Raw genomic sequence first — 144,179 nt, 5'->3', positions numbered from 1 at the left:
CCAAAAAGCTGGAGGTAGAACTATGGCTCAAGTGATAGAGCACAAGCCTTGAGCACAAAGGCTCAAGGATAGCCCCTAGGCCCTGAGTTCAAACCCCAGGACACACACACACACACACACACACACACACACACACACACACACCCCTAGCCATTCTCCCCACAATGAAATTCAACTATGAATGTTTCTTTTGTAACCTGTAAACAACTCAAACAATAAAGTGCAAGGATCATGATGGCTGAAACAGTGGTAGTGGAGGGTGGTGAGGCATGGAATGGGTGTCATTTCTTTTATTTTTTATTTTTTTGGCCTGAACTCTGGAGCTGGGCACTGTCCCTCAGCTCTTCAGCTCAAGGCTAGCACTCCACCACTTGAGCCACAGTGCCACTTCCAGCTATTTCTGCTTATGTGGTGCTGAGGAATCAAACCCAGGGCCTCATGCATGCAAGGAAAGCACTCTACCACTAAGCCACCTTCCCAGCCCCGAGGGTTTCATTCTTAAAGTGTTTATTCAACATACATCTATTGAGCACTTATGCATGAGATTCTAGATCGTAAAAGTTCAATGGTTAAGGAAAAGATAGACATTACCCTTTCCCTCAAAGATCTTACAGTCAAACGGAAGAAGAGCATCATCCAAAGAATCCCTGCACAGATAATATGTCTCCCCATTTATATAATAAACAATAATTTTTACAAGCATACTAAAGCTATAAGGGATAGCTTGATAGTGGGGGCTATCAGAGATGTGGAAGAGAGGGGAGGCAGCAAGAAAAGAAAGATGGAACAAAAGTAAATGGCATTTAGGCCATTGTGTAAATGGAATGAGTGATGATTTGAGTTAGTTCATTCAGTTGAAAACTATCAAGTTCAGCAGTGTTCTGGGTTGAGGAGGCAGTAGATAGGAAGTCCTGAGGTAGAAAATACTGTGACAACTTGAAAGAAGACCAGATGGGGTGAGAATGGACTGAATGAAGAGGAACAAAAGCATGCTCGGTGGATGCCAGCTGCAGAAGGATGAGTGTCAACCCTTATGGAAGGCAAGCTAGGAGGTAGGGTGGCCATCCCAGTGAGAAATGAGGTTGCTGGGATTGGGGTGGTGAAAAAGGAGAGAACGCTTCTGAAGTAGATTTTGTTGGTAAGGCTGATAAGACTCCTTGAAGGACTGAGTGGGTCACAGAAAACAAGATGGTAGGGGACCAATATTACTGCCAAGTTGTCTGGATTGAGAACTGGGTAGGTACAACACCTGATGATCTGTAGTGTGGGAGAAAGACCAGAGGAGATATTGTGCATTAATGTGTGTGTGTGTGTGTGTGTGTGTGTGTGTGTGGGAGAGAGAGAGAGAGGGATAGAGAGACAGAGACAGAGAAAGGGGGAGGATGAAAGAGAGATTAAGGTAGGAAAGTTCATAGGTCATTAGGAAAGATACTGGGGTTTAGAGAATAAATTTTCTTTGAGCTAGACTTCAAACTACATGGCTGGCTATCCTTGCTGGGTAAACTGGGTCCCTCCTCTAGCAGATGATATTGTATTCTAAAAGCATGGGTATTGTAGCTGGATTGCTGGAGTTTGGATCCTACCTGTCCTTCCTGTGTTCAGTAGGATAATTCCCACATATGAATTCCTGCGAAGGGTTACATGCTAAGGGCAGTTAAGGTTGTAGATGGAGTTGAGGATTCCAGTCTGCTTTTAGATGAGGAGTTTTGACAATCCAGACGAGCCCAAAATAATCACCAGCGTTGTTAAAAAAATCAAAGAAGGCTGAGCTCAGAATCAGAGAAAACGTGATGAAAACAGTGTTGGTGAGATGTGATGTCACAGACTTGAAGTTGGAGGAAGGTTGCCAGGAATCTAGGAATGTGTGTAAAACACCCAAGCCTGACATGTCATGAGCATGCAATAATGTTAGGTCTTTCTCTTTCTCGTGGGCAGAAAAGACAGATGGCTGCAGAGAAGATACAAGGGGAAGCACAGATATTTAACAGTGCCTTGCCCGTGTCAGTGGGACATGGTTTGTCCCAGTCACCTGGAGAGCAAGATCAGTTTCATCCTAGCGGCTCCACAATTCCTGGTGCTAAATTAGATAGATTTGTCAATGTGTAATTATTGACCTACACTAGAAGACAAGTGGCCATGCGTCTTCCTGCCCCTTGTCTAAGTGGAGCGTGGTTTTTACATCCTTTAGAGGGATTGCTCCTTTCTTGAGAAGTAAAAGAAAATAAAACTCCGAGATGAAAGCCCATCTACTGTTCTTCTAGACCATCAGTATGCTCTGCAGCGTGCTGTAGTTCATAATATTTAAATCATCCGCAAATAAGGATTAGTATAAATTATTAACTGTTTGTGAGTGGAATGATTTGCATATTTTAAGACATTCTTTTCATATTAAACCTTCAAAACACCCTCTCTCCTTGCAAATCACGAAGGATTACTAAGGATGACGGGTCTTTTGCCTGGCTTTACAATGTGTAGCTGGAAGAAGGGAACAATTGTTGTCTGAGCTGGTGTGGGGAGCCTGGCTCCCTGCCCTGCAGTCTTCTGCTCTTCCTTGCGCATAGATGTACGTGCTCTGACCTGTGGCCTCAGACCTGCCCAGGCATACAGCCCTGCTTTGGCCCTAAGCTGGGCTTCTGGAAGGAGTTGGCTGATTCATAGCCAGAGAGCATGGTTCTCCCTGGGAGAACCAAGGCTCACCTCCTACTGACACCAGCTGTGTTCTCCCCATTACAGTCTTACTTTGTGACTTCCAAGTTTAGTCCCGAGATGCTGTCCTCTCTGCCTCCTCCACACCTCTCTTCTCATTCTCTATACTTTCCAAGGTATATGACTGGAAGGTCATTGCTGAGACCTCTTGCCAGTGCCTGGGAAACTGGGTTTTATTTCCTTGATCTCTGCCACTTTATCTAGACTGTTAGCCCTGAAAATTCATCTCTCAAAGTCTGTCTCTGACTGCCTGAACTTTCCAATAAGGTCAAAGGAAAGAAGATGAGGGTTGGTTCCCCGAGATAGTCTCCAAAAAGTGACCTTGCCTAAGTAGTTATTATTTGGGTGGTGGTGAATAAATTAAAATAAAAGCCAGTCATTGGCTTGATGATATGACAACCTCTCTTTAAAAGGATAAAAGCTTGCTTTGATACTTGACCTATGATATAAAGAAGAAGGTCACCACTCAGATTTTTTGCCCCTAAAAAGAAATTGTGCCTTCAGAAACCCCACAGGAAAAGTTGAGTCTGGTTTGCTGATTATATGTTTCATTGCAATGCAATGATGTCATGTTATACATGATAAAACCGGAGAGCTTGGTTTGAATTGAAGTCAGACAGAGCTTACAGGATTAATCCAGGTTTGGGTATTTCAAATTTGTCCATCCATGATTTCTGGGGCAAGTATTTGAGGTTAGAATAGCTTATGAGTGACATGGCCCATTGGTTGATTTCGATTGCAATTCAATGGGCTGCTGCAAAGGGAACTTTACTCATATGTTTTTTTAAAATGTCCTTTGAAGGGAAAACTGAGCTAATCTCTGCATCCTGAGAGTCTTGGAAAGTGGGGGATTTTCCCTGCAGTTTTTATCGGGGCCTAATGAGTGTCAACAAGAGAGATGTGTCAAGGATTATAAAGGACCTGGCAGTTTTGGTTTTGTGTGAGTTTGTGGTAATCCCTGGTTTGTTTAACCGGGTGATTCTGGGTCAGGGAGCAGTTGACACAAGAGAATAAAGACACATTTACACAGACAGGCTCTGTGCCTTGGCCTCAAATCTGGGCAGATAGTTATTTGTTTTCATGTTCATCCATGGCAGCCTAGATCATTCCTGAAGACATTGCCCTTGAAAGTCACAGGGACCTCTTTACCCATGTCAGAGTATGGGCCAGCTCAAGTGGGGAATCCATTGCTCCTGCTGTAGAACCCCTCTCCCAATACCAAACATGGCAGAGAATTAATTCAATGCCAACGTAGTATTTGATACAAATCTTGATACAAATCAAAACCTTCATTGGATCTCATAAATCTATATGGGAATGAAAATTTTTTTTAAATTAGCAAGGATTTATTTTAGTATTACAGAATAAAATAAAGAAATGAAGACATATATTCTACTCCCTATGCAGGAAATATGAGTATGAGGCTCCTGGAGATGAATGGCTTTTAATTAATATATAATAATTGTACATGTTTATGAAGTATTGTGTAATAATTTGATGCATATTTACAATGTGTAGTAAAGAGTGCAGAGTAATCAGTGTTCTATTGCCTTAAGCATTCATCATTTCTTCGCATTAGAAAAACTTAAATATCCTCTCTTTTAAGCCAGGTACTGGTGGTGGTCTATGCCTGTAATCCTAGCTACTCGGGAGTCTGAGATCTGAGGATCAAAGTTCAAAGCCAGTCCAGGCAAGAAAGTCTTTGAAACTCTCTTCTCCAATTAACCATCATAAAACCACAAAAGTGGTGCTGTGACTCAAAGTGGAAGAGTGTTAACCATGAGCAAAAGAGCTCAGAGACAGTTTCTAAGCCCCAAGTTCATGGCACACATGGACAAAAAAAGTCCTCACTTTTATTTCTTTTTAAAATCCATAATCAATGGTTATGAGCCATAGCCATCCTACTACACTGTAAGGTCCTAGAACTCATTTCTCCTATCGAACTATACTTTCATATCTTTTAGCTAACCTCCTTCTTTCTGCCTCCCCTCTGCCCTTCCTAACATCTAGCAAGTACTATTCTACTCTACTTCCATAAGATAAACTGTTTTACCTTTCAGACATCTGAGAACACATGTACCTGTCTTTCTATGCCTGGCTTATTTCACTGAACATAATATCCTTCAGTTCCATCTATATTGCTCCAAATACATCTTTAGAATGATGAGCTGTTGTGTCTTTTTTGTTAGAGAACAGACATTTACTAAAAATGGGATAGAAGTATTCATTTATGTACATCCAGAAAATTAGAGTTCCTGTTCAAAATTAGGTGGAGTCAGTGGAGAGCAAACTGAATTTTTTTAAGATAAATAAAACAGTTCCACAAGAGACTTGATGTTGGAAGAGCAGGTGTGCCTGAGGATTTTGAGGAAAGCTGGCCTTGACAGAGAGGCCTCTGGATAAAGCCCATGGAGAGATGGCACTGGAGAAATGAGCAGAGCTCATCTGATGGACACTTGGCTGAGGATTTCCCAGGACTTCCTTCTTTGTAATCTCACCACCACCACCACCACTTCCCCAACCTTCTCATCTCTGATGAGTTAACATTATTTAAGGTGAACTCTCTTGACATTCCACATTTCTTCACTCCATAATTCTTCTTGCTTGATAATGGGAACTTCTTATCATAGGGCCATTCCTCAATCCCCAAATATTATATCCTTCCTGAATTTCCTCAGATACAACAAATCCTGAGTCTTCTCCAATTTTAGTGCTATTCACTGGGCAATTCTTTGTCATCTAGATTTAAAATATACTGTAACATCTAAGTCTATTTCTGTTTGTCCTTTTAAGATAGGTCTTCCTGGATGCTAATGAGTTCAGCTGGCTTATATTGGGAGTATGTGGGGAAGTGTCCATTTCTGACCCCTGACGCCAGCCCCCCTGTCCTCTGAAGGAAGAGCTGGAATGCCAGCAGCTGCCTGGCCCTGCTCTATACCACTTCCCTCCTGGGTTTTTATTCCCCTAATTATAACCCATGTTGAGTCATCTAGGATAGCTAGTGGTGGTTATGGTTTAATGTCTGCTCTAATAGTTACTTAGTCTTCAGGAAAAGTAAGGAAAGTGGTTGGTTTGAAACTGTCTAATTCTCCTCTGGACTGAGGTCATTTGCAGAGGCTCCTCAAGAAGATGCAGGGTATCTTTAAAAGCCACTAACAGAAGCAGTGCTCAGAGTTTCCATTTAGCCATCTCCCAAATATCTGTCTCATTTAATTCAGATAAATAATCAGAGCAGGACAGAGCCATAACCAGCACCCCTAACTATTTGAGTGGGAGTGTTTTTTAATTCTTCTAGTTGGTGCTTACATATCTTGCTAGGAAAGAATGAAATCAGAGATTCTAAAATTTCCATGTGCCCAAGATTTATTTGGAAAACTTAAAAAATAGAAATACAGATCCCTGGGCCGTGTCCCAGGTGATTCTGTCCCTTGAGATTTGATGGTAGAACTCAGGAGACAATCGGCTCCCAGGGGTTCCTGACTGTTTTCTGAGAATGAGGTCAGTTACATCTTTGCTCTTTCTATGAATGAGGGCTGGAGAAATGCTGCAGTCTAAGTACTGACTACTTGAAATAAAATACATTTGCAATTATAAGGGGATAAAATGGTTTAGAGTTAAATTAACAAATGATAGAGAACCACAAAATAAAAGAAATATATTATGAAATGGACCAACATTAAAATAAGTAAAAACAAAGCTAGAAAAAACAACAAAAATTTAGAAAAATATATACAAATCTAGTTATCTTTCCCCTCCCAAAGCCTTTTAAACCAGGGTTGAAATGTTTAAAATAAACATACCTGAGACAAAAGACATTTCAGTAGAGTGGTTTAGCAATCTGGCCTAATATTTTCCATTTTACACATTTCTTCTGAGAGCGATCATGTATGTTCACAAACATAGGAATATAAGAACATTCATTGTAGCATTACTAAAATTATTAAACATTAAAGTAATATATATGGTATGTATAGGGTTAAAATATAAAACCTGTAATAGGAAATGCTCTAAAATCATTAAAATGATGTAATATAAAATATATTCAGTATTCTAAATTTTTCTTGAGTCAGTAAGAAAGGAGACAGGTTACAAAAGGTCATGTAGAGTTTATCCCAAATAATAACAATATTAATGAATGGGTGTCATGGTATTTCCAATTTTCTTTCTTTCTCTTTTTTGTACTACTGAAGTTTCCCTCAATTACCATGTATAAACTAAAAAATAATTAAATAGCAAATAATGTTTAATTTGAACATGCCAAGGTACATTTTTCCCAATAAAATGACTGCTTTTTAATTATTTTACTTAAAATTAAAGAGTACTAGAGCTTATAAAGTTTTCTCCTTTTTTTAAAGCATGTAAAATGTGATACTTATTGATTGATTGCATATATTTATAAACTGAGGTATAGAACTATGTATCTATTCTGCATAGTGCCATTGAAGAAAATACCTTGTTTTTGTTGGTTAAAGAACATTTCGCAATTGCTTGTCTGTCTCAGTACTTTCCAAAAGCAAAGTTAATAATAATAGAACTTACCAAAACTTATGGACATCCGCCATAGCTATTTTGTAAGTAAAATTCATATAGTTGAACGTGAAAATATCCAGTAAATTTTAAATTCATCTACTCAACATTCAAGAAACATAAGTATATACAGATTAAAAACATTTAAGAACTCACAGTATTTTTTAAAACAAAACCTTGGTTTTCTTTTTTTATTAAGCCAAAACTTGTAACATGTGTTTGGAATGGGCAATATTCTAGATAATATAATCAGCAAAAAATCTTTAGACATTGTATTTATGAACTAAAAACTACTAAAACCCTACTTCCAAAAGTGATGACAGAGCCACATATTTTAGTGGGTGAAATTTCAGATTTTTGAGGTATAGATAATTTCAAAGTTAAAAGAAATGATCCAAAATATAAGATAAGAAGTAATTTTGCCAAATGAGGGTATCGTGGACATCAAGATCTCAGAAAGATTGCACACAATCAAAACTAGAGATTCAATTAAAGTTATAGGTAGAGCCAGGCACCGGTGGCTTAGACCTATACTTCTAGCTTCCCAGGAGACTGAGAGCTGGAGGATTGTGGGTTTGAAGTCAGCTTACACAGTAAACCCTGCAAGACTCCATCTCTAAAAGAGCCAAAAAAGCGTGGCTGGAGGCATGATTCAAATAGTAGAGCACTAGCAAAGGACACACTGCTCCCACCAGGTTAGAAAAGTTTTTTCTAGGACGGCTTGAAAGGTAAAATGCTTGTCACTATTTAATATATGCACATCAGCCAAGGAACAAGAAACACCACATCAATGTTGTTCAGTGTGATTAGCCTAAAAGAGTGAGTTCCATCACTCTTATCAGTTCCATAGATAAAAGCACTAATTTCTGGGTCCCACCTCCAAGGAGTGTAATGACACTCGTAGGGAAGGGAAAGTGCTGGAAATTTACATGTCTGGCAAGTCCTGGTTCACACTGATGCTGCAAGTCAGAAGAACATGCTGGGAGCAACTGTACATGAAGCTGTGATGTTTAACTTGGGCTGCCAGTTGACATCCCTTAAAGAATTCATGGAATATACTGCTGAGTTCTGATACCAGCTATTCTGATTTCATTACCTGGGCTGTGACTTGGGTATTGGGAAGGATAATGTAAAATCTTTGATGATTTTAGACTATGGCCGTGTCAAAATCTTTCGCTTGAAAGGTTTGACCAATCCAGTGGTCATGCATTACCTTCACTGCAAAATGTGTACTAGCATGTTTAAGCAGAGCATCTCTTCTATACAATTGGTCAGACCAATGACCACCTGTTATAGCAGACTATCAGACAGTTTCCATGTAATGATCTCCTATGCCTGAAATAACTCTTCAAGACCAGCTTGGTTTTCCTTACCATTATTTTAAAGACTAGATACTGCAGAAGGTGACCAGCTTCACTGGTTTTCCCCAGAAAGAGTTTTCCCGGGATATGGGAATAAAATCAGGAAAGTCTTGAGGAAGTCAGGTTAATAACATGCCCACAGCTACTTGGCACTAAGTGGCACCTCCTGGCATCCTCTAAAGCAGGTGCCATGACCTCTCTACCATAGTGAAAAGCCACAGGGGAGGGTTTATAAGAAGCTACTCAAACTGGAGTCTTAGTTAACTTCCATTATGGTGCCACAATGGATGAACTGGAAATGACTAGGAGGTAGCACACAGGTGTAACCTGCAAGATAGTCCAGAAATCACATTCACTATGGAAGTTATTCTCAAAATGGGTCTCAGGAGTAGTCACAAGGAATACCAGAGATCTTTGTTAGCAATGCAGACTCTCAGACTGTCCTGAGGCATACTGAATCAGAAACTCAGGGGATGGGGTCAGCAATCCGTGATTTCAGAATCTCCAGATGATTCTATGTAGACTAAACTTTGTGGGAGGAGCTGAATCCTGGCATGCTCTCAGGGTTTCCCATATTCTGATGTGTACTCAGGGATGAGAACCACAGCTACAAACCTCAGAGGAGCAGTTCTTAGGAAAGGCTGACAAATTGCAAATACTTGGGGAACTTTGAAAGATCTGATGCCCAGGCTGGTAGACAATAAACAGGAGCCTGTACTTTTGACATCTTTGAAATGAACACTAAGATATATCCAAGACTGAAAACTTCTATCTTCTGCCCCATAAGGCTCTAGGATTCCACCATGACCTTCTCTACCAGGTGTGTTTCCTCATTGCAGAATGGCCGTAGCTCTTCTGTGAACATACAGTCCTAGTCTTAGAAATGGAAAAGATGCAAACCTAACAGCACTTATCACTGGCATATTTACCTCATCTTCCTGGGGTGTGTTTATCCAGAGTGATCCTGCAAAACATTTTAGGAGGTGGTGAAGGTCTACATACTATGAGATCCTCAGATTGTCATCATCATCATCATTATTCTCCTATGATCATTATTTTATTACCCTTACATAGCTGTGAAAAGAGGTTTCAATTCAACACGTCAGTTTGTGAGCATAATTTCTCTTGATCAGTGTCACCTTTTTCATCATTCTACCCCATCTCTTCAAACACCACCCATCCCCTCAATTTACCTAGCTCCATTCTACACACACACACACACACACAGAATGTTATAACTGCATTTGCCCACCCTTCCTACTGTACCATCAGCACCCCCTGCCTCCCAACAGGTACCACAAGTTCTAGCTTCCTGGTATGTCCCTCCCCCATGGTATAACCCCTGCTTTCACTGAATTTGAGGTTGGTATAATTTGTGGAGGGGAAGGGCAAAAACAAACCGTTTAGGGATACAGGAGGACACATTGCAACAATGAGATGTACAAGTCGTAATGTTGAAAAATGAACTTTACAACTTTGGCTGGGCGGGGCTGGGGTGGTGGAAAAGGATGGGAAGGGGAAACAAAGGAGGAGGCAACAATGCTTGATAAGAAATGTACTCATTATCTTGCCCATGTAATTGTAACCCCTCTGTATGGTATTTTCACAATAAAAAATTAAGAAAAAAAACTTAGTTAATTTTTCAAAGGAGTTAGACTATTGGATTTTCTGGAGCATTTGGAATCTCTTTATGGGGAAAGAAAAAGTTACCAAACACATCATGAAGGGTGAGAATATACATTTAATGAAAAGAAACATTGTTAATGAAGGTGTACCCAGTGTTGCTATTTTGTTGAGGATATTGCAAGGTTGAGTTTCACCTGAAGTCAGTCATGCTGTGCAGTGGACTTTGCTTTTGTGGTCAGAATTGTCCACTGGCATTTCCAAACAATGCTTCCTGTTTCTCCAAGATTCCTAAGCAGGGAATGTCTTCTATTGAAGACATAAGTTTTCCATTGGTTTTTATTTTTCACTTTTAGATCAAGAAAACCCTTGAAAAGTATTGTCTGTCTTGTGTTAGGCAGAGTTGTGGTAAGAGCATGGAAAGTCCTGGCACGGAAACTTCTATTTCTTTTTACTATCCAAGCTGTGAAGTTCAAAAATAACAAGTCATTATAGCAGTGAAACATAAGATTCTTCACACTCACTGTTTTAATCATTTAAAAAACCTCCTGTAACTTGAAGTAACTAAAATAGCTATTTTAGTAGTTAATGCTCACTGAATTTTTAGTGCTTTTCTGGATGTGAAATATGACGAGTATTATGTTCAAGGGACTTTGCAAGGTAGTTTGCCTTCGTTCAGCTGCCACAGACTGTGTTAAGGATTGTAGTGATGGTGGAAGGTGTGGGGATTAACAGTGCATTACTCCTGCTTTCAAAGAGCTCACAATCGAATGCTATAATGAAAGCCTGATACAGTGTATACCAGGGGAGAAATATACAGAAATAGCACCTGTCCAACTTGGTTAGGGTGCATAGAAATAGTGCTTTGTCTAGCTCATCAAGGTTAGCGAGTGGGGTTAAAACCAAGAAAAACTTAAAGAAAGAGGGACGACTTGACCAGAGTCATAAGAGTAGTGGTTACCAGCATACAAATTTAATTAAAATATATTGTATTGTCTGCTCTACATAGTGACTGGAGGAAACAGATATTATTGGCCACATTTCATGGAATATTTTGAGGCACATGCTCAGGTGTCAGAGAAAATGATCTGGAGCAAATTTTGCAGACCTTCCTATGAAGGATTAGTTTAATATCTATTATCTATCAATGTATCATTTGTTTATCTGCTGTGCACTGAATTGAGCTTCCCTTCCCCTTATTTTTGAATTGAATGTGTTGAAGTCCTACCCCAGTATGATTCTACATGAACAGAGAGTCTTAGAGGTGGTAACTAATGTTAACTTAGGCCATAAGTATATGGCCTTCATTGGATGGAGTTGGTGAGTTTGTAAGAAAATAAAGAGTTGCCAGAGGTGTGCCACTGTTCGTGTATACATGAAGGATCAGGAGTGTAGAAAATAATGCAGCTGTACCTTCTCCATCTGCTAAAAGGATTGCTATATCTACCAGCCAGGAAGAGAGGATTCACCAGACATCAACTTTAAAGGCACTTTAGGTTTTGAACTTCTAGACTCCTGAGCCAAAAATAAAACAAAAAATACATATTATTTAAATCACCTAGCCTGTTATTTTGTTATAGCAGCCCCAGAAGACCTAGTGCTCTGTCTGTTCATCTGTCTGTCCTCTTAACCCATCCATCAATCAACTGTCTATCTGCCCATCCATTCATCCATCCATCCATCTACCCATCCATCCACCCATCCATCACCCTCAATCATCTATCTATCTTAGTTAAGGAATTTATATATAGGAGGATTATTTTTAAATGTGTGTAACTACTATTCATTTACTATAATCTAATAAATGCTAATATATTATAGTTTGATATGCATATAATAAGGAATAACATTAATACCTGAAGATGGGAGATGGGAGATTTCTATCTCTGAGCTTTACTCTTTACTAAAAGATTTTTGTATTTATTGGTACCATAATAGATCTCAGCTCTGGGCTGAAATAATTTTCATAGCTGGCCTGAGCATCAACTAAGCTTAACATCATATATGTTCAGTGAGCTTGAACATATGAGTGTAAATGCTCGAGATAGAAGATCTGTGAGTGCTGCAGAAATCATAGATATCACTAGAGATTTGAGAGTGAGAACAACTTAACTATTAGCTAAGGGTCAAGCCTTTAGGAAGGTGACCTCTATCCTCTTGTGTAACATTGTCTTTATACCCATTTGGGGAATGTTTCTGATCTAAGTAGAAGGCAACACTGTAAGAAGTGAAGAAATTTAGAAGTTATATGTTCATTCATGGATTTTATTCTTACATCTCTTTCTAGTAAATTATTCATACTGGAGACTGTGAAAATATGTGTTGAGTCAGATTCAAGTTCACTCAAGTTAACTTTATTTTCCCAGAAGTGTCCTCAGAAAATTATCTTAAGCTTTTTAACTCTCACTTTCTCTATCTATTCAAAGATTGGGAAATGACATAAATAAGGGAAATATACTTTAAAATGTTCATTTCCCCCTAGTCTTTCCATAATAGGTAATCCTCAGAAACTTAATATTTCTGAGACTTTCCTATGTATTTTCAAACAGGGTAGCTTACTTTCTTTGTATTTGAGATTTGGGTCTTGGCCCTTGACTTTGCTGAATGTTCTGGTTAATGTAGTAAGTGGGCCAAATGATAATTAAGCTTTCAGGCTTACTATTGAAATCAGTGAGTTATTGACTTATTTGTAAAACTGGCAATAACTTTTATAAGTGAGATGCCTTTCTCAGATGCTCAGCTCTGATTTTGGCATTGAAACAAAACGTAAAGCTTTTTAAAGCAAAGTAGGTCTTTATAAAATGCTGCCTATCATCTCTCTTCCCAGGACTGTGTGGAAGACTATATTATGTGACAGAAAAATGAAGAAGAAAAAGAAAAACTTAAAGCCTGAAACTATTGTTGGCTTTACTCAGAATTCTAAATATGTAATGTGAATTACTCTAATAACTCAGAATTTCAAAGGTCCATTATATTTCAAAGAAAACCTCTTAGCCTAATTTGGGGTAGAGGTGGATGGTGAGGCTTGCTCTCTCTGGCCAAGAGTCCCAAAGCATGATTTATTCTTGCAGAATTACACTGAGATGTTTTTCCTCTCTTCCCAATTTGGTGGGAATGCCAGCTCTCTCTCTCTCTCTCTCTCTCTCTCTCTCTCTCTCTCTTTCTCTCTCAAAACTCAATACAATTTGGCTGAAAACTTCAAGAAACAAGGAATCAGATACTAGTAAGTTTAATATGCACTGCTTCCCTCACCCCCGACTAACCTCTTACTTAAGAGATTTAAAATCATTTTCCATATAGTAAACATTATACCTTATGATTTTTTTCCTCGTTTCAAAACCTCTAAAGTACTGAAATGTAATTGAGCACACACAGGTGAAAACGACTTACTCTTTGAAAACAGCACTTCTTTTGGTTCAAACAAAAATCCAGGCAGGAGTTCAGTTTTTTTTCCCCCTACTAACGAGAAAAGCTATTTCTAAAAGCAAGCTTCACCTTTGAGGAATAACATAAAAGTTCTCACCCTTTAGCTCTGAGACTTCACCGAGTACACGTTAATGTTTGTGCATGGCCCAGACTGAATCATAAAACCTCACGAAATGCAGGTACCATGTGATACTTGTGGGGAAACAAGTGGCATGGTGTGGTGGAAAGAGCTTAGATTTTCATCTCCTTGGAATCACTGTGACTCTTGGAAATATAGTGTAAGCTGTCTGAACCGCAAGCTCCCTATGTCAAAAATGGGGCCCTTCAGGGGCTGGGAAGGTAGCTCAGTGGTAGAGTGCTTGCCTTGCATGCATGAGGCCCTGGGTTCGATTCTTCATAAGGAATACTCACCACATAAGCAGAAAAAGCCAGAAGTGGTGCTGTGGCTCAAGTGGTAGAGTCCTATCCTTGAGCTGAAGAGCTGAGGGACAGTACCCAGGCCCAGAGTTCAGGCCCCATGACCGACAAAAAAAATGGGGCTATTCTGCCCATTTGCTTTTGGAATCTGGGATGGCAATGTAATGGGACTGTCAAAAGTCAAGTTCTCCACCAGTCTCAAAGGGTCTGTCCTTCAACTGCTTTTGTCATTTCCATAATCGGGGGCAGCTCAGGATTTTTGTCCTGGCATCTTATGGTAGAACAAACTTGGCCCCTAATGATGTCTATGTATTACGTTCCATAACTTATCAACATAGTACCTTATGTGACAGAAGAGATACACCAGAGATTAATTTAAGAACTTCAAAATGAGGAGCGGACATTATAATAGCAGACCCAGTGGAATCAACAGGGTCAACTGGAAGTAGAAGAAGGAGGTTGTGCAGGGCTATCTTGAGATTGTATGCTGTTCTCTTTGAAGATGAAGCAAAGGGCCAAAGGCTGTTGGAAAAGGCATGGGGATGGGTTCTCCTCCAAAGCTTTCAGAAGAAATATAGTCCTAATAAAACATTGTCATTATCCCTATGAGAACCATTTTAGACTTGCAACCTGCCATATAATAACTTTGTGTTGCTATAAGCTACTTTGTGCTCATTTGTTGTTATCAGTAATAGGAAATGAATACAACATCTGTGCAGGGCCAACGGCTTTGGAGAGATGTGGAAAGTGGTTCTGACCCCTGGCTCTCTCTAATTCCCAACATGGTTCAAAGAGGTTGATTGAACAATGAACTCAAGGGACCATTTCATTGCAATAGACAAGAAAACTGAGGCTTCTGAGCAGACAAATGGGTGGATAGACATCAATGATGTAGGTACCTTTTACTTTTGTTCCAGCAATTTCATCAGAAAGCATGTTGGTCTATTTAGACATTATTTCTGGAAATACAATCCTACAGTGAGATATTAGCTCAGCTTATCCTTTCTGCCTCATGTTCTTGAAAAAGTTCAAGCTCACAATTTTGTGTCACCATTCATAATAAAAGGAACTGTATTCCTTTAGATGGAGCTGTTTAGTGCAAAATAAATTCAAGCTAAGCGCTCATATTTGACACGTCAACCTGAAGTGTCAGGTTGGTATGGCAATACCTGGACCTATATTCTCATTAAGAAAATAAAAGAAAGATAGGAAGGAAGAAAGAAAGAAAAAAAGAGAAATAAAAAGAGAACAATGATAGGAGAGAGAGACAGAGAAAGAAAGAGACAGAGACAAAGACAAATGGCCAACCCAGGACAAGAGGGAAGACAAATACTTTGCTATGTAGTTAGAGGTGTTTCCCCAGAACCAACAAGAGTGAACATCCTAAGACAAGTATGTTTGGACACTCTATCACTTGGTCCTGAAATATTTTTATGAAATGCTACAGAAAGTGTTAGAACATCCAATTATGATGATGGTAGAGCTGAGAATGTGTTGTTTTGCTGGGTAGTTCCTAAACTTTCCTAGCCAATGATATTGCTTTTAATAATAGCTCAGACACCAAGAGACTTCTCCTCCCTCTTCACGAACCGATTGCAAAGAACTCACCTATTTCTTCTTCATACCTCTGGAATCCGTGGCAACTGCAAATAAGAATTTCCCACTGGGTGTGGATTTGAAAAACTAGAGATCCATCAGCAACACTCTGAAGCTAAGAGAACAATCAAACTTTTTTTCCCCTCTCTGGCTGTGAGGGCCACAAGCAAAGAAGGAGGGAAAAGCAGTTGATGAGATGGTTTCTCTAATATATGGAGTAAGAATTAAGGATTTGGAGCCCCTGCTTTGGTGCAGTGATAGAAGCATGCCATCTATCTACATGCAGGTTGTTTCTGAAGTTACGTATTTCCTAAGCTTGTTATAAATCCCTCTGAGACAGTTCTAAGTTCCCATAAACTGGTAGTGTCCAATAATGACCACTGGGAGAATTCAGAATGCTGATTGGGTATTTGCCCTTAACAACTTATTTGGGCTGCCAATAATTATTCAGTAGTCTACTACATGCAATGCTCAATGTTGGGTGTTGCATTAGTCTAAAAATGGTTATTGCATTGTTATTTTTATCAATCCTGATACAGATAAAAAAGGAGAATGGCTGGATGAAGTGGGGGCTCTCAGTCTTCACTAAGCTGAAAATATACAAAACCAAGTCTCTTCAAGTAATAGATTTGTTATAACAATAATTACCAATGAACCAGGACTCTCTATGTAAGTTAATCTTGCACAAAACTTTAATCATAAATATTACCCTTGTTCTTTATGTAAAAATTGAAGCTCCCAGATATTGGCTTTTATTTTCTCTGAGATCACAGCACTAGTAATACCCAGAACAAGTATGCTACCCAGTTCCACCTAACAGGTATATAAATAGTTAATGAAATACACTGTTGTTTGGTTTGACTTGTAGAATGATAGAGATGCAAATATAGTAATTACCACATATTAATTTGAAAACAGATAAAGTCTTTTTTCAAAATAAGGTAGAAACATGCTATTCATTTTACGAAATCAGACCTGCAAACACTAGTCTGTTGGCACCAAGAGCTCACAAGCATTACTGCTGAAAATTGACTCAATGCATTGAGTTGATTTTGAGTACTGACTTTTTGTGGATGATTTCAAGTTCTTTGAGATTTGAGGTTCCATTGTATTAGAAATTCTTGGGAAATGCAGCAGCAGGGAGAATTATACTCCGAGTATAAATACCTAGAATAGGGCCAGCACCTTAATGCATGTTAGCAGACTTAATCTCCTTAGTGACTTTCAATGGTCATTGTTACTAACATCATTTGTTTTCTAGAAAATGGCACTATTGCAGGGATAGTGATAGATGTGGTTGATATCATTTCTAGCTTTGGATCCAAGTTCTTTTCTGGTTTTTCATAGTGAGTTTGGCTGGAATCTATTTAGGAAATGTGATAGCCTGGTAACATGGATCACAGTATGGATTTCACATCTCCCTTTCCAGACTCCCTACACTGAGGTCATACTCTAATCTCATAAAAATTAGTGTGTGGCAAATAAATAAAATACCATTGAAGAATATGGAGTAAAAAGCAGTTGTTGCCTTTCCCCCTATTATGTGGGTAACTATTAGTATCACCTATATTCTTATATATTATATGTAGTGCCTATTCACTCTGGCAAATATAGTCCTCATCTTGAGCTAAGTTACTAGATCATTCACACACACACACACACACACACACAAATGTAGAAATTTTTCGGTCTCTTACTCTCTATCTACTACCAAACTATATTAGAGAACTTTAGCAGCCCATTTTTAAATTGGTCTTCCAATATTTAATGCTAAATATATACATTATTTATATTTAACCACTATTCTATTGATAGAAGCTCAGATAGTTTTTTATTATGGGACCAAAAATAGTGTATGTTTCTTTTTTCCTTATACAAATATATTTACAGAATAACTTGTGATTTAAAGAAAAATTATATATACATATGTTAGGGAATCTAGGTGTATTACTAGCATCCTAGATGGAAGGCAGAGAGAGAGAGAGACGGAGACAGAGACAGAGAGACAGAGAGAGACAGAGAGAGAGCACGCAGTGTTAGAAACAGAAAAGACAAAGAGAAAAAGGCTAGGGAAAGGTTTGTTCTAGCTAATTTCTATTCCTAATGCCTTTATGTGTTGTGCCAGAAACCCAGCCATGAACACCTAAGCATGCCTCTGGGTCTTGTTAGAGACTGCCTCCAACTTACCAGGGGTGGATAGAGGAGAGGAGGCTGGGGTGGAGGAGGCCTTGAGCGCCCCCTAGAGGTTGGAGAATGCAGAAAAGACTGGAGAAAAGGCATCATAACAATTAAAAGGATATTTTTCAAGGAAAAACACACCAGTGTAGAACAGCTGGTCACATGCATGCCTCTGCCCCTGGTGTCTTGATTCATGTGCACACATTTTTACATAATTGCAGTGATGGCCTAGATTCAATTTTGTATTCAGCTTTTTCCCTCCACTTAATATTATATAGTAAATGTTTTTCCATGTGGCTACATAATCTTTCTAATTACCATTTTAATGACTTCATAATACTCCTTCCAGTTCACATATTGTAATTTATTTAACCACTCCCTATTGGTAGACATGTTAGATTGTTTCCAGACTTTTACTAATATGGAAAATGGTTCATACAATATCTGTTGTTTCCCCCTGTTTGAATGAGTTTCTTAGATTAAATCGAGTCACAGAGTAGGGTACATTTCATAGCTCTTAATATACTCAGTTCAGCTAGTTCTACAAGAAGAAATGCCAAGTGTGAGGTTCAAAGATACTAACTTGGAGTTTAGCTCTTTTTTTTTTCTGCAAGTGAAATAATGCAATTTGCCACTACCTTTTACTATACTAATTTTTCTCCTCTTTCCACACTGCCAAATGCATGAATTTAGTGCTTGGTTGATCATTTATTCATTCGATGTCTTTGGAGAGCTTAATATTTACCAGGAATTGTCTCTGAAATCATGTTTCCTTGGTAACATTGCAATTCTTAAAGAAAACAGAAACATGCTTCATGCTTTTTTTGAAATTAAAAAAAATCCATTCTTGGTAAAACCTTAGTTATCAAACTTAAGGAAAATGTGGGCTGGGGGGAAATTTTCCAGTACAACTCAGCTCCGTGAAATACGTAAGGACTAAATAGGAGAGCTGAGGTAGGCAAAGCATGTGGAGTTGGTTAAAGCCACACATGGCTGGATGACTAGGAGTCCACAGAAGGAAGAAATGACAGCAGGATCTTAGAAGCAGGTCATCTGTGCTGAGATCCTAGCTCTGCCCTTTAAAAGCTATGAGGACTTAGTCATTTTATTTTTCATCTTTCCCCTTTTTCTGTTTTTCCTTTTCAAACCCAAACCGAGTGTCATATCTGCTTTTACTTTTTCCCAACCCCTTCAAGAATAATAAAATCATTACCCAGTGTTCCAATCCATTGCTTCATTAAGAACATATCCCTGTTATAGAAGCATCATGTGATACCATCTGTAATAGTATGAGGGGTCTTTGGGGACAGAAACCATGTCTTCTCTTTAGATCTCTGTCAACTAACATAATACCTGTGATATATAGGGTTTTGACAAATGTTTGTTGAATTTAATGACTCGAATTGCATGTTTAAGTAATTATGGAACATCAACAAGAAGAAATATTATGCAGCAATTAAAAGGATAATTAAGCCAACTGCACAGTGTGGTAGGAGTATTTTTATGATACGTTTATGTGAACATGCAAATGGTACTTGCATTATAATTCTCACTGTCTAAAATGCTCAGGTGCTAAAGAGACAAAGAAAAATGAGAAAAATGTTGTTAATCTCTAAGGAGCTCATGTTCAACTAGACAAGGTGTATGCCTAAATTAGCATGGTATATGGCCAATGATGGTAATGAAAAAAGATAGAACATTGAAACAAGATTTTTCTTGAGTGAAAACAACAACAACAACAGGAAAATGGGGGGGGGAAGCTTTAGAGAATTCATTAGAAATTTCTATGAGGTATTGTGAGACTGGACCATAATGTTGAATTACACTCTAGATGTCTCGCAATGATGTTTGACCTTCAACATGTGGACAAGGACAGTCCTCAAAGATTTTGGAGCAAGAGTTTGACAAGGTTATATTTGTTCTTTTTTATGACAATTGCTTTGGTAGGGTGGGAAATGATGGACCAGAAGTGGCTAGAACCACTTGTGTCAGTTTAGAGACAATAGGATTTAATGGTGGAGCTGGAGCAGGGGAAGATTAGACATATCTTCCAAGGGAGAGTAGATAAAATCTTGTTGACATGGAATTCTGGGAGGTGACTGAAGGTAGATTCTAGGATGATTCATTGTGACCAACAATGATTTATAATCCATGATAAGAAAGTGAATGGAAGTCAGGCACTGGTGGCTCATGCCTGTAATCTCAACTACTCAGGAGGCTGAGATCTGAGGATGATAGTTCAAAGCCACTAGGCAGGAAAATCCAAGACTCTTGTCTCTAACCGCTAAGAAAGCTGGAAGTGAATCTATGGTTTAAGTGGCAGAACACGAGCCTTGAACTAAAAAGCTTAGGGAAAATGCCCAGGCCCTGAGTTCAAACCCTAGTCCCAGCACCCCTTCCCCCTACCATGGAAGGTGTTGTCTTTGAAGATTAAGGAATGAGAATAATTGGGTTTAGTTTTAACATGATGCTAATGACTCTAAGACTCACAGAATGCTAAATGTCCAATCAGACAAATGATTCTAGATTCCTAAGAACTAACATCTGTCAAAAGAGGTCCCCCAAATGGGGTGTACAAATAAGCCCACACTTTCTATCTCTATTTTTTAAAATCAGGGTGCAGGTTTCAAATGAAAGTACTCTACCAGGCTGGATTGCTATTTCAGACTCTCTCATGGTACTGAACAAATCACTTCACCTTCTTCAGCCTCAAGCTATTCATCTGCAAATGGGAATAATAAATCTTGCATCACAGGGTGATGGGAAAAAAGGAATGAGAAATAGCCAGATACCTGCAGGAGAAACTCCATGGTATACTTTCCATCTTAACTCCTGTCCCCCTAGATTATCTCAGAGTAAGCATGAAGGGCTAAGACCCAACCCAACATCACTGTCTTCCACAAAAGCTTCAAACAGATCTCTGACTACTGATAAATGTTTTTTTTTTTCTTATCCTGATCTATCCTTAATGTCATAGACTAATATAATTCAGGGCCAGATATTCTTTTTAGTGACCACTAGGCTATGTTTCAAATAAAACTTGTTCATGACAGAAACAAGAACTTTCTCAATATGAGACGCACATTCTCATCTGTATCAGCATTCCAATATGGTAGTTCATTCTTTTCTCTTCTTCTCTGTTGAGAGTTAGATCTTGGACTTCTTTTATTGATTTGAATAGAGTCAGCTCTTCATATTGTTATCCAGTATAATAATTGACACACATGAGCACGTTTAGCTCATTTAATCTTTGTAACTAATCTATATAACTTTATATTTTACCCATATTACATATGATGAGCTGGCAAAGAAAAGGTGAAGTGACGTAACCAAATGTTGCACAGAAAATGAGTGAAAGTACTCAGATTTGAAAGTAAACCAGATGAATCTGGAGTCCTCACTCCTGACTACTATCTCTACCAACTTCTACCTCTGCTACCTCTGTGTCCTAAAAGTACACAGATGAAACTTTTGCCACCCAAGGGTAGAAGAAGGAGAGAGAAATTAAGACATGCTAGAAGTGAAGATGTGTTGTCTGTCTGTCTTTTAACTGCTGTTACTTATGAACCATAAGTCACTCTTGTTTCTTTATCAAGGGATACACAAGGACAAGAAAACAGAATGACATTAATCTGTGATTAAAAAATTATGACCATTTATATGCAAATGAAGGCTGGCCCTATGCTTCCAAAAGACAGAAGCAGATAACAGGGAGTCATAAATTTGGAGTACTTCTTCTGTCCCACACACTTTCAGGGCAAGTGGATAAGTTCGGCAGCATCTGCCAGGGTGATTGGGAGCAAGATCAATGATCTTGCTCCTTTTCACAAGATACAGTCACAACCCAGTGCGCTTGCTCCCCCTTTCTCAGGCTTTTCCCTGGGAAATCCTGTCAATCTTCCCCGTCAAATGCTGTCTGCCTGGTCAGGCTTCCATGTGAAAGCCTTCGTGTCAGCAGTTAGTTGTGATGTTCAGCGCTCTCTATTGGCATGGGTAATGTTCCTCCTTCCTTCCTTCATTCCCACACTCCTTCATTCAGCACACACTGACTTATGGCAGCCAACCCTTCTGGCAAACACTTCTCTGCGGCTCCTGGATGACAAGCGTGTGGCAAGGCTTGTGACTCAGGATCCCACTGGCTTCTTCTTGCCCATGTCCCCTGGGGCCAATCAATGAGGAAGGATAACACTGGTTGACCCATTTCTGACATCGGTGTAACCTTTGCAGGTAGGTCTGAGTATTCTGCCTATAATTAGGGAGGGTTTGGTGAGCATCGATTATGGCTCGGTATTTCTGAAGTGGCATTAGGAACCCTGCATCCACCAAGGACCAGAATCCTAGAACCGTGCACTCCTTCATTGCTGGACTTAAAATCGCTCATGTTCAGGCGGGATTTAATGAGATCTTTTCTGGATTGTGTTTGGCAATGAAATAATAAATGTGGGAAGGCAGGATTATGGAGATAGAGAAAAATAGGGAATTTTTTCCTGAAATTCTACAGTGCATTAGAGGGAAGCAAGAGACATTGAGGAAGATCAGGGCCAAGGATCTGGTTGCTGGCCGTGGGCAGTGAAAGTCAGGACAGGCATGAAAGAATGGAGAGACACCCTAGGCCCACCAGCGTGGAGGCGTCACAGAAAGAGAATATCCCTCCCCTGCTGTTCCTGCGACCAAGTTCAATAGGGCACACCTGGCCTAGCTCCTAACTACTTTGTGGTTATGTGGATGTGGTGCTGTGCGCTCTTAATGCCCTTGGATGTAGGAAAAGATGTCACTGTCATTTGAACTCAAGATTTTTCTGAGCTAGAACTCTTTTATCATCTCATGCTCTCCCTTGGTTCCAGGCATTTAAGTCCATGTATTTAATTAGTCTCTTAGAGTAAATGGTTTTTCTTCTTTCCCTTCCCCTCCCTTCCCCTCACGAATCTTTCTCCTTTATTCTCCTTTGTCCCTTTCTTTCTCTGTGAGGTAAATGCTACAAATATCAATCTTATAATAGTGAGAAATCTGCTTTCACTGTATTAGCTGCATCACTGACCATTTATTGATCTTTCTAAAGGGGAAATTAGGAAAAAGAGATTGCAAATTATTGCTATTAGGTTCATCAGAGAGTTGAAGTACTCACTCCTGTTGGGTGAGGGTACATGGAAATATGAGTCTGACATAGGACACAAGGACTTTTGCTATTGAAAGGTCAGGAGATGGCGTCAGAAAATTGAATCCTGGGCTTGAAGCCTTTAAACAACCTTTTCTTGCTTATGTATCTAGACAAAGTAGCATGATAACCAAGAACTGAACCCACTAGTCTGTTACTAACTAAATGTATGACTTCATGGAACTTGCTTACTCTCTATGAGTCTTACTTTATTCAGATGTACTTTCTGGCTAATAATATGAACTTCATCAGGTCTTTTTTTTTTTTTTTTGAAGATTGAATGATCAGCCCCCATGGGGATAGTCTATGACCACTCAGTGCCTATTGAATCTGCTCATTTTCTCCTTTCCTCAGCAGCCGGATACATCTTTCTCATTTGCCTCAAGGAGATTGTAGGGCTCTCTTTTACCTTCTCATCAAGCTCTATACCCTGGACAATGTATCTTCCCAAAGCCTTGCTTTGTTGTTGATGTGAGGAGGAAAAGGAGATGTTTGTCATTACCACTCTGACTCCTCATCTCCCTTTCAGAGGGGGATGGGGCTTTGAGAGATGGAAGACATACTGATTGACAGTTCTAGGTTTAGGGTTAGAAGAGCTCAGGCAAGGCGTCTTACCAGACTGTGATTACAAAGGAGCTGAAATTCCTCGGATGAGACACTAACTGGACGGGGCAGTGGGGGGAAGAAAAAAAGGAGCAACTATTGTCGAATAGGTAGAATTTCAGTTATGAATAAAGAAAAGAGTGCTGGATATTAGTTGAGCAATGATGAAAATATACTACGACTACTAAGAGTAGCTGGGAAGGGCTATATTTTCATGTTTCTTCTATGCAACGGCAATTAAAAAAATTAAAGTGGGTTGATTGAACATTTTAACAGGAAATAATAGCTTGGTTTATTTCCTCTCAGCTCTCCCTTCTTTGAGTAAGTTCCCTCATCACTATAAGCATAGGTATCAGAGAAGACACAGAGGCACTGGTAGAGTGGTCTCCTGCATGGGAGAAACTAGACAGTAATTCCCCCCCCCACACACACACACTTAAGTCTGTGCCTAGGAAGACATATGCCCTTTCAACCTGGTACAGTATGGTAATTGCTCTTGCTCAGATGGAAGTACTCCCCCAGGAGCCTGGCCAAGGTGCCGTTTGGGAATCTGTCATGTCCTATTGCCCTGCGCAGTGGCTGTGCCCGTGTCCTCTCCTGCTTAAGTTATTTATATAGGTGGTTGAAAGCGCTTTGCTTGTACAAACTAGAAACTATTAGATTAGGCCAGCAAAGACAGCCAGAGGCAATCTTTTAACAAAGTGAGTGGGATTCAAAGTAGGCATGGAAAGCAAATATTATTTCACTGGGAGTCGATTAGAAGAGCTCTGCGGATGAGCGGTAACTGCTTTGTTAACTTAGCTGGGGGATGTGAGCAGCATAGGGTAGGTACCAGCTGGGTTGGAAGGTGAGCAGAGTGGAACGAAATGGTAATTCAGGGGTGGGTGGGTGCATCAGGCAGCTTTCCACACACACACTCCCTCCCTCTCCTTATTTAAAGTACATGATGGAGCTTAGCAGCTGAGAAGCCTCAGTTTGCTCTAAAATTTCTCATTTTAATTCAGGCAAACACTCTATAAATCCAATGTATCGGAAAGCAAATATTGAGGCTGAGTAAGAAGGTCCATTAGATGGTAAACTTAGCTCTAGGGTCTGAGCTGTGGGAGAAGTGGAGAGGGAGGCCCAGAAAGTAGCTAAGCGGGAATGAGCATGTGGGGTAAAGGAAAGCTGTGTGCCCTGCAGAGGGCTTGGGGCCCAGGGGGAGGCAGAAATGGAGGGAGGAGGAGAGAGCAGGCCAACTTAGAAAAGGCTTGGTTAGAAGGAAACCCTTGGTGTTTTTGTGGAAAGAGAACTGGGAAGAAAGCGTCAGGTAAATCTTGGCAACTGGAACCTCTGGGACTCTGAAAGAAGGAGAGAGGTCCAGAAAGGGAAGCCAGGGTCATGGAGATGGGAACATAGCACCTACCTTATTACCATTACAGTCTAAGAGAGGGCCAGGGGTAGACTGAGAAATTGGAATGATCGTTCATTTGCAGTAGGGACACTGAGAGGTTTGTGAAAAGGTCAAAGTGACCCAGGAATAACTGTGATCACCTAAAGGCACTGGGAAGCAGAGCCCCAAGGACATTATAGGCAGGAGATTCTGGGCAATGTGTTCTTCAGGATGCTCAGTGGAGAGATGAGAGTTTTTCCACATACCAAGGGGGTGTGTGCCATGGTGCAAGTGTGTATAATCCTACCATAATCATGGACTAGTGGGATGACCTTGGAGGAGTCACCTACCCTCTTTGAGTCCCGGTTTCTTCTTATGTAAAGTGGAGGTAATTACTCTTCCTTGGAGGTAGTTGTGGTGTCCAAAGAATAACTCTCAAAACTAACTAAGAGACCAAAGTTATAAAAAAAAAAAAAAACAGGAAGACTGTCTACATAACAAATACCTGTTTTCCAATTTAGGAATTCTTTGACCTTGAATCCTTTAGGGTCATTTGTGTTGTTCTCCATAAATTTTTACAGAAAAGGAAATAGCCAGAGATAATGACTTCTCTCCCTCCACCCCCGACATACACCCCAAAGACCCTTGGATTTTATTAATGTCAGCAATTTTGCCCTTCAGTAAAGTTAAGGCAATCTTCTCAATACTCAGTTCCAACTATAATATTTTAGGAAGAGCAATTGGAAGTGTCTTGAATCACTAGCACAGGAGAAAAAGAATCATGGTAGGTAGATAACCACCACATAGCTCTTTCCACATGTCAGCCTAAGAAACAGCTCTTCTGTAATATTCTCCTCATTTAGTGATCATCACAACTCTTTGAGGTACTACTTTTATTGACATCCCCTTAGACAAGGAAAGTGAGCTCAATAGAAGGTCATTTTGTTGTTGTTGTTCAGGATTATGTATCTGCTAAGTGGCAAGGCTATGGTTTAAATGAATTAAACCAAGTCTAAAGCCAGAATTATAGGTTTTAACCACCCTCTGAGGACAAGGACTTACCATCTCCAAACCAGGCTCACCAATTAGGAGCCAAGATCGACACAAATCACAAGAAGGTTTATTCCCAGGTGGAAGCTTTGGCTATTAGGAAATGATGATAATTAATCTTCCGGGGTAAGGGAAAGGAAGATTTGATTTTTGCCCAAAATGAATTTATCCTAATTGTTACTGATATATACTGCTTTGGACTCTTAATCAATGATGTTAGCAGTTTTCAATGTTAATTTAATTAGTACAAGAGACCCTGCTGGTAAGAATATTGGATAATTAGTGTTTTATGCCATAGCTTATGAAGTACACTATAAAAACTCCAATAATCACAAATTCTCAGCAGAACTTTTATTAAGGAATAATACTTAAGTGGATAAATACTTGCTTGGAAGGTAGTCTGCTAAGACATTAATTGGGGCAAAAAGTAATAGGCATTGCTATTGTAGTGTTCTATATTACGGAAGTGAAGGGTAAAATACGTATGGCAAGTTCTGTTACAAAACTATATCCAGGGTGATCGTGCACACACAGAGATATTTCTTATTTCTTTTTCAGAAATAATACTTCAATAGTATTTGATGAAACGGAAACTCCATTTTATGACTCTTAGGTAACGATGAGAAATTTGGCATAGAAGAAGGATTTCAGGTCCTGTCTTAAAGCATAGAGCCATTTTAACAAAGAAGAATCTATTTGGGCTACTGTGTATATTGCAGGTGTCAGAGAGAATGGCTTGAGTTGTGTTAGAAACAAAACATGATATCTTGTGCAGAAGGCAGAATCTTGATATTTTCTTACAATGATGTCCTATAGCTATATCCTAGGGTTGGCTTACACTTCCTTGTGTTAGAAAACAAGGAAGACCAGAATTTCAGATTCAAAGATCTCAACTTTGATACCCACTTGGATATCCACTTTGCTATTAAAATGCCAGATGTTCCAAACTACCCTACTCTTTTGCTTTTCTTCCTAAATTCTTTTCATTGGTGAGTTGGAAGCTACAGTATCTACCAATAAATCAAATCAGTGGATTATTCCTCTCTCTCTCTCTCTCTCTCTCTCCCCCCACTGCTCATATGTTTTTGGCATCTATGTCTGCAGTGTTTGATTCTTAGATCACTTCACGTCCATCAATAATGTTCCCAATTCATTTATAGCTTTCATCAACTCTTGCTTGGAGTTTAACTGGTGTCAGAATCCAGTGAATGTCAACCCTTTCTCCCTAGCCCCGCTCTGGCCTTTTCCCACTCGCTAGAGTCAACCATCTGAAACACAAATAGGACCTTGTCATTACCATTTCACCCCCTTAATGAGTTTTCATGACCCACGCAATAAAGTCTAAAGACTGGCACAGCATCTATGACCTTTTATGACCTGGCCCATGTTTCAGCCCCCAACTTTGTCTCTAACAGATGCCAAGCTCTAGCTACTCCCCCAACTTCATGCTATTAACTAACTATCCAGCTCACTCTAGCTTTTGTCAGTACACCTTTTCTCCTTTATTCTTTGGTTTTCCTTCTTTCTTTTCTAGAAATGCATTTCTCACTTTTTCTCAAGTGGCCTTTGGGAAAACAATCCTCACTAATCATCTCCATTTTAAACCCAGGAAGATGGCCGTATGGGTGTTTTCTTAAGACATTATTCCCAGCACTCCACACCCAAAGTCTTCCTTTGACTCTCATTAAAGTATTTGAATCTTCTTATAGACTAAGCTCAGTGTAGCCAGAAACCATGCCTTATGTTTTTAATCATGAACACCTTGGACAGAGCCAAGCAATTAGCAGATATACACCATATGTTTATTTCACACATAAATTAATGAATATGACTGAATAATTTATCCAAAGCCAAAGGAAGAAATTAAACCTTACCCATGTCTTCTTATTTAAAAGTGTGTTATTTTTTATTATACCTTATTCTCTTGTTTAAATATCAAGCTCTGCCTTGATTTTTGCCTTTAAATTTTGTGCGTGCATTTGCATTTCCTCCAGCCAGTAATGAATATGAAATGAAGCCACTTTCAAGAACACACATTTCCACAAACACATGTATTAATACACAACTTAGGAATTATACCAAAAGAAGAATGACAATGTGCTTTATAAAAATAAAAAACATATTTCAGAAAACAGTCTGTGAAATATGACATAATACTAAACAAAATAAAATGGCAAATATGTATGTAATATAAATATCACATAAGAATAATAAAATATATCTAATTTATGTTTAAAAGGGCAAAGTTTAAATAGTGGGTTTGAGTTGCAATTAAGCATGAGAAATGGCTAAACTATAAGAGCGCTAACATTTTTATTAGTTACAAGGTTTAATATACAGATTACCTTTATTGTTTATAGATTTAATTAAATTAAATGTATAACCCTTTAAATAAATACATTTTCAATATAAAAGCCCAAGAGTAACTATTAAAATGCTAGAGATAAAGCTCATAAACTTGAAATCAGTAGAACGTTTAGATAAAAGCAAACACCGAAAGTTTAGTAAAATGTAAAAGCTAAGAAAATCAAAGAACAGTTTTTTTAAAAAAAAATGAAACAATAAGAGTAAAGCTTTTAACAAATATCCAGATGTGGTAGGAATTAAAATTTAAAAAATCTAGATGTATTAACCATTGCTTATTGAAAGACATATTTAGTATTTGGTCACAAAAGGACTGCACTTGAGTTACTCAGGATGCATAATTACTGCAAGTAAGATGGACTGACAAAACAATAAAACACATAAACAAAACTGAATCAGTTCTATTATCAGGAGTTCAAGTTTCCTAAGCAGCTAAGATTACAGGCATAAGCCACTAGTGCTTAGCAAGATTAAACATTCTTTTTAAGCACACAGTAAACATGGACCAAAATGTACTATGCCATAAAACAAAAAAAGCAAAACACTTCAAATATTGGTTTCAACTTAATACTTTCACTAGACAAAATATAATTGCATTAGTAAGCAGTGATGTAAAATTTAAAGCCTCCTATTAATTGGATCAATAAGGATATCATTTTGATAACCGAGAATTAGTTAGAATGTTAAATATCAAAATTGTGGGATGTAGCAAAAAAATTCCCTAGGATAAGATAAAGATTTATTTTCAAAATAAGAAAGATATTTAAAGTTAATGGACCATTATTTCAAGAAGTTAGAAAAACAACAGAATCTAGTGGAACAACGTAGAAAGTGAATACCCAGAAGAAATAAGTAAAACTGGGAGAAAAAAAAAAACCTTTATAGAATTGTGAGTATGAATTAATCCAAAGCTTTAGTCCAAGATAAAGCATAGTTTATTCTAATGCAACTGCTATGAATCTAAGCTCCTAGTTTTTTTTTTAAACAGCAAATGAGAGGCACAAATACATACCACTAATAATTAAAGAGGAGAGAAGGCTACAGATACAGATGAGAGATTTTTTCAAAGTAATATGATAGTACAAGCAGCTTTGTGCTAACACATTGAACAACATAAAAAAGCAATTGCAGCCTCAAATTTGACTCATGAAGAAATAAAAATATTTAACGACACCATATCAATTAACAGAAGACGGTTAACATAATTGAAGTTAAAAAAATGATCTTCCTGAGATGAAAATGCCTGATTCAGATGATTTTTGCAGGTGAGCTTCATCAGTCTTTCAAGGACCAGATCATTCTAACTTTACACAAAGTCCTAGAGAGAAACAGAAGAGTATTCCTATAAAGACAATTTCTGTAAAGACAATATGACCTGCTGCTGAAGCCAGCTACAGCAAACTCTCTGCTGCTGCTGCTCGTGGATGCACCATTTAGCATTTAGCCCATTCAACATATCAGCAATGCTAGACTAGAAAATAACAACAACAAAATGACCAGGGTTGTTTATTGCTGGAATGTAAAATGGTTTAACACATTAGTGAACCAATGCATGTAATTTAATACATTAAGGTAGTAGATATACTAAGGAACGTATACATTTCAATAAATTCCTAAAGATCACTTCAAAACACTGTGTATGCATCCTTAATTAAAAAAGAACAAACAAAAATAAACACCTTTATACAGATAGAGCTGAACATGATATGTGCTTATAATCCCAGCCACTTGGAAGAGAGAGTTAGGTAGATAGGGAATTCCAGGCTAACAAACCCAAAATCAATAGCCAAATGTAACAAAAACAAAAACAAACAAACAAACGAAACCCAAAAAGGCTTGGAGACATTGTGTAACTCAAACTCAACTGGTTGAACATCTACTTAGCAAATACAAGCCCTGGGCTCAATCCCCAGTGCCACCAAAAAATCAGAACAAACAACAATAGACCTTAAATAAATATAAGGGGAAAATTCTCAACTTGATAAATTGACATAATCTATCTATAGTAATTATACTTTTGGACAATTTTGGTTTTTATTATAGAATTATAAGTGTGAGAAACTACTCAACATATATATTCCAGTAATATTTTTGATGAGGCAAACATCCTTGTAATCACAACCCTTATCAGTAAATAAATCATAATGCCAGCCATGAGTTCCATTTATTTTCTCTTTATTGAGACAGAATTTCAATAATTTTCCTAGACTGGTCTCAAAGTGGAGATCCTCCTGACTGATTGGAGGGTGTGTGTGTGTGTGTGTGTGTGTGTGTGTGTGTGTGTGTGTGTGTGTGTGTGTTGGGGATACTGGAGAGGTCAAGCCTGGAAATTACATTCTTCCATCTAGAAATAACTTCATGGCTACTTTATGTTTTCCTTGGGTAAGAAAAGGTTTCTTTTTCTTTTCTAATTTTCTTTTTTTCTTTTAATTATTATCTTTCATAGTTGTACAAAGGAGTTTCCATTTAACAGAGCAGGCTATGAGTACAATATGTCTTGAAAGGTCACCTCTTTTGACGTACTCATGCAACCCTCCCCAGCCCACTCCTTCTTTCACTCTTCTTTATTTTGCATGAAAAATTGTATGTGTGACTATATTTTTTCCCTTCTTCATTCAGTCACCCTTTTCACTTTGACCCCACCCCACCCTTTTGACTTCCTGGTGTTTTATTTTGCTGAACTTTGAGTTTGCCTTTCTAAGAAAGTACACTATTTCAAATATCCCTTGACTCTACCATACTTCAGTCAATACATTTGTGTACACCTGCATAGCACCCAATGCATTTAATAATAAGTTTATAAGCTAAATCTAGCTTCCACATATAAGGGAAAATATTCATTCGTTTTGTCTCTCTGGGCCTGACTTACTTCACTAACATAATTTTTTGCAGGTACTTCTATTTCTTTACAAATGATATAATACCATTCTTCCTAATAGGTTAGTAAAATTCCATTGTGTATGTATACATTTTCTCGATCCATTTGTCCATTGAGGGGCACCTGGGTTGATTCCATACCTTAGCTATGGTGAATAATGCTGCAATAAATATGGTTGTGCTGATGGCTTTACTGAATCCTGGTTCTTAAACAATACTGATATATGAAAGAAAGAATTTAATAGCTAATCAGAGAGAAAATATGCCACAATGTTTGAAGTTTTATATGCAAGAAAAGAGTAATATCTAGAATATTTTAAAAGCTTCATAAATTCTAGTAAGAAAAATGATTTTTAAAAATTAGTATAACTTCAATGATTTTGCCTGTAGATACCATAAAATGAAAATACAAGATAAAACCTTTAAGTTTAGCTGTTTAGCAAAAAGTCAAAATTCAGAATATATTATAAAACAAGGAAATCCAAACTCATGATATTAATAAGACAGTGACAAAAGTTCTGACAGAAAAAGGAAACATGCACACACACACACAAACACACACACACACAGCAGGTATTTCATAGAAGTAGCACTAAAATTTCAGTCAATAATAACATATCCTGTATCATTATTAATGTAAGAAATGTAAATAGAGACCCCAGAGAGGTGCAATTTTACACTCTCTATATTGAAGGGAAAGAATATCTATCTCTATATATAAACAGTAAGTATTTGATGCATAGGGAAATCTCTTGGGATTGCTGATATAAGTGTAAATATGCACACTCTAAATAATTTGGTATTATCTGGTAAACTCTAGCACTCATCATTTCTAGAACATAATTCCATTCTGAAGTTTGCAACTAAAAAAACAAAACCTTGTATTTCTGAACCATTGAAACGTATGAAAATTTTCATAGCAGACCTGAAGACCTGATTAGAAAAGCTTAAGCATATTCACAATACCTGGGGGGGGGAATTAAGTTGCATTACTTTTCTTCAATGAAAATTTGAATTATTATTATATACAATATAATATAAATTATGTCTGAAAATTCAGAAACAGAAAAACGGGAATGTATAAGTATGCATATATATGGTATATCCATATGATATATCAAGGGTTTGTAAACACATAACTCAAAATAGCTGTTAATTGACTGCTGGAGTGGAATTGGAGGAATCATCTGATTAAAAACATAGATCAGTTGTAATGCTGGAATTCTTATCTAAGGTTTACATTAATGAGCATTTTATGACTATATTTCTTACCTTATATTGTTTACAAATTAAACACTATATTTATATATCACAGATTATATAAAATATATATATATATATATATGTAAAACAGTGAAGTTTAAAACTTAAGAACAGCATAAAGGAAACAGCCCGTGGTCATGGGAACAACAATGTTTGAGAACCCTTTAATCAGATATGGCAAAGAGGGTTGAGTTTTCAGTGAAACAAATTGTAGGAAGTTGCAGAAGGTGGAGCACACTGTGCTCAATTAGTGATGTCTGCATGAGCATAGAAATGAGAGTAATACAACCTGTGGGATAAATATATCATCCCTATGCTGAGTGATTTATTCACACAAATGGAACTTTACCTTCAGGGAGGGCAAGAGAAGGTCACAAGCCTGTTAAAGACATGGAGTTGTATTGTGTACATTTCTAACCAGGGATCTAAGCAGCTTGGCTGAAGCTTGCATAGTGACAGTGGCTTATCAGCCCATGGTATGGGAAATTAAGCTTTATATGCAAATAACCTTTTTTTCCCAGACAAATGTCTACTGTGAGAGGTGGGAATTCATGACCACGAACTTATCTTCCTTTGCATCATTTCCTTTGAAAGCCTGAAACTTGTGGACTCTCTCATCTCAAACTTCATGCAAATTCACCCAACTCTATTCAGGAAATATGAGAAAGACGGGAGAAAAAAAGGAACGGCAAGAAAAAAAAAGCAAGGAAAGCAGATATTATAAGAGAAAGAGGGCAGAGTCTTGAAGTGAAAAAACAAACTGACTTGGATGAAAGGTGAAGGGAGAGAAAGAGAGTATGCAGAGAAATTATTGATTAGATCCCTTGAGGTGAGGTATATCAGCCCTTGATTAGGCGTGACAGGTTGACAGTCCTGAATGACTTACAACTAATTAATGGATGAATAGTGCTTTGAAATCCTGGGATGAAAACTATGGAGGAAAATTCTGTGGATTCTCAGTGTTGAGCAGAAGAACCTGCTCTGTGTTTATTTTGTTATTCTAAGCTTTTCCTACTTTCCTGAAAGAGTCAGGACCCTGTTCTACCAAGAAGGCTCTTCCAACCACTGGAGGACAAGTGAGTGTGAATAAAACTCTGACACCCCGGTGGGGTGGGAAATGTGTTGCTAATTTTCTGCCCATCTCATGACCTGTGATCTCCAATTTCAGAAAGTCTTTCTGACCCACGGTCAGCCTCTCCCACTCCCCTCAGTTTTGAGGCTGTATGCATAGTGCTGCATTTCTATATATCAGTACCTGGAGGTGTCACAGACCCAACTAAGATTTTAATTTTCCGTGGGTTGAAGCTAGTCTCAATAGTTTCCTAACAGTGGTGGCAGGATTATCGTTATTTTAGAGCTTCCTCTTTCTGCTTCGGCACACCCAGAGCTGAAAGAAACATCTTCAAGGAAGTTTGGAGATGAATTTGTCTGTAGTACTGAATGGATAAGGCAGTGGAGATGCTTTAACTTTTGAGGGAGGGAAATTAGAACTATAGCTACTTGCAAAACAAGGGTGATATCATGGACCCAAGTCCCATGAAAACTACACCCCCTTGTGACTTTTCACTCAACCATGGAAATCACCTATATCACAGTGTATCTGCGCAAATGTCAACATAGTGGAAGAAACAGATACAGGTCTGAAGAACTGTGAGCAAGGCTGGGGACTTTGGGGGGCCAACCACAGAAACACAAGACAACTCAGCACAGGTCAACCCAGAGCTGTTTGGCAGAGATGAAGGATCATTTCCACAAAAGCATGGACAGAAGCACTGCTTCTATCACTGACTGTGCAGACTATGCATAAACATGACATTTTGTATTGCAGGATTGAAGGCAGAAACTGCTAAACTGCTTTATGTCTGAGTACCACCTGGGCAGTTCCACTTAGGAAGGGTGTTAGAAATTCAGGTGCCGGAACAGCACCAGGGAGGGCTAAATGAGATCCTCAGCAGTGGAGCCCAACGAGACACATCCATAACACAGTTCCTTAACAGAAGTAGATGCACAAGGAAGTTTGAGAAACTAGGATTTACAGAATGGCATCTGTTTTGAGGATACGATTTTTCTTTCTTTCCTCAGAGTGATTTTGAATTTGCTAGAAGGATTGTAATGCTAAACTCAGAGAAATCAGTGGCCAGATGGTATCTTCAACGACCCTAGCTTATATTGTAGGAGATCTGTGTTTTCTGAGGCTTATGATGTCACTGATGGGGTGTCATTTTGGCCTTTTCATTCTGTCTCCCATAATGCTTCAATTGTTTGGGTAACCTGGCTAGAGAGTTGTAAATAACAAAGAAAATAATGCCACAGAAAACTCCTGGGAAGACCCTATACTACTCTTTTTTATCAGAATTATTTCATTTAATTTTTACAACTTCCTAGCAATCTACAATAGTTATTCCCATTTTATGTTAAAAAAAAAAAAGAGATGGACTCTAAGGACATTCGGCTGTGTGCCCATTATCTTTCAAGAGATAAGTTTGGGGTATGATCTTAGGACAGTCTAATGTTAATATTCACAATTGCTCAGCATTAACTCTTCAACAGTCACTGGCATTTCAGCTGAGACTTCAATGAACACACACACACACACACACACACACACACACACACACACCACACACTTCTCATCCTATCCCCTCTTCACTTAGGAAAACGAGAAAGGGAGCTATCCTTGAAAGAATCTTTCTCCAAAGCTTTTCCAGCCCCACCCCCACCCCCAGGAGCAAGCCTCAACTATCATGGAGAAGAAACTGATCTACAAACATAAACACTTATCTTCCCAAAACATCGCATCATTTCGTATCACACTCTATTAATAGAATGAGTCTGTTCTGGGAATGAAAGATCTACAAAAATGAATATGTAATTAAAAAATTAAATTTACAGTAACAGCAAGGGTATGTTACCTTTCCAAAGTGCTTTTACATGCAGGCTTCTCATTTAGAGTATATACTCAGAGGACTCAGATAATTCAGTTTGCCAACGCAGAAGCTAAGAGGGTGATTGGGTAAATATTTAAATACTCTCAAGATCTTGTACAGGGACATGCTTACTCTTTGACTTGTAATTCCATCACTGACAGACTTTCTCAGGCAGGCCCTGGGATTCCCAAGAGTGATCCCATTTATTATTATTTTTTTTACAACAACTCAGTGACACTAGCATTGTTCTCTGACCCTTGGGTCACCACCACTGTGAGGTGTCAAACTTTAATTAGATCCAACTCAGAGCTTCAAGGAAAACATGCCTTACTAAATAGGCAGTGACCCCCATTGCTCTCTATTTGCATCTACAGGAGCAGTGCAGGAGCATTTAAGACAATGTTATCAAGTCAGATGCAAGAGAAGAAAGCACAGAATGTTTTAAATTCAGGATCGTGTAAAATGTAAATGTTCACTGGGTTGATAAGTATCTTTAAGAATTCATAGTCAATACCAGGGTACCAAAATCAAATACAGTGTATATACATAAGGCAATATGTTGAAAATGATCTGTATAACTTGGGGGAGGGTGGAGGGGAGGGAAAATAGGAGAAAAATGAGGGAAGGAGCAACAAGTTTGACAAGAAATACTTATTTCCTTACTTATGTAACTCTGACCCCTTTGTACATTACCTTGACAATTAAAAAAAAAAGAATTCACAGTCAACAGCTGGCAAAGGGGCTCACACCTGTAATCCTAGCTCCTCAAAAGGCTGAGATTTGAGGATTGTGGTTCAAAGCCAGCCTAGGCAGAAAAGTCTGTGAGACCCCTATCTCCAATTAACTACCAAAAACCAGAAGGGTAGTGTAGCTCAAATAGTAGAGCACTAGCCTTGAGTGGAGAAAGTTAAAGGTTCCTTTCTAGGCCTTGAGTTCAAGCCTTAGTACCAACACATTTTTTTTTTTTTGGTCAGTCATGAGGCCTGAACTCTGGGCCTGGGTGCTGTCCCTCAGCTCTTCGGCTCAAGGCTAGTGCGCTACCACTTGAGGTATAGCACCACTTCTGGCTTTTTCTGCTTATGTGGTGCTAAGGAATCAAACCCAGGGTCTCATGTATGCAAGGCAAGCGCTCTACCACTGAGCCACCTTCCCAGCCTAACACACACAAAAAAATTTAAAAGAAAAGAATTCACAGTCAAAAGAACAAAAATGTGTACCTTACAGGTTTTAGGTTCTTGGATAGACAATATAGCTCAGAGTGATTAGTTAAATTGCCAAGAGTCATATAGAAAGAAACATAGACAATTCAAGGCTAAAACCCTGAGCTTCTCCTTGAGTTTAGGGTATATTTTCCTAAATGAGAGCTACTTCATAATACTGAAGTTCTTGAGTATATCAGGCTACTAAAGTTAATGACGTTGGAGTTTGAGCAAATCTTTCTTAGGGGAGAACTGTCACAAATCCTGTGAAAGGATAATGTGAGTGAAAAAGCTTTGTGGTCTCCATGCCTGACACAAAGAAGGGGAGATTACTAGGAAATAACAGAACAAAACAAGAGACATCATCAGACAGCAAGAGTAAAGCGAAGGATACTTATATGACACTTATTTATTACTGTTGAGACAAACAATTCATGTTGGCATAAAGCAACATGGATTAATTAATTTATAATCCTCCTCCATCTTTACAAGTAACAGCAGTACATTTCTTTCTGGAAAAAGCCAGGAATGATATTCTGTCTATAGGCACTCACGTGATTAGATTGTACCAACCTAGATAATCATCCATTACCAGATTCTTAGCCAAGGCATGGATGGGCACTCTGAGCTACTTGGGAAACAGAGATAGGAAATTTGTGGCTCAAGGCTAGCCTGAGGGGGAGAAAGTTAGCAAAACCATATCTTGAAAAATATTACAGGGATGATAGTACATGCTTATAATCTTGGCTATGTGGCAGATCAGATGATGCAGGATGATCTTAGTCTAAGGCCAGCATTGGACAGAACCCTATGATTTTACCTGAAAAAATAACAAAACCAAAAAGACTGAGGACATAGCTCATGAGATGGAGTGTCTGCCTAGCAAGTGTGAGGCTCTCTGTTTAAACCTCTACACACACACACACACACACACACACACACACACACACACACACACACACACACACACCTTTCTGTCTACAAGGTCTCTTTTGTAAAATAATATATTCACTGTTCCCAAGGATGAGGGTGTGGACCTCTTTGAAGGTCCATTAGTCTGCCTCCCACTTATATAAACAAGACCTAGGAAAGATGGGAAGTGGGAAGAGCAGGCATACTTAGACTCTAGAGACACTAGGATGTCAACAGGGGAAGATGGAGGAACTATTTGATAAGAACTAAAATGGTCCAAAGTAGAGACAGATCCAGTGTGTGTGTGTGTGTGTGTGTGTGTGTGTGTGTGTGTGTGTGTGTGTGTGTGTGTGTGCCTGGGCATGCACGCATGTGCTCATGTACATACATGCATGTATTTGCATGCATGTGCATTGAGTATAAGAAAATTCTTGATTCACTTTCAGAGAGAATAAAACTTGTTACAAACCACTCCTAGGATCAAGGAAGGCCTTAGAGAGATGGAGGGTCCACTGAATATATGTAACCAAAGTTGATTTCTCTTTTATCATATTGAAGTCAATTTACTCAGAAAAAATGATACATGCACTGCTCTGTGTGTGTGTGTGTGCTCACACATGCATGCATGTGCCTATGTGTCTGGCATCTGTGGTATGAATGCATGGCATTACAACATACTAACTAGAAAAACAATATACACATTCACATATATGTGTATATATAGTATACATACATATTTGTGTGTATACATACATATTTGCTTCCACATAAGACTGCTGAATTACAATCATTCCTTCCAACCATCTTAAACAGTGCATCAAGATTCTCTAGTAAGTCTTAACATAGCCATCATTAGTATCTCCGGGCACTATATAGCCGTATGTCCCCAAAATGCCAATAGATAAGGAGGAGTATTACAGAGGGGCAAGGTTGAAGACACTCCACATGGGATTTGAAGTATACAAATAGAAAAGGAATATAGAAAGTTGCAAAATGGTAGCATTCTTTTAAGAATGGATTCTAGCCCAGGATGGATGTTGTGTGGAAACAGAGGGGAGCTAGCTCTAGGTTTTTTTTAAATAAGTTTTTATTGTGAAAATACTGTACAGAGGGGTTACAGTTACATGAGCAAGGTAATGAGTACCTTTCTTATCAAGCATTGTTGCCTCCTGCTTTGTTTTTCCCCTACCCTCCCTTCTTCCAGCCTCCCCCTGCCGCCCCCCATGCCTAAATTGTAAAGTTTGTTTTTCAACATAGTGCGTCTTGTACACCTCATTGTTGCAATGGGTTCACACCTGTATCCCTATTTAAAATTTTTTTCCCTTCCCCTCCCAAAATTATACTGACATCAAATACAGTAATAACAGGGGTTATACCATGGGGGAGGAACATACAAAGCCACAAAAAAAATCTAGGTTTTCTATCATGGGTTGAGAAGCCCAAGTGTTCGAGGCTGAGATCACAGCTCAGAAAGTGGTACCTCATCAGGCGGGCCTCATTCCTCTATCACATGGCTTCACAGCTGACTTTTACCAGGCCTTGGGAGAATTCCATTCCTGACACTAGTTTTTAATAATATCTGCATAAAAGGGTAAAGAAGCGAGACAGTGCCACGAGGGGGTATTAACAGTGATATTTAAAAAGGACAGAAAGAAGGTCTTAACAAATGGAAGCAAGAGGCTTTGATTCACAGAGATGGTTTTCTCCCCCTGGGGGCTTCCTGAGGAAGATCAGAGCATGCAGGGACAGTGTGCCCACACCTGTGCCCACAGTTTTGCCTGGCTACAGCTGAGCCAGTGCTGCTTGGAGCATCTGATTCACCATCCCTGTTTGCTTGGATTGGGGACGTGGAATAACAGATGGAAACTGATCTGGCTTTCCATGCAAGTCCTGGGTGTTTCTGTGGACAAAAGTCCTGTTGGTTACATGCTACAGGTTAGGCATCTGCTCTAGTGTCCCTGTCAGATTTCCATCTGGCCTTTTGTGGCTGTTAGGACTTTACAGGGATGCTAATGCTTCCCTCAGCCCTTGCTCAGATTCTCTTAGAGATGGTTCTAGTCTCTATTTTTGTTTTTTGTTTTGTTTTGCGGCTGACTTTCATTCTGTTGGTGGTGTCATGCTCAGCTGGAATCAGATACGACTGCCTAGAGAGGCTTGATCTCTGGTCTCACTTCGTAGTTACGAGCCAAGTTCTCAGGGAGACACTTTCCCATCCACTAATGTATCTGAAAAAGCTCCAAGGATGCTCTCTTAGTAGAACATGTTCTGCTCTGGGACTCTTGGCTTTCTCTGTTGGAGACTTTCTCCAATCTGACCCTTCAGATGTGACTCTTGCTTGTGATCTGTTGCTCTGGGTTTGAAACATTCGCCCTTCAGTCTCTTCCTGGTAATTTCTATAGCTCAGAGTACAAATGTACTCTGAGTTTTACTCTCTTTCTTTCTGTAATTGAATTCCATAATCAGAGGGTCTTGAAACCACATTCTACACTGTCTGACCCTTCCCTAGACACAGGGCAGCTGATGTGTATCTCCTGAGCAAAAAAAAAAAAAAAAAAATGAGCCACTGAATAAGGAAGTTAGGAGAATTAGGGAGGATTATGTGAAATTGTTTGACCAACTTCTCAAATAAAAGATGGTCACTCTGAAAATGTTAATTCATTTCTTTTCTTTCTTTCTTTCTTTTCTTTCTCTCTCTTTCACTCTTCCTTTTTCCCTCCCTCCCTCCTTTCCTTCCTTCCTTCCTTCCTTCCTTCCTTCCTTCCTTCCTTCCTTTCCTATAGACTAGCATGATGCTGCCCAGATACTCAGGAAATAGAGATAGAAAGATGGCATTCCAGGCAGCATGGGTGAAAAAAAAAGTAACAAGACTCTTACCTCGAAAAAGCAAACTGGATAAGATGATTCCTCTATTATCCTAACTACTCAGAGTGTGGAAGTAAGAGGATCAAGATCCCAGGCAATCATAGACAAAAGAGCCAGGTTCAATCTGAAAACACAAACCAAAGCAAGAAGAACTGGGGGGTATGTGTGAATGGTACAAGTTTTTGAGTTTAAACCTTAGTTTATATCCCACAAAATCCCAAAAAGTCATGGGCTGGGAAGGTGGTTCAGTGGTAGAGTTCTTGCCTCGAATGCATGAGGCCCTGGGTTCAATTCCTCAGCACCACATAAACAGAAAAAGCCAGAAGTAGTGCTGTGGCTCAAGTGGTAGAGTGCTAGCCTTGAGTTGAAGAGCTGAGGGACAGCACCCAGGCCCAGAGTTCAAGCCCCAGGATCAACAAGAAAAAAAAGTTATGATTTAAATTTTCTAGAGAATTTGAGTTGAGCAATGATATAGCCTTTATCTGATATATAAAACATTAGAAAAACATGAGTAAGAAACTGTCTGACACCTCTCAGTAATGGAATAGCCAAAGACAAGCTTTCAGCAACCCAAGTTTTAACTTATTTTTCCTAAAACTCATTATTGGAAGGTTGCTTCATTGGTTCAAAACTTGCTCTTTCTAGAGCTGGGAAGGTGGCTCAGTGGTAAAGCGCTTGCCTTGCATGCCTGAGGCCCTGGGTTCGATTCCTCAGCACCACATAAGCAAAAAGAAAAAAGCCGGAAGTGGTACTGTGGCTCAAGTGGTAGAGTGCTAGCCTTGAGCTGAAGAGCTGAGGGACAGCGCCCAGGCCCAGAGTACAGGCCCCATGACCAGACCCCTCCCTGCCCCCAAAAAAACTTGCTCTTTCTACTATTTCCTCAAAGTTTGTTAGTGGACAGAGCTTTGGCAACAAAGGCAGAGACTATCAGAAGATATTCAGGAATCCTGGCCTAGCTTAGGGGGAAAAAAATTGAGCTACAAGATAAAAGAGTGAGACGATATGGGTAAAAGGTCTCCCAGAGTATTTCTCTAGATAATGGAAAAAGTAGAAACAAAGGTCCTGGGGTGTAAAGGAACATGCCAATGGGTATTGCAGAGGTAGAGGGAGCCAGTGTGGTTAGAGGAATAACCAAGAGCTAGACTTTATAGAACTTCTGCCCACAGAGAGATTTTAAACAAAGAGAATAGTCAACTGTTCTCATGATTAGAATTGGAAAGGTAAAACCTCAGTTGTAGCTGTTTAGGAAATGAATTGGCTGGGGCCATTAGAATGATTAGAAATGATACTTGGAGGTGAGGGATGGATGAGCCTGGTAGCTGTGGAAATTGAGAGGGATGAGTGAATTGGGAGGTATTTAGAGTGAAGAATGGACAGGATGATGAGTGGCAGGAAAAGAAAGTGCAGAGGTCACAGAGGTGGGGATTATTGAAAACGGAGCATTAAAATTAGAGGGGAGGACAGGGTGAGATCTCAGAGTATCCGGCATGAAGGTTGAACTTTATTCCTGTAGGCAACAGGGAGCCATTGGAAGGGTTTAAGCCTGGGAGTGATTTGCATATTAGAAAGGTCACTCTGACAGGGCATGGAGGATAGAGAGGAAGGAAGTAGAGTTGGAGAGACCTCCTGGGAGAATGGGTAGTTGTCAACTGTGGAATGATGACACCTGGAATGTAGACAGGGGCACAGAAGGCAGCAGGTGGAGGCAGGGGCTGAATGTAGCCATGTTAAGAAGATGAAACTGTGGTGATGCATGCCTGTAAGCTCAGTGGTTTGGAGGCTCAGACAGGAGGCTCCTAAGCTTGAGGCCAACCTGAGTTATGACACACAACTGCATAAACAAACAAAGAAACATATCCATCAGTGGATAACAAAGATGGAATTGACTGTCTAGGAGAGTGGGTTGAATTTAGAAATGATACCGCGTAATGTGATGGCGAGCTGAGAGAAAGGGAGTGGAGGAGGGAGACATTTATTCATTCATAAAAGTTGTAGGCAAGACGCTGTGCTAGACCTTGCACCCTTAGGTTGACTAGCACTGGTACTGTCAACCATTCTGGAAGGTGTATCCCAGCCCAAGAGACATTTAAGTAACCAGTTGTGTTTATTAATCATAGAATCAGAAAAGTTCCATGAAAAGAAGCTCCAGGAAAATAGGCCTATCTTAGCCAAGATGACTAGACACAAGCGATGAAGAACCATTTCCGTTAGCGTCTGGAGAATTAGGAACTATAGAGGAGATGGAAGCAAACCCAAGGGCCTCAAAGCTAGAAAAGTACTTGGCTTGTTTGAGAACAAAGGGCAAAGGTCATTGTGGCTGCAAAGGATGGAGAATTATCTGGGAAGTAAAGCCAAGGGTTAGAGGATCATAACAGGCAGCAAGTTGCAATGCTCAGTTGTTAAAGAAGGAGCTTAGGATGTCTTGTCTTGAACCTGACCAGTTTGGTTAATTAATTTAGTTATATGATCTCTAGCAGGCATTGGATATGAGACACCTGGTAAGAGATAATGCACATTGCAAGTCTACCATCTTGAATGGACATTGAGAAAAATCTGAGTGTAGTGGCTGGGGACTCCGTAGGAGTCAATGGAAAAGACTCAATGGAAAGCTGGGAAGAAAGGCGATGTGTACTGGAAGCTGTGCCTAGAGATTTGAGGCACGAGTCTTTCTAGCACAGTTGCAGCTGGGTCAAATAATGGTTCACCTGTATACTATTAAGAGGTGGAGTGTGTGGAGAATTTAGGCTGGGTCTGAATGAAGAGAAAGCATAGGGTGGCTATGCAGGTACTGGACATTTGTACTGAGGAACAGACATGTCAAGGTTGGGATGAGAGATGTTTGTGAAAGAAAAGAGGGACAGTGAGACTGGGCAGAGAGAGAAGCCAAACTGGCACAAATGCATTGGATACTATGTCTTTGCTTTCCCAACTCTGATTGGTTCCTGGATATGGGTGTCCTGGGAGGGAGGGATGTGACATTGGACACGGTGGCTTTGGCTTTGTGTGGCTGAGGCAGACCGCGGAGAAGCAGGGGGCTGGATGATCTCCACTGAGTGCAGATGGACTGAAATCTTTCCTAGAAGAGGTGTCTGGTATCTATCATCAGTATCAAAGGTGGTTAAATGGTAAAGACTTTATGCATAACTTGGAAGCATCTTAAGCAATCTCTGTATTCATAAGACCAGACATTTTGAAAACTATATGGATAAAAGTAACTGAGAGGCTCTGGTAGGTTCTTATTCCAGCGAGAAAAACAATGGATTTAGATTATTGAAATAACCTTTAGCATCTGGTCCCCTAACCTGCAAAAATGGACTCCTATGTAATGTCTAATATTAACTTTTCCTTATTCCTACTCAGATATCATAAAGCATACCTCTACTTGCAGAGAAAGGAAATTAAACAGGTTAAAAACATAAATTGGAAGCTAAACAAGGCCACAGATCTTAGCTTCTGTTACTCTTTTTAAATTTTTTTCTTTTATTGTGAAAATACCATACAGAGGGGTTACAATTATATGAGCAAGGTAATGAGTACATTTCTTATCAAGCATTGTTGCCTCCTCCTTTGTTTCACCTTCCCATCCCTTCTCATCTCTCCCCACCTCCCTTTCTTTCCCTTCTTCCCCCCTTACCCCCCACCCCCAGCCAAAGTTGTAAAGTTCATTTTTCAACACAACGTCTTGTACATCTCATTGTTGCATTGGGTCCACCTGTATCCCTATTTAAATGATTTGTTTTTTCCCCTTCCCCTCCACAGATTATACCAACATCAAATACAGTGAAATCAGGTGTTAAACTATGAGAGTCTGATGAGAATTCAGAACTAAAAGGTGAAGAGAGACAGAGAGAGAAAGACAGACCTAGAAGATCACTATGTTATATGTTATTCAGGTTATTCTAAGGAGTTAGTGAAAGAATAGTGCAGTTCCTGCCCTTGGGGGCTAGACAACCATTTATCAAGTGATTATTACATTCCATTCTAGGTACTGTGCCAACTTCTTTTTATGTAGCATTTCATAGACAACTCTCTCAAGTAGTTATGATTGTCTATATTTTCAAGATTAAGAAATAGAGGTTAAAGTTCTAACCAGGTTCCATTCTCACCGCTCCAGACCTCTTTCTCTTTCCTCTACATTTGGTCTCTCCTGAAAACATCTCCAAAGATTCTCCCAGTCTCCTGAACTCACAAATGACAACTCAACAAATGATCCATCTTTCCATTCTGACTCAACTGATTAGGAAACCAGCTCTACTCTTCATGCCTACTGGAAACGCTTGCAGGTCTTCAGTAGGTCTCAAAGAATGAAGCAAGGCTATAATTGGAAAACACTTAAAACTCACCCTCATTTCCCATATCAGCCTCCCTCCGTGGCATGCATAGATTAAGTGGTCTCCTGGAGGAACATTATATTGAAATATTCCATAAGAAGTGGATTTTTTTGCTATCTCCAAATGACCGTATCTGTTCCTAGAAAATCATCCTTTTATAATTGTGTTTTCTTTTATCTTTATAAAATTGATCACACAGAAAACAAATACTCAAGGAGCACAATAGTAATCCAAAGAAACCATTTGGTTAGCTTAGTTCTGTGGCTCTTATCCCTTTCTTTAAAAAAAAAAAAGTTGTGTTCAAACTAGTGAGTATTCTTAAAGTTAATAATAAAATTAGTTATTATCAATTTTAAAAGTTTGTTCATAAGCACTGTGCTGATGTTTACTGGGAGAACTTTTAAATGAAAATCATTGTTCAGATGTCATTCCTATCAATCACTCGTCTACATTAACAGTAGAGTAGAAATAATTGCAATCGTCTGCCCTGTACTTGGAGGATGTGAAGAGAAAAGAAAAACAAAGAGATTACTTAAACAACAGTCTGAAAGTGTCCAGCCTTTTCAAAGAGCATCTTCTGCCCATACGTTTTTCAGGAAATCTCAATGACCACCCTCCCAATAGCACATCCCAATAAACTACACCACACACCCACATCACAAGTTACCCTGCTGCCTGACCTCTTTCTCAGACATTACTGAAAGTGTAGTGCATAGTAGATACATATAGATAGATAGATAGTAGCTATGTCAAAAATATATCTATAGTTAATAAGATCATATCTATAAATAACAAGATGTAATAGTAAAAATCATATATAGGTAAATAGTAAGATATAATAGACTGACAGACAAATTGATAGATAAATACATACATACATACATACATACATACATATGATCATTGGACAGCAACAATATGGATGGAAATCCTGAGCACTGGTCTCTCTTGGAAGGCCAAACTTCCTTTTCTTTGTTGGTACATATGTAATAGACAATCTGCTTTTGATGCAACAGAGAGGACCAAAAAAAATTTTTTTAGAAAAAGATGAAGTTCTAAAAGGTATAGAAAGTGAAGAGACATGTCTAGGGAAATTAAATTTGGAAACTTCCTTTTTTTGTCGGTTGTGGGGCCTAAACTCGGCCTGGGTGCTTTCCCTCAGCTCTTCAGCTCAAGGCTAGCACTCCACCACTTGAGCCACAGAACCACTTCTGGCTTTTTCTGCTTATGTGGTGCTGAGGAATCGATCCCAGAGCCTCATGCATGCAAGGCAAGTGCTCTACCACTGAGCCACCATCCCTCCAATACCATATTTCTCACTTAGAACAGCTAAGGTCCCTATGCCAGCCTGAGACTGACAGGAGTTCATCTTTCTTAGTGGATTGGAAAGGGGATGGATTGTTATGTTTGTTTATTTGCGACAATGTCTGACTCTGTAACTCAAGCAGGCCTTAGTTTACTGTGTAACTCAAGCTGGCTTTGAGTGTGTGGTGCACTGGGCTCAGTCTTCTGGGTGCTGCTGTTCTTGCTGTGTGCCTGTGGCATGGGGCTCCTTTGCATCAAGAGCTCATAAGGATCTCAAGTGAGCCCCGTTGCCTCTGTCTTGGAGAAGAAGTGTCTGAAATACTCTACTGTTTTAGCCCAAACCCTGCTGTTGGACTTCTGAGTGTGTTTCCTGGTTAGCATTCCATTTACCCTCTGAGATTCTAAGGTCTTACTTTGCCACCCTCGAATTCTCTGGCTGGTTCTTTACAATCTCATGAGAAAACCCTCATGTATTTGTTGATACCTTTGTCACAGGACTTCCTGGTCCAGAATCTATTTTCTGGCATCTACTGAGATGATCCTTGGCTAATTTCAACTATGTAAATCAACCAAGGTCCTTGTTGATGCTCAACTTCCATATATTTGACCTTCTTTTTGGGGGGTCATGACAACCTGAAGTATGCTTGAATTTATTAAATGTGTTTCACTTAATACATTGTAAACTATTAGTTATATTTGCTTGCAAGAGAAGATACTTCAGTGTTCTGGAGAGGCAGACACTGCACGACTAAAATGTCTTGTGTTGAACCCCAACAGCAGCATTTATAACATAAAGCATGATTCCTTCTCTTTATTTTTTTTTTGCTAGTTGTGTTTCTTCACTGGTGGCCATCAAGGCTGAGTGATTTTTTAATGCTTCTTTTGCAATAACATGGCCCATGGATGGATTGTTCTGTTCAAATTTCTCCATTCACTTATTGGGTCCCCAATTGTGTTGTAGGTCAGCTTCTCATGTTGTAGTAATTGTGCCCCAGCGTTTAAAGGGCAAGCCATGCTATACAATGTTTATTTGAAACTTTGAAACCTTACAATCAAAATGAATTCGCATTTAGCTTAAGTCAACACTATGAATGTTTTTCCCTCTTGGTGTGTCTTGAGCTGATATTGAGGAAGGGAAACTCAACACAGAGGGAAGTGTTTCTTTGTTAAATGGAAAAAAAAATTTGTCATCGACCTGAAAAGTATAACCTCTCACCCTTCACTCATACCAGGTTAAACAATTTCAAGACTTTCCATAACAAGTTTGGCTCGTGTATCACACAATGTCAAGATCCTGAGGTCCACTGATCACTTTCTTTTACATCATCATCAATCATTTTATGTTTTAAATGCATTCTCTGATGAAATAAGTGATTACTTGGCCCAATATTTCTTTTGACTTCTGTAAACATTTCATTACTTGTTCTTAGTTTGTGGGGTTGGCAATTTAGTTTGCGTGTTTGTATGTGGGATGATTCTTGGCATAGATTGATTAAGGAATAATTCAATACTCTATATTAGGTATAAATGGTGACGTGCATAGTACTGAGTTCAAACCCCATGTGTTTATGTTTTGCCAGTTGTGTGGGTTGGCGCAAGTAGAAGAATCTTCTAGTTGAACTTTAAATTTATAGTTACAGATATTGATACTTGCCTCATAGATTTCATGTTATTTAATTTTAAATGATACTCTTATAGCTTTTAAGTAGTTGTATAAAGGAGTCACCACTCAACAAATCAGTTTATAAGTACAATGCATCTTGATCAATGTCACCCCTGTCATCATTCTCCCTGTCTCTCCCAACCTATCCCCTGCTCTTCATTTCCTTAGATTCATAGGAAATGCATTGGCCTTCATGACTACATTCTGGCACCCCTTTCTCGCTTCATAGAACAAATGAAAGAATTACGAAAATGCTTAGCATAAAGTCTAGCACATATTTAACAAGTGTGAAACTTTGCCGATCTCCTTTGCCTTTTCATCAGGTCAGTGTTTTGAGTGTGTGATCGTAACTGGCCTATTCATACTAGGTTGTTCCAAATTTCATTTGTAGGGAGGTTGTGGCTCACAAATCAGGTAAAAGACCATCTGATCATGGAATTATACTCATCCCGGTTGAGGTGTACGCATCTTTACAGCAAGGTCACTTTATTGCCCGACCTGATATCTTCTAGATCATTAACAAATGTGAGATGTGAACACTTTTTGTTCCATTTACTGTTATACCCAAGAACAAACTACATTGCATGGGAGAATAATACAATAGACTATATTCTGAAACCAACATCCTTAACTTAAAACTATTATTATTTTACAAAGTTATTTCTCTTACTCTGTAGTAAAATATACCCTCTCTGTTTTAATAAGGTATAGATCTTTATGAAATCCTGTGCCTGTATACATAGAATGTAAGGGAAATAATAGCTCTGAAAGTTATCTAACACACTTTGCAAACTTTGGTTAGGAATCTGAGTCTCATTTAATCATTCTTTGAGTCACAATGTCTGTGGCCCAGGTTTTTCCCATATAGTATTTTTCCACTTGGATTTCAAGAGTAGTGACCAAAAAACATTTGTTGAAAAAAAGCTCCACAATTGCCTCTGGATTTTTCTCTTAGCCACTGACACACAATCTGAAAAATACTGATGACCATGTACAGGCAGTCACAAATGTGTCCACCTGCTGCTTAGATTCTGCGCATGCCTAGGTTAAGAAGTATTTCAATGTGAAGTAAACAAGCACTTATTTCCTAAAATATAGTAATGATAAATATGAATTTTGGTTCAAAGATGGATGATGCTTCTGTTATAGTACCAGGATCCCAGATTTTCCCATGGGGTACCAGTAGCAGAGCACCAGTTGAATACTTCTACAGCATCCCAAGTCCCATGAGCCTTGATGATAAAGCTTGGTAATGTCCAGGATTGTGCTCTTCACGCTGTGAATGGACTTGAACTTCTCTCACGCAGTACCCTGCCATCAGAAACTTGTGTTCCAACCACTGACAGTATGTTCTGGTTCCTGGTTGCTGTCAGTCTTCAGGAAAATTCTTGGCCTCTGCAGAAAGTAGAGGGAAGCAAAATATTTAACTGGGATTAATATCTGATCTTTAATGTGAAATGCTTTAGAGTTTGGGGAAGCTATTTACCAGTGAACTGGATCTTCTACTGATGATTTTTCTGACACAGGAAAATTTCCCCCAGGAGATGTTTAGTGAGGCTACATTGGGAGACTGGAAGACGATAACAGATTTCTCCACAAAAGCAGGCAACACACCAAAAACAACAATAACAACAGCAACAGAGAACTCCAGATAATTTTTAATGTGATTTAAGGAGTTCAAAGGTAGAGGCCTTGTGACGTACACATACTTCAGTATATTTATCTTATTTCTAATGACCTCACATGATCATTTAATAAGTCACTTGCTTGTTTTGTATTAATTTCACGCTGCCTGTAGCAGCACAATACCACCAGGGCCAGCACTTACTCAGACAGCTTTATGCAAAGTAGCTTGGGACCTTAGCAAAGCAAAGAAGGAAATCAGGACTGAAGCTGACCAGACCCAATCACTTGCATAAATAGAGGGACATGATGATGTCTTGAGATAAAGACTTAAGTTAATAATAATGGAAACAAGATGGCCCACAGTGCAGAGACCTATGCTCATCCCTGCTATAATCCCTGCACACAGAATAGCACACTCTTCACAATAAAATATTGGGTAAGAAATGTTTGAGGATCACACTTACCTACCTGTCTCAAAGCCCATCTGTTGGTTGTAAACCCATCCCATACAAGAAAGCAGAAACACTAAATAATACCTGGGAAACTAAGGCGTTCCTTTGTAATTTCTCAAACTTAAATTATTTTCAATTTTTGCAAATTGTACCCTAAGGATGTACACCTATAACCACATTTGAAATCATGATGGGAAATATGTATAAAGCTAGACATGAGTACCAAATTGTTTTAAGTGTCAAAGAAGGAAAAGGACCAGAAGGAGGATATTCAGCCTCAGTGGATCTCTCTGTCTTGTTGGGGGTTGATCAACACAGTTGCTTCCTTAGAATATGTGAAGGAGGCCACAAGCTACCAGCCATTGTCAGGAACAGAGGCTACCTTGGTGTTATGAGGCATTGCTTTCCCCTTGTACAATCACAGGCAGAAATGAGTCACAGATGAGAGAATCCATCTTGGTTTTTCTGTGGACCTCTCTGTCATTTAGTGAGAACTCACATTCACAAGATGCATCAAACCTCCAGGGATTCATATCATTACCAGCTGCTTTGTTCAGCTAGAATAATGTCTGTTAGGAAGATTCTTGTTGGTAATGAGTTCAGCACTTTGCCTAATTGTGAAACTGTCCCATTCACATTAAATTTAACCTCCTTCCCATGGTACTTTTTTTTTTTCAATTTTGAGCTAACTGAGATTTCACAGCAAAACTTCCTAGGTTTGAAACATTGCTCAACTTACACCAATACACACACAGCAGTTACACCTGTTATGTGGTCTGCTTTGGGACTGAACACTACAGATGATATAAGGAGAGGAAATGTTAGTGAGACACACATAAGAGTGAAATAGAGAGCTTGTCCCACTCTAAGACTTATTTCCAAAACCTGCCCACATTTTAGAATCTGTGAAGGCTCTTTCTGGAGATTTACCACAAGAAATTGGTCCTAAGGCAGACAATGTCTAACTTTATAGATGTTTCTTATCATGACTTATATAATTAAGGAGGAAAAAATATACACCATATTATTACCCTGAATTGGGAGTGAGACTAGAGATGGATTTGTAGAGTGAATGAAATACCTAAATAATTTGAACATTGCTGCCTTCCCCCCTCTTTGAAGAAGAGGAGATAATAAATTAGAAGAGTGGAGAATAGCTTCCATTTCAAGGTGCTACTGGCCAAGTAAGGGGGGCGAGGAGAGAGGGAGGGAGGGGAGGAGAGACCTTTAGTACTTTGTGTAGAATTGAGTGAAGTCTGGAGATAGAAAGTCAAGTATGAATGATGAAAAATATTGAGGAAAAGTAGATAAGGAACCCTAAAATTAGTGATGAATTTTTTTTATCAAGCTGTCAAATTCCTTCTCTGTCTAGAGACTTAGGGTTTTCAGGGAGCTGTAAATCTACTCTATTCTATTCCAAGGGTGGAATATTCGTAGGAACAGGGGTGTGAGCAGAACTATGCAAGTGAATAAGGTAATCATCCTTTGCCTGGAGATGAGAATATATTGTGTCACCATGAGTTACAAGTCCTGATTCTATCGACGAACCACTTGTGTATTTATTAGCCAAGGTCCTGTGGTTCAAGATGTCTATCTTCCCTTCTTTAGTCCTTTCATGGAGAAGCATGCTCAACTGCACATGATTTTCCTTGCAGCTCATAAAAGTCTTGCTAAGTCAGGGATGTATTCAGTCCCAGCTCCTGCCTGCCTACACAGCTGCTATTCTATTGCTCCTCACAATAGCCTTTCGATCTCAGGATTTCACAATCAGCTCCTCGGCCCAGCTGGATTTTTCCTCTCTAGCATATACATCTTGGCTAACTGCCACTATTCTCTCGATTGTGTGCATCTGCTCTGCCTTAATCCACTTACAGATCTAGTCACGAGAGGCTTTCTCTGATAGCTCCCACCCCAGGACTTACAACAGTAAGGCTTGACCCTTGACCTTTCCACTTGCAGTGCATTGGCTGAAATTTCAGGCTGCAAAAATCAAATCTCTCAGGACAAATGCAACAGGAAGGTGACGTGAGCTTTGGAGCCTTCTCACCAGTGCTCTGAACTAGCACCCTGCCATGCCAGCCAGACTGAGGCCTCAGGCAAAAGGATAAACACAGCAGTACTAATCCTGTCTTTATTTAAAATGTTGACATTCTGTTGACTGTGACTTTTCTTTGCATTGATTTGGGTTTCCAAGCATTAGTGACATAGTTGGTATTGTTTTTCATCTCACTTTTCCCAAATCAAATGTCTAACCTGCTATACCTATTTTTGGTGTTACTGTTTCTTCATCTATGAAAGCAGATCATAATCCAGTCCTCCTTGTAGTTTTAAGAATTAATGGACATGGTGTATCTACAATCTTAATAAAGTTCCTGACCCAGTTGTAAGTGTTCAACAAAGAATTGTCATTCTGATATGTTACCTTGTTTCATTATTATGTGTTAAAGTGTATATTATATGCTAGTGTGTAGCTTATGAATTAGAATATATCTTATGCCCTGTAGAGTCCTTAAAGCAAGCGTCTGGGTTGTCATCTCTGTATCTTTCCATCTTATGTACACAAGCATGTCTCCAGCATAGCTGTGGCCTGTTAGAAAGGGAATTAGAATGGATTGTATCTAAGATCCGTTTCTTTTCATAGGCCTTTGGAAATCTGTGTGTGACTGCTTCTCTATCAAAGCCTTATGTGTAGCACAAGTATCACCTCTACAGTAAGTTGTAGAGATGGAATACCTGTTCCTTTGCTGTTTCTCCAGCACATCTTTGCCACACATAGTAGAGTTCCCACCCCCAGATTCTTCAACCCACTGTGCTGGCAGCATTCCATGAGCTGGTCTTGGGAAACCATAATTGATTACTCTGGAGGGAAAACTCTATCTTAACACCAGCTGGCAGCCAGACCCTGTCCTGGAGCCTCTGAATTAGACTCCAGCACAATGCTCAGCAGAGGCAGCCTACGCATGAATGGGTTGACACTATCTGAAGCTCTAAGTTATTACTGGACATGAGGACTTTCTTTGATATGCTTGTCTTTGACAACAAAAGTCCCATAGTGCTGATTTTAATAGCTACTGCTGGATGCCAGGTAGATTTTTTTTAGTGTTTTCTATGCGTATTTGAAGATGCAGTAGGTTTTTTGCATCCAATTTCAGTTGAACAAATATGCCAAGCAACAAAGAAATACCTCCAGAGATGTAGCAGTGTGGACTGCTAGGAGAGAAGAAGAAAGTAGAGAATGGGTTTGAGAGGCAGTAAAAAGAAAGTGGATGTCGGGATTCTACAGCTAGCGGAGACACTTATTCTCACAGCCATTGGAGCCATCAATTCTGCTATCTAAGTTCTGGACTTTGAAAACAAACATGGTGATTACTAACTCAAACTCTTAAAGAAGAGTGAAAATCTCAAGGATAATGTGATCTTCCTCCCCTAAAAATAGTGTTTTCTAGATCACACACACACACACACACACACACACACACACACACACACACACACACACCCCTGTGGTACTGGGGATTGAACCCAGAAACTCATGGGTGTACAAAGCAAGGTAGGTGCTCTAGATCTTGAGGCATGCTTCAAGTGGAGCCAGGCTTCCAATTGTTTTGGGGGGGAGAGTTGGCCGTTTTTTTTAAAAAAAATTGCAGTTGTAGTGCTTGAACTCAGGGCCTGGGCACTGTCCTTAACTCTTTTGCTTAAGGGTAGCACTCATTACTTTGAGCCACAGTTCCACTTCTGGGTTTTTTTGGGGGGGGGTGTTTGTTTTTGTTTTGTTTTGTTTTTGAGTGGTTAATTGAAGATAAGTGTCTCATGAGGACTTTTCTGCCCAGGTTGGCTTCAAACTGCAATACTCAGATCTCAGCCTTCTGAATAGCTAGGATTACAGGTGTGAGTCACCAGGGCCCAGCTTGCCTTTGGTTCTTTTTGTTAAGGTCTTGCTTTATGACCTGGCCCACCTGGGCTGTGATGATCCTACCTGGGCTTCTCTTGTCAGCGGGAAAGACAGATGTATGCCAATGTGCTCTTCCACTTGTTTGAGATGAGGGTCTCATGACCTTTTATGCCCAGGCTAGACTAGAACCAGGATTCCTTCATCTCTACCTCCCAAGTATCTAGGGTAACAGGCTTGAGTCATTACGTACTTGGCTCTCTACTATAGTTTTGGACAAATATCCTTCTGTTGAAAAGCTCCAGGAACTAACACCTGCATAGAAGAGCACACATTAAGTCATGAGGTGCTGAGTCTTCCCTTGAACCTGACATCGACAGCAAAGAACCAAGAATGAGATGATAAACACAGTATACATTGATGTACACAGAACTCTAATTTATCAGTAGCTCAAATTCTTTAAAACTCAACTATACCTGTAATAACTTTCGGTATTTCAGTATTTATCATGTTCATAATCATCAATATTTCAGGAAGCTACAGAGTCACTAAGACCCTGTCCCCAGCTCTGGGGGTCAGGTCTTCAGTCTCATAAAGGAAGAACTCACCTTGAGGTGGCTTATAAATAGATGTGTGTTCTCTCTCCTTGGTCATGATTACTGTCAAGGTTGCATGTGCTTTCTATTTTAGGCCCAAATGGCAGAAAAGCTGCTCTGAAGCCAAGAAGCAGCATTGTAGGATGCCAATAAAGTCTAGGGGAAATTACATTTTTAAAAGGAAAAGTTTGACATGCATCTGGCAACGGAATGATCCTGAACATATGGCAGCCTGGTAGGTAAGAAGCCATTGGAACATAGGAAGTTGAACTGAACACTGCCCCCATCGTGTTCTGGGGTGCATTTGGGAAAGGTCCTGCGGTGAGCCCACGTCTCCCCCAACCTGCTGGGACACATTTCACTGGGGAGGGGGAGCCGGGCAACAACCTGCACTTGTGTGGATGACCTTCCCTTGGCACTCTCAGATTGACTTCTGAGAACTATTCTTAGAAGTGTAAGTGGGCAAGATGGCGCCCCTATGGTGGAAGCCAGGTTGGTTATCACGACTTGGCCAATAATTAAAATGCTGGGAATTTAGTGAAGCCCATGTCTAAGAATCAAGGATGCCAGTGTTATAAGAGGACCTGAATCTGGTCAGTGATTGGAGTGTGTACCTCTCCATGGCCACTGATGGAGTCACATCTCTTAGAGAAGCCCACAAGCTGAGGGGTTGCACTTATAAGGAACAGGAGAGAGAGGAGAGAGAAAGAGAGAGAGAAACAGGCTTTCATTACAGGAAGGATCAAAGATGACACTGACATCACTGTGATAGTGATCTCGTGATTTTCATGACATGCTTTCATGACATACTTTCATCATTGTGATGTCATGAGGTCATAGCCAAAGGCTCCCAACAGTGGCATCGATCAGAAGATAATCCTTCTACCTTCCTGGTCTCACACCTCATCCCTTGCCTCCCTCCACTCTCTTATCTTTGGATCTGTTTGTCAGGATGGCCGTGGCATAGCCATATCTGAATAGCAATGCCTTAAAGCTTGACAGTGTAATCACCATTTTCCAATCAAGGACACCAAAGTTCATCCAAGGTCACACAGGTGGAGGTCATCATAATCCACATGGAAGTCCAGGTCTAGATCTATGTGACTCCAACACTACTGTTGCTATCCCACATTGAATCTACAAACCGTATGTTTCTTTTCTACCCCATAAACCATTGACTAAATGATGAGCTGGCTGTGGGTGGAGTGTGAGCCTTTTGAAGTCTCAGAAACTCAGGCTACAGAGCTTTGTTCTCTACTGATCAGGTAACTGGGCTCAATGTACAACTGTTGCTAGATGCAGCATGCAATCTTCCCTCCCATATGCCCCTGCATTCACATATGCCCACGCAGCATGCTGTCACAGATATATGGTGCATACTGTAAACACTTCACCCACCACTGCATACATGCATCTACTCTCCTACTCAGAGACAGATCCTTACATGCCTCCCAGAGAGTAGTTGTTAAATTTTCTGCTCAGAGCTATGACCCTGGGAATCATTAAAATGTAGACTTAGTGAATAAAAGGGTGTGTTTCAGAAATGGACATTTTTTTGCACAGGAATCATTTTGTTTTGATTAAGGGATCTGGGTTCCATTCCTTGGGAAACATTGTCTTGGCTCTGAGATCCTTACGGATAAGAGAAGGGTCTTACATATATTTCTATTGGCCTAGCAGAAATGGCAAGACTGGGTCCAGGGTAAACAGATATTTGGTGAGAGTGGGTTGCATAAATGCCCCTTTCACCAGCTCTTTCATGCACTCAAGGACCATTATAGAAAGAAAGGCAGGAGGTCCTGCCCGGAGATCCCCAGAGCCTCATTTGATTTTCTGGGAGCTAGTTTACTGAACTACTTTTCCTGAAGAACTTTTGAAAATCCATGAGGACTCTTTTCATTTGTTCTTCTTATTGAATGGACTTTATTCCTACACGTACTCATGATGTTATTTTATAGTGCCTGGAAGATTTCCTTTCTTTCCCTTGAAGCTTATTGTAAATTGGAGTCACTGGGAATCTCATGACACTGAGGGAAATGGCCTCTGCTATACCAGCTACCTTGCAAAGAAAGACTACCTTTCTTTTGTTGTTTTCGTGTCTTTCCATACTTGACTATGGCCCTTGGTTGCTTATTTATTCTCTGGTCCATATTAGCAGCAATGTGCATGTCCAATAGTCCATTATGCCAGCCTTCTTGGTGGCTTCTGTATTCCTCCAAGAATTCTATTCTTGGAAGCCTTCTTGAGAGTATGTTATCTGTGAAGCTCAAAAAAAAAAATGATCTCAGAAGATCTTGAGAAACCCCACAAGAATTTACGGATGGACACACATACATTTATGGGTACTCTCCAAGAATGAGCTCAACCAAATGAAATAGCACTCTACATTCATAAAGAATTTTGTAAAAAAAATCCTTTGCTAAATTCCTGATCTCCTGTGTTTATAGTATTTTCCTGGTCTGCCAGTCTGGTAATGGCACTGAGAAGGGAAATGCGGTTATTGAGGGCACTGAGGGATGGCGTCGTCCTGGTGATCTCATGTTGGCTCCTTTTACCTAAGTGCTCATGAGGCTTCATTTTACTCCTCCCACTGTCAAAACCTTCTGACAGATGAGAATAGCTCTGATCTATGGTTGGAGAGTCAACCTTTCCCTGGTCCTATTAAGCCAGGTACCTTTTGCCCACGAAATCTTTAACCCTTTGGATGTCCTCCTATCCCTTACTGACAATATTTCCCTTACATTGCCCCCATGTAGGATGAGAAGAATTCTGTGAGTAGACTGACGCCTTACTTATCTTACAACCTGAATCTCAGTATGAACTTCCAATTATAACAGTGAGAGATGCTTGGATGCCAGGGTGGGCAAGTGTATCTTTTGGCAACCATACTGTCCTCTCATGATCTGGTAGTGCCATTACCTATTCTAGAAGCTGACTATAGAGCATGGGAAATGTAGGTCAGGGGAAACAATGAAGGGATGTGTGTTAACAGCAACCAAGGAAATATCAGACTGGCTTTGAGAAGGATTGAGAGCTTTGCTTCTGCATTTGCTACGTGTTGAAAGAGGTACCTCTCTGCTCACATTCATCCTTATTGGGATGGCAGCAAAACAACATCAATTACCCCTTTATAAGTATAGCGAATGACATTGCGGAATGGAAGGAAGAAGGAGATGGGTATTTAAAAATATTAAAATGATGCAAGTGCATATTTGGAATTAGAAGAGAACATTTTGTCTGGGGTTATAATTTAAGTCCAAAGAGCCAGTTGCTGGGAGTAAATACTTCATGGATCTGTGACTGCAAACAGGTTTCTATGTCTGTGCTTAACACATTTCTAGAAATTGACAGAGACAAATGCTTTTAAATTTTATGTTCTATGAATTAGTACTAAAAGAAAGACTTTGTTGGTGGTGGTCTATTTGCATTGAGAAAGAGTAGCTTCAAATTCAAGATTTTCTTACTTCCACCTTTCAAATGCTAAGATTACTGCTATGTACCACCAGACCTAGAAATCTTGACCTTTTAAAAACCTTCTGCCTCCGAGTATTTACTCTTTGGGTAAATACTGAGAAATGAATGACAATCGATGCACTTAAAGCAAAGCCCTCTAGGATTATCCCCCCACTCCAGCAGCTACATCTTGAGATGCTCGTGTTTCTTTGCAAAGGTTCAGGAAGTCCAAAGGTGCTGGTGTCTTTCCCATGCCCAATTTTCCTGGAAGGAAGCCTCATCCACTATAAGGTCAGCCTTTCCATCCTGATTTCCAAATCCACATAGCTCAACCAAGTTCATTCTCTGCCCCGATTTAGCTTCTCTGAGCCCAACCACACAGTCTAGATAAGGGTAATGCTTGGTGATTTTGGTTTCCCCAATTATCCATTACTTCGCCTCCTCCCAGTCTTGGAGGAAATTGGGAAGGATGTATTTCACTGCTAGCTTTTGAGCCTTACACAGGGCTGCTGATGGAGTGGGCTTATGGTCAATTCAGTGGTTGGTATCTATTCTTTCCATTCATCTTCAAGCCTGGAATCTTGATCCAAAGTAGAATACGGCAAGTTAAAGAAGTGGACTCTAAATCACCAGCAATGTATGTGAAATGCTTGTTCTCAGAGCAGGAATTAGCCAACTGGAGGAAGGGCTTGGGAATCTACACTTGTAACAAACTTCCCAGATTATTTGGAAGGAAAACTCTGCTTACAGAGTTTTTTTTTTTTTTTTTTTGCAAGGAATAGCTGGTACTGAATGGACAAACAGGGAACACTTGAGCAGGAGGATATGAATGAAGACAACACTTGCACTGGTTGCCTGGGAAACATCATTCCAAATGCTTCTTTTGTACATACCTGTGCCATTTTTATGCCATTTATACAGATGAGGAATCTTGGGCACCAGAGTTAAATAGCTTACCCAAGATCCTTTGGCGGTAGTGTCCAATCTAGACTAGTTCCCTGTAGTCTGGCTCAAGAATCCATGCTCTGAATCACCCAACTTAGGATGACAGGTTGGCAAACTGTAACCTACAGACCAACCTCCCCCACTCTGCTTTCTGTTTTTGTTAGGATGAGTGAAGTAAGAACTTTTCTTTATTTTTTTCTATTATTATCACTAAGAAGTTTATGAATTCAAAATATCTTGATTATTGTGACCCCTTTCAACATTTTCACCCATCCATCCCTATCCACACCTTCTCTCACTCTTCTTCCTTTTTTATTGTAAGTTGTGAGGTTTGAACTCAGGACCTGGACCCTGTTTCTGAGCTTCTTTGCACTCAAGGCTAGCACTCTACCACTTGAGCCACAATGCCACAATGATTGTTTTAAGTGGAGATAAGAGTCTCATGGAGACTTTTCTGCCTGGGCTGGTTTCAAACCACGATCCTCAGATCTCAGCCTCCTTAGTAGCTAGGATTATAGGCATGAGCCACCGATACCCAGCTCTTCTTCATTTTGTAGTATATACATGGAATTCTTATCTGCATTTTTCCTCTCTTCCCCTCTTAATCCCTATACTCATTTTCCCTTGACCCCACTCCTGTCAAAAACCCGCTTCCTGGTGTTTTATTTTGCTGAACTTTGGCTTTGGCTTTCTAAGGATTTACACCATTTGAGATCTCCCTTAATTCTACCATGTTGCACTTAATACATTCGTATGCACTTGCATACCACATGCCTGTTTACTTATGAGTTTGTAAGCTAAATCTAGCTTCCACATATAAGGGAAAACATGCATCATTTGTTTCTCAAGACTTGATTTATTCAGAGAAATGGAAAGGCTTGGAAAATTTTAAGTAAGAACTATTCTTTATCCATTGTAATGGTAAACTGTAAACAAGACTGATGGCCCATTCATGAGCACAAGTGTAGGGAGCATTGAAGACATTGCCTCTTGGCTCATAAGGTCTGAACTGTGTATTTTCTAACCCTCTATAGAAAAAAATGCAGACTTCAGACATTGAGTGGGGCATAAGATCAAGGCTCTTATTTCTCTAAGAACTGTCACAGGATAATTAATTCCTTAAGTTGTTTCAGTTGGGGGATTATGGAGATGCTGTGATCCTCCCTCCCTCGTATGCCCACCTTGCAATTGAATCCAACAGTCATGCCCTGCATGATTTCATGATGGCCATGATGGACCACTGAAACTAACAATATATGTTCGGCATATGAAGAAAATTCCCCAAAAGTGTGAATATGTAACTGGGGCATAATGAAGAATAATTGCACAAATAGGTCTCATCACAGTCATGTTTACCCTGCTGCTCTTGCAACCATGCCATCATTTCTCCCTCCCCAGTAAGAGTAAAAGTAATACTGAAATAATGAAGCTAAAATATCATTGAACAAGTTTACACTCCCACTAACAATGCAGTAAGGTTCCCTTCTGTCCACATCCCCTCCAGCATCTATTGTTTTTAGAGTTCTTGATTCTAGCCATTCTAACTGGGGTGAGGTGGCATCTCAATGTTGTTTTGATTTGCATTTCCTTTTTTGGGGGGGGGTCCGGTCGTGGGGCCTGAACTCTGGGCCTGGGCGCTGTCCCTCAGCTCTTCAGCTCAAGGCTAGCGCTCTACCACTTGAGCCACAGCGCCACTTCCGGCTTTTTTTCTTTTTGCTTATGTGGTGCTGGGGAATCGAACCCAGGGCCTCATGCATGCAAGGCAAGCGCTCTACCACTGAGCCACCTTCCCAGCCCCTGATTTTTTCTTTTATGGCTAGGGTGGTTGAGCATTTCTTCATGTGTCTATTGGCCATCCTTTCCTCTTCAGAGAAGTTTTTCTTTAAGTCTTTAGCCCACTTATTTATTGGGCAGTTGTTTCTTTGAGGATTTGTTGTTGGGGGATTTAATTTTTGAGTTCCAAGTATATTTTTAGATATGAGACCCTTATCCATTGTAAACTTGTTCAACCACTTTGGAAAGTAGTATGGAGGTTCCCCTATGACCCAGCAATCCCACTTTTGGGCAATTACCCGAATGATCACAAACAAGACCATACTAAAGCTACCAGCACAATTATGTTTATTGTAACATTATTTGCCATAGCTAAGATATGGAACCAACCCAGATACCCCACAGTAGATGAATGGATCAAGAAAATGTGGTATATATACCACATACTATGCCTCCATCAGAAAGAATGACATTGCCCCATTTGTTAGGAAATGGAAAGACTTGGAAAAAAATTATATTAAGTGAAGTAAGCCAGGCTCAAAGAAACATAGGTCTCATGGTTTCCCTTATTTGCAATAACTAGTATATGTCTGAGACAAGCAGAAATGGTCAGATAAGTTGATGTTAAGTGAAATGAACCCCAAGGTAAGGATTCAAATGTTTTTCTTTCTTTCTTTCTTGTGATTGTTTCTAACATATTTATAAGATGATTTCTTTGTTGCTTTGTATGTCCCACCCCATGGTATAACCCCTGTTTTCACTGTATTTGATACTGGTATAATTTGTGGAGGGGAAGGGAAAAAAACAAATTGTTTAAATAGGGATACAGGTAGACCCATTGCAACAATGTGATGTACAAGATATTATGTTGAAAATGAACTTTACAACTTTGGTGCATGTGGTGGTAGGGGGAGTGGGGGGCAGGTGGGAGGGAGATGGAAGGGATGGTAAGGGGAAACAAAGGAGGAGGCAACAATGCTTGATAAGAAATGCACCCATGGAAGTGGCGCTGTAGCTCAAGTGGTAGAGCGCTCGCCTTGAGCTGAAGAGCTGAGGGACAGCACCCAGGCCCAGAGTTCAAGCCCCACGACCGACAAAAAAAAAAAAAAAAAGAAATGCACCCATTACCTTGCCCATGTAATTGTAAACCCCTCTGTATGGTATTTTCACAATTAAAAAAAAGATCAAAGGACATCCCCAAAGTCATATAGCTAGGGAAGTAAGTCCACCTCCAGCAGCCAGATTCCAGAGCTTCCTGCACAGCAATGCCATCAGCTACCTTTGTAAAGGCCCCGGAGAACTGGTTCAAATCCTGTTTTCCATTGTACACATGAAGGAACTGGTCATCAGAGCACTTGCAGCAATCATACAAGCTCGTTCACCTCATCTTCCTATTGAGGATAGGTGGAAATATTGGCTAGGTCACACTTCCATGCAGGTTCTATTACTGTATTGCCTGGGATCATTAAATGGCCTGTGAAGGGCAGTCCTGGACCCCAGCTCCAGTGTCTTAGATGTGCTGTGTGCCTTTGGGGTGGACCACAGAGCATCAGACACAGGTTCCTCCACTTCCATACCTTTCAGGTTTTCATTGTGTGTTTGCTTTTCGAGCCTCCATGTTTAGCAAAGGAGCATTGGTGGTGCTGGCTGTTCTGACAATCCCTGGCACCAGAGCAGGTAGCAAAAAGGATTTCCATTCTATAGCAATCCCACAACTCATGAGACCCAGCCACAGGAACTAAATATCCCTGCCTCGCACGTCCCTCATCGGCAAAAATGGTGGCAATAATAACAACTGTGTAACAGGGCTATTGAACATATTTAATGAAGTAATTCACATAAAGTAATTGGTCATTTGCAGCATATAGTATGTGCTCAAAAAATAGCAACTATTAGTATAATTAGACCAGAGGACCTGAGGCTATTGTTAGATTACAAGCCATGAGGAAATAATAAAATAAGATACAACGAGTGTATTTGATGTGCCACACACTGCAATAAGCTTCTTGGTCATTATCCTCTTTAATTCTGCCATGAAATACCCTTTTCTATAGATTCAGAAACAAAAGAATGTTCAGAGAGGTAAGGTTATTTGCTCTAAGTCACACAGAGAGGTTTACCTTTGGAACAGAGATGACTGTGTAACTTCAGAGTTTACATTCTTACTCATAATGCTATGCCAAATCCTTCCCAAAAAATATAGAACAGAGGCTCCTAAAGTGAATTTATTTTAAGGAGAGTTATGACATTTATGCTAAACTTTATTAGACTTTTATATTAAGAAGAAGCCGTGTTCAGTGAAAGATTATTTATTTAAAAATGAGCTCGAATAATAACATAATGAACAAATAAAAAATTGTGTCTGCTACTGACAAGCCGAAGATGGATGATGATGTGTTAGACAGATACAAATGATTCTGAATCCTTGATCCAGGAAAAGATTTGGAAGCAATTTTGCCTTTTAAGAAAGGATTGTACGACACTCACTTACAGAGGATTTATTAGAAATGAAATGGAAACTCTTTCAAGATTTTATTAAGAGATATAGTCTTCCTGCATAACTTCTTTCCCTCCTGGACATTTATGACTATTTGGTGGGAGGGTGGTCTGAGAGCTGGGATTTGATATATGGATGATTCCTACCAAGAGGTACCAAGGGAGACATTTTTCCATCAAAAGCCATATGCATATTGGATCCTGGAAAGACTTCCAACAACGGTGGATGCTGGTAATACAAATAATCTAGAAAAATAGCATGGTAGCCAGTACGACTCACTGCAGACAGTGGAAGAGCAAGTGTCCACATGCATAACTGCACTCAGAACTTTTTTTGGGGGGGTCTGGTCGTCTGGTCGTGGGGCCTGAACTCTGGGCCTGGGTGCTGTCCCTCAGCTCTTCAGCTCAAGGCTAGCGCTCTATCACTTGAGCCACAGCGCCACTTCCGGCTTTTTTCGTTTTTCTTATGTGGTGCTGAGGAATCAAACCCAGGGCCTCAGGCATGCAAGGCAAGCGCTCTACCACTGAGCCACCTTCCCAGCCCCTGCACTCATCTGTCTATCAGACTGAGAGGTTTCCAGAACATGGCTGAGGCCAGAAAAGTGCTTTGTTAATTCTACAGTTGAAACCCTGAAGAGAGAGGAAATGGGAAAGGTTTATGTCTCATGGCTATGGCTCCACCACTAGACTGAGCCTGACACTGAGCCATTTTCAGGACAACGTCGGGGTGTGACCAGGACAGCTGCAAGCCTGTGGTATATGTACCTGGGAGCCAATCTTGATGAAATCCTATAAAACAGGAAACAGAAATGCAGAATGCAACATGTTAGCAAAACCAAACATGTATGTGTGCATGCGTGGGTGTGTGCATGCGCCCACCAGCCACCCACACATACACACACTACAGCTCTATAGCTACCACCAACCACCATGAGCACCAACAGCATGGGAAAGGCTGTCATTGACATTTCTGTCATTTTTCTTTTTACCTTTCCAAATTAATTTTGAATCTCACTCCCTTTGTCTACCTGAATGCAGTCAGTATCCCCTGATCATGTCCCGGTCCGCACCTTTCCAATTGGCCACAGGAATTTTGGACAAATTAGTACCACTGCTTGAAAACCTTTTTGATCTGGTTTTTCCCATGCCTGTTCCAGGTCTGTTTATCCTTCAGACGACTGTTGAACTCGCACCTTCTCAGAAGATCTTCCATAACACTTGCTTCTTTCTTCCTCCATGAGATCATGCTTCTTCTAGTCTATAGTCCTAACTTTGTGCTTCTATTACAGATGTATTTTCCCTTTATTCATGTGATGATTATTTATTATCTGTCTTGCTTATAGGACTTCTAGTTCTTAAGCAAACTAACTATGCCTGTTCTCCTGCACCATTTTATTTTTATGGTGTTCAACAGTATCTGGCATAGAATAAGCACCTAATAAATATTTGTTAACTAACTGGCTACATAATCGTAATAATTATAATATAGAAGCTACTACTTACAGAGTGCCTAATAGCTGCCAGACCCCTATACAAAGCATTACTTCTTACGCCAACCAGCTTGGTGGGTTTTTTTCTCTTTATAAACAGAAGAATTGGCTTTGCAGTGAGCTCTGCGAATTGGGCATAGTCACGGTTAGACCTGAAATTCAAAGTCAGGGATGTCTTAATGGTACAGAGTGTCCTTCCTCTTCAATCCTGCTACTTCTCCTCTACTGTGCTGTGGCTTATCAAACACATGATGCCTTGACTATGGGAAAGATGACAAGAGGACATTGCAAAGTCATACTATACTGAGCCAGAATGTAAATTCTGGCTGTACTAATTCGCATCCATACCAATCTTTGTCTTTCTCAGCAGCAAGCGAGTTACTTTTTTTTTCTTTTTGGAGACAGAGTTTTGCTATGTAGCTGAAACTGTCCTCAGACTTGTTATCCTTCTACCTTAGCCTCTCGACTGCTGGGATTACACGTGGATGGCGCCATGGCTGTCCACAAACACCTTGCTCATGGGGACTGTTGGGACCACCTCAATCCTTCACATGTTACCAACTGGAGGGGAACCCCTCCTCCACAGTCCCTATTGCTACCACAGGCTCTTCTCTTTTCTACCTCCACATCACTCTCTTGGGTCTTGGTGAGAGATCACAATATTCAACATGGCCTTTGCAGACCTGTACAAAGTGAGGGGGGCTTGACTTTCCCCCTCCCTGGGGGAAGGTTTCTGTGGATATCAGAGACCCTTATGGCCCAAAGCCTCAGAAGCCAAGAACTCAGACCAGAAGTCTACTATTTCCTACCACCCAAAATGGTTTTCCGAGAATAACTTCAGGCTGTGGTGGGAGAATAATTCGATACAGTCTTTCAGGATGGCATGTTGACAATATCTATTAAAATTAATAGTGTGCTTAGCCTCTAACCCAGAGTCTCCACATTACAGTTTATTCCCTAAGAAAATTGTGTACCCAATGCACAGTGTCTAAGAATTTCCACTCCAGAGTTGCTGATTGTAATGGGAAATGGGGAGACACGATTAAGAAAGGGTGAAGTTAATTATGACATACCCATCGGATAAGTGTGCCACAGGGCAAAGACTCCAGGAATGGTTTTTAACATTTAACAGTAAATTGCAGGAGAATGTGAAATGTCTCTCATTATTTATAACAAAAGATGAGACATAGAATAAAACACTATATGTCTACATATAATATTTATGAATACCAATACTCAGAGAAAGGAATTATAAGACATGCGCCGCACTGATCTAGTTGCTAATGAGTCTGGGGAGGGAGAACAATGAAAGTATGAAAAACTGGGTGCAAACATGTCAAAATGTGATATTTCTGTCAAATGTGTCAAAGATGTGAACATTTTCATTTCATATATATATATATGAGCATTCATACACAAGATTATGTGCTTGAGCACACTTATATATGAATATTCATATGCACATATAAATGTATACATATACATATATATCTGTATGTGTGGCATGTACACATTTAAGGTTGGCAGCTCATGTTTGATGTTGGAAAAGGGGTTAAAATAAGTGGAGGAGCAGCTCCAGAGTTCCTGGCAAGTTGGGATGCACATCTCTGTTTGGATATTTTCTTTGACCACTAAGTCTGATACAGTCAGAAGGATGGTTGAGAATTTATGACCTTCTTGCAGCCATGCTTGAAGACATTGTCTTTTGTCACTGTGGCCATCAGCTTTTCCTAGCTGTGGTAATGTATCTCAGGAAAACCTTCAAAAGGAAAGGTCTGTTTTGCCTCACAGTGTCAGTCTGTGGCTACTTGGCTTGGTCCTCAGAGACTTGGTGAGGCAGAGCAGCATGGTGGCGAGTTTGTAGTGGAGCAAACCAGTTCATCTCATGGCAAATTGAAGGTGGAAAGGGTGAGGAATGAGCCAAACCAATGAAAGCATATCCCAACGTCCCACTTCCTCCAGCTAACCCCTATTTCCTAAGAGTACATTCAGCTATGAAATAACAGACTGACTAATCTGTGTATGAGGTGAGTGCCTTCATGATTCAGCCAGCTCTTAGTGGTGGTACCAGTGGAGAGAGACACCTGAACCTTTTGGGACATCTCTTCTCCGATCCACAGCAACCATTGACGAAAGGACAGGATAGTTTGTGAGCTCTAGGTCGAAAAGCTTCATAAAGCAGCCATTGGATGCTCAGAACAGGCCTCTTCCAAGAGTGCTGCTTTCAGAAGCATTTCCTAGAAACGTGACTGAACCTTCACCCTAAGTCCCAGCCCCTGTGTGCCTGCTTGCATCCTGAGAGGCCTTTCACCCTTGTTCCTACAAACTGTGGAGCCCATGCTTATATTCACTAAGCCAGACAGTACCCAGTCAATGTCAGCAATTCTGGTGGCGTAGAGAAGGCTTCACTTACATTATTCCATAGCTTTCTCCTATACAAGAGGCAGCGAGCTTCCTGAAAAGATTTCTTGGAGTTTCCTGCAGAGAAAATACAACTGTTGTTACATTTTGAGCTAGAAAAGGGCGGGGGAGATGGAAGCCAATCTAGAAATTGTGGAACATTTGCACTATCTGCTAAGGAGAGACATGCATTTGATTCTCCTTGCTGGAAGTAAACTCGCAAAAATATTTAATGATGATTATTCCCCTCAATAATGTCCTCAAAAGAGATGGCAGCTAAGGGCATCTGGGGGGAAAGAAAAACAAGTACAATTTTCCAATAGCAAATTTTAAGATGTTTTTCCAGAGAAAACTACATACTGTGCAGGTACTTTTGAGTAACATTAAAATCTATGGATCTAATTTTTTTTTCCTGCAACAGACATACTTGCCCATGCTTTGTAATTCCTCAACCTTTTTTATACAAACAAGGTTTTCTTGATCCATACCACCTGCTTTGTTTTAAACAGCCTCTTGTGATATTTGCGTAGCATAACACTTGCTTGTTTTAAATGTATAGCTCAATGGCTCTGAAACCTCTGGATTTGTGAACTTCAACTCCATTCCATATCTGCAGGCTGCGTTCAGTCTCCATTCTGTAAATGATAAATCACAGAGGTGCTTAATTTGCCCTCCATTGCCTGGACAAGTATCATTCATGTTATTAGCAGCCCCAGACTTACAGTCTACCACTTTAGCTTCTTTATCAAAAAGCGACTCTTTCCCCTGATACCTGAGGTGCCTGACTCAAAGCACAGCCGCAGAAGTATTTGTTGTCCCTCACATTGTGTGCATTCGTGTGTGTGTGTGTGTGTGTGTGTGTGTGTGCGCGCATGAGCGCATGTTGGGGGGACAGGAATATTGTAAGTACTTCCATAACAGACTCGCCCAAGAGATCAGATAACTTTTATTTGCAAGCATCACTAAAGTTACTAAACTTCCCTTAAGCAATCTTGGACAAAAGGAGGAAGATCAGAAGATTTCATGACATATTTTTCACTGATTTGGAAAGGTGAGCACTGATTTAAACAAAGATGGAGAAGGCACTTCTATTGGCTCGATGGCTTAATGATGGAGCTGTGGAATAGCCTGGAAACACACCCATTACATTAAAACTGTGAGGAGGTCTCCATCTGTACCTGAACCACTCAGCAAGGCCTCAAAAGCTGAAACATGAATTGGGGAATGAGGATACAAAAGACATGAAATAGATTTTTTTAAAAAGATAAACATAAGCTTTATTATTATGCTGTCTACACACACACACACACACTCACACACACACACACACACTCTCACTCACACACACACACACGTACACACACACAAATGTGCTTCAGTTCTCTTCACCCTTGAGTATACTTTCCTTTTACTCTCTCCCATCCTGTCGATCCCTCCCTGTTTCAAACCCATGGCTTATGATCATCATGATCACCATCAGCAGCAGCATTATTTTAGGTCTAGAGTCTACAAATGAGAAAAACCATGTGACATGTAGATTTTACACTTTGGCTTATCTTGTTCAGCATTATGATCTCCAGTTCCATCCATTTTTACTGCAAATAACACAATTACATTTTTCTTCATGGCTGAGTAATACTGAACGGTGTCTATATGCCATGTTTTCTTTACCTACTCATTGATTATTGGGCACCTATGCTGACTCCACAGCTTTGGATATTGTGAGCAGCGTTGCAATAATCATGGGACTACATTTCTCTTTCATAATGGTTTCTATTCCTTTGGATATACACCCAAGAATGGTAGGATTCATCTGAGCTTTTCAAGAAACCTCTATGCTGATTTCAGTAGTAGTTGTACTAGTTATACTCCTATCAGCGATGTAGGAGTGCATATATTCCCAGCATCCTCACCAGCATTTGTTGTCTTTTTTTGATGATTTTAATTCTTACTGGGGTGACATGAAATCTTAGTGTAATATAATTAGCATTTCCTTTATTACAAACCCACCAAACACTGTTTGAAAGGGGAAGGAGAGACATGTGGGAATATAATGGAAGGCTTCAACTTGTCTATGGAATTGTCACAACTAACCCCTCACATTAGTGTATGCTAGTTCAAAAAATAAAATACTTAAGAGAGGAAAACAATACAAGTATGATAAAGTAATTTCTATTTATTTATTTATTTTGCTGGTCCTTGGGGTTGACTTTAGGGCCTGGGCTCTCTCCTTGACCCTCTCTGTGCTCAAGATTAGTGCTCTACCACTTGAACCACAGTGTCACTTCTGGCTTTTTCTGTGTTGTTTTTTATTGGTGATAAGAGTCTCATGGACTTTCCTACCCAGGCTGGCTTCAAACCATGATCCTCAGATCTTAGCCTCATGAGTAGCTAGGATTACAGGCGTGAGACAGCCAGGCTACTAAAATAATTTTTTAATTTTAATTTTTTAAAATTTCAGACTACACCAAAAGTCAAATCTTTTACTTGTATTCACACTGTGCCTCCATGCCCAGCTGTTTCTTGAGAAGGAACCAAGAACTTTTGAACTTTTCTGTCTGGGCTGACCTCAAACTGTGTTCCTCCCAATCTCAGCCTCAAGTAACTAGGATTTAAACAAAAACAACAACAACAACAACAAGAAAGGCAGGTGCCACTGCAGCCAAGTTTAAATTATATCCAAATTTTTAATGCCTCTTTTTTCTGAGCAGTTTGGGATTTTTATTTATCTTCTTTGTTTAATTGATTTCTAACTTAATTCCTCCAGTTAGAGAACATACTTGATGTGATTTCAATATGTTGCAATTTATGGAGACTTGCTTTATGGCCCAGCAGCTGGTCTATTTGGTAAATGTTCCATTTGCACTTCAAGTAAATGTGTATTGTGCATTTCTTAGAGGCAGAACAACAAAAACAACAAGAACTAAACAACCCCAAACCTAAATAGCTGTTACCTTAACTGGTAAACTTTAAATTCGGTATCCCCTACATTTATATCAATGGTTATGTATTCTTCACTTGTCTGACTCCTTAATATTGAGGCTTTGGTAAGGCTAGCTCAGGCAAGATTGGAAATTCAATAACATTGCTATGTTTCTTTATTGTTCTTTTTCCTATTTCTCATTTCTTCCTTCCTTCCACGGGAGAAACAGAAGTGAAGATAGGGACGCTTTTCTGCATCCAAAATCTTACAGATATCAATAATCTAATGAGTGAACAAATCCTCATCTATCTCCTAAACAAAATTGCAAGGAAATAACAGTGGTTAATGTAAGGTGTACCTTGTTTAAAGAAAAAGTCATGCTTTGAGATGGACTTCAATTTACAATCCAACTACTCTACTGACTCTATTGTCTGAATTAATTTTTTTTGGGGGGTCCGGTCGTGGGGCCTGAACTCTGGGCCTGGGCGCTGTCCCTCAGCTCTTCAGCTCAAGGCTAGTGCTCTATCACTTGAGCCACAGCACCACTTCCGGCTTTTTTCTTTTTGCTTATGTGGTGCTGAGGAATTGAATCCAGGGCCTCATGCATGCAAGGCAAGCGCTCTACCACTGAGCCACCTTCCCAGCCCCTGTCTGAATTAATTTATCCAGTCATTCTGTGGTTCAGAGTACTACCTGCAAGGTGGCAAAAATAACACAGCCCGAATTTTGAGGTTGCTGTGTGGATCTCATGAGATGACATGTATAATACATTGATCTCCATGTAGCATATGTGCATGCACATGATGAACTATCTCTCAAGTCAGGATGTCAGAATAAAACTTGAAGTGGTGCTTACTAGTTTGGGACATGGTTACGCTTGTAAATGAGTTCAGATCAAAAAATATCTCATGTAACTTGAAGGAAACCAAAGGAGAGACTCCCTTCCTACAAAAAGAGTCATGCCTTTCGTCTTCCTATGAGCTGTTCATACGTGCTGCCAATTTGCAAACGTTTTAGGATGGTGATGGGAGCTGGGGTCAGAAGTATTCCATTCCATTCTGCTTCCCTACCACACTAGCACATCCCTTGGCACTGCCAGGCTGGATTCCTCAAACTACGAGAATGCTCCCAGGGAGAATGAGACGTCAGAGAAGTCTTCTGGTTGTAAAACTGGCTTCCTGAGGAGACATGGATCGTCTCCAGCTTGCATTGACTTGGCTTTCTTATCTAAGCATGAGTGAGTGGTGGAGAGTGGATACTGAGTTTCCCCTTCCATAGGACAAGGCTTGATTTCCTTTTTCCTTTCGTAGTTAGGAAGGGTTGCAAGGGCATCCCAGCTCTCTGTTATTCCTAAAAGCCATCAGGACAGCACTCTGCAAACTCAACCATTGCAGAGATCATATTTAGTACTACTGGGATGCTCTCAAGAGCAAGGGTAAGGTGGGGGAATGTCTCTAAGAGAGCCCAGTGCAGTAATATTGTAGAACTTGGGGTCTCCTCTCTGTCAGTCCTGGCTTCGTTACTATGCTGCATGAACTTTACCTCTCCAAGTCCTCTGCCAGATATAACAGCCCTTTTGACTCATTAGTTGATTTTGCTGGCTAATTTTCTTAAGGGCGATATGTGGGCATTCGTCTCTGGAAACCATTACATACACAGCTGCTCAGATCAAACAGATTGCAAGGGGACATGTATATTTGTGTGTGCTTCAAAGTTCTATGCTAAAACCGTGGTATGGGATATTTTTCCCTCTTGTCCCCCACAAAATCATCAAGTTCCCTTCCCTTTGCTGACTGTTGATCATATTTATCAGGGAAAGATAAAAATCAAGTTCCATTGCAGGAGGAAAATGGTAAGTTGACCATGGATTAAAAGATTTGGATATTTCCTTTTCAGCAGAACTAATAGGTCTCAGGTCCCAAAGGAATAACCCAAGAAAACCTTTTTGCTTTGTGTGCTAGGGACAGGAAGGGATAAGGATGTGTCCCAGGTATGTACAGGGAGAAGCTTAACTCCTTTCAGAGAGGGACAAAAGTAGTGATTTTCATAAGAGGAGCCTATGGCTCAGGGCAAAGACTACAGTAGAGAAACTGTGTGGTCTAAATTTTCAGCATGAAGTTGTTTATCTGCCATGTTGGATAACCTTTCTTTTAAATCTAGGATGACCATGTAAGTTAACTTCAAGACCCGTCTGAGACTATGAAGTAGTTCTGTGAATGACTGCTCTGTTGTTCACTCTACCCAAAAGTCTCCCAACACACCATGCCTTCTCATTCTCCCCTGCCCAAGCATCTGACTTGAAATGTAAAGCCAGGAAAGCTACATCTATATAGGGTTAGTATAGCTGGCTGAGCACTAGGTATTTGGGCAGGGGTAGGAGGCCAGCTGTAACACCAGGATATTTATAGCCCACATTTGCCCATGACCTTTCCAAGAAAAGTTAGGCACCCAGAGTGGCCACATTTCCTCCGAAACATTTGGAATGTTGGCAGGCAGACCCAGGCAATTTACATGCACTAGTTGCATGGTCTTTAGTGGGGAAGAGGGATTGGTACTGAGCAGAGGAATGTAGAAGACCATCAGAGATTTCCTGGTCTTTGCAGAAAACGGATGGCCCCACTTGGATTACTGCAGCTCTAAGCCACATTTCAAGCATGCTGTTCATAGTGGCTCCCTGGGGCCCGGGAGTCTTGTGTTACCAGAGTTCAGCAGCTTGTCCAGGAAAATCAACACCCCACTGCTAAAGGTTAAGAGTTTATCCAACTGAATTGTTTTTAAAAGTTGTTTTGGCTTTTTCTACAGGCCTATAATGTGACTAGGGACAGGCTCTAGCCTTTGGGTCTCAGGTATCAGGGTCTTGGCTATGGGAGTCTAGATGAGCCAGCAACAAAACCACCAGAAACAAATACTTCTTGAGAGACTCAAAGTCACAGACTCAGGGAATCATGGTCTTTAAATCACCCAATATAACCCTAGGTTCTAGGGTAAGAGTTCAAGAGCCCCAGCACTAATATGCTAGATTTCAGAAATATTGTCCCATTACATGTTTAAAGCCACTCTATCTAACTCCTTGGTGCCATTTGCAGAATGGCCATCAATCTCTTTTTCAGAGATTAATTTCTGGAACTCTCATTAGAAGATACAATAAAAGAAAATTTCTTTACCCTTGCAAGTACAGAAACACTAGATATGAGTTGGGAGAGAATGCCAGCCATCTCTCCCTCAATATGAGGGCTACAGGGAGGTGAGGGAAGGAAAGAAGAAGGAAGGGGACAGGATGGGAGGGGGGAGGGAACCCAGAGAGAGGCCGGATGAGTGATACTACTTGAGTCCTTTGGATATAGCCACATGTGATTCATTGCCCTTATAATAGTTTGGTTTAATAGCCAACACATTACCTTTCCAGTTTATGCAGAACAAAAAGTTTGTTGGGAAAGAAAGATAGCGCTGTTTCCTGGGTCGTATAGTAAATGAAATATCCAGACTTTAAGCTGAAACTTTTATTCTCCTGTATCCTATGTTCTTCTAAATGTTCCCAGAATGACAGCTAAAGTTCTTCAGTTGTCCTCGTGTTCATTGTCTACATTGATATCTGAGCATACTTGAGTAGGATGCATTCTTCAGAGTCTCTTATTTTTGATGATGGCAGTGGTTCTAGGGTTTGAACTAAGGGCTTCCACAGGCTTGGGCAGTCTGAGTTATGTCCAAGACATTTTTTTCTCTGATTAATTTTGAGATAGAGTTTCACTTTTTTTGCTCAGGCCAACTTGGACCAAAAGTCTTCTATTTATTCTTTCTGTAGCATGAATGGTCAGGTACACACCCCTACTCCCAGCTTTTCTCACAGACTTTTTCTTGATTTTTTTCAACTGTCCACGAACCAAAATGTTCTTAATCTTTACATCCCAAGTAGCTAAGACTTCAGGCCGGAGCCACCACCGACCAGCCAGTCCTTTCCCTATTAAGCTCTTCTCAGAGTACAAGAGAATGAATAAAGGAGTAAGTACTATTTTGTAAAATGTATACATTAAAAAGCCAAGTGTCCATTAAATCATGCTGTTAAGAATCTGGAGGGTTCCATTCTATTCATCCATCATAAAGAATGACACTGTACCATTGCTAAGGAAGTGAAAAGACTTGGAAATATGTTAAACCAAGTAAGCCAGACTCAGAGAGGCACAGGTTGTATGTTTTCCCTCATTTGTGGTGGCTAGAATGTGCCTATAAATCTACAAGTAAACACACTGGATGGTATGCAAGTGGTTAGAAATTAATTAGCTGAAGTAAAATAGACTCTATGGAGTGCTCGAATAGTATAATTCTTTAGAAAGACTAAGTAAGCCTGGGCTGGGAAGGTGGCTCAGTGGTAGAGTGCTTGACTACCATGCATGAAGCCCTGGGTTCGATTCCTCAGTATTACATACATAGAATAAGCCAGAAGTGGGCTGTGGTTCAGGTGGTAGAGTACTCGTCTTGAGAAAATGAAGCTCAGGGACAGTGCCCAGGCCCTGAATTCAAGCCCCAGGACTGGCAAAAAAAAAAGGAAAAGATGAAAGAAAGAAAGAAAGGAAGGAAGGAAGGAAGGAAGGAAGGAAGGAAGGAAGGAAGGAAGGAAGGAAGGAAGGAAGGACGGACGGAAGGGCCCAACAAAATAAGCACCAGGAAAAGGGTACTTACAGGAAGAGAGGGTGGGGTCAAAGGGAGAGTGGAGAGAAGAATGAGGAGAGAAAGAGACAGGATGCACCCAAGAACTTATTGTGTATATAACAGAATTGAGAAAACTAAGGGAAGGGGTGGGCTGCAGTGGGGGTAAAGACGTTGAAGGGATGATATAGATCAAGGTCTTTATTACATGGCAAAAAATTAAAAATTCAATACACAGCCTGAAAATTAAGAAAAGTGAGAGAAAGGATGGGTTGGGAGGGGTGGGTGAGATTGGGGAAAGCAGGGGGACACTGATCAAGATGCACGTATTCATACACTGCTTTGTTGAATAGCAACTCCTTGTACAACTACTTAAAGATAGTATACATTCAAAAAACAAAACAAAAAATTCTCTTTGGAAAAATGTTAAGAATAAAAATTTAAAAAAAAGAATCTGGAGGAGTAATGCTCAAGTGGTAGAGAGCCTACCTAGCAAATTGAAGCCCTGAGTTCTAACTCAAGAACCCCACTTCCTGCCAATCATACTTTGAAGAATACCTAATGAAATTTTAAAAAATGTTCCTGATATAACTCAAAAGTAAAAGCTAAATGAAAAGGAAAGAATGTTGCAAGATAGATTGTATTCATAGCTTTGTTAAGTGGCAACTCAGTTGTGCAACTGCTTTAAGATAAAATTTAAAAAGAAAATGAAAGATGTATCCTTTTCTATTCATTTTAGTTTTCTTAATACCTTTAAAATGTTTTGTAAAAATGTTTACTAATTTTTTATTTTGTTCTATTGAAAAATTTTACACATCTCTTACTAAATTGTTCCTAGAGACACTATTTTCATGACTATGTTGTATTTTATCTTGGCTCTATATTATATATATATATATATATATACACACACATATGTTTATTATTAATCAGATGTATGAATCCTCTCTTTGACAACAGTATCATTAGTGTCTATGTCTAGTCTTGTATATTTTTAAAGTTAATCAGATAATTTATTAATTTATCTAAAGCTGATTCCTTTATTTTGTAATAGAAATGTATTTATTTATTTATCTAGTTATTTATTTAATGTCAGCCCTGGCGATTTGAACTGATGCATGGTTTTTAAAACAGTTAAAGTGTTCAAAATTTTTTTCTAAAATTCCTAACTTTTAAAAATAACTCTCTCCTGAAACTCACTTTGTTCTCTTTTGCCCCTGTATCTTGGTTTGTTTGGTTTTGTTTTTCTAGTTGTACCTTCTACCCACTGTTCAGTAACTTTGTCCTAGACTTAGTCTAATTTTTGTTTTTCCAAGAAATATAATTTTATTATTATTACTATCTTTAAGTGGTTGTACTAAGAGCTTCCAGTTCAACAAGTCAGATTATGAGTAAAGACTATTTTTTGGTTGGTTCTCTGTTACTTACTGAAATTCATTAATTGTTGTGCTTATTGTAACTTCTTCCCTTCACCTAAAGTTACTTTGCTGCCCAGTGTCCAATGTAGCTCCTACAGGGTATTTTCTATAATAACACACACAAATTTTCATGTTGGGTTTTTAATTTTAAAAATTAATACATATATTTAATGCTAAAATTTTCCTACAGATGTTACCATGACTACATCTCATTGATTTTGATATACTTGGTGTGTGTGTGTGTGTGTGTGTGTGCGCGCGCGCGTGTGTGTGTGTGTGTGTGTGTGTGTGTGTCTGTGAACAAAGGCTTGAACTCAGAGCCTCAAACTCTTGTAGGTTGTTTTCACTCATGGCTGGTGCTCTACCACTTGAGCCATGCCACCAGTCCAGCTTTTTGCTGGTTAAATGGAGTATCATAGTCTTTCTGCCCAGGTGGACTTCAAATCCAGGTCCTTAGCTCTCAGCCATGTAAGTTGCTAGGATTACAGAGTGTGAATCACCTATCTTGCTAAAATGTTGCATTTTTTAAACTCTGGTTTACTTTCCGATACACATTATGGTTCCTTTTTATGCGGAGGTTTTTATTTTTTGTTGTTTTGATTATTTTATTGTTATCTTTAAGTAGTTGTACAAAGTAGTTGCTAGGTAGCACAGCAATTAATGAATATAATGCATCTTAATCAATATCAACCCTTTCAACATCCTCATCCATTCCACCCTCCCCTATTCACCCCTTCCTTCACTCTTCTTAAATTTGTGAATAGGATTTTGTTTTCTTTTTGTCAGTTCTAGGGATTGAGCACAAGGTTGCTACACAAATACTCTTCAAATTGAGCTATACCACAGACCTTTTTGCTTTCTTTTTCAGATAAGGTCTTACTTTTTCCCCAGCCCTGGGAGGGGGGAGGGGGCATTTTCAGCTTGAGATCCTCTTACCTGGGAAAATGCCACCACATCTGGCTAGAGATAGTTTTAGATTTCCAAATGTTTTATGGTTTTGTAACACTTGTACTTACAATGTCTTCGTGAAACATGATTTAAGTAAGTCCAGTCTTTTTTGTTTGTTGAGACTCCCTGTATGCCATAGTTCATAGTTCAATTTTATAAATAATTCAAAAGTCTGTGAAGAACAAGTAGGCTTTCTTGAACTATTGGGTATTATGGTCTTCATAGAGACAATTGAAACCTTATTGTAAACGTTTTTCTCTAGTATATGATGTTATGTTACTTATCAGCTCATATGTATGAACTATATATGAAAGTGTATATAATACATATTACATATATATTTATATAGATTTTCTTGTTTTCTTCTCTCTATGGTAAGAGTACACATGTTTGCTTTGTTTTATTGTTATTTTTGTTTGTTTTCTTGCTTGTTTATTTTTGATGCTAGTCCTAGGGCTTGAACTCAGGGCCTGGGGGCTGTGCCTGAGCTCTTTTGCTCAAGTCTAGCACTCTACCATTTGAGCAACAGGTCCACTTCAGGCTTTTTTTGGGGGGAAGGCGAGCAGATAGTTAATTGGAGATAATAGTCTCACAGACATTTCTGCCTTCTAGCTTCAAATTGTGATCTTCAGATCTTAGTCTCCAGAGTACCAGTGGCCTCTGGCCTGTTTTCATTTTTGATTCATCAGTTTTAGATTTCTTACTGTTTTCTGTATATTTATTTTGCTGTTGTTTTACACTAATATCTTTGGTTCTCAAGTCATATTTCTTGTATTCATTCTTTTTTTCCACATAGCACATTTTATTTTATTTTTTTAATTGTGAAAATGCGGTACAGATGGGTTACAATTACATGGGCAAGGTAATGAGTACATTTCTTATCAAGCATTGTTGTCTCCTCTTTTGTTTCCGTTTCCCATCCCTTTCCATCTTCTCCCCCCACTCCGAGCCCCCCCCCCAAGCCAAAGTTGTAAAGTTTGTTTTTGACATAATGTCTTGTATATCTAATTGTTGCAATGGGTCCACCTGTATCCCTATTTAAAATTTGTTTTTTCCCTTCCCCTCCACAAATTATACCAACATCAAATACAGTAAAAACAAGGTTTATACCAGGGAGGGGCGGGGGAAGGACATACAAAGCAACAAAGAAATCATCTTATAAATATGTTAGAAAGAAAAAAAATTGAATCCTTATCTTGGGGTTCATTTCACCTAACATCAACTTATCTGACCATTTCTGCTTGTCTCAGACATATACTAGTTATTGCAAATAAGGGAAACCATGGGACCTATGTTTCTTTGGGCCTGGCTTACTTCACTTATTTTCCATTTCCTAACAAATGGGGCAATGTCATTCTTTCTGATGGAGGCATAGAATTCTATTATGTATATATACCACATTTTCTTGATCCATTCATCTACTGAGGGGCATCTGGGTGGTTCCATATCTTAGCTATGGTAAATAGAAGAAATGCTCAACCTCTCTAACCATAAAAGAAATGCAAATCAAAACAACATTGAGATACCACCTCACCCCAGTTAGAATGGCTATAATCAAGACATCTAATAACAACAGATGCTGGAGGCGATGTGGACAGAAAGGAACCTTACTGCATTGTTGGTAGGAGTGTAAACTTGTTCAACCACTTTGGAAAGTAGTATGGAGGTTCCTCAAAAGACTCCACATAGAGCTCCCCTATGACCCAGCAATCCCACTTTTGGGCATTTACCCAAATGATCACAAACTTGTCTTCATTCTTAATTGATAAAACCACATATATTGCCTTTTCCTGATAGGACAGCTGTAGCTATCGATGATAGCACTGAATTATCATCCTTATTTTCCAGTTTTTGCTCTTTTTTCTTTATGTCAGTTTATTTACTAATTTTCATCATTTAGTTTACAATGTCATCATAGAATTTTTTAAAATAAATTACTTTGAATAAAGGTTAGATTAAAATTGACTGGACATGTCACAGTTTTGTAGTACTTTACATACTTTCTCCTACAAGCTTCTTTAGCGATATTGGGGTTTATACTCATAGGCTGTGAGGCTTGCTTGGCCAGTGCTCTACCACTTGAGCCACTTTCCTAGCCCCAAATAATCTTCTTAAATTGAAGTAATCTTTCTCTCCCAACCCAGCCTTTTGACATATTCTCCTGACTTGTGTGCATTGAGTTAGGCTGGGTGACTTTCTCCAGAAATTCTTTCTTCCTCCCCAGTGACGGTCTGTTCATGTGTTAGGATTACTTCAAATTGTTGTTTCTCTCCTGAATTAGCTCCTGATTGTCTCCACTGAATGAGGTCTTTCTCATCTCAGCAATTTGTTACTCAGTGTGATCACGGCATCTGTGTTACCTTACATGGTTTTTTAACTCGGGAAAAATTGGATCTTCTTGAGATTGCTTTCAAGTAAAATAGAAAGGATGGATGGTTTTACATCAGATCATTGTTGTGTTAGATGTAATCACATGCAGATTCTAAAATAGAAAACCTCTGTTCCTAAGTGAGAATAATTTCCCCACAGTGGACTTCCTGGAATATAAACTCTGAACTTGGTTGATTTTTATTTTTACAAGTTAAATTGGATTAATACAAAATTATTCAGCATACAAGGAAGAAACTGTGGCTGTTAATAATGAACAGAACTACTGGTCAAAGAGAAATAGATTCCACCTGTTCTAAGTTACTATTCTACCTCCTCTGTCACCTTTTTCTGGTTCTTGAAATTCCCCTGTCTCTTGGCTTTCTCTATCAGTAAGTCTTCCCAAAGGAGAGCCAATTCTTCTGGCAATTTTCCAAGACCATATGCAAAACTGGCTGGAGCTTAAGCTGTAACAAGAAAGGCCATTTATTCTGGGGCCTCAAGATGGAGTTTGAAAGAGACATTGCTGAGGTTATTTTAGAATTAGATCCTATGCTCATCAGTCCTATTTTTTCATGTATCAATGTTAAATCTAACATTTAACACAAAGAAAGTGTGTGTGTGTGTGTGTGTGTGTGTGTGTGTGTGTGCGTGTGTAGGTTCGCATGTGTGTGTACACTGAGCTAGGTGTTGTTTACCTAAGTTTCTGCAAATACTGTGACACTTCCATGTACAAGCTACGCTTATGTTTAGTGCCATGTTCTGACAGACACATCTGCAGAAGCAGCGATTTGTGATCTACTGCTAGATCATATGCCAAATTTGTCCTCCCCTGAATTCTAGAGCTTTGCAGTTCAAGGAAACATTTAACTATGTGAGGAAAGAATGCTAAGTATCATTCTGTAAATGTGTCCACTGTGTAACATCAGTAAAGTTTATTTGGGGCGAACTTTGACCAAGGTTAGATTACTTGATTTTGAGATATTAAAGAACAAACAGAGTTAGCCTAGGTCAGGAAGAACAGTACCTTCTACCCTAAGATTTTAATGCTTACACTGAGAGTGAAACAGAATTAATCTTAGAGGATGAGCATTCATGTGCTATCCAAACTGGGATACATCAGAGAGCGAGAAACCTGACAGCTATGAATATAAAACCATTTACTTTGGGCAAAAAAATAGTACATGATCACGTTGCATTCTGAACGACTAAGGAATAACTATTCTTACCAGATACATTTAAGTACTGGCCACCATGTGGCTGCATCCATGGAAGCATATGCCTTAAACACAAAACAACAACAACAAGAACAAAAACCATTAGCACCCAAGATAATAGTCTCCTGTCTCATTTTTATAGCCTGTATCTTCTACCAGTGATATCACCCTTTCCCCTTTTGACCTTCACTACAAGATCAGTTTCCTTCTCACAGTAGCATTCCAGATGGCTGTAACTTTTATTGGGTTTGACCCAAAAGATTGAACTTGCTACTTCTGTGCTCAAATGAATTTTGCTCTGATATTATATAACTAATCTTTTTTTGTTGTTCTTGTTATAATAGAGATCGACAGAACTCTTTTCATTCTCAATGAGAGCTTGGTGAATCAAAAAGAATCTAAAATGGTTCAAAAACTTCCACCACAAAGCATCTTTCTGGTTATAGCCAAGAAAGTCAATGATCAAGACTATGCCAAGAAATTCATCCATCAGGTTCACAGCAAGGAATGGTCTGGTGGGTCTACACTAGTGGCTGAGTCTTTTCTGTGAAGTCTTTATTCATAAAGGAATCAAAAGCAAAACAAAAACTATGTCAGTGTTTATCAAAAGTTAGGCAGATGCCTGAAAGCATCCCCTCTCTTAAAATGTAGTTTATTTATGAAAAGAAATAGATAAATGTTCTTGCGACTGTTCTTGCGACTGTGCTAGCCACTTGGAGCCTTTTGCTTCTTACTGAATCCTAAATAGACAAACATTATGTAAATGCTACCCAGTCCTTGGTCCCGCAGAGAGCTGGGCTGGGCCAGATAGGGCTGGCCAGGTCTATTCACAAGAAGTGCAAGGATTAAGATCTTCCTCTAGGTCTTCATGACATAACGTAGTATCACCATATGCTGGAAAACTTAGTCCCAATAGTATTTTGTACCTTAATATCAAGCTAATTTAGGAGTGGAAAGAACTACTAGAGATTAGAAAGAGGGAACAGAATTAAGGAGAGCGGCCCTAATCTCAAGGATAGAGCTATGAATAAAAAAGTTCATAGAAGAAAAAGAATGTAAGTGTCTATCAACTCCAAGAAACACAGTCATCACAGGGAAGTCTTGGGAACTATCCAGGCTGTGATTACTGTTGAATTCCTGGACAGATCAATATGGGCTCCAGATCCAGAGAGAATCTACTGGCATTAGCAATTCTAGCTCTAAAGAGTTGGAAAAAGGAGATCCTGTCCCAACTTTTTTTTTCTTTGTACCTTATGTGTATAAAAAGGATTGCAAATGTGCAGAGTCTGGGGGTTACAAGACAATCACTGAGAATGGTCACTGCGAATGTGACATTAAAGAACCTTATTTCAACTTTAATTATTTACCAGACTGTATCTCTTCCTATAACAGAGAGCCACTTCTGGAGATTGGCAAAGACACTCCTCAGAAGGAACTATAGCTCTGAATAAGCTGTGCTTGGAAAAGCAGTCACCATCTAGTCGGGGCATCTTATAATCAGATCATTATAATCTCTTCTAATGCGGCTCCTTGTGTATTTCCTTATTGTTCCCTATCTTACTATCCCAGTACTTCCCCACTTTGTATCAATGCACTGTCTGCTCCTGTGACCCCTGGCCACTAAACCAGTATTGCTAAAGAACTGGGTTTGGATTTAGCTAAAACCAACGATGTGAAAGCCTTTGGGCCATTGCCACAACTCATGGTTCTTAGTGATCCTTTAATATGGTTCACCTCTTACTTCTCCTTAGTCAGCCATCTCTCTTTCTCCTGGGACGCTGTCCTTCCCTGAAGACCTTGATTCAACTCATGCTGACTTCTGTTTTTAGCACCAACCTGCTACTAGGGATATGATATGTGGTTTATTGAAGACTAATCAATTGGCACTAACTATAAGTAATAATTAAGGACAACTCTGTGGTACATCAGGCCTAGGTTTGAACGTGTACACTGACTGATTAGAAAATTCTGCTTTAATAGAAAGTATGTAGAATTATAATGGTAGGATATCTAGCATTCTTATCAAATGACTCCTGTCTTCAGGACTACTAGGCTGGTATGAGCATATTAAGCTGAGACCCTGCACCGGAGGAGCAAATAGGAACTCCAGGTCACTGGCTCTTGAGAATTATTTCCACATGACATCTTCCAGTTCCATGTAGACAAATTAGACAGATAAAGGCCCAGGAAGAGGTTTAGAGCAAGAATGCTGGTATACTAAAAGCAAAATTCCAAGAACAGCCTCATAGCTGAAAATGTCCGGACATTGATGTTAAAATCTGAATACTTTAAAAAAAATTAAATTAATTTTCTTGTCAAGGTGATGTACAGAGAGGATACAGTTACATCAGCAAGGTAGTGATTACATTTCTTGTCTAACTTGTTACCTCCTCCCTCATTTTCTCCTCCTTTCCCTTACCCCCCCCCAATTCCTCACCCCCACCACCAAGTTGTACAGATCATTTCCAACATATTGTCTTGTGAGTATCGCTGTTGCATAGGTTCCCCCTTTGTCTTGTCTCAGCATTTTGTTGTTCTCCTTTCCTTCCCTAGTTCAGATAATCGTATATACAATACCCAGGGTACCAAAATCAAATACAATGACAACAGGGGATAAACCATAGGGGGGAAAATTTATAAAAGAAAAAAGAAATTGCATAGTACATTGAGAACAACAAAGAAAAGCCTCTCGTGTCCATGTCTTGGGGTTCATTTTGCTTAGCATCATTTTATATGGTTATATGCACACAGCTATTCTGTTCATCTGATAAGATTAACCTAGATGTATACTAATTATTACAAATAAGGGAAACCATAGGATCTATGTTTCTTTGGGTCTGGCTTTTACCAGCACAACTATGTCTGTTGTAGCATTATTTACCATAGCTAAGATATGGAACCAGCCCAGATGCCCCTCAGTAGATGAATGGATCAAGAAAATGTGATATATATGCATATATATATATATATATATATATATATCTCACACATATATAACGGAAGTCTATGCTACCATCGGAAAGAATGACATTACCCCACTTGTGAGGAAATGGAAGGACTTGGGAAAAATCGTATTAATTGAATATGTTTTTTAATCAGCTTAGAGGTTGAGGGTCTGAAGTATTGAAGAAAATGAGAAGAGTCAACTACAGTGAAAGGCAGAATTGTAGACCTATAGAGGAAGATTAGACTTTGGTTGAATAATAGGGACTGAGTGCTTCTGGAGAATAGATTGTTACTGTGGACTGTTGAGTTTTCCCACTGAATTTGAAAAAGATGTGTGTCTGACAGGAGGTCTGTGTAACAGCCCAAGTTCCATATCTGGCTTCAGACAAAATCAGGCCGGTTCTGTTGGTGAACACTCCAACAGATTTGCTGAGAAAAATACAGCTTACAACCTACTACTTCCACTACTTCCATAAAATTCCACCCAAATGTATTTTTTCCCTATAAAACCTGGAATGCCACATGCAAGTATCCTCAAGATCTGCAGACTTATTCTCTCGATGAAGTTAGACACTATCAATTTGGTTACATATTGAGATGGAATATTTCAGTAAACTCTTAAGATATCTATTCTCTAGTTTGAGAATTTTTTTCCTTCAGAAAAATCAAAGAGTAGGCATTAGAGAGAGGTTGGTTGAGCGATTTTCCTCTGTACACTCTTCCATGGGTCCCAGTGCCCTCATTTACGGTTTCACCTTGTACAATGGTCGTAAAGTCAAATAGTCTCCAGGTATCCTGAAAAGGATCGTTGTTTTCCTATCAAACTCAGATCCTATTGACACTCAGATCCTTACATGCATCCCTGAATGACTACCTTTGAACTGAGGACTTCTTAGACAACCTGCGGGTTTCCTGGGGTTTTTCATCCGTTTTTTTTTTTCAAATATCGATTTTGGAATTTTAAACTAGGTTTGTTCCTCTGATCTTTTCTCAGCATCTGTAAAAAAAATCTTTTATTTCCCACAAGTTTGACAGCAACTAACTGCTGGAGATATAAAGGGATCAGGACAGAGGCCTTAAGAAAAGTTAGCCACAAGTTTTTTTTTCCCTCAGGCAAAAGACTGGGCAAATATTTGAAAAAAAAAGTTGTAATGCATGAGAACTAGGTGGAATTTGGCTGACTGTGTCCCTGAAGAAACTACTGAAGGAACTGTAGGAAAGGAAGGGAAAATATTCGGTCCTAATATTTACTTTTGCCCTCATAGCTTGTAAGACTGTTAGTAATATTTGATTCTCCACAAGGCACACTGTTGAAAAAAGGGGGAGGGGTGGAATTTGCAATGCACATTATGTAAAAGTGTCTGGTTGGAATGGGCAAACATGGGAGAGAATAATGGAAGGGGTAACATTGATTAGTATGCATAGTGCTTATAATCTGAAATGTAGGATTGAAACCTTGTACAACTACTTAAACAAGAGTAACAAATGATCTATGATGTGCCAACAGTGACAGTCTAAGAGGTGTTTTACATTTGGCTTGGAAATACGTTCTTGCACTGATGCCTAAATAGTTTAAGTAGCCTAACAATATAATTTCTTGGGAAAGAGAGAGAAAGAGAAAGAGAGGGAGGGAGGGAGAGAGAGAAAGAGAGGGAGGAAAAGAAGGAGGGAAGGAAAGACAAAATAAGTTACAATTATTCTGTATGAACCAACGTTTCTCTCCAGCTTGTTCTCCGATGTAAACTGAATAATACAAGTCACCAAACTATGAAAAGGATAATTAAATGGAAGATGAACACTACCTTTGTCTCCTCTCTTCTTTCATGGATGATGAGACCCCTGCCCCATATCTTGAGCCCTAGGTCTTCCCACCAGAGGTTTCTCCTTGAAAACCCCTGCAGAAGGTGTTTCTGAGAGCTTGATGTTGATCCCAAGCTCCATGGGGCAAACTAAAACCATCAGGAAGCCGGTGGCCTCTTGGAACTCTTCAGTCATTGGTAGATGAGAGCTAGTGGAAACAGTTCAACTTCCTCAACCTTCCTGGTTAGGACTCCTCTGAGAAAGGTTGTAAGTATCACCAAGATCCCCTATGAGGTTAAACCTAGTTACCCCTGTGGGAACCAACTTGTTTATATGTTCTAGGTTGCTTTACTTCTCTTCCTTCCCCATGTCTTCATTGTATTTCCTGGGATAATGTTCCAAGTCAATAATATACAGTCACATCTGTCACTCAACGTCTATTCTGGAGGTTCCATTCTCAGGCTCTGCCTGTCTTGGCTTCTATGCCTCAAGAAGGAGTCAGAGGCTATTGATATACTTATAAGTGAACTATTTTCCTGAGATCAAAATAGTGCTTAGTTTATGTGTACAGAGAAAGCATGTATGCTTATTGAGAGGTGAAGTCACAGCATTGTATTCTAGATCAGTGTATATAAAGGCACATGTTACTTGTTTACTTATAGCTGCCTTGGAAGGATATAACAAAATATAGTAATTGACAAGGATTTGGGGTGTTTGGGAGCAACAGTTAATCCCCTGGGAGGTTGTAGTAAAAGTTACACTTGGAACCGTGTATTATAAAGTATTGGCAATTGTGATAGGTAAGAGAGCTACAATTTGGCTGTAGGCTTCCTAGAGAATAAAACAGAGGAAGAAGACAGATTTTCTTCCCAGCCAAGAAAACTCAAAGCATTGTTTACTAATATTACAATTTATAATTGTGATTTTGTATGATTTTATATAATCTCAGATACTTCGATTTCTAGCTACATTTTCCCTTTACTTCAAAACAGCTTCACTGTTTCATTTGTAACTTCCTTATTTATTCCTTCTCCCTTCTCCACTATGTAAACAAAGATTTCCCCCATTTCAGGACCTGTCTTGTCCATTTCCATAGCCACTAGGAAAACACACATACATACATATAACAAACATACACACATATACACATACAATGACTTTTGATAGTATTGAGATATACACATTAGTTGTTGCTTTTTATTCACTGCATTCAAAAATAAAGGTCGTTGAAAAGTCAGAGTTCCTTTAAATAAATCCTAATTATTTTTTTAAAAATGGTTTATTTCTTCCTTGAATAAATATAGATCTTTGGCTTAAATACTTATTATTAAGGAGTGTGTTGGAGGAGATATATCAGTCATCAAGATTAGTAAATTATAGAGCAGTTCTGTTCTAAAAGCTGATAATTGTCATCTTTCTGAATTAATAAATTAGTGCATGCCCCAAAGACAAAACAAATATGAATTTTAATCACCAGTGAAGATGAAGGATCATGAAACTTCTATAGTTTCTTCTGGAAATGAATATTTTTACTCAGATCTAATGTATTCATCTTGTTATTCAGATTTAAAGTTTAAGATGTAAATTCTTTTTGAAATCTCAGATAAGAACATTTTCAAATGTTTGTTGGGTATACAGATTATTTCACATTTGGAGAAGACCGACTTTTTAATGGATATCTACCTCACATGATGAAGAGCTAAAGGTCTTGAGAGCAGTGTGAACTAAGTAAGTAATGGATGGTGAATGGAAGTGGCATTTTAGAACAGGAATGGATGTCCCCCGCAAGATATCAGACAAGTGTCCCACTCTCCAAAGCAAGGTCTCTCAGTCCCTTAGACCTCTTTACTCTTCCTCACCCCCAAAGCCATCACTATTATTTGGCTGTAGAGAATTAAATAGATAAAAGTTCAAACCTTCCTAGCCCAATCAGCCTCGAACCAACACTGAATATAACCAGGCTAGGCTCCTCCAATCTGCAAAACCAAGCCCCTAGATACAATGAGGACAGATGTGAAAAGATCTATTTGTCCACTAATGAGTGGAATCTTTAGTGATTTTTTTTCTCCTGTATCTCTGGCATATGGTTTGTTCACTCTTGTGGTATGGTTTGGATGCTCCTCCCAAACTCACGTTAAAATTTAATTCCTATTGTGAAAGTAGAGGAGGGAGTCCAATGATTAGGCTATGAAGATTCTGTCCTTATGCCTGAGACTAAGGTTGTTAGCTTGAGAATGGGTTTATTGTCTCTCAGGTGGGTTATTTATAAAAAGATCAGTTCAGTCCTCTTCCTCTCCCCCCCACCCCTGTGTGTCTTTGTTCCTATGTGTCTCTCTCCTCACAACATTTGCTATTCTGCTGTGGCACACATAGTGAAAAGGCTCTTCTGGGCTACCAGCACCTGGCTACTGGACTCCCCAGCTTCCAGAATACTTTATTTTGTTAATGGTAAATTACTCCAGCCGTAACATTCTGTTTTAGCAGTACAAAGTGAATGAAGACACCCTGGAAATAAACTCTCTATAAGAGTACAGCCTGTTTACAATTAGGAAGGGAATAGAAGGGGAAACAAAGGAGGAGGCTACAATGCTTGATAAGAAATGCACTCATTATCTTGCCCATGTAATTGTAACCCCTCTGTACAGTATTTTTCACAATAAAAAAATTTAACACATACAATTGGGAAGGGGAGAAAAATTCTGCATGCTGAAATAATGCCAACAAAACATGCTTAAAATGTGGTTATATTCATCTATATGCTTAGATGAGGTGCTACTATTAGCAAAGGAGCTTCTGGAAAACAAACATGGTTTTCAGAAGACAGAGTGGCTTCCTTTAGCAGTTGGTCTTGAACTTTAATCTCATTTTCAAATTTATAATTTTCTTTGGGTGAGGCTGAGGAAGTGGTGGGCAACAGTTTATTCAACAAATAAATTCCTACAAGAGGGATAATTTGAAGACTCCAATTTCCTCAATGCAACAATGACCCAAAATTCTTGACATGAGCTACAGGAATGCATTTCCTCAAGTGGGTATATTTGTATTCTCTAGAAAGACACCATTGTTTTGTTTTTGTTTTTAATAAAAGTATGGAAAGTTCAACTGAGGATTTTAGTCATAACTAGAACAAATCATTTGGATATAATTCCAACTATTTCTAACTGACTTTATTTGTTCCGCAAAGATAACATTTCACACATTTTTTTTCTCATAAAGTTATTTAAAGGCAGACAGGATTGACTGTTTGGAAGAAATCAAACATCTATCAGATTATTTCTCCCAGTGGTGGTAGCTCTGCCATCATAAACATTAAAGGAATTCTTCAAAAATGCATTGTCTCATGCATAATGCCCCTTGCCTGTCATCCTAGATATTCAAGAGAAACAGGAGGATCACAGTCATGCACAACCCAAGAAAAACCTGCAAACCCTTCTTTGAAAACAAAGCCTAAAACAAAAAAAAGGACTGGAGGCATAGCTCAAGCAGCAGAGTATCTCTTTAGCGACCTCAAAGGCCTGAATTTAAAACTCAGTACCTGCCCTCCAAGATTCTTTGTCTCAGTATAATGTACCCTTCCCGGAACAATTAGGATAGTAGAAATGCCAGTAATCAGGAGAACTTAAGGTTATTTTAAGGATATAGCAACTGAATGAAGAAATAAAAGTGGCTGCACAGCCACAGAAAGTTAATTTGGCAACCAAAGACCTTTACCATTCCCGATTTGCTATCAGATGCCAGAAAACTACCCTGCTTTGACATGTAAGATCCTGACCTGCAGACTTGACAGAAGTTGCACACTGAGCAGTGAACATTTATGGAATTGTGACGATCAACACCTTACTGCTGCTGCTGTCTCAGCTGACAAAATTAAAAAAGAAATCTTGTCAATGCTGTACTCCTATTGGGACTGAATTTCAGTGATCTGACTCAAAAGTAAACATCCAAAGTGCTTCCCAATCCAAACCATTGTGGGCATTTGCACACATCTGACCTCATGTGATGAGTCACTAAGATACACACTACACACACTAAAAATACATACAATTACCTTCTGGCCATGTCTTGAATGAAATGTTTGCATTTAGACTCGGGTCCTAGCCCCAATATATCTCTAGGTAGCTGAGAAACTGTCAAAAATTGAAAAAATCCAAAATGCACAGCCTTTTTGTTCCTAATCATTTCACTTTATTATTTAAAAAAATACGTGTATTAAATTTAAGTAGTTGTACACAGGAGTTGCCATTTGGTCCAAATCCTTTTAGATAAGAAATTCAACCTATACAACAAGTGGTAGTTGGCAAGGAGCTGGTATTCATTTTATTATCTCAATTTAATTTAATTTTTATAGCAGTACATTTATGATGTTCGATGGTCAAAGGACAACAGTACAATCCTACTTTTATTTTTTGCATAGTACTGCAGTTTGAGCTAGGTCCTTGCAGAGAATGCTCTATCACTTCCCAGCCTCCCATAACCCTATTTTGCTTTAGTTATTTTTAATATATATTTTTTACTGTAAAGATACTGTACAGAGGGGTTACAGTTACATAAGGTAATGAGTACATTTCCTATGAAGCATTGTTACCTCCTCTTTTGTTTTTCCCCTACCATCCCTTCCCTCCTCACCACCCCAACTCCTCCCTCCCCTCCCACCCCCCACCACAAGTTGTAAAGTTTGTTTTTAACCTAGTCTCTTGTACATGTCATTGTTACAATGGGTCAACCTGTATCCTTGTTTCAGCATTTTGTTATTTCCCTTTTCCTCCCCAAATTAGAAAAATGTATATACAAGATGCAGGACACCACTTTGGTTAATTTTCAGATAGAGCCTTATGATTTCTGAGATTTTTCTCAGACCATGAGTCTCCCACTGATGTCTCTGGCCTAGCTGAAATTGTTTTTGAGATGGTGTCTCCCTAAGGTTTGCCTTGGCTGTGGGATTCCCAGACTTCGTCTTCTGAGCAGCTTAGCTCTAGACTCAGCATCTCACTCCCTGCAAGGGTCCCCACGGATGTTTGAGGCAGTGGAAACACGAAAAGATGCTGTGCTTGCGTTCATTATCATGGCTTGATAAAACAGCAGCAAGACATTTGGTAATTCGGAGTCAGTTTAGATTTCTAAGAGCCCCAAACCTTCATGACACCCACACAAAGGCTTCATTCCCCGTTCTTAGATGGGGCTGCCCTATTCAAATGCTTCTTTATTCTCAGATGGATGAGAGTCTGAGATGGGTCAGTATTTTCTCTCAGGCCCAAGAAAAGATGCTGGTTTCCTTCCTTCCATCCTTCCTTCCTTCATTCCTTCCTTCCTTCTTTCCTTCCTTCCTTCCTTCCTCTCCTTCCTTCCTTCCTTCCTTCCTTCCTTTCTTCTTTCCTTCCATCTTTCCTCCCTCCCTCCCTCCTTTTATTCCTTCTGTTTTTTCTTTCCTCTTTCTTTCTTTCTTTCTTCTTTCTTTTCTTTTTTCTTTTCTTTCTCTTTTTTCTTTCTCTATCTCCCTTGCTCCCTCCCTTTCATTTCTCCTTCCTTCCTTCTTTCCTTCCTTCCTTTCTTCCTTTTTTCTTTCCTCTTTCTTTCTTTTCTTTTTTTTCTTTCTTTATCCTTTTTCTCTTTCTCTATCTCCCTTGCTCCCTCCCCTTTGTTTCTTCTTCCTTCCTTCCTTCCTCCCTCCCTCCCTTCCTCCCTTTCTCTCTCTCTCCTTCTTTCTTTCTTTCTTTTTTTCTCAAAGGCAGTAAAGAAAAATTAAAACCTTTCACAAGTGCCCATAACCCTTCTGAATCCACCTGACCCCTCAGGAGGAGTAGTAAATAAACTTGTCAGAGTAAAAATGCTAGTAAACTTACTCTATATATTCCACTCATCAGAATCTAATAAAACACTCACCCAGGACCACAGTGAATTTATCTTGGTTTTTGTTTCTCTTAGTCTGAGTTTGTGTCCATGTGACAATGGTTGCAAAAACTAGATGATTCCAATAACTGTAAAGTAAGAAGGAGAGCCCTCACCCCACATGCCCAATTAAATAAAATAGCACCAGGCATATACCTACACAGAACATTCTTTTAACATCAATATGACATTTCATTATTAATTCATAATATGAGTTCTATTGCTCCCCACCAAAAGCCAATATAATAAAATGATAGGTCCAAAGAAAATAATGTCATCTGTGTGATGGTCTATATTTGACTCACCCCATTAAATGGATGAGATTATATTCAAGATTTCTAGATTGAGTTGCACTCAACAATATTGATTATAACTATCCTAAATGCCTAGAATTAACTTCTCAGAAATCCAAGAAATATTATATAAATGGATAAATTTGTGAATGAATCAGTATATGAAGAGATCTGAGAAACTGACAAGTATTTGTGCTGCCTACAGTATACGTCCACAACCATACCAGGGCCTGAGGCAAAAGATTAAATGAAGATAATTCCTGCCACTGGGAACTTGTAGGCTAAGGAAAGTGAAGTGGATCAATTGATCAAGAGCTTTGAAAGAATTAAAGATTAAAACAACAGAAACTTTGCAGTGCCCAGCAATCATCACAAATCAAAAGAAATGAAGCCAGGCACTGATGGCTCATGCCTATAATCCTAGCTACTCAGGAGACTGAGATCTGAAGGTAGGGGTTTGAAACCAGCCCAAGCAGGAAAATCTGTGAGAACCTTATCTCCAATTAACCACAAAAAAAAAAAAGAAAAAAGAAGTAGACGTATATCTCAAGTGATAGACTGCCATTCTGGAGCAAAAAGGCTAAAGGACAGTGCTTAGGCCCTGAGTTCAAGCCCTGGCATTTGCACACACACACACACACACACACACACACACACACCACAAAATGCACACACACACCACAAAATGCCATAATTAAAGAACTATGTAGAAATCAATGAAAGGGATGGAACTAAACTAATATTTAAAGAGAAATGTTGACATTTCTTAAAATTTTTTGAGAAACAAAAATTTTCAAACTTCAGTGAACTAGAACAAACCAGAAAAAATAAAATTTACTGAATTTATTAAACCAATGTGAGTGGACCTCAGAAATAAGGACTTTTATCAGACTTAAAATTTTGTACTAGCCATTCCTCTACACTAGTGTGTGTTACCTTTGATATGAATCATAATGTGGCATTTACATGTTTTTATAGTTATATTTGGATTCAAATATATAGAATTAATTAGACATATCTACAACACAATAATTTTTTTGTAGTGATTACCTGTCAGAATGGGGATGAAAAAGAAAGTATAGCTGTTATATGTGTGTGTGCACATGAGTGCATGCGTGTGTGTGTGTGTGTGTGTGTGTGTGTGAGTGAGTGAGATTATGTTCACATAAAAATTAGATTAAAAAATGGTTATATTTCACCATTTCTGGGTTGTTGTATTGTTCCATTTCCTCAGAGCTTACTCTAGTTCTAAAATTTCCCCATGACTGTAGCTGAACACATAACTGCAGTGATGGATCCACATCTCCAAATGTCATTTAGATTGTGGTTGTACAAGACTGCTAGGCCCTGGGGGCTCAAGCCTGTAATCTAGCTAACTCAGGAGCCTGAGATTTTATGAATTGTAGTTCAAAACCAATCTGGTCAAGAAAGTCCATGAGACACCTATCTCCAGTGAACCAGTAAAACACTGGAAGTAGAGGTCTGGCTCATGTGGTAGAGCACCAGCTTTGAGCAAAACAATTATGTAAGGGACAGTGCCCACGACCTGAGTTCTAGCCACAATAAGATTGTGTAGTATTCAATATCATTGATTTATCATGATTTAGTAAGTCTTCCACTACTGTGGCTTTCACATTTACCATTATTATAAATAGTTATGTCAGAATGTTCATAGATGTGGAAATTATTTTTCATTTACATGATATTTCTTATATTTCTTATTGTGTTTAAGGTTGTTACTGTAATTTTATTTCCTATCATCTTATTTTATTGCTTATAGGTTTTGCTTTATATAGTTTGATATTACATTATTTGGCACATAAAGTTCCATAACATTGAAAATTGTATTTATTCTTATAAAATCAGCAATATTTTCTCTAATGTTTTTACTGTCTAATCACACTTGATTTTAATATAATTGCTGCTGTTTTGTAAAAAAGATTTAATCTTGAAATGAACAGATAATTTCTAAATTATATAAATATAAGTACTCAATTAATTTAGTGGGCTGATATAATTCTGATTTAGATATTGACAGAAAAGAGAAAATAATGACATGTTGGTTGCTAAAAATAGAATGTCTTATGAGCAAATGTTATAAAGCATATATAATAAAAACATATAGCTAGTAATAAACAATGATTAAAAGTATTATGACTGGTATTGAAATAAAAAATGTAAATAACAGGCTGAAATATGGGTTTTCATAATAATTACTAACATCATACCTAAGGCTGAAAACTATAGGGGAGATTTTTCTATTAAGACAATAAAAAAAAACATAACACTAGACATTGCAATTATTTTCTGATTATTGTGTTTTTCTTTCATAAGAAGTCCATTCAATTCTGGTAATTGTGAGTATAAAAAGAGATAAGAACAGCACCATCATGATTTTCAGTTGATGATATCTAATTAAAAGATGTATTTTCCAAGTGGTTAATCAAAATCTCAGTATATTGTCAACAGCTTGTAAATGTCCCTCTGCCATATATTAGGTAATATATAGCTCACAGAATCAAATGGAATTTCATAGCATTGATTTCCACATAATTTTGGTGATAATATACATCATTTATTATTAGATATTATATAGAAGGACAGATTAAATCTATATGCATACTCAGGTTTCCTGAATTTTTCATTTTGTACACCTTGCAGTTGATTTTCTTATATTCATCCAGGAAAATTTATGCCTTTATTACTAATAGTAATACTTTATTTCTTGTATCTATTGCATTATTTAGGGTCTCCAAATAGCTTATATTGCAGTTTTATTTCAACAGCAATGGGTGTCAAGTACCAAATTACATGGTGACACTAACTTCCAAGTTACTTTCCCAAGTTAAAAAGCTGCCAGACACTGAGCCTGGGATATGAGCATCATGGGTTGAAGCCAGTCCAAGCAGAAAAGTCTATGAGCTCTTTTTTTTTGGGGGGGGGGTGTCCGGTCGTGGGGCCTGAACTCTGGGCCTGGGCGCTGTCCCTCAGCTCTTCAGCTCAAGGCTAGTGCTCTGCCACTTGAGCCACAGTGCCACTTCTGGCTTTTTTCTTTTTGCTTATGTAGTGCTGAGGAATTAAACCCAGGGCCTCATGCATGCAAGTCAAGTGCTCTACCACTGAGCCACCTTCCCAGCCCCATCCATGAGCTCTTTATTTCCAATTAATCACCAAAAAGGTGGAAGTAGAGCTGTGGCTTAAGCCAGCCTTTCATGGACAGCAACCACATTCTGAAGTTCAGCTCTAGAACCAGCATATATACATATATTTTTTTTAAAACTATACAATTCTATTTTAACAGTATATATTTTGCTTGGTGTTTTTGTTTGTTTGTCAGATGTCAAAATGTCCATATGTTGTCTTAGCTATGATCCCTGAATGAACTGGAGAATATTAACATATTTCCTGGTAGTAAAATAGCTCTTTGTAAATGTTGACGCTAGTCTTTGTCTTAATTAGTATGGTAACATATTGCGAACAGAAAGAAGACAACAAACAATAATATACCTGTTACTATTCCTGTTAGGAACTATGAAAACTTACCACTTGAGTTTAATAAATGCTGATGCTTGCATTTTTTATATTTAACAATGTTACATGTATATTTTATATGTAACAATGTTATATTTAACAATCATTTTAGACTTTTAAGCAGCAACAGTGAACAAAGCAAGGCTCCCGTCCCAACCAGATAATGCAATAATTTTATTTGTCCCAACAAAATAATGTAATCACTTTAAAGGCTGGTGAGTGGGAACAGGTGAGTGTGACAGGTGAGGGAATAAAGGAAGCTGCTGCTGGGGGTGATAGGGAATTCTTTCACATGGGCTGATTTGGGAAGGACCTACGGAACAATGATGCATGAGCAGACACCTGTCAGGATAAAAGAAGCATTTGGGAAAGTGCATTTGGCTTTTGTGTTTGGTCCTACTTGTTGTTTGTGCTGGGACTGAGGCTTGAACTTAAGGTCTCAGAACTCTCTCCTGGGCTTTTTTGCTCAAGGCTGGTGTTCAGTCACTTGAGCCACAGTTCCACTACTGGTTTTGGGAGGTTAATTGGAGATCTGAGTTTCAGATAGAGTTCCTCAGATTGCAGCCTTCTGAGTAGCTAGGATTATAGGTATGAACTACCAACTCCTAACTTAGAGGTTCTTCTTTTAGATGCCTTACTTAAAACAATCATGAAGTGAATATGTTATCTTAAAGATAGAGTTCAATGGCTTTGTCAAATGTTTGTCTCCTAATTATTAAGCTGCACCATGAAGGTGTTTGTTATTAAACCACTACAAGGTTGCTTTATGCCCCTTTAAAAATCAATTTCCTCACCATGCCCAGGACTAGGCAGCCTCAGGTCAGCTTTTTCTAGACTTAGACATAGGAGGAATCACATAGTACATGTGCTCTTGCATTTGGGTTCTTTTACTCTTTGTTTTATTTATTTATTTATTTGGTCATGGGGCTTGAACTCTGGGCTTGGGAACTGTCCCTCAGCTCTTCAGCTCAAGGCGAGCGCTCTGCCGATTGAGCGCCACTTCTGGTTTTCTAGTGGTTTATTGGAGAGAAGAGTCTCATGGACTTTCCTGCCCAGGCTGGCTTTGAACCGCGATCCTCAGATCTCAGCCTCCTGAGTCACTAGGATTACAGGCATGAGCCACTGGCACCTGGCCTCTGTGTTGTATTTTTGAGAAATATTATTACATGTTGCAGTGTACGTCCCTGGTCCATTCCTTTTGCTACTGAGTGTTATGCTATTGTATAAACCCACTAGTACAAACACAGTAGAATTTTTTTTACCCATTCTTCTATTGGAGAAAGTAAGCTAAGTCCATACTTAATTTTATTGTTTTGTTGTTGTTTTGGTATGTGGGTGAATCTCAGACATGTCCCTGGATGCCTAGTGCTGTACAAATGCTGTTAACTCACCTATTTTTCTGACATTGTGTTACCGTTTTCTTTAATTGTCTTTCAGATTTTAGCCCTGTTGCTACTTTCCTTATTACAATAATTTTTAATGGTGGATATAATAGCAGGAAATAAAATCATTTTGGAGTCTTTTAGCTGCCAGTTGAATTTAAACATCTGGATATAAAGTATTTAGATGATGGATGTGATATGGATTTCACTGAAGAGACAGAGACATTGTTGCAGGCTATTGGTGTCAAAAGCTTATGTGGAGTAATTTGAAGTCAGTAATTTGAAGCCAGTGATGAAATGGGGTGTACTTCCGAATAGGCTAGAAGACTCTCCCTTAATACAACCACCTTTTTTCCCTACAGTATTGAACATCCATTTCTTTCTTCACAGTAGCTTCCTAAAAGCCAGAGTCCAAACCACTAAGTTGGTACCTAACATAGCCACCATAATTTGTCCACCTACCTCACAGGGAGAACCCAATCTGCCCCTATTCTGTGTCTCAAGCCCACCCTGTTGATGATTAGACTTGGCAATCTGAAGCATTAGCAGCAGAGGCTATCAATTCTGTGTGGTTGCCAGTCTTTCTATTACTATAATTGCTGGCTAAATGAACTATAATTCTATTAAGAGGTAACTCTGAACTATGGAAGTTCGCTCTGTGAATTCTCAGAATATACAAGGAGAAGGGGAATGCTTTGTTGTGCTTAGAAATAAGAGGTGTTCCCTTTGGGATTTCTTCCGTCTGGGAGCCTCCTTTGCACTCTAAAGAAAGTCAAAGTCAGAGGAGATTAGAAGAAACCTGCAGAAATTTCATGGGCTTCTGAGGATATGAATGATAGAATCAGTAATTCCCCATTGTCACAGGAGCCAAGGAAGGAAGGAAGGAAGGAAGGCAGGTTAGTACTAGTTGTAAGAAAAGAGAATCACATCAAGGTTCATATATTGATAGTAACTGTAGTAAGAGCTATGCAGGGAGTTTTCGAATATCTGCAGCATGATTGTACTGGTTTTAAAAATAAAGAGAAAAGGTATCAAGATCACAAAGGGCTTACCAATGCTTCATGCCAAGAAATGAAGTCTCATTGTGATCTGCTGAGTCCAAGCCAGTAGCTAGGGAAAAGTAGTTCTAGCCTTGTAAAAGCTATTCAAAAATGCCTTCTAGCTGAGCACTGGTGGCTCACATTTGTAATCCTATCTACTCAGAAGGTTGAGATCTGAGGATTGTGGTTCAAAGACGTCCTGGGTAGATGAGTCCACAAGACTCTTATCTCCAATTAATCACTAAAATGCTAAAAGTGGAGCTGTGACTCAAGTGATAAGAGTACTAGCTTTAGCACAAAAGCTTAGGGACTGGGCCTAGGCCCAGGACCACCACAAAACAAAACAACAAAACATGCATTCTGATCTGGTTAATGCCAGAGGATGGTGGTATAAGTTTAGGTTTTAGGTATATGGTGGGTTTGTCTGCTATTTCAAATAATTAAATATGATAAATAACCTCTGATTTCTGCCTCTAGGGCCACCTGTTTCTTTTATAAAGCCCTAGATTGAGGCTCGGAGATTTCTGACTTATTTTAGCTGACTTTAATTGAGGGTAATGACATTGGTTCAATTTTTTGAAAACCCAAAAGGAATCAAGTAGGTTCAACTGTATTGGGGGCAGGGAACTAAACCTCAATGTAGAAATTGCACAATAATAGCAGTAAACCTAGTACAATTCCTTTCTTCAGGGAACAGATTAAAAAATTACTGAGACTTACATATAGTTTCCTATGGTACAGAAGGAACTGTTAGCAGTCACTCCATATCCAAGCCCTCTTCCTTCTTTAATAACGAAATTATAATTTTATTTGGAACAGAAACATATGTCTAAAATTTTGTCAGCCTCCCTTGCAGCAAGTGAGTGTGACTGTCTTTTGAAAAATGAGAAGTCATTGATACTAATAGAGCTATTAAAGGAATTCTGGTAACAATAGCTTTGCTCGTCTTACAAAGTAGGTGTGATGGCAAGAATTTCAGCAGCCATTATCAACAAGCCAGGGTACGATCTACAAATGTATAGCACTTAAAGATGCTTAGAGAAGTTGCTATTATACCTTGTATCCATTTTTTTCACCTCCCTCTAAGCTTACCCTAGGCTGTGGTAGATGCTTCTTCAGCTATACTTCAAAGATGTGCATGTCTTTGTTGTGCTACTTGAGACAGCTCGCAAGGACTTGCTCTTCCTTTTATGGATCATTGATTAGAAGAGGGAAATGAATGGCTCTAAGAATAATTCCCAAGGAACATGGGGAGTAAGTGAATGGAAGAATCTTTCCCCTTCAATGCAGAAATTCTAGATGCATATCACAGTTCCCTCCAGTGGGTCACTTTGTTCCTGCTTCACCATCTGTACACCCTCCCTTGTGTTTCCTGAGGTTTCATCCTAAACAAATTATCACCCTCAAGCTCTGATGATGATTTTGGAGGAGCCCAAACAATAACAACATAGTCTAAGTACTACCTATGGTTGACCAAGATGATGTTCTAGTTTTCAAATCCAATGACTTTTCTTCGACCTTCTTCCCCATTCTTTCCATATGTACCTAAGAGCCTTGGTCCCTCCTCCTCTAGTGAAATTCACTCTGTCATTTTGGATAGGGTCACAGCACCTGAAAATAGGGGGTGAGGCTTGGCAGGTGATGGCAAGAATGCAACTATTTCTGAGTTTCCTCTCACTTGATACGTCTGGATTTTGCATAAGTGGTGTATCAAGGGACTTCATTCAAGAGAAGTTTTGGGGGCAAGGAGGGACACAGGAAGTTTCCCCTTGTGGGCCCCAGAGTTCTGGAAAACAAATCACACACAGAGAGCATCCCCCCAGACCCCACCCCTGTCCCTACCTAACAACTCAGGGCAAAAATGGTTCTACTATTGTACTCCTGCATTAATTATTGGAAATGGGCCACCTAAGGAGGAGCATAAGTTCTCAGGCATTTGACAAGGCAGCCTCATCCATCAGTGGTCTTCCAGAACGGGTGATAGGTGTAAGTCACTAGCAGTCAGGAACCCAGGAAAACAAAATCTACCAGCCCCAGAGTAGAAGGAACTAGGTAGAGAATTAACATGGCATGTCACAGTGATGCGCTGCTGAGAAACCCAGTGTGAGTTCATCCAGTAGCGAATACCAGGCCTTTAGAAGCTTGTAGGGATTAGAAACCTTTTATCTGCCAAGGGCCATGTGGATATTTACAACATCACTGTGGGCATGCAAAATCATCAATTCAGATAGATGGCCAGAGGGAGCTGGTGAGAATTGTGTGTCTCTCCCATCATGTCCCAAATTACTTTATAAAGCCTATGGGCCTACCAAATCCCACCCCTAAGCACATATCAGTAACTAACAAGATTGTGTGTTCACTCACACAGCATCTAACAGAAGTTGGGTGTTTGGGGGAGTTTGTATGGGAGAAATCTCTGATCTTATGTACTGTGACAGCACATTTCAAATATGATCAACGAACCAATCAATTAATCTGTCATTAATAAAAGCAAGAATTGGGGCCCTGGCTTTGAGTCTGTTTCAAGCAGCATGACTTTTAATCAAGTTACAACTGCCTCTGCCTTAGTTTCCTCTTGGGTGGATGAAGTACTTAGCTCATTGAGTTGTAATCTGAATTAAATGGGTAGTGCTTGTAGGATCCTTAGGGCAGTTCCTGGCAAACAGTTAAGGCCATATGTGTTAATTAAACATAAATAAATACGAATAAATAATGTGCCCAGGGTCAGTCAGTTAATTGGTTCATGTTATTAAGGGGTTATTAAGAGTTTATTGAATTAATATAAATTAATATAAAATAGGAGTAGACATCAATATTTGTAATAATTTAATTATAAATAATTAATACATATTAACCAATATGCAATGATGTCTGTGTATTTTTTACTCGGATCAATCAGTGATGGAGGTGAGTTTAGGTTCGCAGGGAATGGCATCTTATTGCACATCTCTGTCGGTTGCTGTCTGATCTCACGCAGGGGATTTGATTTCTCCAAAGCTTAAGTTTCTCAAATGCTAAATCTAGATAGTAATAGCAGAAATTAAAATAATCATGGCTACCTGATGAGAGAGTGCTTGGAGATTAAATGTAGGAGTAGATGCTTAGCAGGTAGAATACACTTAATAAATGGTAGCACCTACTGGCCCTATTATCATTATTTATGGTACCTGTAAGGAATTCATATTACTATCCTTGAGCAAAAACTATACATGGTCAGATGTTCACTGTTCAAAATAGTAAAATAGATAAAGATAGTAAATGCAGCCTTTGTTTACACAAATGGCTATTCTTTTGGCTCGTTGTTTCTCTAGTCCTTATTCTGTAAACAAGCAAGGCCTAAGTAACCAGGGACACCACCTGTCTTAAAGCTCAGCAGGATGATTAGCTTCAGGGATAACTCAGAACAAGCCACAAGGGTCTTGTTATGCTAATTTCCATTCAGAAAAGCAGCCTTATTACTCAAGGCTATAGACTGGCCTTTCCATGTTGTATTTATTTATAAAGAAATTTAAATTCATACCACAATCACTTCAATCAACTCCAGTGACAGAGAACATTCATATTTGGGGAGGGGGGAGAGATGCCATTTTAGATCTTTCCAAATTTTGGTTCTGGTTGATAGAAAATAAAGAAAAAAAATCCTCAGGAGGCAATTTAGACACCTTGCATTCATTTTCCAGAGTGCTTATCAACATGTGACATCCAAACCAATGGTGACAATGATTTAAAATAAAATGGGCAAATTTCTCAGTTAAGATTACACTGAGTTCTAGTAACAGAAAACTTGATTTAAAAGTTGTTTGAGGAAGTTGGTAGGTCAAAATGCATTGTACAATAATAAGAGTCCTTACTCTGTCTAGCTTTCTGTTCTGCCATCCATCCATCCATTCATTCATTCATTTATTGTTATTGTAAAGGTGATGTACAGAGGGATTACAGTTACATAAGGCAAGTCATGAGTACATTTTTTTAAACAGTGTCTCATCTTGCCTCTCTTTCTCCCTCCCAACCCTACTATATGCAAGTATAATTCATTTTCAACATAGTGCCTAGTGAGTATTACTGCTACATTTGCTCATTCACTCTTTGTTCTACCATTTCTGTGTTCCCCCCTCACCCACCCAAAGACAGATGATGGAACAAACAAGACAAAAGAATATGAAAACAAAAACAACAACAAAAGAGAAAAACAAAATTCAAAAAAATAACGAAAAACCCTGTAGCTATTCAGTATAAGATGATGATTTTGGAGTATGAATGCATTATGGAATGACTAAATGGAGCCGATTAATATATGTATTACCTCACATGGCATTTTTGCAGTGAAAATACTCAAAAAATCCACTTGTGGTGATCAACAAGAATATACTCCATTACTACTAATGTAGTAGTCACCTTATTGTGTAATACAGCTCTTGAACTTAATATCCTATCTAATGTGAGAATGGGGGTGGCTCCCAACTTTATGTTTGTGGCTGCATTGATCCAGGATGGCAACTTCAACTCTAACAGTGTACCAATTTTAAGATGAAGAAAAAGGAGACAAGGAAACACATGCCAATTATTTCATATACTTTTAAAGATTTTCCCAGCATCCCTCTTGAGCAACTTCTTATTCTTGTTAGCCAGAAGTGAATCAGTAGCTAATCCAACTGCAAAAGAGGTTGGGAATGTACTTTTTTGTCTGGCGTCATTGATGTTCTGCAATATAAATGCTTCTTTAAATTTTAAAGATGTCTATAAAGCAGATTGTTTAGGCAAATAGCAATTGATGATGGTTACATGTTTATTTTAATGTGTTCATTGTTAAAATCTTATCTTTCATGAATGGTAGTAATGTATTTTTGTGAACAAATAAACATTATAAGTATGAATTGATTACCAGAAGAAAGTAATTAATTAATGGTACTGCTGGTGTGCGAAAATGTCACATAGATAGAGATGTCTGATGGGAAAATTGATCCCATCAGTAAACAATAATTGTGATGTTATTCTAAAAATGACAAAAGCTGAAAAGATTTCCAAATACATGTCCGTGTGAACAATTTGTGTCTGCATTAGGCTGTGGGGAACAGAACAATATTTGAGGGTATGAGCTTTGACGAACACCAAACTAAACCACAATGTTTCTGAACCAGACTTCGAGGCGTACAGATCTGTCCAAGAGTACATGCATTATGACTGAGACCCAGCATCTGGCTCAGGTCAATGCTTGCCCAGTAATCTCCTTCTCCATGGGTAGCTGAGGATGTTGCTCAGTCTCGATAAGCGGTAATGGAGAGGGTGCTCCTCATTAGTTTGGCCTGGAGAGGCATCATCCAGTCCCCTGAAGTGTCAATAAACACTGGCCTTTAATGGTATTGGCTTAGTGATAACAGGACTGCACATTTCTGTTTGTCATTATGAGATTTAACACTGGCTGGCTCCCTCTTGGTAGAGACTTATCAGGGAGGGAAATGGAGTCATTGATGTCCTTCAGTATCAGCTGTCCGGTTGCCTCTAGTCTATCTCTGCAGCGATAATTTTTTTTTAATGAGCAAAACATATTCCTTACATTCATAGATACAAACTATAAGATAATTAACATGTGGTGGCCTTCACAAGTCCTAAAAATGAAGAATAAAATTGCAACTAGACCTTACCAATCAAAGACAAGTAAAGAGCAAGAACCTAATTAAAGGGGTACATGGAAGATATTAAGTCAAATGTGCAGAGGGGGAAGAAAATAACAAGATAACCAGCTGACCACTTGAACAGAAACCAGATATGTTGTACTTAATGCAAATAAACCACATTGTATCTGAATTGTGTGTGTAGAAAAAAAACTCTCTACCTTGAGCAGTTTAATAAGATGCTGATTGAAGACCTGGCTTCCACGTATTACTTTTTTAAACAACTTTATTGAGGGTATAACACATAGAACGTAAAAAAGTCATCATTTTAGGAATCTATATTAAATATCTAGATTTGTACAACCATCACCCATTTAGGGTTTTAGAACAGTTCCATCATCTAAAAACTCCCATAGGTCTTCCTGCTGTCAATCTTCACTCCAGCAACCATTGATCTCTGTTTTTATGTCTATATATCTGTACTAGATATTTCTAATAAATAAAATTATTCAATTATATTTTTATGTCTAGTTCTTTTTAGCTGAAGCCCACTGGAAAATTTGGACTTTATATAATTGGTTTGCTTACGATTGCTGTTAAGTAGGGTCTCCACTCCATATTTAATACCTCAGGCTCTAAACTTTTAATACTCTTCTTTCCTAGACTTTAGTAAGAATAATTCCACAATTAATGACTATGACAGTGATGGTTATGAAATAACAATGACAACAACAGAGCTACTATCATTCTGCCTAGATGTTCATATTGAGTATTGTATTTTTTCTTTATGTTCATTCTATGAAGTCAATATAATGAAAGTTCTGAAATACATAGGACTACCTTGGATCAAAAAAATTAGAAAACAGCCGGGCGCTGGTGGCTCACGCCTGTAATCCTAGCTATTCAGGCGGCTGAGATCTGAGGATCGCGGTTCAAAGCCAGCCCGGGCAGGAGAGACCGTGAGACTCCTATCTCCAATAAACCACCAGGAAACCGGAAGTGGCACTGTAGCTCAAGTGGTAGAGCGCTCGCCTTGAGCTGAAGAGCTGAGGGACAGCACCCAAGCCCAGAGTTCAAGCCCCACAACCGACCAAAAAAAAAATTTAGAAAACAAATTATGAACTGTTAAGCAAAAGGAGGCATTTGTCTTAAGCATACCAACAACAAATACTTTAGTCTTCAAGAAGTAGCAGAATGTGCAAAAATTCTTTTGCTGTTTGTTCTTTCACTGTAGATACTCTTCATTTTTGCATTGATCTCTTCTTTTGTGTTCTGTATACATTTTCTGTGTTTCCAGGTTCTAATGTAAAATAAAAGTCTGCTTCCCATAGGGCCACTGTTTTCTAAATTAAGCACAGCATTTGACATTATCTATTCCTTCTTCATGACGATGCAGCAGGCTCAGGAAGGATTGCAATGGCACATCTTGGGTAATATTCTCAGCCATCTGCCAATGAAACACATTCACACGAAGATGCTGTGCTGGGTGCCAGTGGCTCATGCCTGTAATCCTAGCTACTCAGGAGACTGAGATCTGAGGACTGTGGTTCAAAGCCAGCCCTCACAGGAAAGTCTGTGAGACTCTTATTTCCAATTAGTCACCAGAAAAACAGAAGTGGCGCTGTGGCTCAAGTGGTAGAGAGCTAGCCTTGAGCTGAAGAGTTGAGAGACAGCACTCAGGCTAAGAGTTCAAGCCTCACAACTGACAAAATAAAAAGAAAGAAAGAAAGAAAAGAAAGAAAGAAAGAAAGAAAGAAAGAAAGAAAGAAAGAAAGAAAGAAAGAAAGAAAGAAAGAAAGAAAGAAAGAAAAGAAAGAAAGAAAGAAAATGCTTATGACAGGTTTGTCAATGGAAGATGGCCAATGGAAAAGATACGAGATACAACACCAAACACAAGGGCTGAAACAGTCCCCAGAGTCATTAGGAAGAATTGTAAAGTAGTAAACAGTATTGAAAGATTTGATCAATAGGTTAAAAATGCCATGTTCTGAAAGGAAACTTTAGGGAATACGAGCCTACAATGATGCACATTTTCAATAGAGAAGGATATATCCTGGAAGGAACAATCATCCATAGGGTATAATGAGGGCTTGGATTGTGGTCAGTAGGAGTTGGGGGCGGGGGTGTGGAAGGCTAACCAGGGATAAGGCCAGCTGGACTTGATGCCTGTCTTTATGTAGGATGTGGCCAAGAGTAGGGACTTAATGATGACCGCAAGTAATCTACATCAAGAGGTTTGATGGTGAAGAGAATATCATCATTTGAATTTAGCAACTAGAGAATGAAGCAATTTAGAGTGAAAAGAATAAACAGCTTGGCTTTCCTTTAATGGGTAAAAATTCCAAAAAAGTAAAATGGCCCCCATTCAAGCATGAATGAAAATGTTTCTTCTTTCTGTTTTCTCAACTTTGCAGTTGCTTCAAACCGACCTAATAAATATTGTCGAAGTTCAGCATGAAATAGGGGTGAGTGAGCCTCAGAGAGATGAAATTACTTGGCCAAAATGAGAGAAACCAGTAATGGTAGATAAAGGAATTAAAGCAGGCTAACCTGCCTACAAAAAGCTTTGCTCCTCTTTGAAACACAATCACCCTCACTGCAGATGAAGGCTGTGTACTTTTCAATCAGTCCTAGAAATCCCCTGGAGAGATTTCAGCTTTTTAGGAGAGGTGCTCTCTCTGTCACTCTGTCTCTCTGTCTCTGTCTCTCTATTTCTATTTCTGTCTCTCTCTCTCTATCTGTTTCTGTCTATCCCTCTGTCTCTCTGTTTCTCTCTCTCTCCATGCAGCAACGGTGTGTATACAAGAGAAGGGTCAGCAAGTTGGCCTGCAGCCCTCAACTCAGGATGGGCAAACCCAAGGCCATGATGAATGTACTTATTTGTCTTAATTGCTAATTTACCAAAAAGGCAACAGCCATCTAAGGCCAAGCGATTTTTAGCCAAGAATCTGGTCACATGACCAAGAAGGGGCAGAAAGATGGCCACAAGTATGCCAGCTCTTCAGCCTAAGGCTCATAAATCTGTCCATATGGTGATTCTGTTGGCCTGAAGATCAGAGCTGTCTGGATCAGGATGTTGCCTCCTGGTCTTATCCAGACATCCCCGTATTCTGTTCAAGGACAGACTGACTATAGGAGTGAACCACCAGGGCTTGGCTTGACCCCAGCTTGTTACCCCAGTGGGAGGAGCACAGCAGTAATCCAGCAAGCAATCCCTCTTCAGAGAGAGACAAGGATCTAATAGCAGGTTAGGCTTCTGGTCATTCAGCTTGAGTGTTCTCCAAGTCCAAAAGAGACACAAACCACACAGGCCGGAGCTGGGAGGTCAATATGGGAAACATTTCAGACCTACCGCTTCTCGTTAGAGGGCCATGATTCCCAGGAGATGCTGGTCCTGTTGCAGGAAGGTCCCTGTTCCTTTAGGTTGTTTAGAAGGATCTCCACAGGAGTGCCTCTCCTCTCCTGGTGCTGGGACTTCTCTGACCCATGGGATACTATATTCAGCATATCCCATCACCCCTAAAACTGGCTTTGTGGGTCCTTTCCACATTAAGCTCCAAAGGTACTGCTTTTATCTGCCAACTTACTTTTCATGGAGGTGCAACACACAATACAGTAAAAGACACAAACGTTGAGTTGCTGAATTTGCATGTATGCTTTTCTCCCAAGAACCATGCAGGGGAAGGCCCAGAGCATGCTCACCCTGCAAGGTTTCCTCAAGTACCTCTATAGTCCATAATCGATACCCTCCTCCAACTCAGTTTAGTAAATGTAATGTCTATGAGATTTATCTAGATTGTGGCATTGTAGTTTGTTCATTTTTACTGCTAATATAGCTATCCATAGTCATTTATTTACTCCCCTGTTGACAGAAACTGGGGTCATTTCCAGTTTTGATTGTGCTAACTATGAACCTTCTTATGTACCTTTTCTTAGAGGACATGTCCTCTCGTTTCTCTTGGGCTTATATCTAAGTCTGGAATTCTTGTGCATAAGACCTAGAGGTTTGGTTCACTTTAATAGATAGTTAGATACTACCAAACTATTTCCCAAAGTGGTTAAAATAAAGTATAGTCCATTATCAATGCCGGGGAGTAAGACTTGCTTCATTGCTCATCAACACCTAGTACTACCTTTTTGCAGTTAAGCTGTCCTACATTCTTCAAAGCTAGATGAGATCTCAGGTGTCCTTCTTACCAAATCCTTATGCTCCTTGTGGTTCTCATTTGCTCTTGTTGTGGCAATCCCATCATTTCGCTTTTGTTTTTGTTTGAGAATAGGTCTCATTTTGTAGCCCAGGCTCGCGATCAACCTGACTCAGCCTTCTGAATGCTGAAATTACAAGCATGTGGCACAATTCCCAGCTCTATCAATTACATTTTTCGCTCATGTATAACTTACACATCTCTGCAACTATGAAATAACATAAAATAGAGTAACTGTTTTTATGCAGCAGTTGATAAATTAAGAAATACATAACTCATTGAATAGATTCAGGCTTAGAAAAGAAAACAAAGGCATACTTGCCAAAGTACTACTGAATTACAGCAAAGGAGTCTCATTGTGTTCTCTAAGATAAAGCCTAGTCTTTACATCTGATCAAAATTCTATGAGATTGGTTCTTAAAGAGTAATACTGTCCACACATCAGAAACATGGGTGAGAGTTATAGTTACTTACTATAGTACCAGCAACTATCATAAGTGCTTTGCACAAGTTATCATATTTAATTGAGAGTCTGGAACTCTTCGATTTACATAGGAGTCTTAGAGTTTAATAGGCACCAAAGGTCACCCAGGTACCCCGAAACATAGCTGAGATTTGAACGTAAGTTTGACTAAACCCAGGACAAGCAACTTCAACCTTTAAATTTTTTACAATGTAAATATAATAATTCAACTTCAGAGAGAGAATCAAAGTATGTTTACTATTATATTGTTCATGGATATTCAATCACTATTCATCAAGTGGACATATAATTAGGCATTTTGAATAGCTATATATTAAGTCAACTTTATGGAGATTTAGCTCATTTCAGGGCAATTTTAGCTATTACCATTAAATTACTATGTAGAAGTTATCATTTCAATTTTGTTTTTTTTAAAAGGCTATCATAACACTATGGGTTGATTATATATCATTAAAGTGTACACAATTACTTCCATTATTTATTACAGTATAACATAACACCCAAAAACTTGGTAGCTTAAAATAACAACTCTTTTTGCTCATGGTTCTGTAACATGGACAGGGCTCTGCTGGACAGTTTGTCTTTGCTCCAAGGGGTATTGGCTTACATGTCTGCAGTCAGATGGCAGCTCTACTGGGCCTACATGATCTTGGGGTGTCTTCGACCACAAGCCTAGCACCTCAGCGATGATGCCCAAGACGGAGAAGGCCTTGGTGGGTTTTTGTCCCAGACAACTGGTCTTTGTTCCTTCAGGGCTTCCCTACTCACACGACCTCTCATATTTAAGGATTCTGGACCATATCTCCTCATGAAGCATCTTATTTCCAGGATTTTCTCAGGGTAATACTCTTATTGGCATGTGTAACACACTTCAAATAGTCATGAGACTGTACATTCTAATTTAGGACAATGATTACATCTTTTTGTAATCTTAATTAGCAATCAATCTTCCTATCTTTAACTGGTAGCCATGCCACAAAACTACATGTACAAAGTCAGATGCAGGTGGTTCATGCTTGGAATCCTAGCTACTCAGGAAGCTGAGATCTGAAGATTGCAGTTTAAAGCCAGCCCTGGCAGGAAAATCTGTGAGACTCTTATCTACAATTCATCATGAAATGAAGCTGGAAATGGGGCTGGGACTCAAATGGTAGAGGGCTAGCCTTGCACAAAAGAAGCTCGGGGACAGCACCCAGGCCCTGAGTTCAAGCCCCAGGTTTAGCACCAAAGAAAGAAGGGGAAAAATCATGTACATAGAGCCTAATGATTGCATCTACACCTGTCTCATAATGATTCTGTCTCCACATGCACCATATGCAAGGGAGTGATTGCATCTCTTCCTGCAATGTAATTATAACAGGTTTATCAGCAATGCAATGATCCCAATTTCTACCTGAAATGCATTTGATAACATCAGTATGGGCCATATAATGAGCATATCACTCCCATAAATGTAACTAACACATTGTCTTTTGCACACTTAAGAGTGCATTTCTCTGGGAAAGAATGCAATAATGGTTCTATCTGTAGTGCTATTTGTGCAAGTTAATTATCGCTTTTCTACTTGCCAGGCCCTAATGACAGGTATCCCTTTAGGACAGTGATTGCATCTCTACCCTCAGGGTAATGATCACGTATGCAATGTGAGATAACAAAATTGTCCTTGGGACAACCATCAGATACCTTTGCTAGGCATACTGATAACACATCCGCTTCAAGCTAAAGATAACAAGCATCTCATCATTGACATGATGCCGGCTTACTCTGCCTGGGAATGGATGGCAGACCTTGCTGGTGCATATGGTCACCTTTCCTGGACGTGGAAGTGTGGATTCCACAGGAAGCCAATATTCTACTTCAAGATAGCCCATGGACAAGAAATGAGTGGGAGAGACAGTGAATTGGGTATGGAAATAGATGCCAGCCCACAATCTATGTGGCTATGGGAAAGACATTTAGCTTCTTTAAACCACTTTTATTTTATAATAATAATTATTATTATTTGGTCATGGGGCCTAAACTCTGGGCCTGGGCGCTGTCTCTCCAGCTCTTCAGCTCAAGGTAAGTACTCTAACACTTGAGCCACAGAGCAACTTCTGGCTTTTTCTGCTTATGTGGTGGCGAGGAATCGAACCCAGGGCCTCATGCATTCAAGGCAAGCACTCTACCACTGAGCCACCTTCCCAGCCCCACCACTTTTACTTTTTAACAGAAAGACCAACATAACTTCACATAATGCCTGCCTCTGAAACAATGTCCATCAGGTTTCTGCTCCCTCTATTTCGTCTCTGGCTGATAATCTTCTTCTGAGTCCCACAGGACATGAAGCCCAGTTTCACCTCTTCCCACTCAACCCCAGCTCCCATTCCATCACATATTGAAGCTGTAAAGAGGCCTAGACATCCTATAGTTCAGATTGTTGCCTTCTCACTCCATGATTTCCTTCTGGAAATATATTTTTTCCTAGTTTCTAAAACTGTTCTGCCTCTCTCCTTGCTTCGTAAGCATCATCTATCTACACGATCCACAGAGGGAACCTACTGTCAGATCACTTTTCACTGTGGTTTTCCTCTTTTGTTCCATCAGGTGCCAAATGTTTTCAATAACGGTGTCCTTCAATCTGTCTCTGCTGCTACTGCCACAGTCCAGGCCTTCAACATTTTCCCTACAGACAGATATTTAACTTGTCTTGAGGTCCAGAGAGATGTTCTTAAAAAAAAGGAAGAGATTGATGGATCTAAGTATATAAAAGCTCTAAAATGGTATGAAATTATAAAAAAAATTTAAGCCCTGGTTCAAAAAACTTAAATGAATAAAGAGTTCTTTCCAGATTAAGTAAAGTATCAGAATTCTTAGGAAACAAAGACATTTATCAATGAATTATAAAATTAGCAGTGCAACAGTCATCACCAGTAGAAAGAAACAGCATTCCTTCTGTGTGAGGCACGATGCTGGTGACTCCTTGAATCCTTTCTTTTACTCTTTCTGGTTAGAAAGTATCTCATGTCAGGCTCTCCATGCACTAATGTCTTTTCCATATAGATCTTGCTTTTGTAACAGGCATCGTTGCATGGTGCTTCTTGCCCTCTCAAGTTCAAACCCACCTTTTGCATGAATTTTTATGTCACTTAGTTCCATGTGGAGTCGCTCACTTTTGATTGTTAAGACATCCGAAGGATGCGAGTCATCCTACACATATTTGTAATCCCAGTTCTTATTCACTGCTTGGTTTATTTGAAGTCCTTTGTCATTCTGAGAAAAAAAAATGTGAGTAAATGAATGGATGCATTTGCTACTCACTGCAATAGCTTTCTCAAAGGTCGCTAAGAATGCTATGTAAATCCTTCAGAGTTTTGGAAGATTGTTTTGTGAAAGGAGTTTAGGCTGGAGAGTTAATTAGACATCCTAATGTATATTACATTCAGGTGTAAGTGCTTGTGAATATATGTGAGAATATGGGAACAGGAGTGGATGTGTGCATATGTACGTGTAGGCCTGACTCAATCAGTTCCTTTCAAATGCAGAGGGTACAAAGAAGAGAAAGAGGTATAAAATGACATTATGGCCCAAGTTTAAAATGGCCCAGGAGGGACAGGAAACCTTGATTGCAACAGGAAAGATGCTAGGTAGAGAAGACAGGCCTTGAGATGGGATAGAGACTTGGCTCATATGATAGTAAAAAGATACCATGGGAGAATAAAGTAGTGCCATTCAGTCAACAGTTCTGAGGACAGAGTGAGAAAAATAATTAGGTCATAAATATGTAAACAAGTAGAAGGATGCTCAACCCCAAATATACTCGATATCTATGTAATCAAAAACATTCGCCTGGCCCTTGGAGCTTGATTTCTCTATCATTCAACAATAAAGATGAACATGGTCTTCTGTAGAAAATAGACTGATTCCTGGACTACAGTGGGATTTATCCAAGATGATCCTGAAGCAGCTTAAAGAGATGAAAATTTCAAAGAACAAAACAGTCCTGATTATCACAGAGATGCAGAAGGCAACGGAAAAAAAAAAAAACTCCAAATGGCTAATGCTGGAGCATTATGAGTTAACAAAAGATAGCTCTACAATGAGTTAACACAGCATGAGTTAACTAAAGGTAGCACTAAAAGTAAAGTAAAAAGGTCACTGAATCCATAGTGATACAGACAAATCATTGAATAAAAAGATAAGGAAGAAGGAAAAAATCTTATAAAGGAGTTGTAAGTAATCAAGATAGGATAAGCAAGAGCAAAACCAACATTGGAATACCGTGGCAATCACTGCTGCAGACAGTAATTAAACAGGAGATCTGCATGGCCTCCAATGATCTTCCACATCTATTAAGTACTGTGGTTTTAACACATGATCCAAAGCCTCTGATAATCTTCCTTCTAAGTAGTGGGGCTTCCTCACCTTATACACTGGACTTGGTCATTTGCTCCTACAGAACAGAGTGCAGAAAGAGAAAAATAATAACTTCACAATGTGAAAGCCTGAAGAAGCTTGTTGACCAAGTAGTCAAATTAACATTACCCATAATAAGAGATAGGGCCATTCCATGTGCATGATAAAAAAGGCTATGTAAAGTACATCATCTCTGGGATATTTCTTCCCCCAAATTGATAGCTTCAATCAAATATCAGAGAAATCCAAATAGAGGAGTGTGTGCTAAATGCCAGATGAATACTTCTTTAAATTGTCAAGGTCGTGAAAGACATAGAAGAATAAAACCGTGAAGGAGCACCATGACCAAATGCAACATGAGGCCTTGGATTAGGCCCAGGAGCAGCAAAAGGAGAAGAAGAAATCTAAAGAAAGGGGTGCTAGTGTCTCACACCTTTAATCCTTTATACTCACGAAGCTGAGATCTGAGGTTCTGTTAAAGTCTGAAGCCAGTCTGGGCAGACAAATCTGTGACTCTTATTTCCAATTAACCAGCAAAAGTCAGATGTAGAGGTATGGATCAAGTGGTAGGGCAACAGTCTTAAGCAAAAAAAGACAGCCAAGAGGTCCTGAATTGAAGCCCTAGTACCAACCCTCTCCACCCCCCCCCACACACATGTGCACACACACACACATGCACAATATATGTGAATGCTTATTTCTTACCTTTGATGAATAACTATGATTATGTAAGATGTTAACACTAGCAGAACATAGATAAACATTATATGGGAACACTGTACCCTTTGCATTTCTGTAACTTCCAGAAAACAATTAAAAATGTGCCTAGTGTATATTTTTTGAGCCTCCCAGACCTTCTCCACCATTCCAAACAATTTTATGAAGAAGGCAACTCTTGGCTAAAATAAATACACTTCTTGGTACCCAATGTTCCCTGCGAAAAGGTCAGGAAGCTTCAAGAAAACTGTGAGGTTTGTAACCTGCCTCTTATAACTTTTCTCATTTCAGTCTTTATTATACGTATGTATATGTATATATTTCCCTTGCCTTTTATTTTATTTAGGCACTTTCTAGAGTTCAACTGTCGCTCAGGGCATCAAACTAATTTTCTCCTTGGCAATGATTGCTGAGCTGCATGCATAATGAACCCCGTTATTGCTCTTGTTATTAAGTAGGCTGTTGGGGACATGAATGGGAAGGAGGCCACAATCTCAAGGCAATGGCTCTTCCTGGCGCTGCAGCTGCCCTCCCTCATCGACTGAGACCACCGGGCCAAGAATAAAAGCATGCGAAGAAAGAGATGCAAACGATTCTCCTCCTTGATGTGAGGAAATGTCAAAGGTTTGTATTGGCTTTGAGGCACTGACTTTTGTTATTTACTTAATGCAAAATAAAGTCATTATTTATTGACCACTTGAAAAAGCTGCATATATTGAGAACCCACGCCATGGCAGCTACTGTCTTGGGAGCTTTACAATTGTTATCTCCTTTAATCCTCCACAGCATCTTTCCTTGATAGACAGGAAACAGTGAGAGAAACACTAAATGACTTGTCTAAAGTTTTTGCAGGGTTAACAAGTAGAGAAACTCAGGAGAGTGGCAGAGCACCATCCAGCCTTCCCTGGGATCAGATTTTCCACCATCACAGTTACCAGTGGCAGGAAACCGAGTTCTTCTGTGGTTAAAAACATCCAAGTTTCCGAATTTTAATGTGTATGTGACTAACGTAATTAAAATGAAGGTTCTAATGTAATCACTGTCCTGAGATGCTCAGTTCTCAATGCTCATAGGTGGTATAGACTCCAATGGTCCGTGACTCCTCTTTCAAGTAGTAAAAATGAAGGCAAAAATGGGAATCCCACTAGGATGGAGTCACGTCTTAGCTTTGAAAGAGAAAGGTGGGAATCATTGGTAAAATTTAAATATGGTAGCTAAACATTTTCCACTATGAAATTATTGGTCACCTTAGTTTTGTTTTTATAGGTTGAATAGATTTATTTTGGGGCTAACAGCTTAGGGTTGGAATTAAAAATACTCAGGGAGGATGGAAATCATTTTAACACCTGTGATTGTGTGTGATGGGCTAGGGTTTGGGTCATGCCCTGGTATAGAGACATTCTTTGTACTATGCCTGCCCTCGTATGCTCCAGTCTCCCTTTAAAAACACAGAAGGGCCCAGTTTCTGAGTAAGACCAAAGGGATACACCACGGAGTGGTGAGAACGTCTGTACATATGAGATGTTCCACTTTGGGAAATTTTCTTGATTTCTCTGAATGCCAATGGCTTATTTATAAAATTAACAGCTGTAGAAAGTGTAATTGCACCGACTACAGCAGATACATCAAAAGTATTCCATAAATACTATGCTCCAGTATATTCTCTTCCATGAGAAATCTTTTGTATTCTTAATTCTAGTTTTTACACACACACACACACACACACGTGCAAGCACACACGTGCACACACACGCCCACATATTCATATCCCACAGATATTTTTCTTCCAGTCTGTAGATTTGGTTTTTCATCATCTCTTATTGATACTTTATCAAAAGAAGTCTTCAATTAGGGGGAAAAAGACAAGAATTATCTTTAAGTAGTTGTATAAAGAAGTTACAATTCAACATGTCAGTTTATGTCTACAATGAGTCTTGATTAATGTCATCCCTTCCATCATTCTCCTACATCTCTCTCAATAGAAAATTTTTAATTCTGATTCCATTTCACCCCAGTTATAATAGCCATTATCAAGAAAACACACAATAACAAATGCTGACAGGGATGGTGGTGGGACTCTTCTGGTGAAAAAGTAAGTTAGGTCATATGGAAATCAATATGAGGTTTCCTCAAGAAAGTAAAAATAGAATTACCATATGAGGTACCAATACCTCGGCTTGTATCTTTAGTCATGAGTTATTATACAGGTGAGATAATGCACACCCATGTCTATAGCAGAACAGTTCACAATAACCAAATTATGGATTTTGCCTAAGCATCATCAGGTAATGAATGGATAAAGAAAGTGTGGTATATATATACAAAAAATGAGGTCTATTTAGCTATAAAGAAGTATGAAGTTAATTTAGTTTTCAGGAACTGAAAAAGATGAATATTGCATGTTTTCTCTCACATGCAGATTCTACATCTTAAAAAGAGAATAATACCAGGCACTGGTAGCTTAAACCTGTAATCTTAGAGGGCTGAGGTCTGAGGATCATGGTTCAAAGCTAGCCCAGGTGGGAAAGTCCATGAGACTCTCATCTCCAATTAACATACCAGAAAACCGTAAGTGGTGCTGTGGCTTAAAATAGTAGAGCACTAACCTTGAGCAAAAAGAGCTCAGGTCCTTGAGTTCAAGCCCCATCTCTCACACACAGTGAATTACAGAAGCATAAAGTAAGGACTGTTTTGCGGTTGGAGATATGGAATTGGGAGGAGCTGTATGAATAGGATCAAAGTACTTACTCGGCATGCATACTAATAGAATAAAGGAATCTGCTAAAATTATTTTTAAAGGGGAAGAGAGGGCAACAAATAGCAGTTTATTTGATCAAAGCATACTATATTTATTTACAGAAATATCACAACAAAGCCCCCTATACAATTAAGGTACACTTGGGTTTTCTATATATGTTTTCATATCTCCTGAAGTGAAATCAGAGTTTATTTCTCTTTCCCACAATTCTGTACATTTTACACATTTTTCTTCTGTTATATGATAATGATGAATACAGTTAGTGAGAATTGAATCCTCTAACATTCTAGATCTCACCAGGAATGTTATTTTCTCTGGAGCTATCTTAACATTTAAGTAGATCAGTAATATAGTTTCTTTTCCAAAATGAGAAGTCAAATGTATAATTATCTCTTTATTTGTACCCTATACACTTTGTTGTGATTATATTATGAAATATAAAATCTACTTTAATTACCTCATGGTTATTCATTTGAAACATATACTAAAAGCATATTAACATTTCACATATTTAATATTTTTCAGAAGTCTTCATGTTACAGATCTAATTTTTAGTTAGGTATTAAGCAAAGTACTGCATAAAATTTCAAAATTTTTAAGCTCACTGTGAAATTTCTTATGTATGAATATGATCTCTTATCAGTGGATGATATATTAATGTTGAAACATTGTATTTTCACCATCATTCAATTTGAAATACATCTACTGGCTCCATGGGTTATACCAGAGTGTCTTATTTGAATTTTGACATTTAGGTATTTTTCTCCAAAGATTCATGTTTCTGGTTTTTAGTTTAATTGAGTGTGCTTAGATAACATGCCCTAAAACTTCAATTCTTTGAAACGTAAGAAATTTTCATGACCCACCTTAGTGAATACACTATGTTCATTTAAGAATGGCATGGTTGAATGAAGCTGTATATTAATTTGGTCAGGTGTGTTGATGGCATAGTTGCAGACTTTTGTATTTTAAAAACACTCCTGGTACTTTCTTACCTCCCTAGAGATGCTACATATGACTCTGAGTTCCTAAGTTTGTCCCCTATTTCCTCTCTTTAATTTTTTGCTTCTAGCTGCAAGAGCCTTCATTGCTCATACTTTCTCCTCTTTCATCAACTATGATTACTTTTATTTGCAAGTGAGATGATGGAATAAATGTCTTGTACTCAAATGATCTGGAAATTGTGGATCTCACCCAGTAACACCTTTGTCATCTCTGCACATGAATCAAAGGAATTTCATCCTCTCTTTGGGTTGTGACCTTGGAAACACACCACTGCTTTTCATCTCTCATCTCCCAGAGACTTTCCTGCCATGAACAGCCCATCAGAGTCCCCCAGACAGCTGTTAGATCTCAGAATCAATTTACTTTGGGGTGACGACTTGAGGAACACAGATGGGTGAATTACAGGTGTTCAGCTTAGTGGCAGACCCTACTTGGCACAGTTTAATATATGCACCAACCTGTTTCAGCTGCAGGACAGCAACACTGTCATTCTTTGCCCTGGAGAGGGCTGGTTGGTTTTGGCTGGGTGCCATATGCAATCCTAGTTACAAGGTCAAGTGCATGTTTTTTGGTTTTTGGAAGCTGTCACAACTCAAGCTAGTCAGTGAATATACCTTTAGCTTGAGTCAGATTTCTCTCTTTTGATTTTAATTGAGACATCAAAGAGACCGCTAGTCTCATTCAACCACTCTAGCTAAGAACTTACTACCTATACTTTCTGCTTTGTGCTTATCAACAATGCTTATTTTTCTCATTGCTTTTTCTTTTTTTAACTTTATTTCTTTTCCCCAAAAATGTATTTATTCTACTTGTAATCTTTAATTGCACAATGCTATGTATTTCCTCCTTACTATGAGCTCTGAGCCTCTTAGATATTCCTTCTGTACATTATTAAAAATTGGTATGAGAACTCTGACAAAGAGCAACTCAACTCTTATGTCACTAAAAGATAATTTAGTGAGAAACAGAAGGAAGGTAGGTGCCAATAGGTTGAGTACGTTTCCAAATCAACTTAGAGAGAGGTGGATGGAGGCAATAATAAAATTAAATGCTCCGGGGTCTGAGGTGTTCTAAAATTCAGTAGAACTCCTCAGTAGGAATTGGGTTCCAGACAAATTCAGAAAACCAGAATGACTTTGGAATTAGAGAATGCTATTCCAGGCTGTAAGCCCTAGAATTTGGTTTATTTCACTACATTTGCATGTGTTTCTAGTTTGAAATGAGGCCAAACATGTTCTGTAGAGACCATACCATCACCTCTGCAAAATCATATCTATCACTATAAAGTCCCTGCTTTCCGTAACTCCTTCTCATCTGCTGCCAAAATTCAAACAGCTATTCTGATTACACTTTAATTGGTGCTTTATATTCAACACATAAGAAAACTCACCATAAACAAAAGCTGTTCTTTCTTGAACTCTGTGAAGTTAAAGTATCTGGATCATGTGTTAACTATATAATATTTATGGAGTTCAGCATGGGGATGAAGTCAGCCAAAGCCTATCTTAAGGAATGTTTTATAATATAAGATGATTTTGAAGTAGCTTTGAAAGCTTCATTCCTCAGAAATTCTGGAAATGGCAAAGCGTGGAAGGAGTAATAGTCAATCCAACTGATCTGTTTGTCTGTTTCTTTCATTATTATTATTATTATTATTAGAGAAATGAGTACTAATGTGGTTGGTATTTATGTAATCAACCTTCTTTCCAGAATCCCAAAACACATATAAATTCTGGTTGGTTGGTTATGTAAAAGTAACCACTTATCCTGAAACCATAAATCACATTACATATGGAAATGGTTCTAAGAGTCAATGCTAAGACCTAAAAATCCTACCAGCCATTTCTGCCAATATGTTAACTTCTTCCATTTATTCACACCCAGACAAGTGGTGAGGACTCTGAGGGAGGCAGAGATGGAGATGAAAATTTAAGATATGTGTGTTCAATCAACACATTTACTGAACATCTCCTCTGATCAGGCACACTGGAATGCCTGAGAGGTGGTGTGTGTATTAGGTCTCTACAAAGCCAGTCCCTACAATAAGCAACATGTAGTGAGCACCCATTCTATTTGCTCTACATGGGCATGCATTGTTTTACATTATACTCAATGAATGTTACAAAATAGAATGTAGAATTACATTTACTAGATGCCCCTTTCCTAAATATTTAAAATACTTACAGTGAGTCTTACTTGCCGATTTTAAGGATAAACAATTTTTTCAAGGAGATTTCAAGTCCCTACTATACTCCTTCTCAATCTCATTTCTTACTCTTTCTCTATTTCAAATATTGCTAAACCCTTGGGTTTCTTTACAGGATTCTTATTCATTCTATCCAGTTACTTTTCTTGGTCATATAATTTAATCTTAGACAATCTCAGTGAGGCCTTCCTTGATAATACACAGTAGATCTTATACCAATTCTCCATTATTCTCTTTGAGATTTACAAATTTTTACTTCTTCCTTATATGAAATGTTTATTTATAGCTAGTTGGCTACGTGGTCTTCCTATTAGAATGTTTGTTTGACGTCTTGATCATCACTGGGCTCAGTAGATTCATGGTCATAGAAAGTACTCAGCAAATGCTTGATGCTTCCACAAATGAATCAACTAAAAATTCTTCAATAGACCTTTACTAGAGGGCATCAGAAAAAAGGTTCACAAAACACAAAACACTGTGTTTACATAAAATCTACTAACCAAATCACAGAAACACAGATAAAAGTTCTAGTAGTAAGCATTATAGAATTTTCCTCAGAAATAAATGTTTTAATAATGGAAATATCACTTCCAGTAATGATAGACTAACTCATTTGGACAAAGATCTAGAGAGGCAACTAATGGTTCAAATTGTAGTTAGTAGGGCAAAAAATCTGAATGCAGATTCCTTTAAATGTACTGATTCTGTAAAATCTCTGTCTCTTTGGTCTGAACTGTAAGGGAGGTAATAACCTGGTAATAAGGGTTACAGCTTTGAATCACTTTGATGTCTAGAAAATCTCAACCAATAAAATAGTTCAGAATGTCTAAAAATAATATACCAGGTCCTTGGCAAAGCAAATAAAAATATTCACTGGCAGAAGAAAACTTTATTAAGTCTCAAATTATTACTGAAAGTCAGTTTTCAAAAACGATGCCCAGCTTACAACCAGAGATAAGAAGACACATAAAGAGACACAATTAACAAAGAAGAAAAAATAGCAACCACAATACAGTATAGGAATAGACTCAACAAAATTCAAATAATAGGATTACCAACTGCACCATACAATCTTGTTCAATGTACTTAATGGGTTAAAGGTCAATTTTAAAATGTTGACAGAGAATCAGAAACTATAAGAATGTTGGAAATGAACTGTACCACTTGGGGGAAGTGGGGAGGGAAAGTGGGAGAAAAATGAGGAAAGGAATAGTAAGTTGACAAGAAATGAACTGACTACTTTTCATATGCAACTGTAACCCCTCTGTATATCACCTTGACATTAATTTCTTTAAAAAAAGAAGCTATAAATAGTATACCAAAGGGAGAAAAAAGAATAAGAAGTTGGACACCGCTGGCTCATGCTACTCAGGAGGTGAGATCTGAGGATCACTATTCACAGCCAGCCTGGACAGGAAAATCTGTGAGAATCTTATCTCCAGAAAGGGAGCTGTGGCTCAAGTGATAGAGTGCTAACTTTGAGTTACAAAAAAGCTAGAAGGGGGCTGGGAAGGTGTCTCAGTGGTAGAGCACTTGCCTTGCATGCATGAGGCCCTGGCTTTGATTCCTCAGCCAGCACCACATAAGCAAAAAGAAAAAAGCTGGAAGTGGCACTGTGGCTCAAGTGGTAGAGCGCTAGCCTTGAGCTGAAGAGCCGAGGGACAGTGGCCAGGCCCAGAGTTCAGGCCCCATGACCGGACCCGCCCCCCCGCCCCCCCAAAAAGCTAGAGGGCTGGGAAGGTGGCTCAGCAGTAGAGCGCTTGCCTCGCATGCAGGAGACCATAGGTTCGATTCCTCAGCACCACATAAGCAGAAAAAGTCAGAAGTGGGGCTGTGACTAAAGTAGTAGAGCACTAGCCTTGAGCTGAAGAGCTGAGGGACAGCACCCAGGCCCAGAGTTCAAGCCCATGGACAAAAAAAAAAAAGCTAGAAAAACTGAGTAATCATTGAACAAAAGGATAAATCAGATAGTGGTGAAAATGCAACATGGAAAAGAAAGTAATGTAGACAATATATATGAAAATAGATTAAGAGCACTGTTATATAACAGAATTCATCAGTAGTAAGAAATCAAAAAAAACATTCTTTATTTGTCCTATTCAGCACAGTAATCCATATGTTGAGTACTTAAGCTTTGACGACTGAGACTACAGGATTGAGGGTATTATTTTTTTTATTTTTAAATGTAATTTTGTGCCAGTTCTGGACATCTGGCTCTTGCTTAACTTTTTCATTTGAGTGGTGCTATACCACTTGATCCACACCTGTAATTCTGGATTTTTGGTGTTTACTTGCAGATAAGAGTCTGCCAGGATATTTTCCCTTTGGACTAGTATCCTCAGTTCTCAGTCTTGTGAGGAGCTATAATTCTCTATTTCATTTGAATTAGTTAAATTTAACTTTGTGTAGCCACATGTGGTGACAGGCCAGTGTATTGAACAGTGAGTTATGGAGGATGCATATAGAAATCTAATATATATGTAACAGGAATATCAGAAGCAAAGGAGAGAATGAGGTAAATGTTTGAAAAGATAATGGCTCAAAAGTTTTCAGAACTGATGTAAGACACTAATCTGCACATTAAGAAAACCTCAAGTGAAAAGTAAAGAAAAGATCTTCTAGGAATACGATATAATAAGGAAAAAGGTTAAGGGAAGTTAGAAATCAAGAAAGTCCCTTCAAATGAATGGCATTACTGACTTCTCAACAACCAGAAAAAAAATTAGATATTTCACTTGTTGAAAAAACACTACCATCCTATAACTTCATGCTCAGAAAAAAATATCTTTCAAGAAGGAAGGTAAGATAAAGGCATTTAGAGCATAACAACAATGGAGAGAGTGCAGCCCTAGCAGATGCTACCAATAGAAATTACAAAATAATCCCAAATGGAAGGCAAGAGATGCCAGAAGAAATAAGAATAAAGAAAATGATAAACATGCAGGAGAGAAATATAAGGAGAGAAATATTATATGCATCATAAATAATAATTTCACATTGTCTCTTTCATTTAACATCATACTTCACATGTTGTATTAAAATTATTATTTGCTCATAATATGTGATTTTATGGTCTATTAAAGTGACCACCAAGAGAGCAAAACATTAATATTTGTTTTTAATGGAAGTAAATGAATGAAATGTAGCAAAGGAACTTATTTAATTTTTTTCCCTAACAATGGTGTAAGAACATTTGTTTAAAAAATCATGAGAAAGATGTGACAACTTTGTGTATTTGAGCCTCAAAATGGTTACTTATCACATATTAGCATTTCCAAACAACAGCAAAGACTTGGTTATTTCTAATTTGTGGCTTTTACTTGTTTTAATATTTGTATTATCTTTAGGAGTACATAGGAGTAGCCATTCAACAAAGCAGTTTCTGAGTATAATACATCTTGATCAATGCCACATCTTTCAACATTCTCATCCCTCCCTCCCAAGTGGTTCTGGAAAGCCATTCTAGATCTTGGCTTTCCTCAAGTTATCAAGAACTTTCTATTCCTTCTTCTTCTTCTTTTTTAACCTTTGACCTTGTTGCAAATGGTGGTATGTAGAATACTCGTAGTGACTCACTGATTTCCCAGAAGCATTGTGAATTCCCTGGCAATGTCCTGTAGAGAGATGTTTTCTCTGACTTTATTGTTGATTAATTTCGTTGTTTTCTTCCCAACTCTTTTTAAGTGTTTCCTCTGGGATACATGCACAGCTATGGTTTATGTTCCCTCTCTGTTTCTGCCTCTCTGTCCCTCCCTCCTCTCTTTTATCTGTCTTGCTCCTCTCTCTTTTTCTTCTGTACTTTCCATTAGTATTCTAGAGATCGTCTCAATTTGTTGTTCTAGTTCACATTTCAAATTCAAATAGTAGTTTTTCTGTTTTTAATACATTGTTATGTTTTTAAAATCTTTATCTCATTTTTTTTACCTTTTCTTGAATCTTTTTGTTATCTCTTTTTCTTTCCTAGATGTATTATTTTAAAATAGTTTTCAGTTCACTCATCCATAAATGAAAGGAAATCTTTCAAGAGCCAGTATCAATGAATGAGTACATAATTTTAATTTGAAGGAAAAACTTTTGGGGATTATATGGTTGTTCCATTTATTATTTAACAGATCCTTCATGGGAGAAGGGTATTACCTGCCCCAAAGGACAGGATAATTTTACTCTATCTAGACAAATTTCAGTGTCTAATCAGTGTTCCTCTGATTAAGCACTCCTACACAGAGGTGGCTTCTTTCTTCCACCTGATGTCTTAACAAGAGAGATGAAGAGCAAGTTACTGTTGCAAGGTGAATCCAGTCAGTGAGATACAGAGAAGCCACATTTTGAGAGGTTGAATTGGGAGTCTTTATTAGAAAGTTATAGGCAGAATCTTGTCACAAAGTCCTGCAGCCTCGCGAATACACTTAGAAAATTGAGCCATGAAAGCAGAAGAAGCAAAGCGCAGAAAAACAATACCAATAACCCAAACCAACCCCAGTGGAGAGCTGAAGTGGGAAGCCATATTGACCTCACAGGAGCCAGGAGCCAGGAGAAACAGCACAGGAGGCCTGGCATAATGGTGTCTGAACTGGTACAGTCAGGTCAAGGGGCGGGATCACAGGAAACTCCCAAGTTCAAGGCACAGGACTGACAGGTCCAGTAACCTGTCATCCAAGTCCCTGACCCTGACTCTAGGAATTCAGGCAAGCCCATCAGCTGGGAGGTAGGACTTCCCTTTCCTCCATCATGAAGACAAGATGGTGCCAGTTAACCCAATTTCTTATCCATGACGTGGCCAAGATGGTGCCTGTTAGACCCAGCATCCTCAACTTCACTACCATCCCCACAGTACATAGCTACCGTGAGTTTTCTTGTCCAGAATTTTGCCACAAAGTGTAATATTACAGCCGGTCATGGCAGAACGTCAATCCTTGCCAATCATTGTTTTGTTTTTTAAATTGAAGTTGCCAAATGTTGTGCTAAGAAAATAAAAATACTGTTTGTTTAAAATGGTAGCACTCATCAGGAGAGAGAGTCCCTAGTCTCCTCTTACACACGTGAATACAAATGTATCTAAATACATTCTGTTTCTGATACTAGATTGTTGGTGCACCATTGCTAGACTTTGTCAGTTTGACACCTTCAACTTTTTGGTGTTTGAAATCCTCTTCCATGAATTGTAATTGTGATATATTCTTTGCTGCTCTTTATTTGTGATGGGTTAATGTCATATAAAGAGCTTTTCCTAACAGACACCATTTTAATTTAATGTAACTCATAAAATTAACCTGTCTTCAAGAATATTTTATCTTTTGGATCTTTCTACTGGGTCAAATACCATTCTTCCTGCTATTATAAATTATTGAAGTTAATCATAAGAAAGCAGGTTTTAAGAAATGAAACTTAGATGGCGTGGACAATTTTAAAAAGTGCAGACCTGTTGTGGTCCCAAAAAATTAGCCAAGGATGTCAAATAGCACTTTTTACTAACATCAATTGTGTATGCTTACTACCTCTACTTGTATCACTATCTACACATTTTATACAACTTGCTCTATCACAAATCTATCCTTCTATTCATCAATTAATCCATCTCAGTTTTAAATGCATTTGAAAGTAAGTTGTGGATAATTTACTTTCTATGCTTCTGGGTATGTATTATTATGACTCATGATTTGTTTTCTTTCTTATGCAAAAATCTAACATGTGATGAAACACAGAAAAAGTAAAGGTACATTCACTGAGTTTTGCAAACCCAAATACCCATGTAACCCAAATCCTGTCTATAGACCATTCATGACCCCTTCACTCCTCCACTAAGAAGAATAGGACATAATAATCTGATTAAAGATGAAAGACTCAAGAGGCTAGCTCAGCTTCCCCCCATTACCTTCGTGAGCTAGGAGAATGGGAAGTCTTTCTCCTTGAGGTTAGATTTTGTACTTTTGGCACAAGAATTTAGTATTTGGAAGCATGGAAGATAAAGAGCCAATGGGGTAAGAAAACAAACCATGTCATCATTAAAAATAAACAGAGACACAAATATGTCAGAGGGCAGAGGCAGGCACTTCATTGTGCAAGTGATTTATGGAGCAAGCTAATTTTAAACAAGCTTGGACTGCGCGGTGTCTTGCAGCCAAACACACAGTCAAAGCGTCCTTTCGACAGCAGCCCCGAGCTGTTGATCTCCTTCAAGGGTAATCTCATTTACTTGGTGGTGTAAAAGGCAATAAACTGCTGTTTACTGTCTAAGGAAACCCCAGCTGAGTCACTGAAGGCAGACCTTGTTAAATGCCAGGGAGTAAAGGATTATGGCAGGAAGACAATGGCCTGTCTACCCACAAAACAGAACATGGACACATTAACAACACTAATGCAGGAGTTTCTCCTTTGTTTATTCCATATACTGGACATCTTCCCCCCGCCCCCCCCCCCCGCCACCTCTGCCCAGCCAGCCCCTCTGAAATGGCACCAGGACATGAGAGATTGAGTTTGACCTGGTTATTCTTGTTTATTTGGTAACATGGATCAGAGGCAGGATGAGAGTTACAGCAGGGGGTGGAGGGCAGCCCAGGTAGCAGGGACTGGAGAAATAGGAGAGGCAGGAGGGCTTGCCTCTCTCCGGAGGAGGTGATCTGCTCAGGATTAGTGGAATCTATCTTTAGATTGGAGGCCTTGGGCTATTCATTTCCTCTGCCTTCCAGTTTCAGGGTTTGTCAAAGGCCAATGCGAAAGCAAACTGTAGTTCACTATTTTGTCCTAAGAGGACTCCTTGTAGCCAAGCAGAGGTATGTGTTTGCGAGTGTGTGTGTGCATGTGTATGTGTGTGTGTGTGTGTGTATGTGTGTGTAGGATTTATTTGCCAGAAATAATTTCATTGAATGAACACTTAATGTAAATATATGGTTCAGAGACCACCTGAAAGGTACAAAAATGTTGAGATTGTAGATGAAAGGGATGGATATCCCTTAGGGGAAAATGTCTTGAAATATTTTCCCTATGGCTCTTCCAAGAAGGAAGAGTAGGGGAAGTACCCCCTTTCCCTCATCTCCAATGAGAGTTTGGGAAGACCCAATTAGCGGAGCTGGATTGCTTCCTCTGGAAAGAGTCAACAGGGTTCCCACCATCAGTGAGGGCTGAGTGCTGACAAATAAGAACTGAATCAGCAATGCACTTGGAGTTAGTTCCTACAGGGTCTTGTTTTGCCAAGTATTTACTCTATGGTTCCTGAACAGTGGGAGGTCTCGAGACTTGTGGGGGGGGCGGGGGGAGGAGGCTGAGGCGGCCAGGGCACTGGCAGAGGGCTTGTGGGGAGCTCAGAGTAGAACTTATTTAACAATCATGAGAGCACCTCAACACAGGCACAGACAATATGCCCTTCTGGTGCATACCAGCACTCTGGCAGACCTGACCGCAGATGGGGTAGGGACTGTGGTCAGAGAGATCACACATGGCTGCTAGGCCCTGACAAAGGTGCTCCTTTCCTGTGGAAGTGTCAGTCATATGAAGAGAAGAATAATCCCCCCTTTGTTTCTCAAAGAGACTTTTTTCCCCCTACAAAGCTGTGTGGCAGGGAGATATAGTAATATCAGTGATGGTTTATGGAAGAGGGGAACTTTGAAAATATCAGGGTGCTTTTGTGCTTTAGACCCTTTTGGGAATGGATGGCTTCTTTTCCAATGACTGTACTGAAGTTATTCAATTAGTTTCATACAATTGCAAGACAAACCAGTCTATATTTAAGTCAGCAAAACATTCCAAAATTCCTACTGCACTAAATAAGCAGATCTAGTATCAGTTCTAATGAATATAATTTTTAAAAATAATTTTGAGGACATGTAAGGCCCAAGACATTTTGAAATATCTTTCCAATTGCAATGTAATGTGCTTTCTCTGGTTTCACTGGTGAGAAAATCATGAATGCTATTAAGAAAAGTCTATTTATAATAAAAGAAATGCCGAAGTCCATCACAACTTGCACATTTGTATTGGGTGGACTTGGAAAATTTCAGAGGTTAATTTTATTTACAATAATATATATTTAATGATGTAAGGTGCTGAGTGCCAGTAATTCACACCTAGCTACTCAGGAGGTTGAGATTTGAGGGTCCTGGTTCAAAGCCAGCCTGGGCAGGAAAGTCCATGAGACACTTATTTTCAATTGACCACCCAAAAGCCAGAGGTGAAGCTATATAGCACATGTAGTTTAGTGCTAGCTTTGAACGAAAGAGCTAAGAGACAGTACCCTGGCCCTGAGTTTAAGTACCAGTACCAACACATACACACTAAGAATGTAAGCTGCTCTTAGTGTAATATGTTTTTTTTTCCATCACATTAGAGAATAGTAACTCAACTTCCCTTGAGAAGGTCTATTGCAGAGGTCACTTTGCTTGTCATCTGTATCTTATTTCTAGACAAGGAAGAGGGAGACCTAAGAACTTATCCTTCATAAACCTAGAGAAGTACAGCTTGCTTACACAGAGACAACCTGAGAAAAGTAGAAGACTTTGAGAAGAAGTGTGATCCATAGGTATATAAATAAGTTTGAGGATGTGAAGGGTGACACAATAACCTTTTATAAGGTTGTAAATAATTACTGATAGTGCTTGTTTCCTTCCTCTTCTGCATTTTTGCTTGAAGTTTAATATAAAAGTAGGTTTTAAACATTTATAGTCACCTGGCACCAGTGGCTCACACCTGTAATCATAGCTCTTCAGGAGGCTGAGATCTGAGAATTCTGGTTTGATGCCAGCCTGGGCAGGAAAGTCCTTGAGATTCTTATTACCAATGAACCACCAGAAAACAAGAAGTGGTGCTGTGGCTCAAAATGATAGAGTGTAGCCTTGAGTGAAAAGCTCAGTGACAGCCCCCAAGCCTTGAGTTCAAGTCCCATGAGCAACAAAAAAAAAATATATATATATATATGTGTATATATATATACACACATATATATACATATATATATATATTTATAGTCACTAAGGTATCATTTGAACATCTTTGTCTCTACTACAAAAATTTGCTTCTAGTACTACTTAGTTCCTGTTAAATCATTGAATTCAAGTATTTTATAAGAGAAGTAATTTGCAGTATTGTGACAAATTATTAAAACCAGTTTTATAAGCTATAATAAATAGCCTTAGTGTATTCAATGTAAACTATTTAAAATCTTTTGCTATGACAAAGATACATACCCCTTTTGGCCTCAGAAATAAATTTAAAAGGATGTAGACATATTGGCTCTCTAGTAGCTAAAAAATAGCAAACTTATTGAGAAATAATTTGGCTATAAACTTTTTGGCTAAAAACTGGCCCAGTAATTCAAATTCTGATTATGTATAGGAAGTATATCTGCATATGTAAATAAACGTTATGTATATGCCATGCCCTGAAAAATAAATTCATTATCGTGAAAAAGTATACCATGACACACAATTTAAATCACATTTTATGATGATTTTAATGTATAACTTTTGTTAGACAAGATGAGGTACCCATAATTAAGCATGTACTATGAATTTTGAGACATTTATTCATGCTTATCTGTAATATACCTGACCTTTTTCATGGTGAAAAATTATCCTCAATAACCTGATAAAAAAAGTCATTCTAGTCTTACCTCATTTCTTCCTTATGTTTAGTTTCTATCATTTATTCAACTATTTACTTATTCATCTGATTCTCATTGAGGTCCTCCCATGTCCCAAGAACAGTACCTTAGTCATTCCAATCACTAAAACTTGTATATTTTTCTCCATTTGAGAGACAGGATACATTAGCTTAGAAAGTTTAAACATCTTTCCTAAGCTAGTAACTAACTAGTAAGAATACTCCCTAGGTCTCGCTGACTTTAAAACCCAAGTTCTCATGATAAACACATGGAAATGAGCTCAAGGTTCCATGCTACAGGGAGCACATTATTTACAAACCTGAAAGAATGCCCAGGCTTCATTATAGCAACAAACTTGTGTCAGAACTCAGGTGTGATCATACTGAATAAGACACATTTTATTAATGAGTGAGAACAGAAAGTTCCTAAAAGCAAAAGTAATGACTTAGTCTGATGGTTAGCAAAGGCTCTTGCTAATGTGTGGTTTAGAATAAACACCTTAATCTGAAATTTTTGTGTTCAAATAACAAACATCCTGCAAGAAGACAGTATTCAGTTCAGGCAATAGTTGTCAGTTCAAGAGTCAGAAGTTCGAGGCATCTTGTAGACATTCACAAAAGATTTCTTGAATGTAATAAAAAATCAATGAAAGATCTCACAAGGCCATGTCTTTGTTAGGTTCCAGTGAGTACTGTTTTTATGGTTCAAGTTCCAGTATCATTCCATTTAATTCACATTATCATTTCTTATTTGTATTTTGGGTTTTTTTTGGCAATTGTAGTAGTATTTCTTAAAGTTCAACGTCATCTTAGTAATCTTCCAGGATTTCATATATTTCAGTTCTATGGTATTTGCTTATTCTTTTAACTTATGTCCATAATTATTCTATGAACCATGGAATCCATCTTTGGAACTGACATTATTTGATTAAGCAATAAGAGGATTTTTCATGTGGACTCTCAAATATTTGCATGCTAGCAATCAATAAAAATACATATATAGCCGGGCGCTGGTGGCTCATGCCTGTAATCCTAGCTACTCAGGAAGCTGAGATCTGAGGATCGTGGTTCAAAGCCAGCCCAGGCAGGAGAGACCGTGAGACTCCTATCTCCAATAAACCACCAGAAAACCGGAAGTGGCGCTGTAGCTCAAGTGGTAGAGCTCTGGCCTTGAGCTGAAGAGCTGAGGGACAGCGCCCAGGCCCAGAGTTCAAGCCCCATGACCGACAAAAAATAAAAAAAAAAAAATACATACATACTGCTGTGCCCTTGGGATCAGCCTATATCTTTGCCCTGTTATCTGTCTTGTCCCTACACACCAACTACCCACTGTTAATGACTGACATCAAGATTCTAGAATCCAGATTCTAGCATTCTCAATTCTAGAATCTAGTCCCAGTTCCATTTCGAACCACCCATGACTCAGTTGCCTTGTTAAATACTTTCTTAATATCTCTTCAGTTACAGAGATGTGTTTAAGTTCTTTCAAATGTGTTGATGGATTGAATTATACTAAGCCATGTGAAAAGACTTTACATGTTCGGGACTGTAAGTGTAATACAATAACTGACTTGTCCCTGGAGTCTATGGAAAACAATAAATTAGTATTGAAAACAGAAGTAATACTATAAGCAATATCATAGCACCAAGGTGGAATAAGCTGGTAAGAACCTGATGAGGTGTGGAAACTATCCTTGGAAGATGAAAGTAGAAATTTTAAAATGAAATGGTGTTTGCTTGAAATGATGGATCAACCTCTTGAGAGTGCATTAGAAATACAACGTGGTAATGGCATGAAGTGAGCCTGCTGGTGAGAAGGGATTTTGTTGGTGAGAACTCTGAAGAAGGATGTGTGAGGGTCATGCTTTTTAGTCTTTAGATTTGATTCTTTGGGCATGAAGCCTCTGTAAATATGCCCTTCATGGGAACCTAGAAGGATTGCTTGCCCTCTGGAAAGAAACTTCTATCGACAAAACCCTGTTTCTCAGAGTGAGATGTGGTTTGAACATCCTGTAAAAACACACCTACACCTGGTTCACCGGAGCAGCTCCGACTAGGATAGAGTTTCAGCCTGGCTTGAACTGGCAGCCCAGATGTTCCCCCAGAACTCAACATATCCCCATGACTCCAAAGACTCACTCACCATGCCTCACAACCCAAACAAAACCTTCTTTGTGGAAAAGGAAGCGAGCCTTAGGTTGAGTTCCCAGCCCAGCTGCCAATTTCTTTCGGCTTGGGACCTCTTCTGCTCCCAAGGGCTCCATCAAAAGTTCAGTGGAAATGTTTGCCCCTAGGTATCTACTGTGTCGGAAAACTGACAGCTTGTTTTTATATATATTTTGTTACACACAATCATGGATACTGTTTGAGGGGCGACATAAGAAAGTAAGATGAAAAGTTTATTAGCTAGTTTTGCGTTGTGGATTTTTCTATTGCTGTTATTCTTTTCTTTTTTTAAAAAAAAAATTAGTCCTAGTTAATGGACAGACCTTAAATGACATAATAATATTCTTCAAATACGAGTTTACTGGAGTAGTTAATAGATTTGGAGAGAGGGTTCAAATAGATTTGAGTGAGAGTTTGGTGACTTAGTTGGTCCCAAGAAGAAAGTTCTTCCTCCAACCAGGCTTGTTCAGAGAACTAGCTAGAAAAAATGTGTCAGAGGGACTATTTGGTGCTTCTCTCTAATCTCTTCCTTGTGATGATGAATCAGAGAGAAGCTGATGTGAACTGGGTGGGCCTCATTAATAATATTAGCCAGCATCTCTCCTCATCTGCCTGGTCCCACAGGCCATAGGAATTATGGAATTAAGTATAGCAGTGAAACAACTCATAACAAAAGTCAGTGATGGGACACAATAGAGTTTCTCACTCACAAGTCTCATTCACAACCATCAGATGGTTCTAATTTTATCCTGACTCATCTATGTCTCGTTTTGGTCAACTGTGGGTCAGCTTTGCTGAACTTGTCTGGACAATTTCAAAAATTGGGGGATTCAACTGGCTGAAACTAATGACATTGATCTAGGATGGCTTGGGATGGGACAACTGTGTTGAGAGAATACACAAGAAAAACAAAATCTGTGTTGAGGTCCAGGCTCCGTTCTAACACACCACCACTTAAGCAATGAAAAACAGAAGACAAACCTCTGAGTCTTCTATAAGGACACAACCAAAGAGCGTAAACACAGAGGATAGGAAAAATACCCTCACAACAGTGGCCTCATGAGTTTGCATGGAACTCCACTTTGGAAGAACCATTCTATTTGTCACTGCCCACATTACAGTGCAGTGGACAACTTCAGACTGGTACAAGAGACAGGAGGCCTAGATTGGCACGTAAATAGTGTATTTTGGTTCACATTTAGCCTTACGTGCATTGATTGGTTAGAATCCATTAATAGAAGTGAGTGATTAGGTTTTTCTCCAGTCTCCAATATTTAGAAAGAAAAATGAACAAAAACTAGCAAAGGAGATCAATGGCTCTCATACTCCATGGTACCACTCTCATATGGGTAGTTGTCAAACTCTGACAATTCCCATTTCTAGTCCTGGCCTGCTCAGATCTTGCAGTGAGCTCCCTCTGGAGACTCTACTGTCCTGTTGCCACACACAAACAACACTGACATTGATTCTCCACAAACTCCACCATAAAACCAAAAGCTCCATGTTATCAAAGTCTATCTCTGTTTTTTCTTCTCTATAATAACTAGAAGCTTCAAATAAGTTCCTTTATAACTGTCCTGCCTTGGCTACCTGCAAAACAAAAGCTAAGCAAGTCAAACAGCTCATAGATAGCTTACAGTTAGTGGGTGAAGTTTTCTAAGTAATGAGTGCTCATGATCTAGCAGATCTGTGACTAATAAAAGGGGTAGGTGTCATAGTGTACAATATTTAGGATCAAAGATGACTCAGAAAAAGTGTCACTTAAAGTCTAATTCTATTTCTGGAAGAAGTAGATCAGACGTGAAGAGATACTACCTGTGGAGAGCCAGTGAGGCATTTTTAAGTTCTTCCATCCTCTGTCTCACTTAGCATTGGGTTTTCTAGGCTAATTCTTTTCCTTTCATTTTCATCCTAAGAAAAGATTGACAGGGATATTTAAGAGCATTCATTAAAAAATCTTTATTCAATGTTAGGTCCAGACAGGAGCCTTTTCTGTCATAGTTAATATATTCAAACATTTTTCTGATTTAAGTGGATTCTGTGGAAATTGTGGGAAGATAAGAAGGCCCAAAGTGAGTTAGAGACCGGTCCAGAGTTTTGAAGGGGAACTAATGCCAGGTCATCCTCTTCCACGCTTTGTAAATTTCAGGCACAAGAAGTTCACCTGGGGCTGGGAAGGTGGCTCAGGGCTGAGAAGGTGGCTCAGTGGTAGAGCGCTTGCCTTGCATGCTCGAGGCCCTGGGTTCGATTCCTCAGCACCACATAAGCAAAATGAAAAAAGCCGGAAGTGGCGCTGTGGCTCAAGTGTACAGTGCTAGCCTTGAGATGAAGAGCTGAGGGACAGCGCCCAGGCCCAGAGTTCAGGCCCCACGACCGGACCCAAAAAAAAAAAAAAAAAAAAGAAGTTCACCTGATCCCCGAACCATGGAAGAAATTCTGAGATACTACATTGGTGATTCCTAACTCCTATTCTAGAACTATTGTGATAGACCTAGAAAAAGGCTAGAAATGAAGTTGTAGCCCTATCTGAAAGCTAACAGTAACAGGAAATTAACCAAAGTATTACCTAGTTAGTGATTTCTATTTTTATTTATTTTTGTCCATCATGGGGCTTGAACTCTGGGCCTGGGAGCTCTCCTTTAGCTTTTCAGGTCAAGGTTCACACTCTACTACTTGAGCCACAGCGCCATTTCCGGTTTTCTAGTGGTTTACTGGAGATAAGAGTCTCACAGACTTTCCTGTCCAGGCTGGCTTTGAACTGTGATCCACAGATCTCAGCCTCCTGAGAAGCTAGGATTATAGGCGTCTTTTTTTTTTAATTGTGAAAATACTGTACAGAGGGGTTACAATTACATGGGCAATCTAATGAGTACATTTCTTATCAAGCATTTTAGCCTCCTCCTTTGTTTCCCCTTCCCATCCCTTCCCATCCTTCCCCCACCCCCTACCCAATCCTCCACCCCCCCAGCAAAGTTGTAAAGGTTGTAAAGTTGTTTTCGACATAACAACTTGTACATCTCATTGTTGCAATGGGTCCACCTGTATCCCTATTTAAACGATTTGTTTTTCCCCTTCCCCTCCACAAATTATACCGACATCAAATACAGTGAAAGCAGGGGTTATACTGTGGGGGAGGGACATACAAAGCAACAAAGAAATAATCTTATAAATGTGCTAGAAACAATGGCATGAAAGAACAAAAACATCTGAATACATACGTTAGGGTTCATTTCCCTAACATCAACTTATCAAACCTTTTCTGCTTGACTCAGACATATACTAGATATTGCAAATAAAAAGACTCCACATAGAGCTCCCCTATGACCCAGCAATCCCACTTTTGGGCATTTGCCCAAATGTTCACAAACAAGACCACACTAAAGCTACCTGCACGACTATGTTTATTGCAGCATTATTTACTATAGCTAAGATATGGAACCAACTCAGATGCCCCTCAGTAGATGAATGGATCAAGAAAATGTGGTATATATACACAATGGAATTCTATGCCTCCATCAAAAAGAATGACATTGCCCCATTTGTTAGGAAATGGAAAGGCTTGGAAAAAAATTATATTAAGTGAAGTAAGCCAGGCCCAAAGAAACATAGGTCCTATGGTTTCCCTTATTTGCCTTTTTTGTTTTTTAAAGCGTAGTTTTCATGACCCTACTATTTAAGTAAGAAATCGAGGCGATATGTTCATGTAGGCCCCTGGACTGTTACTTTTATGTCATAATTGTAAATTTTATTCAATTAGAAAATTAAGTAGAAGTTTGAAAATTTGACATTTTTTTCATATCCTTTTGTCCAAAGTAAATCATGATATCTTTATTAAATACATCCCTTCATCTGATAAATGTTTTTTAAGATGTAGTATACTTTTCCCTACTCAAGGCCAGGAGGTTGGGAGAAGCATAGCCATATGTACGCAATTGCCCTGAGAGTATCTTCTGTTCCTGAGGTAGTGCTGACTGTGGGACAGTCTGGGTGGTAGCTTTGGAATTCATTTTAATGATGACTAGTGATACTGACCATTTTTTCTATAACCTATTAAACACTTGTATGTCTTCTATCAAGAAATTTATTTGTATTGTGTGTCTAAGAAAACTGAGTTTTCTTACTACTGAGTAATTATTTCCTATTTCTTGCTATTGAGTAATTATTTCCATTACTTTAATACCAGAAACACAGCTTGCAAGTGTGTTCTCCTATTCTGTAGATTGTCTCTTAACTTTGTTGATTGTTTCTTTAGATGGAAAGACGCTTTTGGTTTGTTTGTTTCTTAAGGTTTTGTTTTCCATTTGTTTTGACACAGGGTTTTGCTGTGCAAGCCAGGATGGTTTCTAGCTTAATTGTCGCCTCCCCCCCCACCCTCAGTCTCTAAGTGTTAGGCATGCATCACTGCCTAGCAGAAGCTTTTTAACTTGATACAATCTCATTTCTCCATTTTGGGATTTATGCTTCTGCTTTTGGAGTCCTATCCAAAACATAAAATCCATCATCCAGATGCTATGTTCTCTGGTGCCCAGATTAACATTATGGACCTTCTCCTCTATGATTTCTTTCAATAATTTCAAATTTTGGGATCTTACATTTAAATTCTCAAACAATCTTGGGTTGATGTTCTGTATATGGAGAGAGATAAGGATCCATTTTCATTCTTCCATGTGTGACATTCAGTTTTGTCAGCGCCATTTTTTTTTTTGAAGAGACAGTGCTTTCCCCGTCCTCTGTTTTTGGCAACTTTGTTGAAAATCCATTTGCAATACATGTGTGGTTTTGTTTCTGGTCTTCCTATTCTGTCCTCTTGGTCTGTGTGACTATTTTTATGACAGCAACATGCTGTTTTGGTTACTATAACTTTGTAATATATTTTGAAGTCTGATAGCATTATTCATAAATATTATAGAAGGTAAGGACTAGAGAGATTTCTAAATGTGCCCAATATTTTTTAATGTTACTAAATTTAAAAAATACCAGTAATGTCCAGAGATGGTAAAAATTCTTAGGATGATGTTGCTTTGAAAAATTAACACATGCTTTTAGAAAAGTAGCATGACAATATGTCACAAAAGTCACACATCCTAGTTTTCTTTTACTCAGTAGTTCTCAATGAAATATTTGAAGAAAATAATTTGCTGGAACCAAAGCTTGGCTTCACAGAAAATGTACAGTACATGAATACAACTTCAAAATTTAATAGTGATAGAATGCCTTAGTAAATTGTGAAATTTTCAGTCTTTTGAAAATTACATATTATAGAAAAACTGGTCACACGGAAGACTCGTGAAGCTGAAAAAATCATGTAAAATCTGGAATTAGAATAGTAAAAACAAGATAGGGTCATAATAACTGATAGAACATCAAATCATTCTTATTTATAAATGTCTGTTCACCAACAAATAATCTGAATGGGAAGTGTAAACATCAAACCATTATTCTAACAGTATAGTATGATTTTTACTTCGTCTCTTTAAAAACAGCCTCTTTAAGATGGAATAAATCTTGTTGTGACATTAAAGATTGTTAATTTTAGAGAAATAACAGTGACCATTATCTAAGTTGGTTATTTATACCCAATGACAGATGTTCATCAAAATTATCAATATGCATTTCATAAAATCAGTCAAAGATCTGTGAAGATGCACTGTCTGTCCTTGTTAATCTTTCTGCCTCCCTCCTTCCACATCCACAGACTTGCGAATCTAGTTCCACATTTGATCTTTTTGTGGACCAGAGACCAGGTCACCCCTGAGAAACAATGCACTGAGACTGTGCAAATCTCACTTCAGCCAACTGCAGAATGAGCACTAACAAGACTGCACTCTTCCCAAATGCCAGTGAAACAGAGAAGCACCACAGCCATATTCATGTGGAAGGGGGGAGGAGGAAATCTTCTTTTTTTCAAATCAAAGATACTTCCTTTTTTCCATTTTTTCCAAGAGCAACCACGGCACTCATTTTGCACAACATGGAACATGCCAGTTAGCTCTGCTCTGACATCTGTAAGGCCTCAGGGAGGCAGGGATGGGATGGGGAGCCTTCCCATATGTGGATTTGTCTGTTTTATTTATCCATGTCTGCATCTGAGCCTGTGTTGTTTTGTTGTTTGCCTTCTGCTTGGTGTAAGAGCTTTTGGTCTTTGAGGATCCAGTCCTCCTCCATGTGGTTTATGCTAAGTTGGATCCTAGGGGAGGAGTCAAGAAAGATCCATTCTATCCTTTCAATATAGAATTAGTATCTGGATGAAGCTTTCCACTTTCTGCCTATCAAGGAGAGGAGTAGGAAGCTCCCTGTCTTTTTGCTTATGCATTGTGACAGCCAAGAATGCTAACTGCTACTCAGAGACAGAGAAATGATGTAGCAAGTGGCTTTCTAATCATAATAGATTCCTCTAAGTGCTAGAAACCACTCAATTTGCCATGATGTGCATTGTCTCTCTATTAGAGTTCAATGGTTAGACTACAATGTATGTGGTAATCACTTCCTGGCTGAAAGGCAAGCAGGAATGGCATAGATGGGAAAAGGAGCAAGAATGTGATGGCTAGGAAACAGAAGTGAATTCGGGACAAGAAGAGGCAGAACAGTAGGGACACAGAAGTAAGAAGTAGTAAGAAGTAAGTTTGACTGTCAGACTATGAGCAGCTTTGCCTCTAGGAAACTCCACTCCTTTGCCAGGCCTTTGCCTGCTGGTGGTGATAGAGTTAATGCTGTTCCTGCTCCATTGGAAGGGGGTGGGAGGCAGCTGGTGGGTGCTGGGCTTGGCACAGGACGGATACCAGTCCTCACTGCACCCCTCCTCTGGGGCTGCTGGATCATCCATTGGTGAGCAGCTGTTGTGTTTCCGCTGCCAACACAACCTTGGGAAACCCAGTCCCTGAGCAAGAGTTGCTGTTGGGCCTGTTGAAGGTAAGCTAAGGAAGACTTGGAAATAACATGTGTGCAAAAACAATATGTATTAGAATGTCTTGGTCCCAGCCACTGGGGGCCTGTATTTACAGTGCAGCTGTCGGGTTACCTGCAGTATGTTTACTCCTTCCGTGGATGGAAGTAGAGATTGGACACAACCATGAGACAGAGTTCCCCAAAAGAGAAAAGCATGAGGTGTGTCCTGGGCTCCTTTAAGTACTTACTGGCTAGCAATAAACTTGGAATGGAATGTTTCATGCAGAGCAGGAAACACTGTGGCATGAAAGCTTCTAGGCTGGCCCCAGCCCAGAAGACAGGTTTGAGAATGACCAATAGGATTCTGGGATTTCCTCTCTGGTCCACAATCTGGCTCAGACCTTCCAACAGCTCTGTGTCTGGCCAGCAGTGCAGAGAGGAAAATGGACTCACAGCCAGGTGGCTTAATTTGAATTTTGTCCCTGCCATTTACTAGCTGCATGACCCTAGGCAAGTTACTTAACCTCTTTGGCTCTGTTTCTCCATAAAAAGGGGGAGGAGGGAGGGCAGTTATCTCATCTGAATCCATGGATGATTATTGATTAAATGAGTTAATATGTGTGAAGTCCTTGTTCTTAAAAATGCTCATTAAAACGAATGTAAAATTACTTTGCTTACTTGCACAGCAAAAGTAAGTCTCTTGATAAGTAAAGAGGAGGAGACTGAACCTACAGGACTTAGGTGGAGGGTCTGATCTAAAATGGTCAAAGAAAACCCTGCTGCCGCAGTGGGATTGTGAAGATGCCAGGGGACGGTGGCTCAAAGGTATTACCTAGATAACTTAAAAATCAGCCATGATGAAATATTGGCCCCATGGAAATTGGGAAATGGCCAATGCAATAATTATTTTGATTGATAGTGTGTGTGTGTGTGTGTGTGTGTGTGTGTGTGTGTGTGTGTGTGTGCGTTGCTACTAGGGTTTAAACTCAGGGCTCTCACTCTTATTTGGCTTTTTCTACCAACATCTCTACTTTTGCTGGTTAATTGGAGCTAAAAGTCCAGGAGATTTTTCTGCCCAGGCTGGCTTTGAACTGTGTTCCTCAGATATAAGCTTCTTGAAAAAACTGGGGCTGGGAAGGTGGCTCAGTGGTAGAGTGCTTGCCTTGCATGCATGAGGCCCTGGGTTTGATTCCTCAGCACCACATAAGCAGAAAAAGCCAGAAGTGGCACTGTGACTCAAGTGGTAGAGCACTAGCCTTGAGCTGAAGAGCTGAGAGACAGTGCACAGGTCCGGAGTTCAGGCCCCATAACCAACCAAAATAAATAAATAAATAAAACTAGAATTATAAACATGAGCTACTGCTGCCTGACCTTAAATTTTTAAGGACTGGTTGGTAAACATTGACCTGCATACCACTGACATGGCACATATACTCCAAGTCCTAGGATGCAAAGGATTTTAGTGCTGTCTACCACAGATGTGGCCTAAGCATCTCTGGGCTAAGGAAAGGAACTCCAAGCTTTTATTGTAATACCTGGTCACATTGACTGAACACCTACTATAGACCAGACATCCCATACATACTTAGCTTGCATGAGATCATTCAATGACAATGGCAGTCTACGTAGCATCTCTATTTATAAGGGAACAATGAGGCTCAGATGAGTACCTAATTTACAGAAGAGGAGATTTGTATTGAATTTAAAGCCTTTAATGTCTATCCATAGATCAACAAGTGTAACTCCATCACCCATTAGAAATTTCCTGAACTTGCTATATCCAAGTATTTCATGTTGAATAAATTCTTTGCAGCTTATGATATAGTCATAATAACCTCCTGAGGAATACTTGATATTTCTAAGTGTAACACAGCTAGGATAACATCAGTTGTTAGACAAAATGATCAAAGATAAATATACTAGGGCTGGGAAGGTGGCTCAGTGGTAGAACGCTTGCCTTGCATGCATGAGGCCCTGGGTTCGATTCCTCAGCACCACATAAGCAGAAAAAAAAGCCAGAAGTGTGGCTGTGGCTCAAGTGGTAGAGTGCTAGCCTTGAGCTGAAGAGCTGAGGGACAGCGCCTAGGGCCAGAGTTCAGGCCCCATGACCACCCCCCCAAAAAAATATACTAGATTTTTTTTCATGTACACGATGATAGCCCAGGAACAGATGCTGAGAAGACTCAGAACCAAGTCTTAAGGAGCTGGAAGACTTCTCAATGTAGAGCTACTAGAACAGCCATTGTGATCCCAAGGCAATTGGAAAGTGGCTGTGGTCCCCAGGAATCAAGGTGAGTAAGGAAAGTCTCCCAGCTTCAGATCCCTGTATGCATAACAGTCACAATTATGGCATTGCCACACAGCTTTAATGTAAGGATCAAGTGAGATTTACGTCCTTAGTTCAGTGCCAGGCACATGCTAACATAATCATGCTGCACTGATCTCAAAGGATATTCACATTATTTTGTAATTCTGGTGACAGTTCAGTAGGATAAGAACTTGCTGGAGGTTTCTCATATCAGAGGGAAGACAGAAAGATACAGGATTGTACTGAGGGGAGAATAATTTGAAAGAGTGACCCAGGGCCTGAGAACTAGAGAGGAAATCAAGCAAAATGCCTAGGGGGGAATTGGCATGAATTCTGGCTCTGCCACTTACTTTGCATGACCTTACAGATTGAAGACTTGACTCCTTTGACAGTAGCCAAAGAAAGCCTTTTATAAGATGTGAGTCAGATGAAGTCGTGCCTGTGTGAACGCTCTATCAGTCTCCATTTCTCTGGGAACAAAGGAGCTATATGATGTCTTCCAGGTCCCATTATCTGATCCTGATAATTCTTTCTTCCTCCCTTGATGTTTCTTCCATCAGCCTTTCCCTTCTAGGCACACTAGCCTCTGCATTGCTGATTCTGCCTGGCTCCTGTCTTTGGAATACTCTTCCTCAAGTTATCTGAGGTATCAAGGTACCACTTTCTTTAAACTTCTGCTCAAAGATCACTTTTCAATGAAGCACATACTGATCTCTAGCTTTCTAAAACTCCATCTGGGGAGCCAACAAATACATCCAAAGCAGCCAATCCCATCTAATGGGCAGTCGGCATATGCATGAGACATTCCACTCCTTTCTTAAGATCTCTTCATGTCACTTCTGATAAGTTTATCCTTGAATCTATGCTAGGGGATCAGAGGCCTGGGCTCTCTTTCTGCCGCTCTGGGAGATTAATGTGCCCCCAAGTACCTTCCATCCTTACGGGAAAGATCAGGGCTTTGAGTTGAACTGGGAGAATTTATTGAGAACTGCATGCCATGGTTCTGGGCCATCAGCATCCCTTACAGATTATGCAGTTCTTTCCTTCTCTTGTCCACTCAGACCCATTATCTGTGAATCACTGTTCTGTATCCAGACCTGTGCCTCTCTTCCTGGCCTAAACTTAATCTCTGCCCCCATAGGTCGCCAACTGCTCCAACAGAGCCAGCTCGGCCAGCTGTTCCTCTGAACACTATGATTCAAATATTTTAACCCTGGAAGGAAGGAGAGGTCAGACACCATGCAACCATCCATTCATCAGTCCATCCATGCTTGCCTTTCAGCTGATGGCAGCCTCTGATGGTCTTTCTGCTGGCAGAATCACAACTGTAGCATATGCACTGGCTCATGAGGTGAGCTTCACACAGCCTCTATACTGTACAGGTAAGATGTGGCTTCCTCCATCATGTAGCCCACTGAGGTCTTGCCTGGCCACTCTGGTGACTGAGATAGCACTCAGACCACTGTTACTGAGCCCCGAACTGCAATTAATCAGAGCCAAGGGCCAGTTCAAGGTTGCAAACATAGACTAAAGAGTTAAGCAAAGGGAGCAATTAGAAGCCAGGATCAGGGTACTTGGCCAAAGCTGGAGGCGTGGAGGTCGGGACCTGAGGGAAGCACTGGCTAGAAATGGAATTCAAGGTCAGGAGTGTAAGAGAATGAAGTCTGGACGTCAATCAAAGTGTAGAACAGAGGGGGCTTGCAGAGAGAAGGGAGCAAGGACAGTGTTGAGTTCATGAGCTGGCAAAGTACAGAGTCAGAAAGACAGAGCCCCGGTCTGTAGACATGGCCTCCTTTCCTGTGGGTCTTCATCTTAGTTTTGTGCTTATGCTCTGCAAGTTTCGGATCAGATCCCCCCTCCCCTCCCTTGGCCTCCTACTGATCAGACTGCATGGCAGAAAGGTACAAGCGATCATGGCACAGACTCGGAGTCTAGACAGCCCAAGTGCAGACCTGTCTCTGCTCCACATTAGCTGACTGACTTCAGACAAAATTGCTTCACGTCTTCTTGCCTCAGTTTCCTTGTCTATTCAATGGAGATGACAAGAGTTCTGAATTCCAGGATTGTTGAAAGAGGTTGAACTTTAACCACTATATGCAAAACATGGCATGTTGTGTGCATCAAACACACGTTTGCTTATTATTGTTACAGAATGAGTGCTTTGGACCTGAGAGAAAAGGGTCACTCACAGGCCATCCGAATTTGGATCCTGTCCAAACTCTTTTTGGAAGCCAAACTGTGCCAAGATTGAGGGGAAAAAAAGTTTCAAATTTTGGTTATTGTTATTACAGTATTGTACATACAGGGGGGAAAAAGTTCATCTTTCCAAGATTTTGCCTGATTGCCCCAGAAAGAAAACATTTTCATTGTGTGGTCATGATTGGGAACACATGTGTACCACACCCCATTTAGCTCACCCCCTTTTCTGTCTCTCTGTCTCTCCTTTTCCTCTTCTCTCTTCTCTTATCTTCTCTCCCCCTTCTCTCTCTCTCTCTCTCTCTCTCTCTCTCTTTCCTGCTCTGTTCCTAATTAGGAAGAAACCAAGTAGAATTCGGTCTTGGTAGGGGAGCCTATAGTGGATTAATTACCTCAAGTGGTGTGGGCTTCCCGAAGGAGTGATCAGTGATGGAGTTTGGGGTCCAGTGGCTTAGAGAGGCATGACAAATTTAAATCTCCACTCGAAGGGAACAGAAATTAATTTTAATAGGAGGCCGTGTGGTCTGAAGTGTAGTGGAGGAGGATAAGTAATCAAAAGTTATGTTTTCTGTCTTAGCTTAACCACTAAATTCTTGTGAGACTTGGCTCTGTTGTAGAATTTAGCTTGTGGGGAAAATAAATCTACCTTTCAGCCAAGGAGTGCTGATGGTGGGTTATGACAACAGCTAGTGTCTAATGAGTTCATAGTGTACATTAGGTATGGGGCTGGCTTATTTAAATTAAATGCATTTTCACATATATTAAGAATGTTTCAATACATCTATTAATATATTCATGCACTAAGCGCGTATCACATACAGATGAGTGTATTTTAATCTATTTATCAGAACGTTAAATATATTGTATATAAAATCTCACTAGTATGGCTGGGATTACCCTCATTTTATCTTTGTCTTCAAATATACTTTATTTAATTTATATATCTTTACATGAAATATACTGCATGTAAAATCTCACGGGTAGGGCTGGGATTACCTTCATTTTATCTTCGTCTTAAAATATATTTTATTTAATTTATATATCCTTACATTAAATATACTGCATGTAAAACCTCACTGATAGGGCTGGGATTATCTTCATTTTATAGCAGAGGAAAGAGGATCTAGAATTTGGCAGGATAAATACCAATCACAGATCTGGCTTAATGTTAAGTTTGAGATCTTAACTGCTCTATCATATTGCATATTAATGCTGGAAGGTATGAGGACACAATTTAGAAGTATTTAAAAAATGAAATGAAGGATTATATTTGACAGGTTACTAAGATGGTTCAGTTGGCTGAAACAGCTATTTCTCAAGCATCCATTATTCTGTTATTCTACTAGTTTACCTTGGATATGATTGTAGGCCTGGCTTTTAGCTGTTAATAAATACAACTAATCTTCAGAAAGTTTCAGAAGCCAGCTAGTTGTCCCCTTTGGTATGGATATAGTATTTCTTCTGGAAAGGGGCCTCCATCAGGCAGGTAGCTGGAGCAGATTCTGAGCAAGAGGCTGTCTCATATTAGGAGAGCCATTATACAAGAAGGCAAGAGTAGACAGCTCCATGATGATGCTTCAGAGATTTTCCATAAATGAGTAGGAATCTGAAGTCCTGGGCTAAAGCAGAGATGGAAGTCAGAGTCAAGCTGTCATCAAGGGTTGATCTGGGAGTTGTCTACTAAGATGAGTTTCCTTTGCTCCCAGAGTCACCTCTGATTGATTGGCTCAGCCTCACCTCACCATTGTAGGCCTCTGACATGGGCTGCCTGTGCTAGATCATCACAGTCCTGTGTCTTTTGTGGCGTGGATGTGAATACTGGCTATGGAGTCAATGGCCAGTGGCCAGATTCACAGTCTCCCTCCCCACTTTAAGGACACCTCTCAGTTCCTCTTCCTCCAGAACCTTGCAATAATAATAATAATAAATTCCACAGGGTCTCCATTTTCCTCAAGCTGCCCACTCATGCACTCAGGAGAACTCAAACCGAACATTATTAAAGGATAAGGGATTCCCTGGGGACTCAGAGAGAAACGAAGTAATTCCTTTACTGGTATATATTGCACGCTCTCATTAAACAGCAGCAAGAACCCCATAGAAGGAAGGTATACTTAACAGTGAAAAACACAACTCCAAATAGAGGAGAAGGCAGGCTTGTTTCAATCATCTGCCCCTTGTTCTGTAATAAAAATGTATTTTTTTTCTCTCCTTGAGAACAATTTAGTGTGGCCAATAAAAGCCCAGCTAATTTCTAAATCAGCATGAAGCCAAGTCAGCCACCCAGGAGCGCTCTCCTAGGGCAATATTTCTGAGGCGCACTCAATCTATACTAAAGCGATCAACTTCCCTCTGTCCTGCCAAGGGGATGCGTTAGTGAAGCCCAAAATATGACAAGAGGAAATTTATGTGCAACTCTTAC

The sequence above is a fragment of the Dipodomys ordii genome, unplaced genomic scaffold, assembly GCF_000151885.1.
Source record: "Dipodomys ordii isolate 6190 unplaced genomic scaffold, Dord_2.0 Scaffold13, whole genome shotgun sequence".
Classification (NCBI taxonomy): domain Eukaryota; kingdom Metazoa; phylum Chordata; class Mammalia; order Rodentia; family Heteromyidae; genus Dipodomys; species Dipodomys ordii.
The sequence above is the reverse complement of the archived record's forward strand: the minus strand, read 5'-3'. Positions refer to the sequence as shown.